The 107054-nt window shown below is 43.0% G+C and overlaps 2 protein-coding genes across 3 annotated transcripts; both read left to right on the plus strand.

Annotated features, from left to right (window-relative positions):
- Positions 1-1968: 1968 nt before the first annotated feature.
- On the plus strand, positions 1969-77733 carry RAD50 (RAD50 double strand break repair protein). Of its 2 annotated transcripts, none has more exons than XM_079771066.1 (25): positions 1969-2434; positions 4447-4530; positions 18257-18408; positions 21892-22077; positions 22407-22611; positions 36715-36843; positions 37064-37229; positions 40905-41098; positions 41518-41724; positions 43399-43581; positions 44335-44492; positions 47559-47734; positions 48294-48531; positions 51552-51741; positions 52186-52312; positions 52736-52929; positions 54478-54588; positions 55010-55102; positions 55369-55482; positions 56901-57028; positions 59207-59431; positions 71206-71291; positions 71832-71974; positions 74158-74291; positions 75514-77733. In XM_079771066.1, the coding sequence occupies exons 1-25, from the start codon at positions 2306-2308 to the stop codon at positions 75698-75700; spliced, it is 3939 nt and encodes a 1312-aa protein (XP_079627192.1). In that variant the 5' UTR covers positions 1969-2305; the 3' UTR covers positions 75701-77733. The 2 variants fall into 2 exon arrangements, with proteins under 2 accessions (XP_079627192.1, XP_079627193.1); XM_079771067.1 differs by lacking the exon at positions 1969-2434 and adding an exon at positions 3215-3327.
- A 17511-nt stretch (positions 77734-95244) lies between these two features.
- On the plus strand, positions 95245-97053 carry IL13 (interleukin 13; the record flags this gene model as incomplete). Its single annotated transcript, XM_079770269.1, has 4 exons — positions 95245-95376; positions 96279-96332; positions 96563-96667; positions 96946-97053. Exons 1-4 carry the CDS (start codon positions 95251-95253, stop codon positions 97051-97053), a joined length of 393 nt encoding a protein of 130 aa, XP_079626395.1. The 5' UTR covers positions 95245-95250.
- Positions 97054-107054: the final 10001 nt, after the last annotated feature.

Below are 107054 nucleotides of genomic sequence, written 5' to 3' on the forward strand. Positions count from 1 at the left end.
ATGCAAGTTATGCTTCAGTAAAACTGATTTTTAAAAAACGAGCATTCATTATTTTAATACGGGGCAAGAGATTAAATCAGACTTCCTAGTTTCTTCACTGTTTGCATGTTTGGAGTCCTACTATGAGAGTCTCCTTTCAATCAACCACAGAAAATAGGTATGAAAATAATGAACTCAACAGTGAAGTCCACTTTGAATAGTCTTCTATAGAAACTTTATGAAAGCTCCGATGAGACAAACGGAGGTGCTAAACATTCATTACTTTAGTGTCTCCTAGTAATTTTTAGGTAGTGAGTAAAAAGAAAAAATTAAAAAGTGAAAACTTTTTTAAAAATAAAAAAGGCTTTAATCTAGTGTCATTGTTTTATCACATTTGGTAATAAGGCATTATTGTATACATAAGGCATTATTGTATAATTTCAATGTTTTGTTCCATTGGTAATTTAAAATATGTACTGTAATAACTGACACTTTAATGTTTTAGCACTTGGTACTTCAAGACACTATTTGCTGGCCTTCCCCACTTGCACCTTTGATGTATTTTTTAGTTTATGTATTAAGTTCTATAAGTGATTGTCTTGGGAGTATGTGATTGGAGAGTGTTTCCTACATTTTTCTATCTCAGTAGTCCAAAGTTTTTATTTTAATTTTAATGTCTTCCATTATTGTTATTGCAATTTTGTCTATACATCCTTGCATATCATATCCCTCCATTAAGTTGGTTTCCAAAAAGCAATATTCTCATTTTAAAATTTATTGATTTTTAGAAAGGCAAAGAGAGAGAAATATCAACTTGTTGTTCCACTTATTTATGCATTCATTGGTTCCTTCTTGTATGTGCCCTGACCAGAGATGGGACCAGCAACCTTAGCATATAGGGACAATATTCTAACCAACTGAGCTACCAGGCCAGGGCCACAATTTTCTTATTTTTGAGGAAGGTAATTTCTCTTTCCCTTATTTTACTTTAAATTTTTTTGAAATATAAAAGTTGTACATACTTCATGTATACATTGTGATGACTCCGGAGGTAAGTCTACTCCGTCAACGCCACTAGTGTACCTATCACCTTCAAGTTTCCTCCCACCTTCTTTATTTTTTTGTTAAGAACACTTAAGATCTACCCTGTTAGCAAAATTGTAATTATACAATTTAGTATTGTTAACTGTAAGCACTATGGTATATAGATCTCTTATTATTCGAAACTTCCTTTTTTGAAAGGTGTCTATTCCTATTTTGTGTCAATACTTATGAGTGGATTTCCTTCACATCATATACCAGAGCATTTTACTTTTAGTCTTAAACACCTTTCTACACCCTTAAAAATTACTGAGGATCCCAAAGAGCTTCAAAATTTTATTTTTATTAAAATATAGTTGGTATACAGTATTATACTGGTTTGAGGTGTCCAACATAGTGATTCGCCATTTATATACCCTATGATCGCCACACGAAACCTAGTAACATTCCACTAGTCACTATTGCGATGGTGTCATGTGATCACTGGAAAACACTACATTAGTGAGCGAATGAGAGTAGAAAAGATAAATAACATCTACTTTTAGAAAAATAGTGGTTTGTGTTGTTTTTTTTTTTTTTTGGTGAGAATAATTGATGAGAGAGAATTATTGATCGGCTGCCTCCTCCACCACTCCCACTGTAGATCAAGCCCGCAACCCCCGCATGTGCTCTCGACCGGAATCGAACCGATGCCCTGTCTACTGAGCCAACGCGGCGAGGGCTAGAAAAATAGTTTTGACGTTAGCAAACACTGCACTCTTCCTCCATTCCCGGGATCACACTTTGAGGACCGTGATCCGTTGCAAGTCTCCGTCTCCCCTTAGAGTTAATGCCTCTCCATACCGCCAGGACCGCCAGCGGGGACCAGGGAGCCGGAACCGCCGCCACCGGAAACACGCAGCACCCAAACCTCTGGGTCCGCACGGCTCCCAGAAGCCGGGGCTGCGCACGCAGGGCGGGCCTTCGCGTTCCCAGCGTGCCCCGGGCCTGCGGCGTAAAGGCGCGTAGGCCGCAGCCGCTCACGTGACCCGCGGGGCCGCAGAGGCGGGAATCTGTGAGTGGGCACGGTCGTGGGGTCCCGTGGCCGGTGTTTTGTGTGTCTCTCGCGGGCATCCCTGGGCGACTCTCCCCCGCTCTAGCCCGCCAGCCGGGAAGAAGGCTGGTGTGGGAGGAGGGGTTCCAGCCTGAGCCTTCGCTCCCCGCGGGAGCCCGCCGGCCCGCGTTCGCCGCGCTGCTGCCTCACCGCTAAATCTTGCTGGTGTTGAAATAAGAAACATTTACAAACATGTCCCGGATCGAAAAGATGAGCATTATGGGCGTGCGGAGTTTTGGAATAGAGGACAAAGATAAGCAAATTATCACTTTCTTCACTCCCCTCACAATTTTGGTTGGACCCAATGGGGCAGGGAAGACGGTAAGTGCGGAGTAGCCCCCTTCAGCTGACGGGCCAAGAAACTGAGGAATAAAATGCCTGGGGAGCAGAATGCAGGTTAGGAACGGGAGGCGTCCCTGCGGCTTCCTTCTTGGGGCCCCAGGAAGTGCCTGTCCTCTCCTCCGGGTGACTCCCCGGCCCCGGGGCGTGGTCGGCGATTTTAGGAGTGGGCAGACCCAGCATCCTAAGGAAGCCCGGGCCTGCCTGGCGGACAGGTTTACTTGGGAATCCCACCAGACCGAGAGCTCTGTCCTACAAGCATCCTTTTTGTCTGTAGCACTCCGTGCTCCCAAGCATAGCACTCACTTCTTCGTAGTTTTCTCAATACAGGGACGTCACAAAAAGTTACAAAATATGAATATGTGAGTTTACATGTATGCCGACTGTTTATAATTAATAAAAAAATAAATGGCTTAATTTTAAAATGAAACAGATGCAGTGAGGCTTAAATTGGAAAACTGCTGGCATACCTCCTTTAATTGTGCGTGGTTTATTGCTCTCAACAGGTGCTGCGTGTTGTGTGTGTGTGTTTTTTTTTAAAGAAACTTAAGGCAAACCCAGCAAAAACAAAACTGACTTGCTTTATTGCAGTGGTCTGGAACCAACCCCGCAATATCTTCGGGTGTGCCTGTATTTTGTTGGTGGATGCTCTTACCTAGTCAATAAGTTTGAGCACAACTCATTTACTGTGGGTTTTTTTTTTTTTGAACTTCTGGGACTATTTAGAAAGCTAGGTTGGGCCCTGGATTGGCAAGCAGTTGTGGAAAAAGTATCGCCAAAAGGCGGGATTGTGTTCTGGAAGGGTGGCTTCAGAAAAAGCAGAGTGTAACAGGGAGAAGAGTAAATGAAGTTTTGTTAAAAGCGTAGAGAAAGAGGTAAGGCTTAGGGTTGAGAACTGAATGTCTGACTCCTGTCTACTTTTATGCAAAAATGTTATATTTGTTGAATGCCTTTTATGTAGCTAACATTGTGTTAAGTGATCTACTGTAAAGGAGACTTAAAACATGTATAGTGTTTATGAGCACTGGCTGCCTGAATACAATATTTTTGCTTCAACATTTATTAGATTATGTGACTGTGCAAGAGTGACCTAAATGTTCTATGTCTTAGTTTTCTCATTTGTAAAATGGAGGTAAAAAATAGTTTCTAGAGCCTAGATTAATGTGAGAATTAAAAGGTTACTCTATGTAAAAGTGGTTAATTCAGTACCTGGCACATAGTAAGGTCTATGTAATAGCCATTGGTTTTGTTTTTTACTTTTTTAAAAATTTCAGTTTTATCAAGGTATAATTCACATAAAATTGTAAGATATTTAAAGTATACATCTGGTGATCTGATAATACCTAATGGTGGAAGGATTCCCCCTATGTAGTTAATTAACAAATCCATCATCTCACATATTTATCTTTTTTAGTGAAAACATTTAAGTTCAGCAAATTTCAATTATACAATATTGTTATTAATTATGGTGACCATGCTTTTTAATTAGCCATTGTTGTTATTAAATTAGCTTAAATGATTTTAATTGGAAATAGAGAATTTTTTCCAAATAATTATTTTATTATACCTTTTAAAAATATACTTTCATTGATTTCAGAGAGGAAGGGAAAGGGAGAGATGGAAACATCAATGATGAGAGAGAATCATTGACTGGCTGCCTCCTGCACGCCCCCTACTGGGGATCGAGCCTGCAACCCAGGCATATGCCCTTTTCCAGAATCGAACCCCGGGACCTTTTAGTCCACAGGCTGACGCTATATCCACTGAGCCAAACCTGCTAGGGCTTTTATACTTTCTTAATTGTATAGTTTTTCTAGGAACTTACAGCAATTATTCTTTAATACTTAATCATACCTCTATTGCAGGTTTTATGTCAAATTGTATCTGATTGTATTCTTTATAGTCTCTATGGTAAATAATATTTTTATAATGAATATTGTATGATTAACTTCTGTGGTTCTCTTATGACTAAATGTAATTTTCTCTTTCTTTAGACCATTATTGAATGTTTAAAATATATTTGTACTGGAGATTTCCCTCCTGGAACCAAAGGAAATACGTTTGTTCATGATCCCAAGGTAATGGTGCTAGTAAATTTTTGTACTTTTAAAGTAAATTGTTTATAATTATAAAAGTGATAACAGCTTATGAAACCTAGCAATGGCAAAGTATAAAGAGATACGAATGTCACCCACACACAGTCTTAGCACCCAATGAAAACCATTGTTGACATTTTTATGTATTTTCTTCTCCTTTACATACTGTTTTACATAGCTGAAGTCATACTCGAATTTTGTATTCTGAGGGGTTTTTTTCCACTTAACATCATAAAGTCCCATGTCATTAAAAAATTATATTAAGTTTTTAATCTAGATGTTTGGTATATGGGCGCTCTTTATAATCTTTATGCTTTTTTGTATGTCTGAAATATTTCTCCTTAAAACGTGTAACATTTTGTGAATGTTTTTAATAATTGCATAATTTTTTTACATTTCTCAGATTGCTTTTAGTTTTTCATTAAAATGTACCATGACGAAAGTCTTTGCCTGAATCTTTGAATTATGGTGTTTATAATATTGGTGTTTGTCAAGGACATAGAATTTTCTGTACATATTTGGCCTGTAGGTCTTTCTTGTTGCATATATAGGTGCCTCTCTCAATATCTACCCCTCACAAGAGTTTGTTGTATATTTATCCCAGGCTTTTTTCTGTGTTTATGAAAACATATCTATGTGCATATATCAATATACTCACATATGTATTTTAACCATGGATAGAATTTTATTATGCCATTTTACAAATCAAATAATTATTTAGTGATGTACTGCATATCTGTTTATATACATACTAGAGGCCCAGTGCACAGCTAGGGGAGGGGCCGTAGGAGGTTTGCCAGCCTGGGAGGTTGGCTGTAGGATTGCACTGACCACCAGGGGGCAGCTCCTGCATTGTCTGCCCCCTGGTGGTCAGTGCACATCATAACAACCGGTCGACTTTGGTTGTTCGGTTGCTTAGGCTTTTATATAGATAGGTATTCAGGGGTGGGCAAAAGTAGGTGTACACAGAGTTTTTATTGTATTAATGTTTATTAATTATTCTATTATTTTCCACCCCTGTATACACTTTTATTTCGTTGTTTTACTAAATAGAATTCTATTGAGTTTATATTCTATAGTTGATTTAACTGACTACCAGTTGGTGATTGAAATTTCTACTTTTATATGACTAAAAATAGCTAATAATGAAAGTATTTATTAATTTTCCACTTAGAAATAGAAATACCATTTAGTACATTTACTGAGCCCTCTCTAAAATGACTATTTCACATTTTTTTTCTTCTTACACCTGTAATCTACCCTCCTCGATTGATGATCTTGCCTTGTACTATATTGAGAAAGTAGGAGGAATCAGATGAAAAGTCTCTTGTTTTCCAGTCATAAAATCTTCCAAACTACTCTGTATATGTGCCCATGCTATCTGTTTTCTCTCCTGTATTAAGGGTAAATTGTTTATTATTTTATCTGAAGGTCAGCCAACTCCTCTTGAAGGCTGGATCCAATCTCTCTTGTCATCTCAAGCATTTTGCTTTCCTATTGTTCCTTCTTGCTCCTTCAGTAGCAGTTTCTCCCTCTGCATAGGATCATTCACATCAGCCTGCTCTGGTAGCTCTGAACTATAAACATACAACTGTTTTTTTACTCCAAATCACCCCCTTGCTACTACCTCTTCTCTGTTCTAGTTTATAACAAAATTCACAAGAGTTGTATGTACTCATTGTCATCACTTCATTGCTTTCCATTTTCTCCTCAGCCTACTCAGTTCAGATTTTCTTCTTTTTTTTCCCCTCACTGAAACTGCTCTTGTAAAGTTACCAGTACTATCCATGTTGCCAGATAAAGTGATCATTTTCTTTTCCTTTTATTTAAATAGGGAGAGGGAGAGAGTGATGGAAACATCAGTGAGAGAGAATCATTGATCAGCTGCCTCCTGCATGCCCCACACTGGGGATTGAGCCCGCAACATGTCTGGGAATCGAACCATGACCTCCTAGTTCATAGGTAAATGCTCAACCACTGAACCACGCCAGCTGGGCTAAAGTGGTCATTTTCTAATTCTTATCAGCAGATTTGATATAGTTGGTTATTCCTTTTTTTTTTTTTTTAATCCTCTCCAGGGGATATTTTTCCATTGATTTTTGGAGAGAGTGGAAGGGAGGGGGAGAGACAGAGAGAAATATCAATGTGAGAGAGACACATCGATTGGTTGCCTCCCGGACACACCCGAACCAGGGCCATGGATTGAGCATGCAGTCATTGTCCGTGCCCTTGATTGGAATTGAACCTGGGACCCTTCAGTCTGTAGGCTGACACTCTCCACTGAGCCAAACCTAGCTAGGCTGGTTATTCCTTTTTTTAAAAAACATATTTTTATTGATTTCAGAGAGGAAGGGAGAGGGAGAAAGAGATAGAAACATCAATGATGAGAGAGAATCAATAATGGGCTGCCTCCTGCATGCCCCCTACTGGGGATCAAGCCCACAACCCAGGCATATGCCCTTGACCAGAATCGAACCCAGGACCCTTCAGTCCACAGGCCAACGCTCTATCCACTGAGCCAAACCAGCTAGGGCTGAAGCTCATTCTTTAAACGAATATAATTAATTTACCTCTAAGCAAAGTGATCAAGAAAAAGACACAAGTTACCAATAATAGGAATGAAAGGTGACTTCACTGCAGAGCTTATAGTCAGTATATAGGTAATAAGGGAATATTGTTAGCAACCTTATGCCAATAACTTCAACTATTTAGATGAAATGGAAAAATTCTTTAAAGGACACAAGCTGTCAAAGTTCACTCAATAAGAAATTGATTCAAAGTTAAAAACCTCACAATGAGAACTTCAGGCTCCAATGGTATCACTGCTAAATTCTACCAAACATTTTAGGAAGAAATAATATCAGTTCTACACAGATCCTTTCAGAAGGGTGAGGCAGAAGAAATATGTCCCAACTCTTTGTGAGGGTAGCATTACCCCATACCCAAATCAGACAACGACACAAGAAATCTAGATGATACCACTCATGAACATAAATATCTCCATACAATTTTTAGCAAAACATTAGCAAATCAAGTTCAGCAATGTGCAAATGAAGATAATGTTCCAGGTGTGCTCTCCCTCCAAGGAGCATGCCCCTGCCATCCCCCTTGTCCCCCTTTTCTCCCCTCTCCCCCCCCCCCCCGCATGTATCCCCTAATCTCTAAGGGACTGCATGAGACTTGCAACCAGGGGAACAATGGGCAGTAGAGCTCTTCTTGGGCTTATCTCCTGAACTTGTCTCCAAAGCCCCCTAGTCTCTGACTTCCCAGTGAGCTAAGGCAGCCCAGCCTAGGCTCTCCTGTTGCTTCTATGGCTTTCCTTGTTTCACTCTTCTAAGTATATTTTTGCTGCGGTCAATAAATTTTATGCTTGCTTTTCTAAAAAAAAAACCCACAAGAGAAAACAAGATAATATTCCGTGACTAAGCAGGGTTTATCTCAGGAATGCAAGTTTTGTTTGACATTTGAAAACCAATTTGTCTCATTAACTAAATAAAGAAGGAAAATCATATAAGCACCAGTAGGTGCAAGAACAGCATATAGTTCAATATTTGTCCAGATAAAAACTCAGCACTGTCTTTTATTCTTAAGTAATTCAAACCAAAAGCTAGTAGGTAAGGCTGAGAGAGGAAGGCATCAACAAAAAGCTAGCTGTGGCAGCATGGTTAGGAATTGGAATCCAAGTGAGGAATGAATGAGTCCATTGTTATATATAAAATTAAAATAAAATAGGTGAGGGGAGGATGAAGCCCTTAAGTAGAATCTTAAAATTATTTTCAGTTACCGTTGACATACAGTATATTAGTTTCAGGTGTACAACATAGTGTTAAAAGGCAGCCAGTGAGAGGTGCAAGTGGAGTTTGTTAAGGAAAAAGCAAAACAAAATCCTCACAGAATTCATTTAAATTCATTAAAAAATGTTCTCTCTTCAGCTCAAGTGAGAGTAATACTGAGTTGCTAAAATAATATGCAATTTGTATTTCTTAATCCCTTCCCATTTTTCACTCATCCCTCCAGCCCTCCTCTCACCTGGTGACTATCAGTTTTCTCTATCTATGAGCTCGTTTCTGTTTTGTTTGTTCATTTTGGTTTTTCTTAGATTTCACATATAAATGAAATCATAAGGTATTTGTGGTTCTCTGTCTGACTTATTTCACTTAGCATAATACCCTCTAGGTCCATCCATGTTGTTGAAAAAGGTAAGATTTCATTCTCTTTTATGGCTGAGTAATACTCAATTTTTTTTTTTTTTTTTTTTAGGAATCTCCATACTGATTTCCATAGTGGCTACACCAATTTACATTCCCACCAACAATACACCAGGGTCCTCTTTTTTCCACATCCTTACCAACACTTGTTTGTGATTTATTGATAATATATTGACAGATGTGAGGTGGTACCTCATTTTGGTTTTAGTTTACATTTCCCTGATGATTAGTGACATTGAGCATCTTTTCATATGTCTAATGGCTGTCTTTATGTCATCTTTATAGAAATACTAGAGGCCCGGTGCACAACATTCATGCATGGATAGGGTCAGAGCCTTCTGGCTGCCAGCCAGGGCCTTCCTTCCCCAGCTGCCAGCTGCTGGCTGCCAGCTGGGGCCTTCCTTCATTTTGCACCGCCTCCTGGTGGTCAGCGCACATAATAGCAAGTGATCGAACTCCCGGTCGAACTTCCGAGGGGACACTTTGCATATTAGCCATATATATATATATATATATATAGAGAGAGAGAGAGAGAGAATATATCCTATATAATAAAGAGGTAGTATGCAAATTAACCCTTACAGCCTCACAAGATGGCTGCCTACGACCAGGCTGGCAGGGGGGTTAGTTAGGGACAACTGAACAAGCAGGCTGCATGGGAGGACCAGGCCAGCAGGGGGATTAGTGAGGGACAACCAAACGACTGAACAGGCTGTGTGTGGCGACCAGGCCGGCAGGGGGGTTAGTGAGGGACAATCAAACTACTGAACAAGCAGGTTGCATGGGGCGACCAGGCTGGCAGAAGGGGGCAGTTGGGGGCGACCAGGCCGGTGGGAGGCAGTTAGGGGCAACCAGGCTGGCAAGGGGGGCAGTTGGGGGCGACCTGGTCGGCAGTGGGAGGCAGTTAGGGGCAACCAGGCTGGCAAGGGGGGCAGTTAGGGGCAATCAGGCTGGCACGCAGAGGCAGTGAGGGGCAATCAGGCTGGTAGGGGGGGCAGTTAGGTGACCAGGCAGGCAGGTGAGCAATTAGTAGCCAGCAATCCAGGATTGTGAGAGGGATGTCCAACTGCCGGTTTAGGCCCAATCCCCGGGATCGGGCCTAAACTGGCATTCGGACATTCCCCAAGGGGTCCCGGATTGGAAAGGGTACAGGCTGGGCTGAGGGAACCCTCCCCCCCCCCGCATGAATTTCGTGCACCGAGCCTCTATTATATAGATAAAGCATAGAAACAGACACATCGATCAATGGAACAGAATACTGAGCCCAGAAATAAACCCATGCTTATTTATATCTATTCATGTCCACTGCCCATTATTTGGTTTTTATTGCTGTTAAGTTATATGAATTTCTTATATATTTTGGATACTAACCCTTTTTTGGATGTATTATTGGAAAATACCTTCTCCCATTCAGTAGGTTGTCTTTTTGTTTTATTGATGGTTTCCTTTACTGTGCAAAAACTCTTTAGTTTGATGTAGAACCATTTGTTAATTTTTTCTTTTGTTTACCTTGCCCAAGGAGACATATCCAGAAAAATATTGCTAAGAGCAATGACTACATTTTCTTCTAGGAGTTTTATGGTTTCAGGTTGTAGATGTAAGTCTTTAATCCATTTTGAGTTTATTCTTGTAAATGGTGTGATAAAATGGTCTAGCTTCATTTTTTTTCCATGTGTCTGTTCACTTTTGCCAGCACCATTGATTGAAGAGATGGTCTTTACCCCATTATATATTCTTGCCTCCTTTATCATAGATTTATTGACCATATAGGCATGGATTTATTTCTGGGCTCAGTATTCTGTTCCATTGATCTATGTGTCTATGTTTTCATGCTGTTTTGATTACTGGTAGCCTTGTAGCATAGTTTAATATCAGGTAGTGTGATACCTCCAACTTTGTTTTTCTTTCTCAAGATTGCTTTGGCTATTCAGGGTCTTTTGTGGTTCCATATAAATTTTAGATTATTTGTTTTAGTTCTGTGCAAGATACCATTGTATTTTGATAGGGAGTGCATTGAATCTATAAGTTGTGTAGTATGGAAATTTGAACAATGTAGTTATGAATCTGTTCAGATTTTGTTTCTTCTTGATTCAGTCTTGAAAGATTTTGTTTCTGAGAATTTATCCACTTCTTCTAGGTTTTCCAATTTGTTGGCATAAAGTTGTTTGTGGTATTCCTTTATAATCCTCTATATTTCTGTAGGATCAGTTGTCACTTCTCTTTCATTTCTGATTTTATATATTTGGGCCCTCTCTTTTTCTCTTTTTATAATCAATCATGAATATATATATTAGAGTCCTGGTACACGAAATTCGTGCACTCGGGGGTCCCTCAGCCCAGCCTGAGCCCTCTTGCAGTCCCGGAGCCCTCAGGGGATGTCCAATAGCTGTGGAGGCAGGAGAGGCTCTTGCCACCGCCACTGCGCTCACCAGCCGTGAGCCCAGCTTCTGAATGAGTGGTGCTCCCCCTGTGGGAGCACACTGACCACGAGGGGCCAGCTCCTGCATTGAGCATCTGCCCCCTGGTGGTCAGCATGCATCATAGCGACTGGTCATTCTGCCGTTTGATTGATTTGCATATTAGCCTTTTATTATGTAGGAGATATATATATGAATATATATATACACACACACACACACACACATATATATACACACATACACACACACACACACACACATATATATATATATACATATACATATATATATATATATATATATATATATATATATATATATATATAAAATTGATTTCAGAGAGAAAGGGAAAGATAGAAACATCAATGATGAGAGAGAATTATTGATCAGCTGCCTCCTGCATGCCCCCTACTGAGGATTGAGCCTGTAACCCGGGCATGTGTCCTTGGCTGGAATTGAACCTGGGACCCTTTAGTCTGCAGGCTGACAGTCTATCCACTGAGCCAAACCAGCTAGGGCTCTCTTTTTCTTGATGTGTCTGGCTAAAGGTTTATCAATTTTGTTTATCTTTTCAAAGAACCAGCTTTTGGTTTCATTGATCTTTTTTGTGTGTGTGTTTTTAGCCTCTATTTTGTTTATTTCTGCTCTGATCTTGCTTCCTTCTTCCTGCTCACTTTGGGCTTTGTATTTCTATTTCTAGTTCCTTCAGGTGTAAGGTTAGATTGTATATTTGTGGTTTTTCTTATTTCTTGAGGTAGATCTGGAATTGCTGTGAACTTCCTTTTTTTTTTTTTAATATATTTTATTGACTTTTTACAGAGAGGAAGGGAGGGGGGTAGAGAGTCAGAAATATCGATGGGAGAGAAACAACGATCAGCTGCCTCCTGCACACCTCCTACTGGGGATGTGCCCGCAACCAAGGTACATGCCCTGACCGGAATTGAACCTGGGACGTTTCAGTCCGAAGGCCGATGCTCTATCCACTGAGCCAAACCAGTTAGGGCTGAACTTCCTTCTTAGAACTGCTTTGGCTATGTCCAATAGATTTGAGGTCATTATGTTTTCATTTTCATTTGTCTCAGGTGTCTTTTGATTTCTTCCTTGACCTCATTGTTAACAATTCATTGTTTAGTAACTTGTTATTTAGCCTCCATGTGTTTGTGTGTTTTCAATTTTCTTCATGTAAATGATTTCTAATTTCATGCCATTGTCATTGGAGAACATGCTTGGTATGATTTCAGTCTTAAACTTATTGAGATTTGTTTTGTGGCCTAACGTGTTCTATCTTGGAAAATGTTCCATGTACTCTTGAAAAGAATGTATATTCTCCTGCTTTCAGGTGAAATGTTCTAAAAATATTAATTAAACCGGTCTGGTCTAATGTGTCATTTTAGGCCACTCTTTCCTTGTTGATTATCTGTTTGATCTATACATTGATGTCAGTGGGGTGTTAAAGTCCCCTACTCTTACTGTATTACTGGTAATCTCTTCCTTATGTCCATCAATATTTGCTTTATATATTTAAGTGCTCCTATGTTGGGTGCATAAATGTTTACAAGAGTTATATCCTCTTGTTGGATTGATCCCTTTATCGTTATAAATGTCCTTCTTTGTCTCTGGTTACTGCCTTTGTTTTAAAGTCTATTTTGTCTCTTACAAGTATTGCTACTCCAGTTTACTTTTTGTTTACATTTGCACAAAATACCTTTTTTCATTTCTTTACATTCTGTGTCTATCAAGCTGAAGGGGGTCTCTTTTAGATAGCATATGTATGTATGGTTCTTGATTGATATTCATTCAGCCATTCTATGTCTTTTGATTGGAGCATTTAGTCCATTTACATTTAAAGTAATTATTGATAGGTATGTAGTTATTCCATTTTATTAATTGTTTTCTGAATGTATTTTAGTTCCCTGTTCCTTTCTTATTTTCTTGCTATCTTCTCTTGTATGTTTATGACTTTCTATAGTGTTCTGTTTGGATTCCTTTCTCTTTATTTCTAGTATATATCATACAGATTTTTGGTTTGTGATTAATATATGCTTCATATAAACTAAGTTATATTCGTAGCAGTCTGTTTTAAGTTGATGCTTGCTTAAGTTCAAACATATTACAAAATCACTACAATTTTTGCTCATCCCTTCTAGGTTTATGTTTTTGTCATTTTTTACTTTTGTGTCTATGAGTGTATTCCTTAATTGTTATAATTACACATGATCTTCCTACTTTGCCTTTAACATTTTTTGTAATACTGGTGTAGTGGTAATGAACTCCTTTAGCTTTTTCTTGCCTGAGAAACTCTTTATCTCATTTGATTCTTAATGATAGCCTTGCTGGGAAGAGTAATCTTGGTTGTAGTTCCTTGCTTATCATCACTTTGAATATTTCTTGTCAATCCCTTCTGGCCTGCAAAGTTTCTGTTGAGAACTAGCTGATAGTTTTATGGGAGCTTCTTTGTATTTAACTAATTGCTTTTCTCTTGCTACATTTAAAATGTTCTCTTTTTCTTTAAACCTTTTGCATTTTAATTATGATGTCTTGGTGTGGACCTATTTGGGTTCATCTTGTTTGGGGCTCTCTGTGCTTCCTGGACTCATATGTCTATTTCCTTTGCCAGGTTAGGGAAGTTTTCCATCATTATTTCTTCAGTAGTTTTCAATCTCTTGTTCTCTCTCTTCTTCTTTTGGTACCCTTATGATGCAAATGTTGGTATGCTTGATGTTGTCCCAGAGGTCACTTAAACTATCCTCAGTTTTTAAAATTCTTTTTTTCTTTTTGCTACTCTTATTGGGTATTTTCTGCTACCTTGTGTTCCAGATCATTGATTCGATCATCTGCTTCATGTCATTTGTTGTTGATTCTTGCTAGTATATTTTTCATTTCAGCTATTGTAATCTTCATTTCTAACCGGTTCTTTTTTTATGTTTTCCACCTCACTGAGTTCATCCAATCTTCCTCTAAGTTCGTTGAGCATCCATTACACAGTGTTTTCAACTTTGTATCTGGTAGGTTGCTTATCTCTATATCATGTAGTTGTTTTCTGGAATTTTGTCCTGTTCTTTCATTTAGGACATGTTTCTTCATCTCCTCATTTTGACTGGCTCCCTGCATTCATTTCTATGTATTAGGTAGATCTGCTATGTCTCCCAGTCTTTGCAGAGTGGCCTTATGTAGTACATGTTCTGTGGGTCCCAGTAGCCCAGTCTTTCTAATTACCTCAGCTGGGAATTTTAGGGTTTTCCCTTGTATGAGTTGTGTGTGCCCTTCTATTGTAGTTGAGCTTTGATTGCTGTTGGCATGTCATAGGTTTGGTTGACCCTCAGACTAACTGGCTTTGAATACTGGCTATGACTACAGTGGGTGAGCTGTTGTGTGGGAGCTGACCCTATGAAGAGGGAATCACTTTAGTGGGCTCTGGTGCCTATTGAGTTTGCCCTTTTGGTATATTGTTTGTGGAGCTGGTTGGGTGGTGCTTTTGGCCACCCGGTATGTTGGTTCTGGAGCCTTTTGGGAGAGGTTCCAGTGTAGGCCAAGGTCAATTGCCACTTGTGCTGGGCTTGAGGTCACCCGGTAGAAGCTACAAAGTGATCTGCAGTTGATTGCTGTTTGTACAGGGCTTGGAGGCATTTGGGAGATGGCATGGTGCGAACTGAAGCCAGCTGTTACTTGTGCTGGGCTTGGGACCCTTTAATGGGTACCTTGATGTAAGCTGAAGCCAATGCTAACTTGTGCCTGGCTATAGCTGCTTAGTTGAAGCTACATTTTAAACTAAGAGTGGTCACTACTTATTCCAGGCTTGTAGCCACCTGATGGGAGTTACAATGCAAGTGAAGACCAGTCACTGCTTATGCTGGGCCTAGGGCTGCTTGCCGGGCACCCTGAAGTCAGCTGCTGCTTTTTTGGGGTTTGTGGGCCTTTGAGGGATTTTAGGAAGGTCCACAGCATGAGCCTAGGCAGGACCCCTGTGTGGAGCAGCCACTAGAGGGCTGGACTTGAGTGGGGTGGGGTCTTAGGGTCTCACCAGGGAGGGCTAATACCCACTTGTGCCCACTGGCTGAGTGGGAGGAGTGTTCAACAAAGGAATAATGATGCCTATCAGCACTTCCTCAGGGAGAGTTGCTCCTTCAGTCCTTGCTCTGAAACCAATTCCTCCCTGGATGTCCCTGGCACTTTTCAAGCTGCTGTCCCTTCTCTGGAGCCCAGAACGAGTGAGTTTGTCAGCGAGCAAGTTCATGCACAGGACCTTTAAGAAGACAACTTGATCTTCAGCAGTCCTCTGGCTCACTGTACTCAGTCCCTGCTGGTTTTCACAACCAGATATTATGGGGACTCTTTTCCTGGCACTGGTGCCCCAGGTTGGGACCCATTGCTCCTCAGGGGGGACCTCTGCAGCCCAGCTCTTCCCTCCTGATCCTTTTTTAAAATTTTTATTTAAGGTATTACAAATATTAGTACATATGTCTCCTTTCCCCCCCCCCCTATTGACACTACCCCCCTTCCCCGCCTCCTCTACCCCCTGGCCTCTACCCCCGGCACTTGCCCTCACCCCGCCCCCCAGTGTTTTGCATCTGTTGGTTGTGCTTATATGCATGCATACAAGTCCTCCGGTTGATTCCTCCTGATTCTTAATCACTACACTTTGGATGTGAAACCTGCTGGTTCTGTGTCTCTGTTCCTCCTACCAGTCTTGACATGGCTTCTTTATATTCTTAGTTATAGGACTTCTGTTCAGCTGATCTTCATGTGGTTTTCAATGATGGTTGTTCTATAACTTAGTTGTAATTTTAATGTGCTCATGGGAGTAGGTGGGCACAACGTTGAGCTCTTCCACTATCTTTACTGGAAGTTCATAGAATCTTAACTAATAAATGTAGGAGAAATAATGGAACTAGAAAATTACTATTGGATAGCTATTGTAGTAATCATTCAAGTAAAAAACATTCATTACTAGATGCTAAACCTCATGGAGGAAAGCTTGATAAATATATTTGTACTAGAGGCCCACTGCACGAAATTCGTGCACGGGGTTGGGGTGTGTCCCTCAGCCCAGCCTGCACCCTCTCCAATCTGGGATCCCTCTCAAAATCCAGGACTGCTTGCTCCCCAATTGCTCATCTGCCCTGCAGGCCTGGTCGCTCCCAACTGCCCTCCCCTGCAGGCCTGGTCCCCCCCCAACTGCCTTCCCCTGCAGGCCTGGTCCCCCCAACTGTCCTCCCCTGCAGGCCTGGTTTCCCCAACTGCTCTCCCCTGCTGGCCTGGTCACCCCTAACTGCCCTCCCTTGCCAGCCTGGTTGCCCCTAACTGCCCTCCCCTGAAGGCCTGGTTGCCCCCAACTGCCCTCCCTTGCCAGCCTGGTCACCCCTAACTGCCCTCCCCTGAAGGCCTGGGTCCCCCAACTGCCCTCCCCTGCAGGCATGGTTCCCCCCACTGCCCTCCCCTGCAGGGCTGGTCCCCCCACAACTGCCCTCCCCTGCAGGCCTCGTCACCCCCAACTGCCCTCCCCTGCAGGCCTGGTCGCCCCTAACTGCCCTCCTCTGCCGACCCGGTCACTCCTAACTTCCCTCCCCTGTAGGCCTGATCACCCCCAACTGCCCTCCCTTTCAGGCCTGGTCCCTCCCAACTACCCTCCCCTGCTGTCCTGATTGCCCACAACTGCCCTCCCCTGGTGGCCATCTTGTGTTCACATTGGGGTGGCCATCTTTGACCACATGGGAGTGGCCATCTTGTGTGTTGGAGTGATGGTCAATTTGCATATTACCTCTTTATTATATAGGATGATCTTAATATATTTCTCCTCCAATACTTATTAAAAGCAAAGTAGAAAAAAGTAACTTTATGGTGCAGAAGCCTGACAGATACAGCTTTTATCAAGAGACTGATGTTAACATCCCAGGTCATGAGATAAATTGAAATCAAGTTTTATCTGATAAGATGCAATGAAAGGAACATATCACTTCTTTAATATTCCTGCCAAAGACGCATAATCTGGTTATAGTCATAAAGAAATATTAGACAAAGACAAATATGGGGAGACATTCTGTAATTTTCAAAATTATCAGGCATGCAAGTCAAGGAAAATCTGAGGAACTATTCCAAACTGAAAGAAACCAGAGACAAGATGTGCAGTTCTGAACAGTGTAAAATAACAATGTGTAATTCTGAACTAGCTTTTTTGTTATAAAAGCCATATTGGAACAATTGGCAAAACTTGAATGGAATGTGAGGACTATATGGTAGTAATATGTCAATATCAATTTCCTGATTTTTAAAAAATATTTTATTGATTTCAGAGAGGGAGAGAGAGATAGAAACGTCAGTGAAGAGAGAGAATCATTGATTGGCTGCCTCCTGCACGTCCCCTACTGGGATTGAGCCCGCAACCTGGGCATGTGCCCTTGACTGGGAATTGAACCAGGACCCTTCCGTCTGTAGGCTGATGCTCTATCCACTGAGCCAAACCGGTTAGGGCAATTTTCTGATTTTTATGATTGAAAATGTTTCCTAGGAAATATTGGTGATGGGATAGCAGATGAGCAACTTACTCTCAAGTGGTTTGGGGGCAAATTATGTATACTATATTTCTACTTTTCTGTAACCTTGTAATTTTTTAAAAACTATTTTTTAAAATGTTTTTGGTACTTAAAAACTAAAATTTATTTGAAAAATCACACACCTGAATTTAAAAAAAAAAATATTTTTTTATTGATTTCAGAGAGGAAGGGAGAGAGGGAGAGATAGAAACATCAATGGTGAGAGAGAATCATTGATCAGCTGCCTCCTGCACGCCCTCTACCGGGGATCAAGCCCGCAACCCAGGCATGTGCCCTTGGCCGGAATCAAACCTAGGACCACTCAGTCCGCAGGCAGACACTCTATCCACTGAGCCACACCAGCTAGGGCACCTAATTTCTTAATGATGCTGAATAATGTAGGGGAATATATAATTTTAATAAATCAATTAAACAGTAAAATTAATTTTTTTTGTTCACTCGTTTTCAGTAAAATTGCTTGTATTTTCCTTCAGAACTAGCATTCTAATGCTTATTAAGGTAGCATTTTTTTTCTATTTTACCTTGAAAGGTTGCTCAAGAAACAGATGTTAGAGCCCAGATTCGTCTGCAGTTTCGTGATGTGAATGGAGACTTTGTAGCTGTGCATAGATCTATGGTGTGTACTCAGAAAAGCAAAAAGACAGAATTTAAGACCCTGGAAGGAGTCATTACTAGAATAAAGTAGGTGCTTATTTTATATTTGATTATCCGTTCATTTTATGTCTTTGAGTTTTTTTATGGTTTTTCCTATTACTTTGATTTTATTTTAGGGGAGCATATTAATTTTTTAACAGACTTTATTTTTTAGGGCAATTATAGGTTCTCAGCAAAATTGAGCAGAAAGGAGCCTGTATATTCCCTGCCTCTACATATGCACAGGCTCATCCACTGTCACCATTTAATTTTTTACTTGGTTACAATTTATCAGTTAAACAGAATGATCCCATTAAAAATTTCTTGATAATGCTCCATTCTTTTGAGTAATTTATCAACAGTTGCTGAATTGAAGATCCATAGTCACTCAAATATAGATTGAATGAAAAAATGGTAGGATCGTGTAGGGATGGGTGAGATGAGAAGTAGACAAGTAGGAAAGAGTAATAATTGTCCTTTTCAACTGAACAGGTGTCATCTTGTAGTGAGTATGGATTTTGGAATTAGGCCACCCTGGATTTAAGGCTTTATCTTTGTTGAGCAAATTACTTAACTGTAACCTTACCCCCTTCCTTTTTTATTTATTTCTTATTTGTTAAACTAGAAATAATCCTTTTATTTAATCAGTAATGTGTAGCATCTATTATGTGTTAGAGGCACTATACTAGGCACTAGCTTCTCAAGCAGATTCTCTTCATTGTCTTTTAAGCACATACCTTTGATTTCAGTCCACTGCAGTTACTGTTTCCATCTTCCCCTTTACAGCCAATCTTCTCAGAAGAATTGTTGACACTTAACTGTTTCCATTTCTTTACTTTCTTCTCACTTCTTCTCTAGCCCCTTCCTCTACTGAAACAGCTACAACTAAGGTCACTAATAACCTCTGTATTAATTAAGATAATGCTATGGTTATATAAAATAGACCTCATAGTGAGTGAGTCTGTTTTTTTCATTTGTAAAATTAGGGTTCAGTATCACTGTACATATTAAAACAGATGTAAGGATGGTGCTAGTGCATATAAAATGCTTAATATGTATTAAGAGCTCATGTATTAGTTTTCTATGACTGCTATAACAAACCACAAATTTAGTGGCTTAAAACAACACAATTCATTTTTTTAAAATATATTTTTATTGATTTCAGAGAGGAAGGGAGAGGGAAGGTGGGAGGGAGGGAGAGAGAGAGAGAGAGAGAGAGAGAGAGAGAGAGAGAAATATCATTGATGAGAGAGAACCATTGATCTGATGCCTCCTGTATGCCCCACACTGGAGATCGAGTCCTCAACCCGGACATGTGCCCTAACTGGGAATTGAACCATGACTTCCTGGTTCATAGGTCAACGCTTAACCATTGAGCCATGCTGGCCAGGCAAAACAACACAATTTATTATCTTACAGTTATGTAATTTAGAAGTTTGAATTGGGTCTCACTAATCTAAAGCCAATGTATTGGCAGGGCTGTTTCTTTTTGGAGGCTCTTGGAACAGTCTGTTTCCTTGCTCTTTCCACCTTTTATTTTTTTAAAATATATTTTTATTAATTTCAGAGAGGAAGGGAGAGGGAAAGAGAGATAGAAATATCAATGATGAGAGAGAACCATTGATTTGGCTGCCACATGCACACCCCTGATTAGGGATTGAGCCAGCAACCCAGGCATGTGTCCTGACCAGGAATCAAACCGTGACCTCCTGGTTCATAGGTCGAAACTCAACCACTGAGCACACCAACTGGGCACTCTCTTTCCACCTTTCAGAGGCCACCCACATTCTTTGGTTCATGGCACTCTTCCTCCATATTCAAAGCCAGCAACAGTGGACAGAGTTCTCACATTGCATCACTCTGACTTCCTCTTCTGCCTCCCTCTCCCAAACTTAAGGACCCTCTCCTTACCTTGGTCCACCCAGATAATCCAGGATAACCTATTTTAAAGTCAAATGAAGGGCAACTTTAATTTTATCTGTAATCTTAATTCCCCTTTGCCTCATAAACTAACACATTCACAAATTCCAGGGATTGGAATATAGATCTCTTTGGAAGGCCATTGTTCTATGTACAACGCAATAAAAAGTAGATGTTAATCACTTCTTACTTGAACATGTTTTTAGATTTCCATGACATGTCGAAACATTGTTCCCTCTTTCTTTTCCTTAAAGCCAACTTCTACCCAGCCAATAAAGGTTGGAGCTCTACAGACTCAGTCCTAGATCCTCTTTCATTTTTGCTCTATATTCTCTTTTTAGATAATCTCATTCACACCTGTTGCTCAAATTACTATGTATTCGTAGGTAACTCACGGATTTATGTCTCCAGGCCAGACCTCTGTTTCTAGACCAATGTACTTAACTGCCTCTCTAATTTTTCTACCAGTTGTTTCAAAGACACCTCAAGATTCAGCTACACCAAATTCATGATCCTTTCCCTTGACTCCCCTTGAAAAACCTCTTACAGTTCTCTTACTCTCAGTGAATGACACCACTATCTATCTAGTGATACAAGCCGAGAACCTAAGTCTGTTTTGACATCTTCCTTGCCCTTCATATTCAGTCCATTATCAAGTCATGTGGATTTAACCTAAATGTCTTTTTAGTCTGTTTCTTTCTATCTCTATGACGACCATTCCAGATCAAGCTACCATCATCTTTTCCTGGTCTAATGGGATAACTTCCTGCTCTATTTGTGTCCATTCAGTCCCCCTACAAAACATTCTCACTTCATTCAGTGTAATGGTTTAAACATACATAAGGGAATATATAAATGACAGGAAAGATAGACACTGTCTCTGCCCACCTCATCTAGTTGTTAAAAGATACTGGACAGAAGATATGAAAGAAAAGGGTAGATTTGTCCTTCTGCTGAAAGATACTGAGAGATCTCTTGGAATCCAAGGACAAAGATGCTCCTCGCTCTGGGTATACTGATCTCATTTAAGAGACCCTGAGGCAGTTCTCTTTATTGTATTGCTTTGGCAATGTGACCCTAGAACTTGAGGTCTACTGATTAAGAATCCTCCCTGGATTTGCTAGATGGGTACCACTATGGTTTATTTGCCTTTACTCTCCCTTTACAAACATGTGTCTGTTATTGAACAATCCCTTATCTACATGTTTTTGTTTAAGGCACCTTTGCCTGTCTGCTGTGGATTATCATGTTTTGTTTTGTTCTCTTAAGGCTCTTATTTTTAAGTTCTAGGGATGGGAGGTAGTTTATTTTTCTCTATGTATTGTCTATAGGTATTTTAAATGATTGTAATTAAAAATCCAAATATTTAAAAACATATTACATAAATTTCTTACTTTTTTTTCTGAACCACACAGTTTTACGTACTTCTTTTCTCAGTGAACTGCTGAATTATTTCATAATACTTTTTAGCATAAGGAAGCTATTGTAAGAGGGATGAATGAAGGGACTTTTTTTTTTTTTACAAGTATAACATAAAGGATTGATTTAAGCAATAGAATACATACAACTGGAGGTTATTTTACATAAATTCTTTATTTTCATTTTCTATAGGTATGGCGAAAAGGTTAGTCTCAGCTCTAAGTGTGCAGAAATTGACCGAGAGATGATAAGTTCTCTTGGTGTTTCCAAGGCTGTGCTAAATAATGTCATTTTCTGTCATCAAGAAGATTCTAATTGGCCTTTAAGTGAAGGAAAGGCTTTGAAGCAAAAATTTGATGAGATTTTTTCAGCAACAAGGTTCGTAACATTTAATTAGACTCTGTAACCCATTAAGTTATTGATATGATTACAATTTGGATATGTCTTTCTTAAAACAGATAAAATTTTAAAAGCAAGAAAGTCATTAATTATTACTTCTCAGTGGCAACCAGTGGGCATATTTCCTTTCTGTTTTCTTTCTATGCATGTTAACTACCTGGTTGACAGTGTATATGTAACTTTTTCACTTACCATATGTCATAAGCATTTTCTAAGTTATTAAAAACCTTTAATGACTGCATAATATTTCATTGTATGAATATACTATCATTTACATAGCCAGAAATTTTTATTTAATGTCTTCATAGGTACATTAAGGCCTTGGAAACACTTCGGCAGGTACGCCAGACACAAGGTCAGAAAGTAAAAGAATGTCAAACAGAACTAAAATATCTGAAGCAAAATAAGGAAAAAGCTTGTGAGATCCGCGATCAGATTACTAGTAAGGAAGCCCAGTTAACATCTTCAAAAGAAATTGTCAAATCCTATGAGAATGAACTTGATCCACTGAAGGTAATTTGATTTCTTATATGCTAAGGAGAAAGTCACCTTTTACCATGGTAGCACTCACCCCTTATGTGCTTTATTTTTTTATGAATTTGAATGACACATATATTTCTTGAAATATGTACAGTACATAATACTTGATAATGGTAATAAATTACTATCTTACTGTTTTATGTATTTACTACACTGTACTTTTTATCATTATTTTAGGGTGTTCTCTTTTTACTTATAAAAAATTTTTGCTATAGAACAGTATGCCTTGTTAACACCGGCAGTAGCTTCGTACAACTCTTGTTCAGCGTGTCTCTTGTGCTTGATTTAATCTCATGTTATTTTGTTCAGCGTGTCCCCTACATGTACAGAATCTACTGCTAATGTTGCATTGAGGGATTGACCTGGAAACGAAATTAAAAGTAATTAAGGACTACACAGGTGGAAAATCAGTGATATTCATTGCTCTTCAGTCAGGCATTCTACCATAGCTACAGTCTTAAAGAACAAGAGCACAGTGATGAAAACTATTAAAGGATCTGCTTCATTGGAGGCAACGAGACTAACAAAAATTAAAGAAGGGACCTACATCAAACATGATCTGAATTGGAGACCAGACACAGAAGTGTATTCCTCTCAGCACCTTGATGATCACAGCCAAAGCAAAAGTATTGTGATGTTAAAAGAAAAGGCTGGACCCTACTATCATGTTGAATTTACTGCTAGCTGTGGGCAGTTTAAACTATTCAAAAATAGTTATTCCGTGATGTGAAAGTGAATGGTGAGTCTGTGAGTGCTGATGTGAAAGCCGTTGAAGAATTTTTGGAAACCCTAGAAAAGTTGTTTTTGAGGAAAATTACTTGCCAGAGCAAATATTCAATATGGATGAAACCTTTCTATTCTGGAAACGGATGCCTGGAAGGACTTTTATCCATAAGGAGGCCAGGTCAGTGCCAGGTTTCCAGGCTTTTAAGGACAGAATAATAGTCTCATTTTGAGACAGTATATCAGGCGCAAATTGAAACTCTTTGTGATCTGGCACAGTGAGAACCCAAGGGCCTACAAGCATATCAGCGAACACAAACTGCTAGTGCAGTGATTGGCAAACTCATTAGTCAATAGAGCCAAATATCAACAGTACAACGATTGAAATTTCTTTTAAGAGCCATATTTTTTAAACTTAAACTTCTTCTAACGCCACTTCTTCAAAATAGACTCACCCAGGCTGTGGTATTTTGTGGAAGAGCCACACTCAAGGGGCCAAAGAGCTGCATGTGGCTCGCGAGCGGCAGTTTGCTGAAGTCATGGATGAACTAGCTGCTCTTCCAAAATGCCCTCCTCAATTGCTGTGCCCACAAAATGGAGAAGTAGTATTTGGAGAATAACATAGACCTGTCAAGATTCTGCTTATTGATGATAGTGTTCTTGCACATCTTCCTTTCATTGGTGATCTTCATCCCAATATCAAAGTGGTGTTTTTTTCTCCAAACACCACCTTTTTGATCCAACCAATGGATCAAGGAATTATAGTATTTTAAGACCTTTTACCTGAGGGGGACCTTTGCCCAGGCTATTGCTGCAGCTGAGGAAGATACTGAGAAGACACTGATGCAATTCTGGGAGAATTACAGCATCTATGACTGCATTGGGAACCTTGCTGGAGCTTGGGGTGATGTCACCAAGGAGTGTATGAATGGCATCTTGAAGAAGACACTTAAAGGGTTCATCCATGACTTCTAAGAAGTTTCCAGGATAAGGAGGTTACAAAAATCAAGACTATGGTTGAGATAGCAAACAACTTTAACCTGGATAATGGAAGAGCTCTTAGAGGTGGTTCCGGAGGAACTGACTAATGAGGAGTTGTTAGAACTGGAATAGGAACACATAGAAGAAGAGGTAAGAAAAAAGGAAACTTCAGGAGAAGAAAAAGAAGACCCCCCCTCCCAAGAATATTCTTAGTGAAGCCTTTAGCAGAAGCTTTTGCAGATTTCAACTGGCTCCTTAAAAAGTCTAATACCATGGACCCCAACACCAAAAGGTTTTCGTTAATAGAGAGGAATATTCATGGTGCATAATCTGTTTACAAGCAAATCTATGATGAAACCAAGCAAACCACCATGGACATATTTCTGAAAAGAGTGACACCTACTTAAGATCCTCAGGCAGGTCCTTTAGGTGGTATTCCAGAGGAAGGGATTGCTATCATGGGTGATGAAAGCTCCATGTGTGTTATTGCCCCTCAAGACCTTCCATCTGGATGAGGTATGGAGGTGGAAGACCGTGATATTAGCCTAGGCTAATATGTGTGTTTGTATTTTAGGTTTTAACAATAACAACAACAAAAGTTTAAAAAGTAAAAGAAAAAAAAAGGTAAAAGTAGAAAAAATAGAATAAGGAAATAAAAAAGAAAATATTTATATACAACTGTACAGTATGTTTGTATTTTAAGCTAAGTATTATCACAAAAAAATCAGTTAAAAAAATGTTACAAAGTAAAAATGGTTAACTTGAAGAAAGCTAAGGTTAACTTGAAGAAAGAAAAATATTTTTTATTAATTTAGTGTAGGTTAAGTGTACAGTGTTTATGAAGTGTACAGTAATGTTGTAGGTCTTCACATTTACTCACCAGTCATTCACTCACTCTCCCAGAGCAACTTCCAGTCCTGCAAGCTCCATTCATGGCAAGTGGGTATATGTGGACCTATGCAATTCAAACACGTGTTGTTCAAGAGTCTACTGTACCTTTTCTGTGTTTAGATATACAAATACTATTGGGTTATCGTTGCCTCCAGTATTCAGTACAGTTATATGCTATATAGGTTTGTAGCTTAGGAGCAATAGGCTATACCCTAGAGCCTAGGTGTGTAGTAGGTTATGCCACCTAGGTTTGTATAAATGTACTCTGATATTTGCACAGTGACAAAATCACTTAATGCATTTCTCAGAACATATCTCCCTTGTTAAGTGATGCATGAATATATTTGCAAATGAGTATAGCTTTCTAAACTCTTGGTTTATAAAAAACACTTTAAGCAAATCCCATTTATTAATTTCACAAGCATTTGGGTGTTTCCTGTGTGCTAGGGTATACTATACATGGGGCTACAGGAATAATAAGGACCTTCCTCTGAAGGTATTCCTAGTCTAAATAAGTAAGAGCTTCTTGAAAATGGCTATTTTCTAGGTTTCAGATGGTAGATTTTTTAAAATTTAATAAATCTTTATTGTTCAGATTATTACAATTGTTCCTCTTTTTTCCCCCCATAGCTCCCCTCCACCCGGTTCCCACCCCACACTCTGCCCTTACCTCCCCCCCACTGTCCTCATCCATAGGTATACAATTTTTGTCCAGTCTCTTCCCGCACCCCCCACACCCCTTTCCTCCTGAGAATTTTCAGTCCACTCCCTTCCTATGCCCCTGATGCTATTATATTCACCAGTTTATTCTGTTCATCAGATTTTTTATTCACTTGATTTTTAGATTCACTTGTTGATAGATATGTATTTGTTGTTCATAATTTTTATCTTTACCTTTTTCTCCTTCTTCCTCTTCTTAAAGAATACCTTTCAGCATTTCATATAATACTGGTTTGGCAGTGATGAACTCCTTTAGCTTTTTCTTATCTATGAAGCTCTTTATCTGACCTTCAATTTTGAATGATAGCTTTGCTGGGTAGAGTAATCTTGGTTGTAGGTTCTTGCTATTCATCACTTTGAATATTTCTTGCCACTCCCTTCTGGCCTGCATAGTTTCTGTTGAGAAATCAGCTGACAATCGTATGGGTACTCCCTTGTAGGTAATTAACTGTTTTTCTCTTGCTGCTTTTAAGATTCTCTCTCTGTCTTTTGCCCTTGGCATTTTAATTATGATGTGTCTTGGTGTGGTCGGTCCTCTTTGGATTCCTTTTGTTTGGGGTTCTATGCGCTTCCTGGACTTGTAAGTCTATTCTTTCACCAGTTGGGGGAAGTTTTCTGTCATTATTTCCTCAAATAGGTTTTCAATATCTTGCTCTCTCTCTCTTCTTCTGGCGCCCCCATAATTCGGATGTTGGTACGCTTAAAGTTGTCCCAGAGGTTTCTTATACTATCTCCAAATTTTTGGATTCTTTTTTCTTTTTGCTTTCCCAGTTGGGTGTTTTTTGCTTCTTTGTATTTCAAATCTTTGACTTGATTCTTGCGTTCCTCTAGTCTGCTGTTGGGTCTCTGTATAATATTTTTTATTTCAGTCAGTGTATGTTTAATTTCTGATTGGTCCTTTTTCATATCCTCGAGGGTCTCACTAAATTTATCAGCGGTTTCTAGGAAATTCTTGAAAAACCTTATAACTGGTTTTGAACTCTATATCCAGTCATTTGTTTTCCTCCATTTCTTTCGTTTGTGATCTGTTTCTTTGTCTCCGCATTTTCGCTGCTTCCCTGAGTTGGTAGGGTAGCTTTGTGTGCTAAGTGTCCTCTAGGGCACAGTGGCTCGGCCTCCCCAGTTACCTGAGGTGGACACTCTAGGTGCACTCCTTTGTGGACTGTGTGTACAGCCTTGTTCTAGTTAAGTCTTGATTGTTGTTGGTATCACTAGGAGGAATTGACCTCTAGGCCAATTGGCTGTGAGGATCAGCTGTGTCTACGCCGGGAGAACTTCTGTGCTGGAGACACCCTTATGAGACAAGACTTGCAAAATTGCAAAAGCCTCTGTGCTCAGCTTAGATGGGGCGGAGTCTCAGGGCTGAGCAGACAGTCTTGGCTTCCCGTCAGCCCTGCCCTATGAGGCCCCTGGGTCTCACTGTCCCTCGGTAATCGCTGCAAGCACCTCTAAGAGTAAGCCGCCCTCGAGTTTCGCCCGCTGCCAGACAGTCCAGTTTCTCCCCCAATGAATCTGGATTCCCAGATTCTTGCCCGGAACTGGAGTTCAGCGCAGAGGGGAGCTTCGGTTTCCCACCCGCTAGAGAAAGCCAGTGGCACTCTCAGCAGTCAGTCCTCTCTGCGCGCCTCCAGACCTCTGCCTTTCGCGGCTCCCCTGAGTTTCCGCCTGACAGTCCAGATTCCCCCCATATAAGCCTGGGTCCCCAGGGTCTCGCCCGGAACTGGGGTTCAGTGCGGTCGGAACTGGGATTCAGCGCAGTCTGGAGCTTTTGTCTCCTTCCCGCTAGAGAAAGCCAGCCAGGCACTCAGCCACCCGCGCGCATGTCTCCGTACCTCAGCCTTTTGCAGCTCCTCTGATTCTCCGTGTGCTTTCCTTTTTCCTTCTAGTTGTAGAATTTCCACTCAGCCAGCTTTCCTGTGGTTCTGGATGATGTTCGTTTTGTCTTTTAGTTGTAGTTTTGAAATTGTTGTGTGAGGCAGCAATTTCAGGTGTTTACCTCTGCCGCCATCTTGGTTTCTCCTCAGATAGTAGATTTTTTAAAGCCATTTAAAAATTACTGATTTGGTTTTTTAAAACTCACCTATAAATAAATACTTTATAAATCTTTGAGTTGTAAACTAGAAAACTTTGTTTTTGTTTCTATCCCAATACCCATTGATATTAATGCATTCTTTAGTAAATATTTGTTTTGTGCATAGCACTATGTCAGGTGCTCTTGAGGATGAGGAAGCCAAAGACTTGGATCTTGCTTTTAAAAGAACTTAAAATCTAGCCCGGCCAGTGTTGCTCAGTGGTTGAGCATCGACCTATGAACTAGGAGGTCATGGTTTGATTCCCAGTCAGGGCACATGCTGGGATTGTGGGCTCAATCCCCAGTGTGGGGTGTACAGGAGGCAGCTAATCAGTGATTCTCTCTCATCATTGATGTTTCTATCTATCTCCCTCTCCCTTCCTCTCTGAAAAAAAAAAAAAAAAAGTCCACAAAAAAAGAGAAAATATTTGCAAGCTATGTATCTGACAAGGGACTTATATCTGGAACATAAAAATAACAGATAACTTGAAACCAAGATGGCGGCATAGGTAAACACCTGAAATTGCTGCCTCGCACAACCACTTCAAAACTACAACTAAAAGACAAAACGGACATCATCCAGAACCACAGGAAGACTGGCTGAGTGGAAATTCTACAGCTAGAAGGAAAGAGAAAAGAACACTGAGACTCAGAGGAGGTGCAAAAGTAAAGTGCAGAGGTACAGAGGCGCATGCGGAAAGGGCTGGCAACTGAGTATGCGGTTGTCTTTCTCAATCGGGAGGGAGACACAAGCTCCTGACTGCTCTGAACTCCAGTTCTGGGCGAGACTCTGGGGACCCAGACTCATATGGGGAGAAACTGCACTGTCTGGCATTGGGCGGAACTCCAGGGTGGCTTTCTCTCAGAGGTGCTTGCAGCGATTACCGTGGGACACTGAGACCCGGGGGCCTCTTAGGGCAGGGCTGAGGATCAGCCATTGCTGTTTGCTCCGCCCTGTGGATTCCCTGAGACCCCGCCCCACCCAAGCTGTGCACAGAGGCTTTTGCATATGAATGGCCTGGCCCTTTGCAATCTAAAATTACCTAACAAACTGCAGCTGGGTCAGAGAGACCCAGAACATCCAAAAGAAGGCCCAAGGTCCCACAGCAGCTTGCATTGCTTCACAGCTGGGCCTCATCTGGGCACCTCCAAACCCCAAACAAAGAAGAGGAATCTGCAGATCTCTCCATAGCTCCTGCTAGGTGGCCTCAGGCAGAAGCTAAATTAGCACCTCCTTAGAGTTCTAAGAGCCAGTGTACCCAGTGGTCAGAGTGGGACCATCCAGATTACAACTCCTCAGATCCATAAAGGACACACTCAGGGGGCAGACTCAGTGAGCACCAAAGCCCCACTGAAGCAAGTCTTGCCCCATAAGGGTGTCGCCAGCACAGAAGTTCTCCCATCATAAACACAGCTGATTCTCACAGCCAATTGGCCTGGAGGTCAATTCCTCCCAGTGATACCAACAACATTCAAGGCTTAACTACAACAAGACTGAGTACACAGCCCACAAAGTAGTGCACCAAGAGATTCCACCTCAGATAACTGGGGAGGCTGAGCCACTGGGCCCTATAGGACATCTAGCACACAAAGCCACTCTATCAACACAGGGAAGCAGCCAAAATGCGGAGACAAACAGTTCACAAATGCAAACTACTGGATATAGAGTTCAAAACCATGGTTAAAAGCTTTTTCAAGAATTTTCTAGAACCCGCCGATAAATTTAGTGAGACCCTCGAGGATATGAAAAAGGACCAATTAGAAATTAAGCATACACTGACTGAAATAAAAAAATAATATACAGAGATCCAACAGCAGACTAGAGGAACACAAGAATCAAGTCAAAGATTTGAGATACAAAGAAGCAAAAAACACCCAACAGGGAAAGAAAAAAGAATCCAAAAATATGAAGATAGTGTAAGAAGCCTCTAGGACAACTTCAAGCGTACCAACATCAGAATAATTGGGGTGCCAGAAGAAGAGAGAGAGAGCAAGATATTGAAAACCTATTTGAGGAAATAATGACAGAAAACTTCCCCCAACTGGTGAAAGAATAGACTTACAAGTCCAGGAAGTGCAAAGAACCCCAAACAAAAGGAATCCAAAGAGGACCACACCAAGATACATCATAATTAAAATTCCAAGGGCAAAAGACAAAGAGAGAATCTTAAAAGCAGCAAGAGAAAAACAGTTAATTACCTACAAGGGAGTACCCATACGATTGTCAGCTGATTTCTCAACAGAAACTATGCAGGCCAGAAGGGAGTGGCAAGAAATATTCAAAGTGATGAATAGCAAGAACCTACAACCAAGATTACTCTACCCAGCAAAGCTATCATTCAAAATTGAAGGTCAGATAAAGAGCTTCATAGATAAGAAAAAGCTAAAGGAGTTCATCACTGCCAAACCAGTATTATATGAAATGCTGAAAGGTATTCTTTAAGAAGAGGAAGAAGAAGAAAAAGGTAAAGATAAAAATTATGAACAACAAATACATATCTATCAACAAGTGAATCTAAAAATCAAGTGAATAAAAAAATCTGATGAACAGAATAAACTGGTGAATATAATAGAATCAGGGGCATAGAAAGGGAGTGGATTGAAAATTCTCAGGAGGAAAGGGGTGTGGGGGGTGCGGGAAGAGACTGGACAAAAATCGTACACCTATGGATGAGGACAGTGGGGGGTGAGGTAAGGGCAGAGGGTGGGGTGGGAACCGGGTGGAGGGGAGCTATGGGGGGAAAAAAGAGGAACAACTGTAATAATCTGAACAATAAAGATTTATTTAAAAAAATAACACATAACTCAATAATGAATAACGGTTTGAAAATGGGCAAAGGTTCTGAATAGATAGTTCTCCGAAGTAGATATGTGTCCAGTGAGCATATTAAAAGATGCTTGACAACAGTATTCATCAGGAAATGCAAATCAAAACCACAATGAAATGCCACTTCACACTTACTGGAATGAGTATAAATAAAAAAAATAAGTGTTGGGGAGTATGTGGAGAAATTGGAGCCCTTATACATGCTGGTATGAATGTAAAATGGTGCAGCCACTTTAGAAAATAGTTCAGCAAGTTCCTCAAAATGTTGAACATGAGTTCTCATATGACCCAGAAATTTTAATCTGAAGTATCTTAACCCCAAAGGAAATTAAAACATAAATCTGCATTAAAAGTTGTATAGGAATGTTCATAGCAGTATTATGCATAATAGGAAAAAAATGAAAACAACTCAGATGTCATAAATACCTGATCAATAAAATATGGCATATCCATATATTGGATTATTATTTAGCCATAAAAAGAAATGAAGTTCTCATACATGCTAAGTGAAAGAAGCCAATCACAAAAGACCACATATTGTATGATTCCATTTATTTGAAATGTTCAGAATTGGCAAATGGTTAGATAGAAAATAGATTAGTGATTGCCATGGGTAGGTGGTAGAGAGGAATGATTAATGACTGCTAATGGATACAGGGTTTCTGTTTAGAAATTGAAAATGTCCTAAGAATAGATTATGGTGATGGTTGTGCAACTCTGAATACACTAAAAACGAATTGTACACTTTAAATGGATGAGTTGTATGGTATGTAAATTATATCCCAATAGTGCTGTTTAAAAAAAGTGATGGCCTTTAATATAAATCTGTTGCAAGGTGTCCAGGGAGGAAGCATGGCTGAGCTGGGCCTTAAAGAATGGGAAAATTAAATCAACAGATTGGAAGGCATTTTATGTATGTTTGTATTTATTTTGCATTTTTTTCTTTATAAGTAATCTATGCTCACAATGAAAAAAATTACAGAAGAATATTAATTTAAAGTAAGAGATGTTCTTCCTACTTATTGTTTTTGGCCTCCCAGACACATCAAGCCAAAAACTTTTTTTGCATATATGTAATATATGCATATATTCACATGTATATAAGTATATATTCACATATACAAGCTTATCAAAACAGGATTGTGTGAGAAGAGCCTGGGTTAAGTAAATCAGGATAAAAGGAGTAAGAGATTATTACAGTCAGATTATGAAGAGCTAATGGGTTTAGAACTTAGTTCAGTAGACAAAAGAATGACATAAGTATGCTAATCTTAGAATGAGTTGTCTTGATAACTGTGTAAATATTGTAGTAATTACCAAGATACTGGAACCCATTTTATTTTCTTCAGGGGCAGCCTGGTTGGAAAGATGACAAGCACATGTAAGTCAGAAAAAGACTAGAGCTGTAAGCTCTGAAGTTGCCAGAAAGGATTTTATGAGACTAAATTTGGAGTATGTTTTAAACCAAATATGGGTAGGTAATTAGAGCCATAGGGACAGTAAAATGAAAACTGTCTTTGAACACTACCAAGGAAATTCATATAGCTGAAGTAGAGAATTTGAATAGGAAATATATCAAGATAGGGCTGTGATAATATCTGATATTTATTTGAGTGGTGCCAAGATTCTAAGACTGTAGCAAACATTGAGGTGTTTGTAAATTTCTTTGTTTAATTTGACTAGTTCTCCAAGGTTTTAATCTTATTCTCTTCAGAGACTAGTCCAGTGCCTGGCACATAGCAGGTGGGTCAGTAGTATTTAAGTGGGTTATTTCCAAAGTCCTTTTTTAGCTCTAATATTTGAGAATTCTTTCCTTCATAGAATTCAGCATAAAGTTTGGATCAAGTCACCTTCCCAGCAGCCATCCAGGGATAGCTTCATTTCACTACTGCACTATAATTCATTCTTAGTCATTTTTACAGATTCCTCCAGTCTTTAAGAACTCTCTCATAAACTACTTTATTTCCATCCCACCACATTGGCTCATTTAGCCCTGTTTTTCTTTCTATCAGTGAAAACTGCTTGAGAAATTTGTTTTCAAGTTCAAAAACACCCTCTGGCCCTCTTATTTATTTTTCCCTACACACAAGTTCATAGTCATCTATACTAATAAATACTAATAAAAGGGTAATATGCTAATTAGGCCAGATCGACCGGACGTCTTCCAGATGTATGCTGTCCTTCCAGACAAAACCACAGTGGGGGCCAAGGTAGAGGTGGTTAGGGGTGATCAGGCCAGCAGGGGAGGGCAGTTAGGGGTGAGATCAGTTCAGCGTGGGGGAGCAAGCAGTTAGGGGCGAGGTGAGATCAGGCCAGTGCAGGGGAGCAAGCAGGGGCGAGATCAGGCCAGTGCAGGGGGAGCAAGCAGTTAGGGGCAATATCAGGCAGGCAGGCAGGCAGATGCGGTTAGGGGTGAGGCCGAGAGGGGCTCAGTTAGGGGCGATCAAGCTGGCAGGGGAGCAGTTCAGGGCGATCAGGCCAGCAGGCAGAGGTGGTTAGGGGTGATCAGGCAGGCAGGCAGGCAAGCAGTTAGGAGCCAGTGGTCCCAGATTGCGAGAGGGATGTCCGAATGCCGGTTTTAAAACCGGCAGTCGGACATCTCCTGAGGAGTCCTGGATTGGAGAGCGTGCAGGCCAGGCTGAGGGACCCTCCCCTCTCCCCATGCATGAATTTTGTGCACCGGACCTCTAATTATATAATAATAGCCTAATTGCCCCATTCATTTATCTCATTCCACACTAATGCCTAAGCTTTAAGCACTCTGCTATATTTTTTGTTGCTTACAAATTTGTTTTAGCTCCTTTTATTAGATTGTGTGCTCTGGGGATAGAGCCAAAACACAAGTGTCAAAAAAAGAATCCACAGCATCTGGTGATGGGCTAGATTTAAAAAATGAAGTAGCTAGGGATGTCACAAATGATTCAAGCCCAGATAATGTTAATGCCACCAAGAGGCAGTGAAAACATTGATTAAGGGAAGCTAAGAAGTTTTTGAGAAGTAGAGTATCGTGGGTTTGGTTCCAGACTACTGCAATAAAATGAATTGTAATATTTTTGCTGGTGGATAGGCTCTCCTCCAATATGTAAAAAAATGCAACTTTGTGAAGTGCAATAAAATGAAACACAATAAAATGAGATATGCCTGTAGTCAGTGTTTTGAAGATTCAATCCATTTCTCTTTGTTAGACTGTTCAAAAGGTATTCATTAAGGGCCAACTGTATGTCAGTCACTGATCAAAGTGCTTTAAAATGTATTATGTAAGGTCCACATTAGTCATATGAGGTTTTTAGGAAAGAAAACTGAGGTACAGGTTTTCACATTGGAAGTAAGGTATAAAGCCAGGATTTGAGTCCAGGCCTCTGATTCCTATGCCCATACTATTAAACGTCAGATTTATTGATGTATAATTTGCATATAGTAAAATCAACCCTTTTAAAAGTATATAGTTCAATGAGTTTGGGCAAATGCATATAGTAGCATTGCTACCACTTCAATCAAGATATAGAGCATTTCCATCACCTCAAAAAGTTCTTTTAAGTCTTTTTGTAGTCAGTCTTCTCCCTCCATTCCCAGTCCTTGGTAACCACTGATTTGTTTTGTCATAGTTTTGCCTTTTCCAGAATGGTCAAATAAATGGAATCATAACTTATGTAGCCTTTTGCATCCGACTTCTTAGCATGTTGCTTTTTAATTAATCTCTGTTGCACATATGGGTAGTTATTTCTTTTCATTGCTGAGGTTATTTTACTGTGTGGTTATATTACAGTATGTCCATCTGTTCCCTGATTGATGGACACTAGGTTATTTCCAGCTTTTAGTTATTACAGATCAAACTGCTATAAACTTTTGTGTATGGGTCTTTGTTTGTAGTATGTTTCTTTCTAGGATAACTCTCCAGGAGGGGAGTTGATAGGATGTATGGTAAGTATATGTTTAACATTATGAGCTGCCACTTTTCAAAGTGGCTGTACCATTTCATAGTCCTACCAACAATGTTTAAGATTGCAGTTGCTCTGCATCCTTATCAGCTCTTAGTATTGTCTTTTTTTATTTCAGCCATTACATTAGATAGGTTGTATCTCTGAGTATTTTTTTTTTCATTGTGGCTTTAATTTTTCTAATGTCTTTGGATGTTGAGCATCCTTTGTATGTGTTTATTTGCCATCTGAATATTGTTTTTGGTAAAGTGTCTTTGATTCTTCTGGCTATTTTCAAAAAAATATTTTTAATCCTCACCCAAGGACATTTTTCTCCCATTGATATTCAGAGAGAGTAGAAGGAAGGGAGGGAGGAGGGAAGAGAGACAGAGAAAGAGAAAAACATTGATGTGAGAGAGACGACGCTCTAACTACTCAGCAACACTGGTCAAGGCTATTTTCAAATTTTTTTGTCTTACGAGCTGAATATTAAAAGTGCTTCAGATATTCTGGATACACGCCCTTATCAAATACGCATTTTGCAAACATTTTGTTAACTGCTTTTCAAAGGTCAAGAGTTTAGTTTTGATGAAATTCAGTTTATCAATTTTTCTTTTATAGTTTTTTTTAATCTAGGAAATCTTTGCCTGACTCAAGGGCACAAAGATTTTTTTTCCTGTATTTTCTTCTTGACATTTTATAGTTTGAGTTCTTACACTTAAGTATATGCCCTAATTCAAGTTAATTTTAAAATATGGTGCAAAGTAAGGTTGAGGTTTGCTTTTTTGCATACAGATGTTTAATTGTTCCAGCACACAGAGCCTACAGTCATAACCATTACACAACTCTGCATCCCAGTCTTATCTCTTATTGTTAAGTATATATGTAGCTTTATACAAGTTAAGTCCTCCAAGTCTTCTACCTAGTACATAGAGTCTCATAAGGATTAAAGAGAATGTATCACAGCAGCTAGTACAATGTCTGCAATTTGGTAGGCATTCAGTCAATGATAGCTGTAACTAAATATAAAATTACTTTTTAAAAATCTCATTCTTTTTTCAGCTAACATACTGAACACCTATTATATGTGCTGGTGATACATTAGTGAACAAAATTCCTATTTTTATAGTGATTACATGCTACTGATTAATTTACAAATCACGAGATGGTTTAATATAATTTTATTAAGTGACATTAAAGTTGAGGATGCACTCTGGTGCAGCTTCGAAAGCTTACAATAAATAAGCACTGTAATAATGCATTAGTTTAAAAATTAGGTTCTACAAATGTCTTGTAAGAGGAATCGGTCAGCCTGGGAAATGTAATGGTAGTGGAAGACTGTCCCCAGCATCACCCAAGGAGAATACTCTGAGCCAGGTCACACATATTCCTGGGAGATGAGGCAACCAGCTGTCCCAGGAAGCAGACCGCTGAGGTTATTTATCACATTTCATTTGTTCGAAGTCCTCTGTGCTTGAGCAAACTTTGAAATAAAGTATAATCTTCCATGTAAATTTGCCTATAGGCTCAGAATGCACTGGTGACTCACCCTGAGTCTCTAGCCCACTCAGTTTTCCTAACTTTTTAAAATACATTAAATAGCTAGCCTTTTGAGGATTAAATTCTTAAAATGTGGTACTTTGCATAATATGGCTCTAAGTACTCAATTAATGAATAACTTTTGGGGGGTGTTGAAGATGAGGCATGGCTTTGGAGTTAGATTTGGAGTTTACTGCTTTTCTTTACTAGCTATGAGGAGTTGGGTAAGTTACTTCCTGTCTCCGATCCTCAGTTTCTGTATACTCCCTTTATAGCATTGTTTGCATTAAATGAGATCACTTTTACCAAGTGCCTGATCCTGGCACATCTTATGCATTTCTCTCTATCCATCTGTATTGTAAACTATAGAGAATTTTATTTATCATAGAGTGTTTGTTTATTTTCAGAATCGTCTCAAAGAAATTGAATACAATCTCTCTAAAATAATGAAACTTGACAATGAAATTAAAGCCTTGGAAAGCCGAAAGAAGCAAATGGAGAAAGATAATAGTGAACTTGAACAGAAAATGGAAAAGGTTTGTGGTGGTAGAATTTTGTTCTTCTTTAAAATTCTGGGGTTAATATAGTGAACCTCATTTTAATCCATTTTGCCACTCATTTTGAAAGAAAATACTTAAGATGTTTGTCTTCATGTATATGTTAAGAGGAAGGATATTGAATACTTTTTTCATACTTCGTACTTCAGAGTGATATCTTCTTATACTTATTAAAGCTCTTTATTTTGGTTTTGCATAGGTTTTTCAAGGGACTGATGAGCAACTAAATGATTTATATCTCAATCACCAGAGAACAATAAGGGAGAAAGAAAGGAAATTGGTAGACTGTCAGCGTGAACTGGAAAAATTAAATAAAGAATCTAGGCTTCTCAATCAAGAAAAATCAGAACTACTTGTTGAACAGGGTAGGGTAAAGTATTTACTTGGTCTTTCTTTTTTTTTTTTTTTTTAAATATATTTTATTGATTTTTTACAGAGAGGAAGGGAGAGGGATAGAGAGCCAGAAACATCGATAAGAGAGAAACATCGATTACTTGGTCTTTCTTATTGTGATATGCATTTTCAGCATGAATGATGAATCTCCAGGGAATTATGCTGAGTGAAAAAAGTCAATCTCAAAATATATACAGTGTATTTCCATTTGTATAACATTTTTGAAATGCCAGAATTTTAGAGGACTGATTAGTGGTTGCTAGGCTTACTAAGTAGGAGGAGGGGCAGGAAAAAGGTTACTGTGGTTATAGTTATAAAAGCAACAAGAGGGATTTTTGCGGTATTGGAACTGTTCGGTATCTTGACTGTTGTGGTAGATATATGAGCCAGTACAGGTGATACAATTACATAGAATTTAATAAACACACATACAAATGGGTACAAGTAAAACTGGGAAATCTGAATAAGTTTGAAGGATTGTATCAGTGTATCCTGGTTGATATGACACTACAGCAGGTCCTTGAATAAATTTTATTGTAATGTTTTTGAGAAGCATAGAACTTAACTCTTGTCTGTATCAAGTAGTCTATGGTAAATTTGGTTTCATTATATGTAATTTCATTTAAAGTTGCAGAATCTATCCATGACTTTTAAGTGAGGATTTACTTTATAGTTTTGCAAAATGTTACTAAAAGAACACAGTTTTCTGCTTACAATAAGTCTAACACCAGGTGAGTGCATTTTTCCACACCAAGCAATTCTCCGATTCTTGGCAACCAGGTGTCCTGTAATTTAATTTAGTTCTGACACTAACTTTCTGAAATTAGTACAGACCCCACAGATTAAGGGCTCAGTCCTGTGAGACTGCCTTCCATTTCCAATGGCCATTGCCAAGTCCAGGTTGTCTGTCACCTGTTCTTCTGACCACTGGCTATGCACCAGACATTTCTACAACCTCTTCCCCAGATTCAATAATTTTCTATAATAGCTCATAGAACTCAGAGAAACACTATTTCCAGTTTATTATAAAGAATACAGCTCAGAAACAACCAATGGAAGAGATGTATAGAGTAAGGTATGGGGAAGGGGTGTGGCACTTTCTAAGCACCTCCATGTGTTTACCAACCTGGAAGCTCTGAAGCTCCTTGTTTAGGGGTTTTATGGGAGTTCCATTATGTAATCATTATTAACCATTGATGATTGAATTGAATCTTCAACTTCTCCCCAGAGGTGGGGAGGAGGGTAGTGAAAATTCCTATTCTCTAATCACATAGTAGGCTCCTCTGATAACCAGCTCTCATCCTCCAGGAGTCACCGCATTAGAATAAACTCAGGTGTGGTAGAAAGGGACTTATAATGAACTAGAGGCCCGGTGCACGAAATTCATGCATGGGGGGTGGGGTGGGGGGGGAGGTGGGTGTCCCTCAGCCCAGCCTGCACCCTCTTCAATCTGGGATCCCTCTCACAATCCAGGACTGCTGGCTCCCAACTGCTCGCCTGCCTGCCTGCCTTCCTGATTGCCCCCAACCGCTTCTGCCTGCCAGCCTGATCACCCCCTAACCACTCCCCTGCCAGCCTGATTGATGCCTAACTGCTCCCCTGCTAGCCTGATTGCCCCTAACTGCCCTCCCCTGAAGGCCTGGTCACCCCTAACTGCCCTCCCCTGCAGGCCTAGTCACCCCTAACTGCCTTCCCCTGCAGGCCTGGGTCCCCCCCAACTGCGCTTCCCTGCAGGCCTGGTCCCGCCCAACTGCCCTCCCCTGCTGGCCTGATCCCTCCCAAATGCCCTCCCCTGCTGGCCTCTTGTGGCGGCCATCTTGTGTCCACATGGGGGCAGCCATCTTGTGTGGGGAGTGATGGTCAATTTGCATATTACTCTTTTATTAGATAGGATAACAAAAGACACTCCTCTCTTACACTGGCTGGTGTTGCTCAATAGTTAGGCCATTGGCCCATTCACTGAAGGTCTCCGGTTTGATCCCCAGGCCTTTGTCGGGGCACATGCTGGAGGCAACCAACTGATGTGTCTCTCTCACTTCGATGCTCCTCTCTTTCTCGCTCCTTCCCTCTCTCCCTTCCACACTCTAAAAATCGGTGGAAAAAATATCCTAAGGATTAACAACAACCACCAAAAAAAAAAAACATTCTATCTGAAATTCTAAGAGTTTTAGGAGCTCAGTGCCAGGAACCAGGGACAAAGACCAAATATGTATTTCTAATTATATTACAACTAGAGGCCCGGTGCACGAAATTCGTGCACGGAGGGGGGTTGTCCCTCAGCCCAGCCTGTACCCTCTCCAATCTGGGACCCCTCAAGGGATGTCCGACTGCCCGTTTAGGCCCGATCCCTGCGATCAGGCCTAAACGGGCAGTCGGAAATCCCTCTCACAATCCAGGACTGCTGGCTCCCAACTGCTTGCCTGCCTTCCTGATTGCCCCTAACTGCTTCTGCCTGCCAGCCTGATCACCCCCTAACCACTCTGCTGCCAGCCTGTTTGCCCCCAACTTCCCTCCTCTGCCGGCCTGGTCACCCCTAACTGCCCTCTCCTGCAGGGTTGATCACCTCCAACTGCCCTCCCTTGCAGGCTTGGTCCCTCTCAACTGCCCTCTCCTGCTGGCCATCTTGTGGTGGCCATCCTGTGTCCACATGGGGGCAGCTATATTGTGTGTTGCAGTGATGATCAATCTGCATAGTACTCTTTTATTAGATAGGATAGAGGCCTGGTACAGGGGTGGGGGCCAGCTGGTTTGCCCTGAAGGGTGTCCCTGATCAGGGTGGGGTTCCCTTGGGGTGTGGGGTGGCCTGAGCGAGGGGCCTGTGGTGGTTTGCAGGCGGACCACGCCCCCTGGCAATGCAAGCGGAGGCCCTGGTATCTGGAATTTATTTTCCTTCTACAATTGAAACTTTGTAGCCTGGAGCAGAGCCAAGCCTGGGGCTCCCTCCGAAGCCGCAGCTATTTGTGTTGGGGTTATAATTGAAACTTTGTTGCCTTAAGCGGGTGGGCCCGGCCAGGGTGTGTGGAAAGCTTTGCTTCCCCTGTTGCCGCTGGCAACCCTGGCCTGCTCTCTCAAGCTCCATTCTGCCGCCATTTGTTTGAATTTGTTTACCTTCTATAATTGAAACTTTGTAGCTTGAGTGGAGGCTTAGGCCTGCAACGGCTGGCAGAAAGCTTGGCTTCCTCTGTTACGTAGGAAACCTTGCTCTCTGTGGCTGTAGCCATCTTGGTTTGGGTTAATTTGCATACTCGCTCTGATTGGATGGTGGGTGTGGCTTGTGGGTGTGTCGGAGGTATGGTCAATTTGCATATTTGTCTATTATTAGATAGAATATCACAGTTACTATTTAGGGAAACTGGGCACAGAATATAAGAGATCTTGCTGTATTTTTTATAACTACATGTTAATGTAAGAGTATCTCATTTTTGTAAAAATCAGTTAAAAAAAGAATTACATCTACAGCTCAGCCCCTGTGACTCAGTGGTTGAGCCAGGAGGTCAGGGCACATTCCTGGGTTGTAGGCTTGATACCCAGTGGGGGGTGTGCAGGAGGAAGCTGATCAATGATTCTCTCTCATCATTGATTCTATCTCTTCTTCTCCCTTTCTCTTTGAAATCAATAAAAACATATTAAAAATAATAATAATAAAGGTCGTCTACAGCAACAAGCAGATCGCCATCAAGAAAATATCCGAGCTAGAGATTCATTAATTCAGTCTTTGGCATCACAATTAGAATTGGATGGCTTTGAGCATGGACCATTCAGTGAAAGACAGATTAAAAATTTTCACAAACTTGTAAGAGAGAGACAAGAAAAGGAAGAAGAAACTGCCAGCCAACTGATGGTAAATATTGTTATTTTCTTTTGTTTGTGTCCAAATCTTTAGTTACGTTGTTTTAATTTTTGGATAAACCTTATTTTCTTATATTTCTGGATTAGTGTTGGGATAGAATCTGATACAAAGTAGAAGAAACTTTTATGGAAGCAAATTTTTAAATGTGGATAAGGCTAAAAATATGAAGAAATGCAGACCTATATTTTTTATTTGATTTTAAGTAATATTTCTTTTTCTTTTACTAGAAAAAGTAAAGAAAAGGTTTGCTCAGAGTTAATAATCGTTATCTGTGGGTGCTAGCCATTCCATATTTTTTAACTTTTTTATATTTTCCTTAGTGTGTATGTGTTACTTTGATAATGAGGAAACTACCGCTTAATGAATTATGTAGTGAAAAAAATTGTTAATACTTATTCTTATGTATTTAGAATGACTTTGCAGAAAAAGAAACTCTGAAACAAAAACAGATAGATGAAATAAGGGATAAGAAAATTGGACTGGGAAGAATAATTGAGCTAAAATCAGAAATTCTAAGTAAGAAGCAGAATGAGCTGAAAAATGTGAAGTACGAATTACAGCAATTGGAAGGATCTTCTGACAGGATTCATGAACTGGACCAGGAGCTCACAAAAGCTGTAAGACAAAATTAGTTTTAAGGTGTAAGACATTTAGAATCTTGCAATTTGAAGTATTTTTTTCTGTTGTTAATCCTAAAATTATGGCATGTTAATTAAAATACCTACCTTGTCTAACAATCACATGTAAAATGAATTCATCTAAATATCTTAATCAGTTAACTCTTTGGTTCTAGAATCCAGTGGATTAAAAATTAGAATCACGTAGGAAGTTTTTAAAAAGTACTTATGCTTAGACCTACTTCAGACCTTCCAAATTAAACTCTCTAAGAGTAGAGCATGGAAATGTGCATTCAGAACAAAACAAGGCTATTCTTATGAGTACCTTGGTTAAGAACCATTTACTTAAGTTAAAAAAGAAACAAGTATTTTTTCTCTAGGTTCCATACACTGTAGATCTTATAAATTTTTCACCATATTACCACTTTTTCTATGATGGAATCTTTCTTAGCCCACCTATTCTTTTCATGAATTTCCGAATTTTCTTCCTTGTTTCTGTTTTCTTCATTTACATCCCCACCACCAAAGTTAAACATCCTAAAGTTGGGAATTCCCCCTCTCAGATCCCACTTTGATAATGTAATTAAACATTCCTTTTTGCTTCCTAACTTAACATCTAGTGTACGTTTTTGTCAGTTTAGCATTGTATCACAATACTAGAGGCCCGATGCACGAAATTCGTACAAGGGCCTTGGCCCTGGCCCCCACCCGCCACTGCCGCAGCCAGGGGCCTCTGCTGCCTCTGCCATGGCCCCCGCCCGCTGTGGCTTTGTCCGGAAGGAAGGACTTCTGGTCTAATTAGCATATTTCACTTTTATTATTATAGACTAGAGGTCTAGTACTCGAATTTGTGCATGGGTGGGGTCCGGCAGGCCAGGCCCCAATCAGGGTGGGTCGGGGCCAGACCTGTCAGGAGGAAGAGACGGCAGGAGGTTGGCCAGCAGGCTCCACCCCTGATTGAGGTGGGGGGGTTATTGGGGGCTGTGGACGGTGGGCCAGCTGGCCCTGCCCCTGAATGGGGGGGGCTGATTGGGGACCAGCGGCCTGGGGGAGGGGCCATGGGTGGTTGGCTGGCCAGCCTGCCCCTGATTGGAGTAGGGGGCTGATCAGGGGCAGAGCTGGCTGGGGGGAGGGGCCACAGGCCAATCGGGGGTGGGGCTGGCCAGGGGGAGGGGTCATGGGGGTTGACCAGCCGACGCCACCCCCAGATCTGGCTGGTTTGCTGGCTGCAGTGGGCGTCATAGCGACCGGTCATTCTGGTCGTTAAGGCCTTCCAGTCACTGGCTTTTTATATATATAAATTGTCTTGTAAAGGGATGGCATTACTCAGGGACAGCATTACACTGTTTTTAGAGTTTCTATGTGGCAGGAAATGTAGTGAGTTACATGGGTACTTGATGAATACTTAAGTATTGACTGAAGAGTCATGAAACTATATTCTTAGACACATTTCTCTTAACTTGCATTAATTCTTATTCTCCCACCCTTGTTTAACCCTTCCAGATTTATTTAATAATTCTCTAGTATTATAAGATAGTAAGGTAACTTTATAAGATTTTTCCTTAAAAATCTTATTTCTTATGTTTTTTATTTCTGTTGGAGTAGTTGATACACTTTGTCACTATTTTAACACAAACTATATAAACCTCTGTGTTTGTTTGTATTATTGATAAGGAACATGAGCTGAGCAAGGCTGAGAAAAACAGTAATGTAGACACTCTAAAAACAGAAGTAATAAGTCTTCAGAATGAGAAAGCAGACCTAGACAGGACCCTGCGTAAATTGGACCAGGAGATGGAGCAGTTAAACCATCATACAGCAACACGCACCCAGATGGAAATGCTGACCAAAGACAAAGTATGACCTTTCTTTTTATTTTAATTACTAGAGACCCATGCCTCAGTGGGATTCCTCAACCTGGCCTGTGGACATCCCTCAAGGGGTCCCAGATTGTGAGAGGGCACAGGCCAGGTCAAGGGATCCCACCGGTGCACAGTCGGGGCTGGGGAGGGGCCATAGGAGGGCTCCAGGGCATGTCCGGCCCTCTCGCCCAGTCCCAGTTGGCCAGACCCCAACAGCAAGCTGACCTACCAGTAGGAGCTTCTACCCCCTGGTGGTCAGTGCACATCACAGCGACTGGTCAAATGGTCGGACACTTAGCATATTAAGCTTTTATTATATAAAATAATTTCTGGTATTTTAAATAGTTTATCTTATTATGAAGTATTTACCATAGTTGTTATTAGCTTTATATTTTAGGGGCTAACTGAGCTTAATACTATAAAAATAGACTTTCAAATTTAAAAACTACTTTCTAATTATAAAAAACTAATATAGAGGTGTATACATACAAGTAAATATGTACATTGCTGTTAAATTTTATATCTTATACAGAAGTTTTAATTTTTATATTATCAGACTTGTTACTCTTTTCTCTCATGGCTTAGGAAGATCATCCCCACTCTTAGACTTTAGGAAATTATATATTCTCTTCTTACATTTTTATAGTTTCACTTTCTAAGCCTAGAACTTTAATCAATCTAAAATTTATATTTGCTCTTGACATAATGTGGAGATAATGAGCTTTATTTTTAAAATATTTTTTAATAGGCTGACAAAGATGAACAAATCAGAAAAATAAAATCTAGGCACAGTGATGAATTAAATTCATTGTTAGGGTACTTTCCCAACAAAAAACAACTTGAAGACTGGCTTCATAGTAAATCAAGAGAAATTAATCAGACCAGGGACAGACTTGCCAAATTGAAGTAAGTAATAGAAATTTAATAGAAATCTCTTATTTCTTGCTTTCATTTTTAATTGTTCTAAAATAATTTGTCATGAAAAGGTAAGTCTTATTCATTGATTTTGGTTTTACATTTTATGAATTGAGTAAAATGGTAACAGTGATTTGGGGTCTCTTGTTCCTTGAAAGTTTGTGGAATTAACTGAGAGGATTAAAAGTCTCCTTTATAAAAAAGTGAGACCTGAAACTATAAAACACCTAGAAGGAAACTTAGGGGAAAAGCTTTATTATATTGAAAGGGCAATCATTTCTTGCATATGACAACAAAAGCACAGGCAACAAAAGCAAAATAGACAAATAAGGCTACATCAAGCTTTAAAACTTCTACCCAGCAAAAGAAACATTAAACGGAGGGAAAAGGCAGCCAACAAAATGGGAGAAAATGTTTGCAAACCGTGTATCTGATAAGGGGTTAATATCCAGAAGCCTATCTAATAATAGACAAATATGCAAATTGACCATACCTCCGACACACCCACGAGCCATGCCCACGAGCCACGCCCACCATCCAATCAGATTGAGTATGCAAATTAACCCAAACCAAGATGGCTACAGCCACAGAGAGCAAGGTTTCCTACGTAACAGAGGAAGCCAAGCTTTCTGCCTGCCCTTGCCAGGCCTAAGCCTCCACTCAAGCTACAAAGTTTCAATTATAGAAGGTAAACAAATTCAAACAAATGGCGGCAGAATGGAGCTTGAGAGAGCAGGCCAGGGTTGCCGCCGGCAACAGGGGAAGCAAAGCTTTCCGCACACCCTGGCTGGCCGGGCCCACCCGCTTAAGGCAACAAAGTTTCAATTATAACCCCAACACAAATGGCTGCCGGGCCTCGGAGGGAGCCCCAGGCTTGGCTCTGCTCCAGGCTACAAAGTTTCAATTGTAGAAGGAAAATAAATTCCAGATACCAGGGCCTCTGCTTGGGTTGCCAGGCGGTGTGGCCGGCCTGCAAACCACCACAGGCCCCTCGCTCAGGCCGCCCCACACCCCAAGGGAACCCCCACTTGATCCAGGACGCCCTTCAGGGCAAACCAGCTGGCCCCCACCCCTGTACCAGGCCTCTATCCTATCTAATAAAAGAGTAATATGCAGATTGATCATCACTGCAACACACAATTTAGCTGCCCCCATGTGGTCAAAGATCCTGCCCCCATGTGGACACAAGATGGCCACTACAAGATGGCCAGCAGGAGAGGGCAGTTGGGAGGCACCCGGCCTGCAAGGGAGGGCAGTTGAGAGGGACCAAGCCTGCAAGGGAGGGCAGTTGGAGGTGATCAACCCTGCAGGAGAGGGCAGTTAGGGGTGACCAAGCCGGCAGAGGAGGGAAGTTGGGGGCAAACAGGCTGGCAGCAGAGTGGTTAGGGGGTGATAGGCTGGCAGGCAGAAGCGGTTAGGGGCAATCAGGAAGGCAGGCAGGCAAGCAGTTGGGAGCCAGCAGTCCTGGATTGTGAGAGGGATGTCCCATATTGGAGAGGGTACAGGTTGGGCTGAGGGACAACCCCCCTCCGTGCACGAATTTCGTGCACTGGGCCTCTAGTATATATATAAACTCCTACTGCTCAATAAGAACAACAAAATAACTGGATTTAAAAAATGGGCAAAGGCCCTGGCCAGTTTGGCTCAATGGATAGAACGTTGGCCTGCTGACCTAAGGTTCCTAGGTTCATTCCTTCAGGGAATGTGCCTAGGTTGCTGGCTCCTCCCCTGCCCGGGCCCTCAGGGCATGTAAGGGAGACAACCAATCAATTTGTTTCTCTCGCATGGATATTTCTCTCTGTCTTTCCTCTCTCATCCACTCTCTCAAAAAGGTCAATAGAAAAATGACCTCAGGTGAGGATTAAAAAAAAAAATGGGCAAAGGACTGGAATAGATAATTCTTCAAAGAAGATATACAAATGGCCAATGAGCATGTGAAAAGATACCCAACATCACTAATCATCAGGGAAATGCAGATTAAAACCACATCTCTTCAGCCCTAGCTGGTTTGGCTCAGTGGATAGAGTGTTGGCCTGCGGACTGAAGGGTCCTGGGTTTATTCCGGTCATGGGCACAGGTCTACGTTGTGGGTTTGGTCCCCAGTAGGGGGTGTGCAGGAGGCAGCCAATCAATGATTCTCTCTCATCGTTGATGTTTCTATCTTTCTCTCCCTTTCGCTTCCTCTCTGAAATCAACAACAACAATAAAAAATCACTTCACACTGGTTAGGATGTCCAGTATCAAAAACACATAACAAGGGTTGGTAAGAATGTTGAGAAATTGGAACCCTTGGGCACTATTGGTAGGAATGCAAAATGGTGCAGCTGCTATAGAAAACAATGGGAAGTATCAGGATGAAGCAGGTGTGCACTCACACATGTTTATTTGAAACAGATTTCTCAAAATAGTACCTGTCCTACCTATGTACAGTCTACTCCGATATGTTCTGTTTCATTTTGTTAAAATATGCTGAGATGATGCATTGAATTGATTATATGACTTGCCTCATAACCTGCAAATTAAAAAACCCTAATCTGTATGGGCATGGAGATTGGCTAGGGTGAAATTTAAGAGTTGGAGTGGAGATAAATTGTACTAGTGAGCAAAGTCTTTGATGAATGAGAAGAAATGAATGATCTTAAGTAGATGATAACAATAAAGAGGGGACATAGGAAAGGAAGGGAAGTAATATAGTGTGAATGGGCCCAAAGGGAAGTAGGAGGATGTTCTCCCCGCTTCCCTCCCTCCGTAGATCCAGCAAGCATATTCTCCTGGCAAAGGCTCTTAACCTGAGATCTATGGCCATGAATTCCCAGAAACCAGGCAGAATTTTGCCATATTGCACATTTTTCTGGGACTGATGGCAAGTGAGTCAATGTCCGAGTAGGAGAGTTCAGGTGGAAGTGATTATTGCCTGGACTCCAAAAAAAGGTACTTGGCCATAGCAAACTTTGTAATATTTGTTGGCAGAATTTGTCTTATATCTACCTATTCAAACTTTTCAAACTAATTTCTCATGTTTTAAAATTGTAATTAATATTTTTTCTTATTTTATAGCAAGGAACTAGCTTCAGCTGAGCAAAATAAAAATCATGTAAATATTGAGCTAAAAAGGAAGGAAGAGCGGTTATCCAATTATGAAGACAAGCTGTTTGATGTTTGTGGTAGCCAGGATTTTGAAAGTGATTTAGGCAGGCTTAAAGAAGACATTGAAAAATCTTCAAAACAACGAGGTAAGTTACCTGCTTTATATTATCAAGTCACTGTGACATGAATTTTCATTGACAGGTAAATAAGGATGGGAGATTTAAAAACTTGGTTCTGGATCCAGATGGCTTAAGTTTTGGTCCTGGTTCTATAACTTAACTTGCTGTGTGACTTTGTGCAAATTATTGAACCTTCCTATACTTCAGATTCATCATCTGAGGACATAATTACCTGCCACCTAGGCCGTTAGGGAAGAGTAAATGAAATTATAGGTATAAAACTCTTAGAACAGTTCCTGGAACATAAGAAGCTCTAAAATTTGTTATATATTTTGTGTGTTATCCAAAAGACAAATCTGAATGTATTGTGGGAGCCAGAATTTTGAAAGTGATTTAGATAGAGGTTTTAAAAAAGAAATTGAAAAATTTGTAAGACTATTTAAGTATCAGAATTTAAAATTTTTTAAATAATGTGTTTATAAAGCAAGAAGAATAATCATATATTTACAGAGGAGGATGTAACCATATTGACAAAGCTATATTTCATTTTTTCCTGACTGGAAACATACTTATTTTCTTAAAATAGCCATGCTGGCTGGAGCCACGGCAGTTTACTCCCAATTCATCACTCAGCTAACAGATGAAAACCAGTCCTGTTGTCCCGTCTGTCAGAGAGTTTTTGAGACAGAAGCTGAATTACAAGAAGTCATCAGTGATTTGCAGTCTAAGCTGCGTCTGGCTCCAGATAAACTCAAGTCAACAGAATCAGAGCTAAAGAAAAAAGAAAAGCGGCGTGATGAAATGCTGGGGCTTGTGCCTATGAGGTGAGACTAGGGGTACATGTAGCAGCAGCAGCAGAAGCACTGTAAAATGCCTGGCATGTGGTAGCACCTCAGTACCAGGTCTTGAATGAATAAAAGTTGAAGTCAGGATCCTAAGCCAGTATACCCCGTCTCATGTTAGTTATATGACAAGAAGAAACAATGATTTTCTTTTTGTTTCTTTTTTTGTTTTCTTCTAAAGGTAAATTTGCTTCTTAATCTAGTTACAGGGCAGACAGATATAATCTGTGTCTCTGTGTTAATTTAATTTCTCAGTTTGGCTTGAGAGCAGAAGTTTTGACAGATTTAGAACTGTTTACTGATATTTAACTTTCTAAACCCAGCAAAAGAATTAAATTACTGAAAAGCTCTCCCAGCAGACAAATTTTAAACTGTATTACGGCCCTGGCTGGTGTGGCTCAGTTGGTTGGGTGTCATCCTGTGCACCGAAAGGTTGCTGGTTTGATTCCCGTTCAGGGCACATGCCTGGGTTGCGGGCTCAATCGCTGGCAGGGATCGTGCAGGAGGCAGCCGATTGATGTTTCTCTGTCACATTGATGTTCCTCTCTCTCCTGGTCTCTCTAAAAATCAATAAAATATAAGAAACTGTATTATGTCTTTCCCACTCTAAAAAGGAATGAATCCTAGATGATTTCTAGTGTTCGTTTTCCCCTTGCTTGTGCAAGAAATTCAAATGATAGTCTATTTATAAATCAAATCAGAAAGTATGTGATGATTGCTTTGTCTCCCAGAACAGAGCACAGAGCTGGTCAGAGAAACCAATGACATGACCCTCAAAGAGCTGATGTCCCAAGAAAGGAAACAAGCTCTCAGAGTTAGATATTTAGAAAGCGGGGATTAATAAAGTACTTAATTAGTTCAAACAAATGCATTATTTAAGAAGAGAGAAGCTAGTGGACTACAGAATGAGAATAGGATATAGAGAACAAGGTAGGAGGGAGAATGTAAACCACAGGGAAACTGGTTAAACTCAGTTAAGAAAAGGAAAGGGGAGAGGGAATTGAGAACAGTGTGTATAAAGGGATGGAGAGTATGACCTGTGCTGCAGTAGAAGCATTATCTGGAGTTTAGGGAGTTATTTATAGGGATTGATTCCCATAAATTGGGAAGATGGGACTAGATTATTTCAGGTCTAGTTATAGCTATCTCTGATAGGTGATGAGGAGCCATTCTGAAGGATTTAATCAACAATGTGTTTTAGGAAAACTGATCTAATGTTAATGTATTGAATAGATGAGAGTGAAAAAAAACAACACACCTCTGGAAGCAGAAAAACCAGGAAAGGTCTAAGAAGATGTGCTTTGTGGTAGCCAGCCTCCAAGATGGCCCCCAATGATCCTGGCTTTCACAATCTTGTTCGATTGGTCTGTGTGACCAACAAAATATGACAGAAGTGATAACATGTCCCATCCAGGATTAGGTTATATAAGGCCCTCAAGCTTCCTGCTCTCCTTTTTTCTCTCCTGGATCTGGGGAAAGCCAGCTGTCATGTGGTGAGCAGCCCTGTGGAGGGACCCACTTGGTGAGGACTTGAGGCCTTTGAACAACCAAACGAGTGAGGGTACCATTTGGAACCATATTCTCTAGCAGTCACGCCTTGAATGACTGCAGCCCTGGCCTTCAGCTTGACTGCAACTTCAACCAGAAACCCAACTCAGAAGTACCCAGATAGCTGCTCCTGATTGTCTTACCTGTGAGAAATAAGTGCTGTCGTTTTAAGCTGCTAAATTTTAGGCTGTTTTGCAACAGTAGATAATATAATTATCAAGGTGAAACCAGATTATTGCAGGCTACAAAGAGACAAAGGCAGTAGTTTGAGAATGAAAAGGAAGAGGAATAAGGCAGTATCTTGAGAAGAAAAAGATCAAATAAAAGATAAAATTTAAAGTTGATAGAAATTCCATGTCAAGGAAATTTGAGCTTAGTTCTGTGTCATACTGATATACTATAAATAGCAGAAATCAACATTGTGTTATATTTTGGGGCTCTTGCCATCACAGCTCCCATTTTCAGAGTAAGGTGCCTGGTGCCTACCATATTCAATGTAGTTTCCTAATTCTTTGTGTATTGTAACTTTCGTAACCCATAGTTTTCAGTGTGAATTGTGTCTACACTTATTCTCTATTTAACCATTAAAGGGTTTAATAAAATAATGAGAGTGAAAAAAATTATATGTGGGACTAGTACCTGTCATATTAGCTAGAGAAGCAACAGTAGCCTGGGCTGACAGCTTTTGTACCCAAAGCTCATGTAGCATTTGGCTGAGTGGTTGGTTGCTTTCCTTCTTTCCATCATTTTTTAAAAACTTTTTATTTTGAAAAAATTTTAGACTTATAGGAAAATTACAAAAATAGTACAGATAATTTACATATACCCTTCACCTAGCATCTCGTGATGATCAGACTTTATGTAACCATAATTAACATTGATATAATGATGTTACCTAAATTACCATATTTGAATTTCAGCTGTCTTTCCATTAATGTTCTTTTTTGTTTCAGGATCCAAACCTGGATCTCTCACACTGCATGTAGTTCTTATTTCTCCTTAGGCTCCTGTGGTCTGTAACAGTTCTTCAGTGTTTGTCTTTCATATCCTTAACACTTCTAATGAGTGTGATCGGTTAATTTGTAGAATATCTCTGACAAACAGCACAGTAATAATTGTTGCAAGCAATATCTACCAATGGATACTAAAATCAATGGGCAGAAGTTTGAGAAGAAACAGGATACTTACACAGTCTCAATCAGTGTATCTCTCCTAAGTGTTAACTAAAAAAGGAAAATAATAACTTGACAATGGATGGATCTGGCTAACACCATCTTAACTAAGTGAATAAGTTTAACATCTCCAGTAATAAGACATACTGACATGTACCCGTTGATATGATGCCCTGAGAAGGATATGATACCACTTTTATATTATTGCCAAAAAATACATAACCTCAGTCTCACGATGACAAAACATTAGATGGCTTATTTTTAATTGTGTTTTCTGTTAAGGCATAGCATAATTGATTTGAAAGAGAAGGAAATACCAGAATTAAGAAACAAACTGCAGAATGTCAATAGAGACATACAGCGCCTAAAGAATGACATAGAAGAACAGGAAACACTCTTGGGTACAATAATGCCTGAAGAAGAAAGTGCCAAAGTGTGTCTCACAGATGTTACAATTATGGAGAGATTTCAGGTATGCGGATTGTAGTTCGAGGCAGAAAAAAACTTGTTTCATGGTGGTTTGAATATGAAGTGTGAGAGTGTTAAAAACAGTAGCTGGTGTTCATGTACAGATCTTGCTTAGAGTTCCCCATTCTGAATTATTTATAAACTAGAGGCCCAGTGCACAAATTCATCCATGGGTGGAGTCCACCAGCCAGGGGGAGGGGCCTCGGGCAGTTGACCGGCCAGCCCCGCCCCCTGGTCAAACTCCTGGTCGAGGGGACAATTTGCATATTAGCCTTTTATTATATAGGATTATGAAAAATAGTCCTGTTTGTTTCCATTTTCAGTCTGCTTCCTTTTGCTTATATCATTGTTTTATTTCCTCTTACCAAATTTTGTTCAAATTATATATGAAAGCAGTTGTACATTGTAGTAAGTTTCTTAAAAGAAATAACTTTGTTTTATTCTGAAGATGGAACTTAAAGATGTTGAAAGAAAAATTGCACAACAAGCAGCTAAGCTACAAGGACTAGACTTAGATAGAACTCTTCAACAAGTAAACCAAGAAAAACAAGAAAAACAACACAAATTAGATACAGGTAATATAGTCTGTTTCCTCATATTCCCATTAAAGACATCAACATTCCCAGTTTTTGTTTTTCACCTAAATTTTACACCTGTTATGTGGATAAGAACTGTCTTTCCTCCTTCCAATTCACAATATATTCACTTTCTTTTTTCAAAAGGATCACTTCTGTTTCCTTGCTTTGTACAATAGATTTTGAATGATGAGTATCAAGTGAGCTGTACTCTTTCTCAATCATGTCTGCCCTGTGAGTGGCCAGGAGGGGACAAAGATGGTTTGGGGGCTGGAGGGTTCTAGCGGCACTTTTGTTGCTGTGGGTGGGACCCATAGAAGCCTGTCTTTGTGAATTCCATAGACCTAAAAAACTGGAAGGATGCTGCTCAGAGCATTTTCTGTACTCTTACATTAATCACTGTGTCCATATGTTTTTGTGCAGTTTCCAGTAAGATTGAATTGAATCGTAAGCTTATACAGGACCAGCAGGAACAGATTCAACACCTAAGAAGTGTAACAAATGAACTTAAATCAGAGAAACTTCAGATATCCACTAATTTACAACGTCGTCAACAACTGGAGGAGCAGACTGTGGAATTATCCACTGAAGTTCAGTCCTTATACAGAGAGATAAAGGTAAGAACACACGTACCTGGGTTTTTTTTTAATTAGTTCAAATGTATGAAATGTTCTTTATTGGTATAGTGGCTAGAATTATGGATATTGTGAAGATAAAATGAAAATGGTATAATAATCCTTTGTGTGGCTCCTGAGAACTTGTACTCATAGTACTAAAGATGTCTGGAAGAAGGATTTTGGTCATAATACGGAAGAATTGGCTGCCTGGTTAACTTAGAGAATGTCCTGTTATTGGAGGTGGACAGGTGGTAGGTAACTAACTCCATATAAGTATTCCTCCATGTGAAGTTCTTATCTACAAATTCTATATCCACGGCCAAACTGCCTTAGTCATAGCACTTTCTCTATTTGATTTGAGATGTAGTCTTGGAATCCTTCCCCAAACAGTGAACAGGCATTGAGTTGTCACATGAAATGGAACCCATTTGGAATCCCTCATCTCCATTAATAAAATCTAAAACCCAACCAATTAAGTCTTTAAACAGAGACAACAATCTCCTTTAGGTTTTTATAATTACACACATTCAGTAAGCACTAAATATATTACTGAATCTATAGTTACTGTGTTTTTAGTGTTTATAAAGTAATTTGACAATACGCCATTTAGGTCTAAGTAGCCCTGTTGAGATATGTGACTAAATCCCCTATTACAGAAAAAGAAATTAAGACTTTTAGATGTCCCATAACTTAACCATGTTCATGGAGGATGTTAATTTCAGATGTTAGGTCTACTGACATCAAAGACATTTGACTTCCCACACTACACCATACCACTTCCCAATATGATAAAATACACCTGTGTTGAAGTAATACTACATAGTCATTTCTACTTTTGTGGATTCATTAGATATTTCAGGATCTTAAAATGCTTAAGGATCATTGTTTTTAAACAGTGGTTACCATATAATTATGCTGTAGATATGTTACAAGGCCAAATAATGCAGACTTCTGATTTAGTAAACTAGTTTGTTGCTTGAAAGCCCTTTTCCTTCCAAAATAGGTGTGGACACATCAGTGATATCAATGTGTACAGTACACTTTTGTTACCATAAAATATCTACTTAATCTTAGCAAAGTAAGCTTAAGGATAAACGTGTCCTTTACAATCATAGTCCTGTCTGTAAGAGAGAGACCTGGAGTGAATGAACTTTCCTGTTTTTTGGTCACACAGTTGACATGAACCCCTGCAGACTCTTAAAAACTTATACCTGAAGCCAGTTGTTCATATAATTGGGAGTACATGGTGTAGTTTAAGAATCAAGACAATGGTTGTGGCAGTATAGCATAGTGGCTCACAGAGACTCTCGAGCTGAATGGGATTTGACTCCTGGTTCCTTTATTTACTGGCTGTTGTGATCCTGGACAAGTCATTTCTGTGCCTATTTACTCATTTGAAATATGGGATGAAAATAATGGTACTTCCTCATAGGGTTGTTGGAAGAGGCAAATGAGTTTCTTTTTAAAGCCTGGCACATAGGAGAGTGCTTGTATGACTGTAAAGTCTGACACCTAAAATAAGATAATGGAATGTTTTTCATATTTTAGGATGCTAAAGAGCAGATAAGCCCTTTGGAAATAACACTGGAAAAGTTCCAGCAGGAGAAAGAAGAATTAATCTACAAAAAAAATACAAGCAACAAAATAACACAGGATAAAGTAATATTTCCTTTCTATATTTACTTATCAAATATACATATTAAACATTATGTTCAGAGCACCATGTTGGACATTATTATGAAATTAAAAGTATAAGATAAATAGTATTTTCAGATTTGTGACATAATCTTGATGTTAAAAATTCTTGTTAAAATAAGGATTAAACTTTAACTAGTTTCTTGATCTATAATAAAGCTGAGAAGTGAGACTATTTAATCCAATTCCATAAGTGATAAAGGGAATTATCTGAGATAATAAAATGTGCTGGTGATGAAAACTAGAACCTTGCCAAGGCTCCTAACTTTCAAGCCACTGTTTCACTGTGCTCTCCTATTAAGTTTTTGTTATCTTAATTTATTTCCTTGGAAACAAATCTTAAATGCTCTGGTCCTCAGTGTGTTTAATAAATATTTTTCTACAGATGAATGATATCAAAGAGAAGGTTAAAAATATTCATGGCTATGTGAAAAACATTGAGAATTATATTCAAGATGGGAAAGACGACTATAAGAAGGTAATTTAAAACTTAAATCTTATTTGTTTATAGTTTTATTTCTTGTGCTTAAAAGAATTTTCTCTGTCCAACCTCATAGAGGAGGCAGGGTGGGGGTGGGTTAAGAGATCAATCAAAGGACTTGTATGCATGCATATTAGCATAACCAACGGACACTGGGGCGGTGGGGGCTTGTCCTGGGGGGCGGGAGTGGGGGGGTCAATCAGGGAAAAAGGAGACATATGCCATACTTTAAACAGTTAAAAAGAAGAATTTTCTTTTTGTAGCAAAAAGAAACTGAACTTAATAAAATAATAGCTCAACTAAATGAAAGCGAGAAACACAAAGAAAAGATAAATACCGATATGGCAATCATGAGACAAGATATTGATACACAAAAGGTAAGTCTTCTTTGCTTGTGACTTATGGTATGACTTATACCAATAACATTTTTTAAAACTTTTATGTTCAGTAGGTCCATATAGTAGAGAATACCAATTTTTAAAAAATGAAGTTACTTTATGCAGTCATGAAAGCAAATTCCAGTGTTATGTAATACTAGGAGAGAGAAAGCAATAGCATGTTCTCTTGTTCCTAATAAGGAAAAAGTACACCAATAGTCTCCCATGGAAGAATCTTGGAGTGTCACAGCAGCTGCAGTGGTGCATTAAGTTGCCTTGGCAACAAAAGTACAGTTACAACCATATCATTTTAGTCACTTTTAATTGCTTATAATGATACCTATAATAGATATGTATATATTTATATTATTATTACCAGGAAAACTGATGACAGTCAGGGGAAAAACCCACAAAATAGTGATTTATAGATGGCCAGGATTGGATATGAACACTAAACATGTGAGAAAAGTCCTTCCATGCTCCTCTCCCACCTCCAAATCATTTTCCCTGGTGACTCTGTGCTGTTATTGTTTTTTAACAAGATATTGCCAAAGATCTGCCTCTCCTTCCCATTTCCCACATGACTCTTGAGTTTATCTCAGCAAGGGCCACTGAAGGAAGACCCTAGCTCCCTCTTTGAGAAGTCTTGACTTTGAACTTGTGATGAGTTTTCTATATTTAGGCTTTTACGGTCCAAATCAACATTGTTTCTACAGGATATTTTTTTCTCTAAATTTCAAAGAATCAACTTATGTTTGTCTCACAATATAGTCCATTGTAATCACTGGGAAACCTACTGAAATAATTGTGTTGGCATTGCTGCTACTGCTGCTGCTGCTAAGTGATTAGGTCTCTTTAAGGACAAAACTGCTCAATAAGAACAGTCAACTTTTTAAATTTTCAGTTCAATTCAATGGCCATGGAAGTCTCGTCAAGTAAATAAATATTTACTATTTTTGTGGCACTTCTTACTGCCTTGTATGATTATTTGTTAGCTTGAAGGTAAAGATCTTATCTGACACAACAGTATCTAACAGTATTGGCACATAGGACTAAAATACAAGTAGGCAAAAAAAAAATTGAAGGGGGACATTAATAGTATTGCTATCTTGTGATATTTTTCCTATCAGATTTTTATTGTGGGGTTCCTATGCAAGATGATCCAATGGGGTACAGGTATAAAATATTTAAATAATTAGTTACAGTTTTTATTTCATTGTGTAAATTTCTGTTCTGGTTTATATGTGCAATCCAGATTAGTCCAGGTTGTAGATTCCTTCACCCTGGCTTATTCTCCCTCTTGAGTTTAACACGATTCTAAGTAAGGCAGAATTAGTACTACCTGCCAGCAGTTGCCTGTTACGAATCACATGTTGGTAACTTGATCATTTTTTAACTGATTTAATATTTACATTTAGATACAAGAAAGATGGCTGCAGGATAACCTTACATTAAGAAAAAGAAATGAAGAACTAAAAGAAGTTGAAGAAGAAAGAAAACAACATTTGAAGGAAATGGGTCAAATGCAGGTCTTACAATTGAAAAAGTATGTTTTTTAAAAATAGTCTTTAGTTTAAATAAAGGTCTATTATTGAATGTGAAGAATATTTAATATGTGGGGTTTTTTTAAATTATTTAAGCCGTTAGCCTAAATGTCCCTTGAGACTTACAGGAAGGTGGATGGAGTTTTTATACAAATATATTTCATGGCCTTATGAATTAAATTACTGAAGAAGTGATATAGAATTTATAGTTACACTGCAGTGGTGGACAGAATTTAAAATGCCAGGTCCCCAGATTTCTGTTAGTCTGGTTCACAAGATAATGGTACCAAGCAAAAACAATACATGGCCTATGAATCCTGCCTGGGTCAGAGCTTGTGCAATCTATAATACTGCCGAAGTGATTTGACATTGGAGACCCATTTTAGATGGTCTTCATTATAATTATACTAGAGGCCTGGTACACGAATTCGTGCATGGTTGTGGTCTAGCCAGCCTGCCTCTATGGGGGCCCATTGGGCTGGGCCAGCCGGGGGGAGGGGCCATGGGTGGTTGGCTGGCCAGCCCCACCCCTGATCTGGGTGCTGGGGGCCCGCCAGGGCAGGGGGAGAGGAGGGCGAGGATCGGGGCTGGATTAGGCTGGTTGGCTGCCATCATAGCCACCGGTCGCTCTGGTCGTTCCACCGTTCAGGTCGCTGGGCCTTTACTAGTATATATATAGATTTGTGTGGGTTTTTTTTTTTCCTTAAGATTGTCCTTATTCTTCTTTCATCTGGTTTTATTGGTACTTACTGTAGTTTCTACCTTCCTGGTGCAGCAGAAAAGATTTTGTTCTTGCCTTGTCTGCCTTAGAGTTAGTTGCCTTAAGAATTCTGTAAGAACCCTGCTAAGGCATTAGACTGGTATAAAAGGCTCTACTCACCAAATTGATTTTTTAACAGCCTCAGTTGATTAAATTTAGGTCTCTCATTCAGCCATTCCTTATAGATTTTCTCATTTGTTTAACTTTACACAGAAATAGGAATCAGAATGCTTTAGATTTTCTGAAGTATATAGTAAACTGAAATTTTAATTTATAAAACATTACAAATGGTTAACCCTGTTATTGGTTTAGCTGTTTAAAATCTCTTTCCTATAATGAGAAAATCAGACTTTTTAGCGGGAAGAGCTCTTCATTTTTAGCTTCTTCATTTTTTATATATTAAGACATTGAGACTCAGGAAAAAAATTCACAGTAAATTTTGATGAAAGCCAGGAATGTGACCCAGATATCCTCACTCCCAAGCCTCAGCTCTTTAACGCTATAATGTTAGTGTTCCCGGTTGCAAGTTGGAAAAAATAAAGCTTTTAGAAGAAACTTTTAAATGAAACAATTTATTCTTTGCTAGCTGATATTCACTACAATAAAGAGCAAAACCAGATTTTTAAAAATAATTCCTTCTATGGTTGGTATATAGCAGTGCTTTTTACATCCATTCAGTCTACTAAGTACAACTGCTCTTTTTCAAACCTTTCTTCAACTAGAACACAACAGAAATATCAACAAAAGGACAATCAGGCCAATTCTGTAAGGATGTTCAGAAACTTGACAGCAGTGCCTGACACATAAGAGGGTGCTTAATAAGGAACTGTTAAATGAATGAAGATTTTTTAAAGCATTTATTAAAAACTGTATTATCTACTAAGTTTGGGTATCTTACTTTTTTTGGTCAGAATTATGCTTGTGTGAGAAATTTTTTCATACAGGAATACAAACTTTTAGTAGGTGTTACTATAGAAATTAATAGTTTGAAATAAAATTATATTTGTCTTTGACAATGTGAACAAAATTATGACACCTGTTATTCAAAAACTCTTCATTGTACACTCTCAGTTCACAGTCAGAAGTTTGTGAATTTCTAATATTAATCACTAAGAGTAAGAGTGCTTTATTTAGTGTCTAAAAGTCAGGAACTTTCTTATTGCTCACATGTTATGATAGTTCTTTATTCAGCACACAAAAATCAACTGTTTAGAAAGCTGGATGCTTCAGAGTTTTGGAAGTAAGAAAATTTTCTTTCGTACTGAAGCCTTACATAAAAAGCAAGGAAAGACTGTTATCACATGCTGATTGCTAAGGAGAATGCTAAGTGATATTTATCTCTCTAAAGAGATCTGGCTATTCCACTTCAAACTGCCAAAAGCTAAAAATGGTCCTCATTTGTCATTTTTCTTTTTTCTAGTGAACATCAGAACTTGGAAGAAAAAATAGAAAATATAAAAAGAAGTCACAGTTTGGCAATAGGGCGACAGAAGGGTTATGAGGAAGAAATTATTCACTTTAAGAAAGAACTTCGATCACCTCAGTTTCGAGATGCCGAGGAAAAGTATAGAGAAATGATGATTGTTATGAGAACAACAGAGCTTGTGAACAAGGATCTGGACATTTATTATAAGACCCTTGACCAGTAAGTATTGGACTGGGAATTTGGTCCCCATTGTAGTGAATATCAGCTAGCATATTTTAGTCATATTTCCCTCTCTTTAATTATATGTCATACATGCCAAAGAATGGAAAATACATATATTTATGTGTATACAACAAATACTGAAGTTATAAAGGTAAGTTATAAAGCATATTAATGCTAAGGAGTAATCATGATACCCCTCCTCACACACACCCAATCCAAGAACTCTACCATTATCACTAACTGGCATCCTCTTAAATGCCCCTCTTTATCTCAGCCTTTGTCATCCCCACTCCCTGTAACCACTGGCATAGATTTTTATTTTATATGCTTTAAAAAAAAAATAATTTTAGCCCTAACTGGTTTGGCTCAGTGGATAGAGCGTTGGCCTGCGGACTGAAGGGTCCCAGGTTCGATTCCGGTCAAGGGCATGTACCTTGGTTGCGGGTACATCCCCAGTAGGGGGTGTGCAGAAGGCAGCTGATTGATATTTCTAAAACTCTATCCCTCTCCCTTCCTCTCTGTAAAAAATCGGTAATTTTTTTTAAATAAAAAAAATAATTTTATCACATGTATGTAATTTGAGCTAAAAAAATATATTCTGTGTACTCTTGTAGGATTTGCTTTTTTAAATTTTGTTTTGCTTTTGCTTATGTTGCTTAGAGCTGTTGTTCATTCATCTTCACTGATATATATAATTCTATTGTGGGAATAGACCACTATGTATCCATTCTCCTGTAGATGGACATTCGGTTGTTTCTGGGTGTTCACTGATATCACCCTTTCTGCTGGGAACATCCTTGTTATGTCTTCTGGAGCAGAGGTGTAAGCCAGTGGTCAGCAAACTCATTAGTCAACAGAGCCAAATATCAACAGTACAACGATTGAAATTTCTTTTAGAGCCAAATTTTTTAAACTTAAACTTCTTCTAATGCCACTTCTTCAAAATCGACTCGCCCAGGCCGTGGTATTTTGTGGAAGAGCCACACTCAAGGGGCCAAAGAGTCGCATTTGGCTCACGAGCCGCAGTTTGCCGACCACGGCCCTAGAGTATATGTGGGTTAAAGTTTCTGGGTTGCAGGGTATGCTCAATTTTACAAAATAATGTTAAGTTTTTTGCCAAAGTATTTTTACTAATATACACCACTAGCAGAATATAAGGATTTTTTTAAGCATATCTTCTGACATTGATTTTTTTCAGTTTAATTTTTGCCAATCTGAGTTTAAAATGGTAAATCTTTGTGGTCTTCATCTGCAATCCCCTGATTTCTAATATTGCTGAACATATTTTTCATGTTTGACCATTTTGCTTCCTCTTTGAAATGTTTGTGTCTTTTACCTATATTTAATGTATTTTTAGTTTTCTTTTTCCTTACTCCTCACCCAAGGATATGTTTATTGATTTTAGAGAGAGAGGAAGGGAGAGAGAAACATTTCGTGGCCTCTCGTATGCTCCCCAACTGGGGATCAAACCCACAGCCTAGGTATGCATCCTGATCAGGAATCGAACCTGCAACCTTTTGGTATATGGGATGACACTTCAACCAATTAGGTCACCCAGCCAGGGCTTTCAGTCATCTAATTGATTTGCAGATGTTCTTTATCTCTTCTGCATTTTAATTCCTTTTAAGTTACATGTATTACAAATATTTTTTTCAAACTTTTCATGTTTATCTTTTCACTTTCTTATAGTGTCTTCTATTGGATAGATTTGATTTCAGGGTTATTGAATTTACCAATCTTTTCTTTTTTGGTTAGCTCTTTTTTTGTCTTTAAGAAATCCTTCCCTACTCTTGTGTTTCCTTCTAAAAGCCTTATGACCCCAGCAGTCCCACTTCTGGGTATTTATCTGAAGAAATCCAAAACACTAATTTGAAAAGATACGTTCACCCCTAGGTATTCATGAATAGATGAATGGATAAAGAGGATGTGGTACATATATACAGTGGAATATTACCTTGCCGTAAAAATGAATGAAAACTTGTATTTGCAACAAGAGGGATGGACCTTGAGGGTATTATGCTAAGTGAAATAAGTCAGACAGAGAAAGATAAATACCATATGATTTCACTTATGTGTGGAATCTAAAAAGACAAAACAAAAACTCATAAATACAGAGAACAAACTGATAGTTGTCAGATGGGAAGGGATGGGAGAAATGGGTGAAAAAGATGAAGGGAGATTAAGAATGTAATGACTAAGCCCTGGCCTGTGTTGTCCAGTGGTTAGAGCCTTGGCCTGCACACCGAAGGGTCACAGGTTTGATTTCCAGTCAAGGGTATGTACCTGGGTCGTAGGTTTGATACCCAGACCCAGTTGGGGCATGTGCAGGAGGCAGCCAATCAATGTATCTCTCTCACATTGATGTCTCTCTCCTTCCCTCCCTCCCTTCTCTAAAAAAAAAATAATGGAAAAAATATATCCTGATGGGAATTGAAACAACAAAAGAATCTAATGACCAATAATACATTTAAAATGGATAGCCGAAACTGGTTTGGCTCAGTGGATAGAGCGTCGGCCTGCGGACTCAAGGGTCCCAGGTTCGATTCCGGTGAGGGGCATGTACCTTGGTTGCGGGCACATCCCCAGTAGGGGGTGTGCAAGAGGCAGCTGATCGATGTTTCTCTCTCATCGATGTTTCTAACTCTCTATCCCTCTCTCTTCCTCTCTGTAAAAAAATCAATAAAATATATTTTTTAAAAAATAGATAAAAAACAAATGTTTCAAAGAGGAAACAAAATAATCAAACATGAAAAGATGTTCAGCAACATTGGAAATCAGGGACTGCAAGTGAAGATGACAAACTGCCACTTATAAAAGTAATTATGAGGTATACAAATTATAAGGTATATAAATGTCTAATTACTATGTTGTATACCTGACACTCATATAATATTGTGTCAACTATAATTTTAAATAAAATTTTTTAAAAATCAGAAACTCACAGAAACAAAAAAAGCGACCCAACCCTTGAATTTGACAAAATGGAGGTTGTTAGTGATTTTGAAGTGCAATCTTAGTGGCTTGGTTGGAACTGAAGCCTTGAAGTTGGATGAGGAAAGGATGGGTGGTAAGAAATGGAGACAGTGAATATAGATACTTCCTACAAAAAGTTCTTCTGTGAAGGAGAGCAAAGCAATGGGGTGATAGCTTGAAGGACCCAGTTATGTAGATAGGTTTGGTTTTAAATTTTACTTGCACATATTCTGCTATTAGGTAGCTCCTCTACTTAGTACACTGACTGCAGACCTGGTTTCATGTGTATTGACTAAATAGAACACTACAGCTAGGGGCCTCCAGCTGTTCCTGCATACCCAGAGAGCCAGTGGTAGCCACAAGAAGAGGAATGTCCTCAGTAATGCACATGCTCATTCCCAAATCCCTCTTCTGTCTTCTCGTCAGGGAAGACGGAGATATCATATTCTGTCCCTCCTACAAACAGTCCAACAGGGGAGACCATTGTAGGTGCCCCATAGTCTATGTTTGACCTGGGCCTTTAATAAGGAAGGACATTTCAGTAGAGAAAAAAAATGCCTCAATCACAGAGGCATCACATAGCCAAGCGATGGGGGTGAGAGGGTTTGGTGTGGCCAATCAGGGGCTTTGGGGGTAGGGAGGTGCAGGGGCTTTCCAGCAATTTGGGCTTACTGAAGGAACAAATCCAAGCTATTTACTGAGGTCTTTATCTAGTAATCAGAGGGATTCTCCTAAGTGAGAAGAAAAGAATTGGTACAGATTTTCCCAAAATTGAGTCTTTGTAGGCTTGTGCTTGCAAACAGTGGCCTTCTTAAGGTTTATACTCTGAGCCTTAAATTTGCCTTCTCACGTAGAAGAAAGGTTCAAAATTTCCCTCATTGTTTCACCTCTTAGAATGAAGCATGCAGTCAGTGTAGTTGTTGCATTTAGCTGTCTATTTAAGGTAACACAGGAAATTAGCAATGCATTTTCAAGAAAAGCTGATTACCATCTGTTATTAGTAATCATCTAAAAACATCACTGATTATAAGCATTGCCAATGGTCAGAGACACTTGCACTGGCTGAGAAGAGGGAAAACATCATTTAGAATGTATTGCTCCTTGACCCTTAAAGAACATATCAATTAAATGATTTTAGAATATGTCAGAATACATTGTTCTACCTTATACCAATCTTACACTGTCATTCTTCCCCAAACATGGAAGGTTGCATATTAAGCCACACTTCTGCTGAGATTCCGTGGAAACATGTAACTTTTACAGTTTTGTCTCCAGGGTAACCAACTCTCTGTGTATCTGTTGAGAGTCTGGCTCCTTGAATGCATGGACGGCTTGGCCAGGGCTCTTTTTTCAACCACTATTCTTGTCTTCACCATGGATGCAGCAGTTTTACAGCACTGGGTCCCTCCAGCATCAAGCCAAAACCGAAAGATAGCCAGAGACTTTTCACACTCACTGCAGTTTTTTGTTTTTTTAACCAAATGTTTATCTTGTGATAATGGTTGAACCATTGCTTGAATTTTAAAAGCTGTTTTGTTTTGTGGTGTTGTTTTGTGTGTGTGTGTGTATGTGTGTGTGTGTGTGTTTTGAGAGTCTGGCTAAAGGAAATTAGTTCAGTAGTTTTAAGAATGTAATAGTCTTAAGGGTTTTATCTAGAAAAAGTGGTCTTTTTTCTTTTAAATGCATAACTTAAGTTTGGCAAATTAGAGATTTTGAGTTTGGCTCGGTAATGAAAATCATTATTAGTTTGAAACATGATACTCATGATACCATTTCCTCTATATGAGAGGGCTTCCGCTGGCCTAAATGTTAGGAGACAGGAAGTTCTCACGGTGGTAAGTACCAGGGCAGCAGGGAAGAGTATCCAATGTAATCATGAATAACAATGGTCATAGCCAATTTCTTAGCAAACTATATATCTCAAACTTTGGTACAATTTTAAATACAAGGATAAAGATAATATTGTTAGAAAATGTCCTTTGTTAAATATAATCTTTTCTACTTCTTTCCAATTTTATTTTCATTAGCTTAGTTTTTCATACTTCTGAACTCATTTTATTTTTATTAGTAAGGCATGTTTGTATTTGGCCCTTTTAATCAATACTCAATAAAATAGCTTGAGACAATGGGGAAATCCAGTTCAAGATGTGCCATTTTATGTGCATTAGTTCAAATTTTGCAAAATGGTAGCTAACCTTCCTTAGTACCTGGAGATGGTTTCAATAATGAAAGAAGCAGGACCTAGAAGGTCTTTTCCTGGCAGGAAGGTTTTGGACTATTAGATGATATTTTTCCAACCCCTTAGATACCTGCTCTCTAATTACTCCATATCAGACATTCAGTTCTTTGCTAATGGTTAAGTCCTGATTTAAAATGTGGCCTCAGAACGGCAACAAAAACCCTGAACTGTGGTCCTGGGGAGGCCTAATATGCTTCACTTGTGACATCAAATAGAACGTATGTATACTTAGGAAGAAGATAATTTAGAAGCCTACAGAGCCTTTCATTAAGTGTGGGAGGCAGCTGGACAGCTTAGAACAAAAAGGAAAATCATCTCATTGCCGGGCAGAAGCCCTGGTGCAAAGAGGTACTAAAGGACAGTGTAGTCAGCCTAACGTTTACAGGAGATGCCGTGAAAAGAAGGAAGAGGGACATGGATAGAAACAGCTGCACAAGTTACATTGGCCCATATCTCTTTCTATTTCTCTTTTTTAAAAAATAGACTTTATTTAGAGCAGTTTTAGGTTCACCGCAAAATTGAGCAGAAAATAGGGAGATTTTCCATATACCTTCCCCAACCTAATAACCATAGCCTCTCCCACCATCAGCAGCCTTCACTAGAGTGGAACAGTTGAACATACACTGACTTGTCATAATACCCCAAAGTCCATCGTTTACATTAGGGTTCACTCTTGTTGTAATACATCCTATGGGTTTGGACAAATATATAATGATATGTATCTACCATTATGGTATCATACAGAATTGTTTCACTGGCGCATGTCTTTTTGTCTTTCTGGCCTCATGCTGTCCCATCCTTCTTTCAAACAGGAAATTGGTAGGCCCTTGTCATTTGTGAGGATCATATCCTAAGACTTTCATTGATCACCAAAATTATCACTACCCTAAAGCTATCATTTGTCCTCATAATACGACATAGATTGTTACTGAAAATTTAAAGGAAATCTTTCAGATTAAATATAGGACCAAATAATTTATAGACCACTACATTCTTAGCTCTTAGACCTTTCCATTCTCTTGTGGGAACCAGTTTTCACAAAATGTACCACTTCATGTGAGTTAGTATATGCATTTAACCAAGTGACATGCACACCAGGCACATGATGGGGCTGATGCAACTAACCAGATGACCACTTACCCACAACAGTTTCCAGCCCCTGAAATTCATATCTTTGCCTCAGCAGAATGATTGTTTACTAAAGGTCCTGGGCCTTCAAGGTCAATCTTAAATGTTAATTATAAAGTCCAGGTGCTTAAAGGTGTATGGAGTTCATCTCTGGGCCTGTATTTGTTGATCAGCAGTCCACCCTCACTGGTTTCTGTCCAGTCCTGTGTCAGAGCTGCTTTTCCTACATAGCTCCCTCTTACGTCAGACCCTCCTTGCTTTTACCTATATTATTGTAGTTTTCCCCACTTCTTTGTCCCTCCTACCCCCTTATATACTTTCACCGGGTTAATTTTCCTAAAGGTAGTTGTCTCTATTCCCTGCTAATTTTAGGACAGACTTCCACACCTGGCCTTGCCCATTTCATCTCTCAATACTCACTGTGATCTAAGCAAACTGAACCTTTTCTTCCCTAGGACACCTCAGATTTTCCATGCTATTTCTCTTCCTTGGAACATTACCTTGATGAAGCCCTTCCCAAGCAGATGTAATTTTTCCTTCCTGTGTACTCCATAATATTTTGTACAACTTACACGAGTTAACCCACTCAGCCTTATATTATAGATATTTATGCTTCCTGGTACTCACTCCATTACTATCCAAATCACAGAACATGGTTCACGTTGGACTTAGGTTTATTTCCATGACAATGTCTAACATTTATTCAGCACTTAAGTATTAGTACATTGGTGACATGTTTTTATTTCCCTCACAGTGTTTTTGTAAGTATGTATACACAAATAGATCTTTTTTGTTTCTATGTGAATAGTATCACACTGTAGGTATTTTTCTGTTGGCTTTTTCTTTCACTTAACATGTAATGAAAATCTTTTATGTTCATATATGTAAGTACCTCACTTTTAATGGCTGCATAATATTCTATAAAATGGTTGTTGCCTACTTTATTTAACCACAGATGGACATATTAGGAAGTTTTGAAATGATTGCTACTACAGATAGTGCTACAGTGTATGTCTTTGCACACTTGTGCAGATACACTAGGAAGATAACTTCTTAGAAACAGAGTTAATGGGTCAGAGGGTATCTACATTTTTAAGTTGTTATTGCCAAATTGCCTTCCAAACACATTTACAAAATTTGTATTCACCAGTAATGTATGAACGTACCCATTTCTCTATGTCTTTATTATTACCCTTTCTAATTTTTGCCAGTCTGTTGTTACACACACAAAAAAAAATTGCTCACTTTAATTTACATTTCCCTATTTACTAGTGAGGTTAAACACTTTCTACATATGTTGGCTATTTGTATTTCTTCTCCAAGAATTACCTATTCATATCTTTTTACCAGTTTTTCTATTAGGTTGCCTTTTTCTCAATGATTTGTACCACTTTTTAAATATATATTCTGGATATTAATCCTTTTCACATACATTACAAGTTAAGTTATTTCTAGTTTGTCATTGTCCTTTAACTTTACAGTATTGTATGTGACTTTTAATTTCTAGGTAGGCAAATCTTTAATCTTTCTTTATGGCTTCTGGATTAGATGGATCTCCCCAATATTAAAATTATAAAAATGTTTTCTCCTGTTAGTTGTATTTAAATTTTAATCCTTTAATTTGGATTATATTTGAGGTTTGTTAAAGGGTAGTGATATAAGTTAAAGTTTTTCCTTTCTCCAACACTACTGAAAGCTCTATTGATTTAAAATGTCATTTATAAAACTAAAGTTCTGCAAGTATTTGGTTTTATTTCATTTCTTTTTCTGTCCTATTGTAATTTATTCTTTTGCATTATTCTTTTGAAATGAGAACTTTAGAGTCACCTTATGGATTTAATTTTTTTAATGTTTTTAATCTTGTTGGGAGTTGTGTTTGGATTGCATTTGCTTTATGGATTACTGAGGAGAGTAGACATCTTTGCAGTATTGGATCTCCCATTTTGGACTCTATAACTAGTCTCTTCTATTTAATCAGTTCCTTTTGTCCTATTGTAAAGTTTTATAGCTTTCCATTTAGAGCCTGTACCTTTTTGTTAGATTTTTTCCCCTAGGTATTTATTTCATAGTTTTAATTGCCACTGTGATTAGGATCCTTTTTTTCTATTGTTTTCTATTGGATTTTGCTACTAGATAATAAAACTATTTCTGTATGTTTATTTCTGACCACTGTATTAGTCTTATTAGCTTTACAGTTGATTTCTTAGATTTTCTGAGTGCACAATTATATCACTTGCAAAAACAATGACATGCTTTGTGCTGCTGCTTCCTCCTCTTCATTGTCTTCCTGAATTGTTAGGGATCTCTAGGATATTATTTTAGGGTAGCCATAATAAGAGGCATCTTTCTCTTGTTACAATCTTTAGCAGTAACACTTCTGTATATTTCAACATTAATTGAATGCTGCTGTGGATATCTGATCGAATCATTTTGTCAAATTAAGAAAATTTTCTATTTTTCACTGAGGATTTTTATCAAAACTCAGTGTTATAACAAGTACTTTTTGGACATCTATTGAGATTATTTTTTTTCCTTATAATCCATTAATACAATGAGTCAGGTTGTTTTTTTTTCTGTTGTACTATTCTTGGGATAAATACTACTTGGTCCTGATATATTCTTTTTAATACCTCACTATTAAATGATCTTATATAGGTTATACTTTTTTTTCTCTTTCTACTTATATTTCTTTAAAAAAAATATTTTTATTGATTTAAGAGAGGAAGGGAGAGAGAGATAGAAACATCAATGATGAGAAACATTGATCAGCTGCCTCCTGCACACCCCCTACTGGGGATCCAGCCCACACTCAACCACTGAGCCCGGCCTGTGTGGCTCAGTGGTTGAGTGTCGACCCATGAACTAGGAGGTCATAGTTCAATTCCTGGTCAGGGCACATGGGTCGATACTCAACCACTGAGCCACAAAGGCTGGGCTCTACTTATATTTCTTTTTGCTATGTAATATTTCATATACTTGAGAGTTTTAAGTGTACCAATGTACCTTGAAGAATGGAGAATATTTAGTCATAAAACTATCTTAGCTTGGTGGCTTTAAAGATGGCATTTTGACTGCCTTTTTAAAATTTTAATTATCATATTCAAGGGCTGTTAATAGTCTATCCACTTTTCTCTGATTCTGATGAAGTTACTGACATCATCATCTTAATGGGAAAATGGGTATAACCAAACCTAACTCTCCCAGTATTATAAGGATTAAATGAAATAATATGATTGTTCAAGCATATTTGTGCCTTCCATAGTTAATGCCCATCAATAGTAACCACTATTATTATTGTTATTCCCTCAAGGGAGGTTAAACTCAAGACTAGACCGAAGGGATACAGCCAAGTAGCATCAGCTGTGTCTGACACAGCCCTTGGTGAATCTGGGTCTTTCTCGCAGTGCTCTCTCTCAGCACACTACCCACGGCCAGATGCACCACCGCGGTTGTACAGGGAGGCACGGCAGAGGCGTGTGTTTGCACCTTGGACCCCCTGCCTCAGCTGGAGCTTGTTTTCTACTTTGGGAATGTTCATTTATGGAAGATTTTTAACTTGAATGGAAAGATGACTTTTTTAAAAAGTCATTTGAAAAGTCAGGATCGTAATATATAAAACTATGGCTTACAACCTGGGCCATGTGGTTCAGCAGGTTGGGCATTGTTCCGTACACCACATAGGTTGTGGGTTTGATTCCAGGTCAGGGCACATTCTAGGTTGCAGGTTCAATCCCCAGTTGGAGTGCATTCGTGAGGCAGCTGATCTATGTCTCTCACTTCAATATTTCTCTCCCTCTCCCATCCTCTCTAAAATCAATTAAAAACAAACAAACCTATCCTCAGGTGAGGATTAATTAAAAAACAAAAAACTATGGATTACATGATTGGTCCCAAGAACATTCTGAGGGTGTGTGTGTGTGTTTTATAGCAAATATTTAGACATTTTTTGTCTCCATTCTTTATTTTTTTGTTAATCCTCACCCCAAGGGTAATTTTTTCCATTGATTTTTAGAGAGTGGAAGGGAGAAGGGTAGGGCGGGGGGAGAGAGAGAAACATTGATGTGAAAGACACATCAATTGGTTGCCTCCCGCACACACCCACGGTTGGGGCCGGGGATCAAACCTGCAACCCAGGTACGTGCCCTTGACCAGGAATCAAACCCGAGACCCTTTGGCGCATGGGCCAATACTCTAACCACTTGGCCACACTGACCAGGGCTGTCTCCGTCCTTTTAAAGGAGTATAAAATGTTAGCCTGAGACAGATGTATAAAGTAGAATAGGAAGACTTGCATTCTCATCACCAAGCAGAATATGGTTTTTTCCAGTCAATTACTTCAAAACCCTTCATCTGATACTAAGATGTATTTATGTTGAGTCATTTCTTTCTCTCTGGCTAGTGAGCCCGAAGATCAGAAGTGATTGTGCGGAGGCAGAAGCATTACGCTCGGTTTCTCTGTGTGTGTCAGATAAGAGCCTTGCAGGTGGAAGTGAGGCGCCTCACATCCTCCGTGTGGCGGTGGCACCGATGTCTGCCTGGTGTCACTGGGGCAGTGCTTGTTGGTTCCTGAGCCTCCACAGAGCCCCAGGGCTTTTGGTGAAAGGTGACAGGAGGAAGAACTGCATTAGCTTTTGGAGGCTACTTTTGTTTTTACAAACACTTACTCTTTTTCGTGTTCAGAAACTACTAGTTTTTTTAAGAGTGTTGCAAGGGGACGGGAAGGGGTGTACATATTAGTTAGGATTTATGAATCTTTGACACTAGGAAGGGAAAATAAAGGTTTTGAGGTTCAGCTCAGTTTAAGCCTCTAAATCGCCCTTTCTGTACCAAAGCTTCTAATCGATAAAAAGCTCACAGATCTGAGGAATAAAAGCAGCCTGAGAGACTGACTCTTGGTAAACCTTATTCGTAATTAAAGAGGAAAACAACAGCATTTGCAGAGATTTGCCTATTTCCCCATAGAGTAAGGGACCCTGTACACCTCCCTCCCCTCTTTACTCTCTTCCACTCAGCAGGTCTTCCTGTAACTGGTGGCCATCAGTGGAAACAGTCCTTCCAATAAGCCTAAGAAAAAGTCTACTAAAAACTGTTTTCTGAAATGTTCACAGTGTTTGTGTGTGTGTTGAAGGGAGTGCTTGTCATATCATAAAGAGGAAAAATGGAGGGCAGGGAGCCTGGGGCTCTGGAAACATGACGGCAGTTCTCATCATCGGCCAAGCAGCAAGGTCTTGGTCCTGGTTATTTTTTCTAGCTCTTACTATATCCTTTTATCACTGAAATATCAGGGAAGTTACTTCGTGATATTGTTATGATGTTACATTATTATTATACACATTATTATATATTTCACATTTTAATATGTTACTGTTACATGTAATAATATGTTACCATATTATTATTCTATTAAAAGTACCACTGGCTTTTTTTCTAGAGCAATAATGAAATTCCACAGTATGAAAATGGAAGAAATCAATAAAATCATCCGTGACCTCTGGCGAAGCACCTATCGTGGACAAGGTACCGCGTGGTGTGTCCCCATGCTCCTTCCGAAGCCCTGTCCCAGCTCCCACTGCACGGCTTCTCATCGTGCCGCCTCCCCTCCTGGGCCCTTGCTGAACACCTCTTTGATGTGTTCTAAGAATTCTTATCTTGACAACATCTTGTAGCAAGAAGAAATGCAGAGGTTTCTATTCCAGAGCCTGGTAGGCCTGACATATTTGGCTACGATGCACATTATATTTAGCTGATGACATAATAAATTCTGTTGAGTGTCGATAGGGATAAGCCGAAATGCGATAAGAAGAAACCGTCAGGAGGAAACTCTTAGTAGAGTAGAACTAAGAAAGGCGGCGCTGAGACCGGGGTTGGGGTCTCTGGGTTGCTTCCAGCCAGGAATCTGCGGGAACCCTCTCAGCCAGAGGAAAGGTTCCAGATGAGCCAGGTTTCCCCTGTGATGTTGGCCTCACACGTTGCTCCTGGGCTTATTTGATCATGTTGGCAAATGACAAAAGGCTACAGAGTGTAGGTTCCTCTGAAATCTTCTTCCTTCTGTGTCAGATATTGAATATATAGAAATTCGGTCTGATGCCGATGAAAACGTATCAGCTTCTGATAAACGGCGGAATTACAACTACCGTGTGGTGATGCTAAAGGGTGACACGGCCTTGGATATGCGGGGACGATGCAGTGCTGGACAAAAGGCAGGTACTTAAGAACCTAGGAGCCACCTTCACCCAGAGACTCGACAGAGAAACAAACGTCAGTGCGGGGGAAGCCCCCAAGGCCGCCCGGGAATGGTGGGAAGCTCCTACCGCGCTCCTGGCTGCCACGCTCAGGGTCAGGATCCGCTGCCCTTACTACACTCCCCCACTTCTAACCGGCATTTCCTACAGCATTACATAAATTAGGCTTTTAGGAGGAGGGCCTGAAACATTCTCACAGGATAGGCTAAATATAAAACAAGGAGCTGAAGACCATTCATTGTTTTACAGCATTCCTTATGAGAATAATGTTACTGTGTCATTGATTGCAGGACACCTCATTTTATGTGCCACTAAGAAAGAAAAAAGGCAGTTGTAATTATAAGATGCATCCTGATTTGAGAGGAGTCAAGTGGAAGGGAGAGGTGTGTTTTAGAGTCAGTGACAGGCAGTATTAGCAAACTAGATCCTAGGCTGAGCCAGATGAGGCGTTCTAATAGATGAGCCTCTCATTGGGAAAGCAGCCCCCTTATAGGTCCGAGTCCCCCAACACCACCCAGCCTAGCCTTGGGGCCTGCAGACCACCACACACACACACACACACTCAGCTGCTGGGCAGGGCACCTGGTGCTATGTGAGGCTCTGGGAGGACAGCCTAGGTTGGGTATGGAGCACAGAGCAAATTAGACAGAGGAAAGATGTTTTAGAGTGAGGAAAGTGGGGCCTGCATCCTTGGGGAACAAGACTGGGTCTTCCCTGTACACAGGTTGGTACCCAAGATGCCACAGATTCCACCTTTCAGATTAGAAGCAAAAGATTGTATTGATATCTCTTTACCCTTGGTTTTAACAAATTTTTAAAATTCTAGAAATAGATGCTCATGTTACCCAAGTTATTTTTGTAAATGTTTTAAATTTTGACCTCAAGACACTCCATGCATGTGTGTATTTTGTTGTCAGCCCAGACAGCTATACTAGTTTAAGGCATTTGCAGATTATCGTAATCTTAGTCTGCAAAAAACGACAAATTTGTAATCTATAATCAGTATCCCCTACTTGCTTTGGTGATTTTTAGTGGTAATTACGAATGGAAAAATATAGTTTGAAACATGTCTCTTTGGATTAAAAATACTCTCAAAAATAGTTTCTGAATAAAAGTAGATTTCCTGTAACTACTGTAAATTAGAAAAATTAATTTGTAGTGATTGGGGGAGAAAACAGAGAAATGGTTTGGTAGAGGTGGGCCAGGGCCTCCATTAGACCCCACTCCGAGTAGTGGCGGGTGGGGAGGTGGCAGCAGTGGGTTCAGACACAGAGGAAGTGTCTGTCCAAAGGGCCAAGCACTCCATCAGAGAGACTGTCAACTGCTCTAGAATCACGAACTCACTGACTCCTTCACTCACACATTCAGGGGGAGGGGGACTTACAGCTCACACCAAGGTGGCTCAGACTTCCTAGAAGCGTCCTTCACTCTTAAATTGGTGTGCCGTGTGCCCTCAGATGGTTTCAGCTGGGCCTGAGGGGTTTAGATTAGGTTTCTATTAACCATGGAAGTGCCTCAGTTTAGGTTGTTTGAATTTCCTACAGATAAGCTTAAATAAGGCTATATTTCTGTACTCCTGGTACTTTGACCCAGGAATTCATTCTTTGTCTCAAAATGCACGAACATATTTGTGTGGGTGAGAGCATGATGTAGGTTAGGTGCCTCTTTTAGACCACAGAACAGAGAGATAAAAGGTCTCTGAGGCTCTGGGAAATATAATGTATCCAGGTTTCCTGATAAATCTCATTATCAGGGAAATAAAATAGGTTGTGAATTTTTAGGTGGTTAATCTTATACCAATTATTAAATTGTTAGTTAATACTAAATGGCAGTACATTTCTGATTCACGTCTGTGATTTCAAGTTTTGTTATAGCTGATGTGATTGGGAGTGGCGGTCAGCACGGCTTTTAGCATTTTACTTCATTGCACATGATAAGCTGAGATCGTGCACATGATGGTTCACTTTCTGGAAGGGCATAAAGTTGGTCACAGTGCCAGGCTCTCCCAAGCAGAACAGTGATTTACCTAAGGTCAGCAGCCCTGTGACCTTTGCCGTCTGAAGAGACCCAGCCAGGTCTGCCAACTTTCCCATGGATGAGAAATGGTCTGTGCGAAAGCTCAGCTTTGGTGCTTTTTCCAGGTGTTAGCCTCCCTCATTATCCGCCTGGCCCTGGCTGAAACCTTCTGCTTGAACTGCGGCATCCTTGCCTTGGATGAGCCAACAACGAATCTTGACCGAGAAAACATTGAATCTCTTGCACATTCGCTGGTTGAGTAAGTTTCTCAAACTTAAAGTAAGATTAAGAGAGTTCCATGGTGAAACCCCTCTCTAGATGTGTCTTCCTCGAGGAAGCTGGTTGGCTTTACCTTTTGATAGTAATTTATCAGATTTTAAAAAATGAACTAGATGGTGACCAGCAGCAGACACCCTGCACCTCCCGAGTGTGTTCATAGGGAAACTGTGGTGACTTTTCTGGTTTGGTTTGGCTTTCCTGTAAACCCACCAGAGGGGCCCACATGTTCTGTACAGGAGTTACCATGACTTGTAAAACATTCTAGGTGGTCACGGTGGTTTTGGACTGTCTCCCCAGCTTTCCACATGCGTCAGACTCTATGAGGAATGACCGCTCTTATTCAAAAGCATATTGGTGGTTAAAGTGGAATCCGAAAGGAAAATTGCACACACCTTGCAGCACAGTCACCTGTGGGAGACCCCTGGCACACACGTTTCCTGTCTGATAGCCAGGTTTGGGCCAGAGGGAGAACTGAGCCACCACAGAGCCACCTGTGTGACCAGCAAGTAAGGGCTAGTGCTTTTGAACCTAAGTACATCCAGCTCCGGGCAAGGGATATACAAGTGGTTGATTAAAGGAAAAGGTCTTTCAGGTCTCGGGTCTCAGCCTCGTAACCTCAGCTTACAGATAACGAGCCCGGTGTCTCAGTCCACCCACTCAGGCCGTGTGTCATGCTCATGATGCATCTAGTGACTGGGGGTGGCAGAATTCTGAGTAGACACAGCTCCTGAGAAGGCAGCAGGGCTTGCACACGTTATTCCCCTTGCCTGTAGTCTTGTCTTTTCAAAAAGAAAAAGTATTTTCTTCCAGAGAAAACTAGTCAGAGGTCAAGAAAACCCAAGGCAAAGGAGTAAGTCAGACTCCTAAAGTTCAGCAGCAGATATTAAGGAAAACTTTAGAGCATTTCCAGCTGCTATGGTAAGAACTTCGTGCTCTGGAAGAAACTAGATCACGTATTCTTACCAGTTCGTAAGCCAGACCTACATGAAGAGTCAAGACATGCACCCCCACTGCCTGGAGAGGAGATGGGCTCCCACCTGACAGAGGCCGGGGTCCACCCCACCCTACCTGACAGGGCTGGCAGAGGCCCTGCCACTCACGGTCATATGTCAAACAAGGTTCTCAGTAGCTTTTTGAAAGAAAGGGTTATATATGTTATATATGCCCTTTAGTAACAAAATGTTCTAAATCTATTGTTTCAGGATAATAAAGAGTCGCTCACAGCAACGTAACTTTCAGCTTCTGATAATCACTCACGATGAAGATTTTGTGGAGCTCTTGGGGCGATCTGAGTATGTGGAGAAATTCTACAGGATTAAGAAGAACATCGACCAGTGCTCAGAGATTGTGAAGTGCAACATTAGCTCCCTGGAAGCTTATGTTCACTGAGAAGGCTGGAGATTTAGCTGCCTTAGAAACACAGGTCCTTAGGCAACTGCTTATTTCTGGTATCAGCTGAGGCAGGAAGCAAATACCTTCTTTAAAAGGAGCTCTGTGTCTAGGATTTTGAATGTCTGAGAAGTTCTAAAATGATTAAAGTTGTTTCACGTGAAATTTGGACCGATTCCTGAACTTCATCCCCCTCCAGGCAGCCTGGCAGGCCTGCAGGGCTCAGCAGTTAGACTCGGCTTCCCTTCTTTCCTTCCCAGCATCCGTGTGATTCCCTGGCCTGGTCGTCTACTACCTTTCACTTCTCACAGCACCGTAGAGAAGTAGGTCCTCACTGCCTTCAAGATTGATGGTCTTTGCATTTAAAATAATTGTGTTAAATGTCATCACTAAATTTATTTGCTGAGATACGGTTTTTAAAAGCTGAGTTGTCACTCTGGCCAGTGTGGCCCAGTTGGTTGGACATCATCCTGTGCACTGAAGGATTTCCCATTTGATTCCCAGTTGGGGCATATGCCTGGGTTTCGGGCTCCCAGTGGGGGGCATTCAGGAGGCAGCTGATTGATGTCTTGTTCTCACATTGATGTTTCTCTTTCCCCTATTTTCTTCTCTCTCTAAAAATAACTTTTTATTTTTTGTCTATCCTCATCCAAGGATATTTTTTCCCATTGATTTTTAGAGAGAGTGGGAGGGAGGGGGAGAGAGAGAAACATTGATGTGAGAGAGACACATTGATTGGTTGCCTCTGCATTCGCCCTAAATGAGGCTGGAGATTGAACCTGCAACCCAGGTACATGCTCTTGACTAGGAATCCAACCCGTGACTCTTCATTGCAGGTGCTGAAGAGTCTAACCACTCAAGCACACCAGGTAGGTATCTAAAAATCAATTTTTAAAAAGTCTTTTTAAAAACTGAGCTATCAGTGACTATTAACATCTGATGATGACCATAAATGATGAGATTTTAATGTATGGCTCCACTCATTCTATAAATCCAGCAAAGTGACCTTCCTCTGGGCCTCAGTTTCCCCAGCTAAAATTTTACAAAGTTGAATGGGGCTTCAGGGTTTCACAGAACCGTAAGTAATCTTGTAGTCACTGTCCACCATCTTCCCTCCCCGCACATCCAGCCACAGGGCTCTCTAGAGAGGAAGTTCCCCACTGTGCACATCCACCCTTGGGGAACTCTGACAAAGAGCAAGGCCCCTTCACTTGGGGCCTCACCTGCCATCACAAGTCTTTAACTCTCCCTGTGCATCCTCAGCCTCACCATCAACCGGCTGCTCTCCAGGTGTGCATTACAGGGTGGAGCAAGCAAGGCTCGCTCACAGTCAGGACCTGCTCCAGTGGGGTCCCACCACATCTGGAGGAGCAGGCCCCTCATTTCACTCCAGATGTCATTTCTAATAAAAGCCCAATCACACTTTTCCTTGGAACTGCCAACTGACATCTTGAAGCCTCTCACAAGCATCGCATACAGAGTGCTACCAAGCCACATACTTTTGAGTTAGACTGTGTGGAGTTTGATCCTTCAGAGCTGTCAGTCATGTGGCCTGATTCTGTGTCATCTGCAGACAATGAGGATATGGTCTAGACAGCCTTTCTCAACCCAAGTCTAGAAGAGAATTAAGCTCGAAGGTCCTTAAAGGGGGGATAAATGGTGACGAAAGGAGATTGGACTTTGGGTGGTGAACACAAAATACAATATGCAGATGATGTGTTACAGAATTGTACACTTGAAACCTATATAATTTTATTAATGTAATCCCAACAAATTTTTAAAAATGGAGGAAATAAAGAGCTCCAAGGTCCTAACATACCTGTAGTAGGTTGAATAATGGCCTCTGAAGATACCAAGGTCTTAATCCATGGAACCTGTGAATATTATGTAGCCAAAGGGGCTTTGCAGATATGATTAAAGCTAAGGATCTTGAGATGGGATTACCCTGGTGAACCTAAATGTAGTCACTAGTATCCTTATAAGGAGGCAGAGCCCAGCGGTGTGGCTCGGTGGATAGAGCTCCGCCCACAGACTGGAGGATCCCAATTCCCTCCTCATCCCCACCCCCACCCCCACCCAGCCTCTGAAAGGAACCAGCCCTGTGGCACCTTGACGTTTAGCCCAGGAAAACTGGTTTTGGATTCCTGACCTCCAGAACTACAAGAGAATAAACTTGTATTGTTTTAAGCTGCTGGGTTTGTGGTAATGTCTTACAGTTCATTATAGCAGCAATAGGAAACTAACATGTATCCACTGTATGTAATCAATTTCTATGTATATAAAAGGATACTAGTTATGTACTATCCTTGAGAGAATTGGAAAAATTATTCAAATTCCTTTGTGTGGTTCCATGAAGAACCCTGGTTGGAAAGGCTGGTCTAGACCCTCACCCAGTGCCTGGATGAAAGGGCCAAGCAGCACAGCCACCACTCATGCCACCTTCTCATGACCATGTTCAATCATCCTACTGAGCTTTGAAAAACTGAAATTACCCATATTTACCAAACTAGCATGACCCTGACAGAGGTATCAGGAGAAAAAACAAACCAATTCTCACTCAGAGCACAGATCCAGAAATTTATAAATTAAGAGCAAATCAATCCCAGTCATATTAACCCTTTGCACTCACTTGCTTTTTTCTCAATTCCTTTATTCTAATGCTAACCGTGTCAAGTCACACTCGACAGCCGAGTGCAAAAGGTTAAAATAAACATAACCCGCTGCATGGGAAAACATCATTTGCCAATGATACATCCGGTAAGGGGTTAATCTCCAAAATATATAGGGAACTCATACAACTTAACAAAAGGAAGTTAACCCTTTGCACTCGCTTTTTTCTCGATTCCTTTATTCTAATGCTAACAGTGTCGAGTCACACTCGACATCCGAGTGCAAAAGGTTAAAGAATCCAATCACAAAAATGGGCAAAGGACCTAAACAGACACTTCACCAAAGTGCACATACAGAAAGCTGAGAGACATGAGAAAATGCTCAGTCACTTATACGTGAGATGCAAATCAAAACATGAGATATCACCTCACACCTGTCAGAATGGCTACCATCAATAAATCAACAAACGACAAATGTTGGCGAGGTTGTAGATAAAAGGGAACCCTCATGCACTGCTGGTGGGAGTGCAGACTGGTGCAGCCACAGTGGAAAACAGTATGGAGTTTCCTCAAAAAATTAAAAATGGAACTCCCATTGGACCCAGTAATCCCACTTCTAGGAATATATACCAAGAAATCAAAAAGGATACATGCACCCCTATGTTCATAGCAGCACAATTTACAATAGCTAAGATTTGGAAACAGCCTAAGTGCCCATCAGCGGATGAAAAAACTGTGGTAACATTTACACAATGGAATACTACACAGCAATAAAAAAGAACTCTTACCGTTTGCAACAGCGTGGATGGACCTGGAGAGCATTATGCTAAGTGAAATAAGCAAGTTGGAGAAAGGTATCACATGATCTCACTCATACATGGAATCTAATGAACCAAATAAACTGATGAACAAAAATAGACCCAGAGACATAGCATGAACAGACTGTTGAACCTCAGAGGGAAGGCAGGGGAGGGGGGTGGGGTGGGAAGAGATCAACCAAGGAACTTGTATGCATATATGCAGAACTCATGACACAGACAATGGGGTGGTAAGAGCCTGGGTGTGGGGGGCGGGAGTGGGCTGGAAGAGGTTAATAAGGGGAAAAGGTGGACCTATGTAAAACTTTAAACAAAGATTTAAATAAATACACATAATTAACCAAGGTGTTTTTATCCCAAGAGTGCAAGATTACTTCAGAAAATGAGAAACCTGTTCCTAAATCATCAACACAATAAAGCCAAAGGGAAAATTTCTGACAGACACCTAACACTGGCCATTATTTGATAACATTTACTATCTTCTAGCTTAGCAAACTCATAACATTGCAAAGGATAAGAGAATATATTCTTAACTAGAAGCCCGGTGCACGAAATTCGTGCACGGCGGGGGGGGGTTGTCCCTCAGCCCAGCCTGTACCCTCTCCAATCTGGGACTCCTGGAGGGATGTCCGACTGCCCATTTAGGCCCGATCCTGGTGGGATCGGGCCTAAACGGGCAGTCGGACATTCCTCTCACAATCCAGGACTGCTGGCTCCCAACTGCTTGCCTACCTGCCTTCCTGATTGCCCCTAACCGCTTCTGCCTGCCAGCCTGATCACCCCCTAACCACTCCACTGCCAGCCTGGTTGATGCTTAACTGCTCCCCTGCCAGCCTGTTTGCCCCAACTTCCCTCCTCTGCCAGCCTGGTCACCCCTAACTGCCCTCTCCTGCAGGGTTGATCACCTCCAACTGCCCTCCCTTGCAGGCCTGGTCCCTCACAACTGCCCTCCCTTGCAGGCCAGGTGCCTCCCAACTGCCCTCCCCTGCTGGCCATCTTGTGGTGGCCATCTTGTGTCCACATGGGGGCAGGATCTTTGACCACATGGGGGCAGCTATATTGTGTGTTGCAGTGATGATCAATCTGTATATTACTCTTTTATTAGATAGGATAGAGGCCTGGTGCACAGGTGGGGGCCAGCTGGTTTGCCCTGAAGGGTGTCACAGATAAGGGTAGGGGTTCCCTTGGGGTGTGGGGTGGCCTGAGCGAGGGGCCTGTGGTGGTTTGCAGGCCAGCCACGCCCCCTGGCAACCCAAGGGGAGGCCCTGGTATCTGGAATTTATTTTCCTTCTACAATTGAAACTTTGTGGCCTGGGGCGGCAGCCATTTCTGGGGCGGCAGCCATTTCTGTGGCAGTTAATTCACCTTCTACAATTGAAACTTTGTAGCCTTAAGTGGGTGAGCCCAGCCAGGGTGTGCAGAAAGCTTTGCTTCCTCTGTTGCCGCCGGCAACCCTGGCCTGCTCTCTCAAGCTCCATTCTGTCGCCATTTGTTTGAATTTGTTTACTTTCTATAATTGAAACTTTGTAGCTTGAGTGGAGGCTTAGGCCTGCAATGGCTATGGAAAGCTTGGCTTGCTCTGTTACCTGGGAAACCTTGTTCTCTGGGGCTGTAGCCATCTTGGATTGGGGTTAATTTGCATACTCGCCCTGATTGGCTGGTGGGCGTGGCTTTGGCTGGTGGGCGTGGCTTATGTAGCAGAGTGGTGGTTAATTTGCATATTGCCATTTTATTAGAGAGGATGTCTTTAAATCAAAATTAAACTCGAGCCAACGATGAAACATTCCCATCTATCTACATAAAACTAATATGCAAATAGACTGAACAGCTGAACAACCGAACTGATCGCTATGATGTGCACTGACCACCGGGGATGTGTGCGAACATGGCAGGCGTCGGCCATGGCAGGATGGTGGAGCAGGTGAGGGCGCCAGACCAAGGCAGGGCGCCTGTCACTGTCATTGGGGCCAGCCTCTGGTGGTTACTGAAAATTCTTTGCTCCTGTGTGCCATGGTACCACCCGGCGCTCACACCTGCTGCCGGCACTGGCCCCGCTTGCACCCGCTCCCAGCACCAGAGCCACTGCTCACAACCGCTGCCAGTGCCCAGCACTGGCCCTGATTGCTCGGTGCCGTCAGCGGGTGCGAGCGGTGGCTGCTGGCCCAGATCGCCCCTCAGGGCTTCTCCACCTCCCTCTGCTCCTGAGGGGCTATCAGGCCAGCAGCCTCCGCTCGCACCCGCTGATGGTGCTGGCCCCAATCGCTCTGTGTCATCAGTAGGTGTGAGCGGGGCCAGCGCCGTAAGCACATCGGAGTGGCAGGAGTGGGGCAGACAGGGGACCAAGGGCGGCAGCAGGAGGAGCCGGGCAGGGGTGTGGAGGATGGGCCGAGACCTGCCCCTGTGCCCACTGCAGCCTCGTGGCCCACAGTTCCTTTCAAGATGCACGAATTCATGCACTGGGCCCCCTAGTTAAATAATAAAATCAGTTACCTTCTAGCAACACGTTTCTGAAAGCTCTAGCCGTTGCAATAGGAAGGACCAAAAACAGCAATACAGGACACATATAGGCAACAAAACAAAGTCAAACAGGCTTCCCAATTTGAGTCTGGTTTTCCCCGAGGATGCAGCTTCCCTTGCAGCCCTGTTGAGGGTGACTGTTGCTTGCTCTCCTCTACCCGCCCTCCCCTGTTCCTCTTGTAGCCGTGGGCATGGAGGTGGGGTGGGTGCCCTTCTTGCTTTTTATTGCTGCTGCTCCACAATCCTCCTCCTCCACACCTGGAATGAACAGGCGTTACGGAATGGAGGTTAAGAATCTGAGCCAGACTGCTTGGGCTCAATCTCAGCACCACCACTCACTAGTCCTGGGACCTCGGGCAAGTCATTTATCCTCTTTTGCGTCTGTTTCCTTATCTTGTAGGGTTGTTATGAGGATTAAATGACTTCATAAACTGCTTGGAATTGCCTGGCACACAGGAAGTACTGCGTGTGCAAGAAAAGCCTATTTTCAATTTACTCTTTCCTACTGCAGTTACCTTTAGCCACCAGCCTGGTCACTGCCCCCTATTCCCTGACAGTTTTATCATCCAGTTCACCGTCCTGGTCCAACCCTAATTTCATAGGCACTGTGATTCAGATCCAGATGACGACCGGAGACAAACCCTGGCTCTCCGCTCCTTGTACTTTTCCTCCAGTGAGAGACACTCCATGATCTTGCTCCCCAGTCCAGTCCTTCCACTAACAGTAACTGCGACCCTCCACAAGCTCGACTGGAAGCACCTCACGCCCCAAGCCCTGACACTTTCCAACTCACTCCCGGGGCCTCCAGCCCCAGCAACTCTTTGAGCCCACCCGGGTGGGTTTTGGCCCGTTGATTCTGCCACTTTTTCAGTTCTTCACTTCCCTCGCGCCTGCTCTCCGGCACACCTGCAGTTCCACGGCCCATCCCATCCGTACATCACTGTCCATCCCATCCGTACGTCACTGCCTCGCATAGACCCTCCGCGGCCTGGTCCTCCTCTGTCCTCACATTCCCCCGACAGCGCCGGCCCTCCTCCCGCACAGCCTTCCCTTCGCTGCTCCCGCCGCCCTCACCTTGGAGGTGGTGGCGCTCCCCGCTCAGTCTGAATCTGCGCCTCCTTCTCTGCACTCCCTTGTTTGCTGGTCTCATCCGGCCTCAGCCTTAAAGTCACTACCTTCGTTTGGGTTCTCCCAGAAGCAGAACCTAGAATAATGATCCCATCCCTAACCGGTTTGGCTCAGTGGATAGCGCGTCGGCCTGCGGACTCAAGGGTCCCGGGTTCGATTCCGGTCAAGGGCATGTACCTTGGTTGTGGGCACATCCCCAGTAGGGGGCGGGCAGGAGGCAGCTGATCGAGGTTTCTCTCCTATTGATGTTTCTAACTCTCTATCCCTCTCCCTTTCGAGGTTTCTCTCCTATTGATGTTTCTAACTCTCTATCCCTCTCCCTTTCTCTCTGTAAAAAAACAATAAAATATATTTTAAAAAAATAAAACAATGATCCCAGCATAAGTAAACAGTAGGGGACTTGGGAATTATATAGTGAAGACAGCCAATGAAGATTGTGTTCTTAAACCAGCAGGCAACTGAGGGTTCATCCCACAGGGAGACTGGGAACTTTGGCAGAATATATGTTTCAGAATTATCCCACCTGAGGGGCAAGAGAGCTGGGCATGTATGTGTGTACCCACTCCTAGAGGCACCAGCGGAGGGCTCTTCCAGGGCGAGCTGGCTGTTGGCTCGCCATGTACACCAGCAGAGCCGCCCTTTTCAGGTTTTCCTTGTTGTTTTAAGTAAGAAAGAAAACGCCTTTTGACAGAGATGCGCATAGCAGAAGATATAAGTGGGAGGGAGCACACTGGAATTTTTCAGGATAGAGGTAGGGCCCTGCTGGCAACTTGAATAATCCTAGTAGCCACATGCTACTCCTCAAACAAGTCTCTAGTCCAGATCTCTTCTAAGCTCCGGACTCATTAAGCCGCCTACTGGACATCTAGTTGCACTTGAATATGTAATAGACATTTGAAACTTAAAATGACCAAAACCAGTCTTCCCCTCAGAACCTTCCATAGGCATTCAATTAATGTCAACTCCTTCCTTCCCATTGCTCAGGCTAAATCATGGCATCACCTTTTACTCTATCTCACAACATGCATCCAATCCATCCGTTCAAACGTCAAAATATATCCAGAACCTGGCCATGCCCGAGCATCCGAACCTCCACTGCTCCGGCTCAAGCCACCATCTAACCTCAACAGCCTGAGTAAGCAGCCTGCTCTGAGGATTCCGCCCGGCCCCTCACAGTTCTCAACACAGCAGCCAGTCATCAATTTAAAAGTAAACGAAATAAATGTTTCTCACAGAGGTGAGGGTTAGCAATTCTGAAACTACTTTATATCAAAATCAAGCAAATACTTACGTACATCGTAGATAATTAGAGCTGAGTTTCTCACTGTTGAAGAAAGATGTTTGCATATCCGGAAAGGGGGAAGGCTATAAAAAGAGCCCCATAATGTTGGATTGAATCCAAAGTATCAGTGTAAATGTATGGTTTCAGCATATAAAGGATTTCAACTTTCAGAAGGGAAGAGTAAAGACTGCCAAAAATATGCTTCTCCATAAAAGCAATGAGAACAAAGTCAAAATAAACTCTTTTTAGAACTTTCGGAATTAACTAAAGGCTTGCAACAAGCCAGAGTGCTTTTCAAGGAAAACAGCTGAGTCTCAGGAAGAAAGCCAGTGCCTTTTAACTTGCCCTAATCCCATGCCCCTCTCCCTGTCTCTGTGGCAGCTTTGAAAACCAACACAGCTACAGTACCTGTTAAATCAGCAGCGCCTGGAGGAAGCGGAATGGGTTTAGAGCTCCCCAAAATCTTCAGCCCAAGGAAACTGCCACTCTGACCGGTCCGGCAGCTCGCTTAAACGCTCCACCCTCAGGGTCTCTTTGACCTGAGGCCAGCTCGTGCTGCAAACAGCCCTACCTGCTGTAGCCAATCACTGGTAATTGGTTAACTTTGCAGCTGCCTGAGGCACAGGCGCTAAGAAAAAACTTACCATATTTTCCAGCGTATAAGATGACTGGGCGTATAGAAGATTTTCCTGGGTTAAAAAGTCGTCTTATACGCCAGAAAATATGGTAAAAGGAAAAAGTGGGGAAGGATATGTCCATGAGGGCTTTGACAAATTGAACATATTCCTGGGAATCTAGAAGTTCATGTGTGTGTCAGAGCTTTGTGCATTCTCAGGAAAGACCTGAGAAGGCCCTAAGCTTTGACCTCTGGCTGACCTTGACACTTAGGCAAGAAGTGAAGGCTAAAGCACAGATATAAATTGCCTGCTAGAGCGCTGAAAGCATGACCAAACCATCTCAATCTCAATCTCAATCTCAATCTCTCTTTCTATCTTCTTCCCTCCCTCCCTCCCTCCCTCGCTCATTCACACGCACAGAGCCCTTCAACAAAGGCTTGGAAACGTATTAGTTCAAGGCATTGAAAGAAATCTCTGTCCAATCATTAATTTATTACTAAGCTAACTAAGTAGAGACTTCAATGAACACACCTGACAAAGAAAACAGCTTTACTTAATTAGTCCAGGAAAGTCAATAAATAAATAGCAATGACAACAGTTACAAACCCTGGGGAGGGGTAATCAGATTTTCTGAGTTGATACATCATATTATGTCCAGTTATCAACCAGAAATTATAAGACATTCAAACAACAGGAATATAGGGCCCATATGCAGCCAAAAAAAAAAAAAAAAAAAAGTCAGGTGCACTCTCCCTCCCAGGAGCATTCGTACCTTTCCCTTCCCCTCTTCCTCCACAAGCGTACATCTCCTAAACTCTAAGGGTCCCCAGGAGACTTGAAACCAGAGGAGCCATGGGCAGCAGCGGCTCATCCCTGGCTAACCCCTGAACTTGTCTCCCAGGCCCCCTTTTCTCTGACTTCTCAGTGAGCTAAAGCACCCCCACCCAGGCTCTCCCCTATATGAAATATTACTATGTGAATATTAATAATATATTAAATTCAGACAGCATACTTCAGACAAAGGAAAGTTATCAGGGAGAAAAAGGGGCATTATATAACAATAGTCAGTTTTCCAAAAAGACATAACAATTCTTAATATGGATGCCTCTAATAACAGTGTCAGTTTTTATTTGTTTGTTTTTAATCCTTACCTGAAGATATTTTTCCATTGATTTTTAGAAAGAGTGGAAGAGAGAAGGTAAGACAGAGAGAAATATCAATGTGAGAGAAACACATCAATTGGTTGCTTCCTGCACAACCCTGACCAGGGCCCGGGACAGGAAGGAGCCTGCAACCAGAGTACGTGCCCTTGACCAGAACCGAACCCGGGACCCCTCGGTCCACAGGACAATGCTCTGCTCTATCTACTGAGCCAAACTGGCTAGGACACAGTGTCAGTTTTGAATGAGGCAAAAACTGATAGAACTGCAAAGAGAAATAGATTATTCCATTATTACAATGGAAGACTTCAGTACCCTCTTTCAGAAAGGAATACATCCACAGGGAGAAAACCAGTGAGGGAATAGTTGAATTCAACAGCACCATCAATCAACCGGGTAAATGGACAACTGTAGGCTACTTCATTCAACAACAGCAAAATGCACATTCTTCTCAAGCTCACACGGAAAATTCACCATTTGGGGCCCTAAAACAAACCTTAACACAGATCAATAGAAATTATACTTTGTCTGCTCTCATACAACAATGGAATTAAACTAGGAATCAATAACAAAGACAGCGGAAAATCTAAAAATGTGTTGAGATTAAACAAAACACTTCTGAACAACATGGGTCAAAGAAGAAATATTTAGATAAATTAAACAATATTTTGAACTAACTGAAAATGAAAACAACTTGTCAAAATTTATGGGATTTGGTGAAAGTAGCATTAGAGGGAAATTTATAGCATTGAATATATATTAGAAAACAAGACAGATCTAAAATCAATCATCTACTAGTAAGTTTTCATCTTAGGAAACTAGAAAAAGGAGCAAATTAAATCCAACATAAACAAAAAAATAAATAATAAGAATTAGAACAGCCCTAGCTGGTTGGCTCAGTGGATAGAGCGTCAGCCTGCGGACTGTAGGGTCCCAGGTTCGATTCCGGCCAAGGGCACATGCCCGGGTTGCTGGCTCAATCCCCAGTAGGGGGCGTGCGGGAGGCAGCGAATCAATGATTCTCTCTCATCATTGATATTTCTATCTCTCCTCTCCCTTCCTCTCTGAAATCAATCAATATATATATTTTAAAAAAAGAATTAGAACAGAAATCAATAAACTTGAAAACAGGAAATCAATAGAGAAAATCAAAGAAACCAAAAGCTGGTTCTTTGAAAAGATCAATAAAATAAAAAAGCCTCTACTAAGCTAAGAAAAAAAAGAAAGAATACAAATTATTAATAACATAAATGAACCAAGGGCACCACTGCAGACCCCATGGACATAAAAGGATAATCAAGGAACACTACACACACTATAAATAACATGAGCTATTCAATGCCTAAACATGTGATAACCTAGTTGAAATGGACCAATTCTTTGAAAGGCACAACCAATCAAAACTTGCACAAGAAGAAAAAAACAATCCAAATAGGTTTGTATCTATTAAATAACTTGAATAATAATAATCTTCTAAAATATAAAGCACCAGGCCCAGATGGGTTCATTCACTGTGAATTCTGCCAAACATTTTATGGAAAAAATTATACTAATTCTCTACAACCCCTTTCAGAAGATATAAACAGAGAGAATACTTTCTAACAAGTTCCATGAGGCCAACATTATCCTAATATCAAAACAGGCAAAAAGATTATAAGAAAATAAAAGTACAAATCCATATCCTATCTAATAAAGAGATAATATGCTAATTGACCCTCGCACCATCACAAAGATGGTGGCACCCACAGCCAATAAGGAGGGAATATGCTAATTGACTGCACCACCCTCAAAGATGGCAGCACCCACAGGCACAAGATGGTGGCACACAGTCCCCTCAGCCCCGCCGGGGCGGCAGGCGCACGGCTGCTCTGCACGCCTGCCTTCGGAGTCCCCCAGTCCCCTCAGCCCCTCAGCTGCCCAGGGCTGGCCCAAGGCACAGGCAAGCCTCAGATGGTGGCTGCCCAGCCGCCCAGGGCCGGCCCGAGGTGCAGGCAAGCTTCGGATGGCGGCTGCCCAGCTGCCCAGGGCTGGCCTGAGGCTCAGGTAACCAGGGCCGGCCAAGGCTTGTGCTAGCGGCAGTGGCAGCAGCAGAGGTGTGATGGTGCGTCACCTTTACCTGATCACCGGGTTGCCTCCCACCCCTGAGGGCTCCCGGACTGTGAGAGGGGGCAGGCTGGGCTGAGGGACACCCCCCTCCAGTGCATGAATTTTCATGCACCGGGCCTCTAGTATCTTATAAAGAGAGATGCAAAAATCCTCAACAAAATAACAGCAGATTAAATCTGACAATGTATAAAAAGAATTATATACCATGACCAAATGGAGTTTTTCCTAATGCAAGGCTGGTTCAACATTCAAAAATCAATTAATGTAATCTATCACATCAACAGGCTAAAGAATAAGTATTATCATCCTCTCTAATAAAATGGTAATATGCAAATTAAACATCACTCTGCTACATATGCCACGCCCACCAGCCAATCAGAGTGAGTATGCAAATTAACCCCATCCAAGATGGCTACAGCCACAGAGAGCAAGGTTTCCCAGGTAACAGAGCAAGCCAAGCTTTCCATAGCCGTTGTAGGCCTAAGCCTCCACTCAAGCTACAAAGTTTCAATTATAGAAGGTAAACAAATTCAAACAAATGGCAGCAGAATGGAGCTTGAGATAGCAGGCCAGGGTTGCTGGCGGCAACAGGGGAAGCAAAGCTTTCCGCACACCCTGGCCGGGCCCACCCGCTTAAGGCTACAAAGTTTCAATTGTAGAAGGTGAATTAACTGCCACAGAAATGGCTGCCGCCCCGGAGGGAGCAGCAGGCTTGGCTCCGCTCCAGGCTACAAAGTTTCAATTGTAGAAGGAAAATAAATTCCAGATACCAGGGCCTCCGCTTGGGTTGCCAGGGGGCGTGGCCAGCCTGCAAACCACCACAGGCCCCTCGCTCAGGCCGCCCCACGCCCCAAGGGAACCCCACCCTGATCCGGGACACCCTTCAGGGCAAACCAGCTGGCCCCCACCCCTGTACCAGGCCTCTATCCTATCTAATAAAAGAGTAATATACAGATTGATCATCACTGCAACACACAATATAGCTGCCCCCATGTGGTCAAAGATCCTGCCCCCATGTGGACACAAGATGGTCACCACAAGATGGCCACTACAAGATGGCCAGCAGGAGAGGGCAGTTGGGAGGCACCCGGCCTGCAAGGGAGGGCAGTTGAGAGGGACCAGGATTGCAAGGGAGGGCAGTTGGAGGTGATCAACCCTGCAGGAGAGGGCAGTTAGGGGTGACCAGGCTGGCAGAGGAGGGAAGTTGGGGGAAAACAGGCTGGCAGCAGAGTGGTTAGGGGGTGATCAGGCTGGCAGGCAGAAGCAGTTAGGGGCAATCAGGAAGGCAGGCAGGCGAGCAGTTGGGAGCCAGCAGTCCTGGATTGTGAGAGGGATGTCCGACTGCCCGTTTAGGCCCGATCCCACCAGGATCGGGCCTAAACGGGCAGTCGGACATCCCTCCAGGAGTCCCAGATTGGAGAGGGTACAGGCTGGGCTGAGGGACAATCCCCCTCCGTGCACGAAATTCGTGCACTGGGCTTCTAGTATTATCATATCAATGGACAAAATCCATCACCCATTCATGATAAAAACTCACAAACAAACAAACAACTAAGGATAGAGAAGAGCTTCCTCAACTTGACTAAGAATCTCTACAAAAAAACCTATAGCTAACATCACACTTTATGGTTAGAAACTCAAAGCTTTCCCACAAAGATGAGGAACAAGGCAAGGATATCCCCTCTCACCACTGCTTTTCAACACTATATTGGAAATCTTATCTAATGCAATAAGACAAGAACAGGAAATAAGAGGTATATAGATTAGGAATGAAGAAATAAAACTGTCTTTGTTCACAGATGACATGGTCATCTAAATAGAAAATCTAAAAGAATCAATAAAATACTGCTAGAACTAATAAGCTATTATAGCAGGGTTACAGGATACAAGGTTAATATACAAAAGTTGATCACTTTCCTATATACCAGCAGTTAACAAGGGAAATTTGCAATTAAAAACACAGTACTGTTAACATTAGCACCCCAAAATGAAATATGTAGATATCAATCTGACAAAATATGTAAAAGATCCACATGAGGAAAACTACAAAACTCTGATGACAGAACTAAATAAATGGAGAAATAGTCTATTGTTCATGGGTAGGAAGACTTAATATTGTTTAGATGTCAGTTCTAAATCTGTAGATTCAATGCAATCCCAATCAAAATTTCAGCAAGATATTTTGTAGATATTAACAAACTGATTCTAAAGTTTATATGGAGAAGCAAAAGACTAGCCAGCACAATACTGAATGAAAAGAACCAAGTTGGAGGACTTGAAACTACCTGACTTCAAGACCTACTATAAAGCTATAGTAATCAGGACAGTGTGGTAATAGCAAAAGAACAGACTAGTTGATCTATTAGTGGAACAGAATAGAGAACTCAGAAATAGACCCAGATAAATATAGTCAACTAATCTTTGACAGAGGAGCAAAGGCAATACAATGAAGCAAAGATACTCTTTCCAACAAATGGTGCTGGATATCGATATCTGGACATCCACATGCCAAAAAAAAAAAGAAAAGAAAAGAAAAGAAAACTGGACCCAGACTTTATATCCTTCACAAAAGTAACTCAAATGGATCACAGACCTAAGTGTAAAAGTCAAAACTATAAACTCCTATAAGATAACCTAGGAGAAAAGGTAGATGACTTTGGGTTTATTGGTGATTTTTTACATGCACAATCTATGAAAGATATAACTGATAAACTGGACTTCATTAAAATTAAAAATTTCTGCTCTTCAAAACACTGTCAAGAGAATAAAGACAAGCTACAAAAGACATATCAGATAAAGGACTATTATCCAATATATACCAACCCAAATTTTAAAAGGGCCAAAGACCTTAACAGAAATCTCATTTTATTTTATTTTTTAAAATATATTCTATTGATTTTTTACAGAGAGGAAGAGAGAGGGATAGAGAGCTAGAAACATCGATGAGAGAGAAACACCGATCAGCTGCCTCTTGCACACCCCCTCCTGGGGATGTGCCTGCAACCAAGGTACAAGCCCTTGACCGGAATCAAACCTGGGACCCTTGAGTCCGCAGGCCGATTCTCTATCCACTGAGCCAAACCGGTTTCGGCCAGAAATCTCATTTAAAAAAAAAAAGATATACAGAAGGCAAGTAAGCACATAAAAAGATGCTCCACATCATATTTCTTCAGAGAAATGGTGAGATACTTATTAGAATGGCCAAAATCCAAAACACTGACAACACTAAATGCTGGCAAGTCTGCAGAGCAACAGGAACTCTCATTCATTGCTGGTGGGAATGCAAAATGGTACAGCCACATTGGAAGACAGTTTGACTTTTTTTTGCAAAACTAAACATACTCTTACCATATGATCCAGCAATCATACTCCTTGGTGTTTATGTAAATGAACTGAAAGCTTATGTCCACACGAAGACTGCACAGAGATGTTTGTAGCAGCTTTATTCATAATTGTCAATAGTTAGAAACAACCAAGACATCCCTGATTAGGTGAATGAGTAAACCTAGACAATGTACTATTATACATCTAGACAATGTACTATTATTCAGTACTGAAAAATAAATGAGCTATTAAGCCATGAAAAGACATGGAAAAACTTAAATGCATATTATTACTAAGTGAAAGAAGCCAATCTGAAAAGGCTATGATTCCAACTATGTGACGTTCTGGAAAAGGCAAAATTATGGGGACAGTAAAAAGGTAAGTGGTTTGTGGTTCGGAGGGAGGAAGGAATGAACAGGTGGAACACAGAGGATTTCAGGGCAGTGAACATATTCTGTGGATGCATGTCACCCATTTGTCCAAGTCCACAGAATGAACAACAAGAGTGAACCTTAATGAAAACGATGGACTCTGGATGGCAATGACGTGGTGTCAGTGTAGGTTCATCAGCTGTAACAAATGTTCCACTCTGGTGGGGATGCTGATGGAGGGGAGGCCGTGCATGTGGGCGACGACGGGGCCAGTAGGGACTCTGTAATTGTTCCTCAGTTTTGCTGTGAATCTAAACTGCTCTAGAAAATAAAACCTATTTTTAAAAAAGCAATGACTTCACAAAATCTAATAAATGATAACAGAAATTTTAAATTTTTTTTAGAGAGAGACAGTTTCCAAGAACTTAACATGTTTCCATCTGAAAGGGCCCCCAGTGTGTCTTCCATAGTAGATGGAAACAGAACCACACCCAGCACATCACTGCAAAATCTGGAACATGGGGACATCTGGAACATCATTGCAAAATCTGGAAAATTTCCTACAATTTCCAGAGAGAGAGAATTAGAACAGGTCTGGATTCAAAAAAGCCTTTGGACTTCTGAACAGCAGTACTGGAACTTAGGCGGCAATAGCACAGGTGTTCAGGATTCTGAAAGAAAATTACTTCCAGCCTGAAATTCTGTGTTTATTAGAATGTGTCCTGGGATGCAAAGAACAGGGAAGGCAGATGAGAGAGAGGCGGAGGGAATCCCAGGGCAGTGGTGACAGCTGTGTAGAAGGGTCAGAGGGCAGCTGTCCCTGTCCTGGCAGGTGAGCAGGCCCCTGAGGAAGACTTTCTTAGGAAGATGGCATTGTGAGAATAACTAACTCACCCAAGTCTCCTGAGAAGAGATTTATTAGGGCGCCCAGAATTAAGGTTAAAGGACTGAGATGAACATAGAAAACTAAGCCAGTGGGAAAACAGATTTTTAAAAAAGTTTTTCTGTGGTATATATATATATTTTCTTTAATTGAACTTATTGGGGTGACACTGGTTAACAATATTGTACGGTTTCAGGTGCAAGACAATTTTCAATCCAGAGGAAATGAGTTTTGAGGGAAAATAAAAATAATCATAATTTACCCTACTTGCATGCTAACTAGTTTGCCACAGAAGACACAAAACCCTGGGATCAGGGACAAAGAACATTTATTATGCACAGCAGCATTGGCCACACGAACTTCTTTAAAAAGGTCATAGGGAGCCCAAGCTTCATGGGAAGTGTGCAGAAGGCAGCCCATTGATGATTCTCTCTGATTCTCTCTCTCTCTCCTCTCTCTCTCTCTCTCTCTCTCTCTCTCTCTCTCTCTCTCTCTCTCCTCTCTCCTCTCTCCCTCTCTCCCTCTCTCCCTCTCTCTCCCTCCCTCTCCCTCTCCCTCTCCCCGCCCCCCTTCCTCTCTGAAATACACACAAGGGAAACAAACAGGGCAGCCATGTCTGACTCACAGGTGTGCAGAAATGCAAGAGCACAATGGAGAATGATTCTCAAAACTACTGTTATTCATCATCAGCCTCCTTGAATTATTTTTAAAATTTGCATGCACATATAACTTCCATAAAAATACAAATCTACTAAGTTAGACATTTTAAATTATTCAGACAACTCATCTAACCCTACTCCTACTGACTAGGCATATTTTCTTTCCAACGGAGACCCAAAGTTGAAGAAAACTGGAAAAGGAAGTTTTCTGAAACCTTGCACAGGGAGGGCTGGTGGGGGTGGGCGGGGCGGAGCGCTGGGCCCCCTGGACCGGACCCAGCGGCCCCCAAGTGCCAGGAACAGCCCTTCTGCGCTTTGTGTTGAATGGAGCCCCAAAGAAAATCAAGAAAGAGCAGCAGAGCTGGCTGGCTGCGGGGCTTGTCCCAGGGCTGACGGCTCAGCTCCCGGGCCTCGGTGGCGGGACCGGAGGAGGGGCGGGCGGCACCAGCCGCTTATCAGCCGCATCTCCCATTACATAAGGCCGCGCCCCTATCTCCCCGGCATCGCCGCCAGCGCCGGGCCAGCGCATCTTCTCCCACACACAGCAGCGCCTGCCCACCGCTCCCCGCCCGGGCTCGGCTGGTCCTGGGGAGCAGGGAGGCGTTGACTCATCCTGACAGGGCTCCCGGGACTTGCACAGCCCAGGGTGGTTCCCCAAACCTTCCCCCATCCAAGGCCCCAGGCAAAGATGCCCTTGGCCCTATTCTACCCAGGAAGAAACGGAGGCCCACAGAGGGGTCACAGAGCCAGGGAGCAGCACTCCAGGAACTGGGGGGGGGGGGGGAGGTGTTAACGCGAGGGGCAGGGGCTGCCTGGCAGTCAGGGCCTGCAATTGGGTGGGAGCTTAGGGTTTGGACAGAAGAGATGGTGGGAGAGTGCTGCCTGTGGGAGGAGAGGGAGCCAGGCTGGGAGGCTGCAGAGCCGAGAGACAGCTCCTGCACCCCCAAAAGCCCTCCTTTGAGGAGATTGGGCCCCACTGGGGGGAGGGGGTGACAGCAGGAGCCTGAGCTAGAAGGCAGAGAGGGGGCTGGAGGGGAAGGCGCTGGCTTAGGGGAGGGAGGAAGTGGGTGAGGGAGAGGGTTTGACACCAGCACCCAATAGGCAAATGCTGCTGTCTGTTGTGGGGGTTTCTGGAGGGTTTCTAGAGAAAGGAGGGAAGGGCAGGAAATGGCTAGTGCAGGGTCCCTGCAGCGGTGGGCTGTGCCCGGGACCCAGGAGCGGGCTGCGCTGTGCAGAAGGGAACGAGGCCCCGAGGGCACGGGGTTGGTTCCACAGAGACTGGTGGGCAGAGGTGGGCAGTCCACTCTCCGCCCTGGGACTGACCGAGCAGTGAAGGCCGGGGCAGGGCTCCCCGGGTCCAGGTGGCCTGTGCTCCCATCAAAGCCACGCGGGAAAGGGAAGGTCCCGGAGGGCCTGCCTGGATCTTTCAGTGCAGACCCGGGATCCGGACCTTTAAAACCCTTCGCACAGCGGGGCTGCTGGGACCAGGAGGCCGAAGAAGTGGGCCTCACTCTGCTCCTGCCCTGTTTGTGCTTTGTATCCGAAGCAAGCATCCCTTCGGTAACGCAAAAGACCGCTTCATTGGAAAAATAAACCCCAATTTCCCAAATCTGGTGGACTGGGGTCCTAGCGCTGTCCGCCGAGCACACGCGGTGGCCCAAAGGGGTCGGGGGACAGGAGCGGGGCAGGCCCGCGGGTGGCCACCACGCAGGACCGCTGGCGCCCCAGCGGCATGGCTGACGCCGCCCCCCCCCCCCCTCCGGGCCCTCTCACCTGCCCCTGGAGGAAACCCAATAGATCTTGGAAACTGCCCAGACCCCTGTCATTAGTAAGTCCACAAGAAATCAAACACTTTCCTTTATGCGATGCTGGATTTTCCACAAAGTAAAATCAAGATAAGTGAAGATGTGGTTTCTAGATAGTGGCCGACAAAGCGGGGACCAGGGTGTGAAGCGTCACCCTTGGGCCTATAAAAGCTGCCAGGAGAGACCAAGGCCACAAGCCGCTCAGCTCAGGCCAGCCTACGCGTCTGCTCCCGCTCCCGCTCCTGCTCCTGCTGCGTCTGCTCTGGGCTCCATGGCGCTCTGGCTGACCTTGGTCGTGGTCCTCACCTGCTTTGGCGGCCTCGCCTCCCCGGGCCCCGTGCCCGCCTTCACGGTCCTCAGAGAGCTCATTGAGGAGCTGGACAACATCACCCAGAAGGTGAGTGCTGGGCGCGGGGTGCTGGGCTCTCGGAACTGGTCATGGCCTGGGCCACGGAGGCTGGGCCTGGCACTAAGATGCCTGCGGGTCAGGAAGAAGCCCCAGGGGCCGGGTCACAGGGGAGAGAGGGGTCAGGCTGGGGGTGCCTCAGGATGGGTGGCCCCATGAAGGGATTTGGCAGAGCCCCGGGGACCGCCTGTTCCCCTGGCCTGGCCCTGCCTGCCCTAGCAAGCGCCTTCTCAGCCATTCATGATCAGAGAAAAGCAGAGAACTACTTGGCATTTGCCGACGGGATTTGAATGCAGTCATGGGGCTGTTATCCAGAGCATCTTCATTAAGCCCATTCTTACGGACGGTTCACTGGCAGGGGCAGGTCCTCTCCCACTCACCTTCTGAGTGCTAATCCTGTGCCAGGCCTGGGGCCGAGGGCTCACAGCTCAGTTCATCCCAGTCAGCCCCCTCGAGAGGCAGGTATGAGGACCCCATTTTACTGACTGGGCCTCAGTGCACTCAGTTCACAGAAAACAGATTCAACAGAGTGCCCTGCTCTGAACTGCGGCGTCCCTGATTCCCAAGGCAGGGCAGATCCCACCGCCTCCATCTGCTCGGCCCGGCCCCCCACCGGCCGCCGGCCCTTCCCTGCGGCCCCTAGCGGCCTGCCCTCGGCCCTGGCTGTGGCACACAAGGCAAAAGACCACAGCGGTGGTGAGCGTCCCTTAGTGGTTGTGTCATTCAGTTTCTCTCTCTCCCTGATGTGCAGAGAAGAAAATGGGGTTCAGGAACATTGAGGGGGCCAGGCCTGCCTCAGTGCAACACCAGGGGTGCTTGGGGGGCCGATCCGATCCCCACTGAGACCTGCCTGGGCCCTGCCAGCTCTCGCTCACTGTCCTTTGCTCCCCCAGGCCCCACTCTGCAACGGCAGCATGGTGTGGAGTGTCAACCTGACAGCTAGCCCGGTAAGGATCCCTCGGGCACCAGGACCCCAAAGCTTGTCTTCTCAGAGCCCCGCTCACAGGGCTTGGGGGGCTCTAAGCAAGCTTAAAGAGCTGCTCTCTCCCTCCCTCCCCGCAAACCCACCTCCACCAGACCTCTCAGCACCCCCTGGCCACGCCCTGAGGGGGTCATCCAGGCCGTGAGGCTGGGGGCACCCGCAGGCCCTGACGCAGCCTCCTCCCTCCTCCCGCAGTGCTATGCAGCCCTCGAGTCGCTGATGAACGTCTCCGACTGCCGTGCCATCCAGAGGACCCAGAGGCTGCTGAGAGCACTCTGCCCTCCCAAGCCCTCGGCCGGGGTGAGGCCCCTGCCCCGCACCCACCCTGCACCCCTCCTGCAGCCCTGGGCTCGCCCTGGGGGCCCCAGGGGGCCTGGCTGAGCAGCTGCAGCACCCACCCACCTGGGGGCGGGTCCACTGTGGCCACTGGGATTTCTAGGGCCTGGGAATGAGGGCCCACGTCTGCAGAATGAGTCAGGAGGCACTACCCACCCGCGGGCCTTCTCTGAGGACCCAGCACGCCCAACCCCGGAAGCCCCCGGCGCCGCCCACTAACGCACTGGCCTCTGTCACTACAGCAGGCCTCCAGCCAGCCCGTGCGAGACACCAAGGTGGAAGTGATCCGGTTTGCCAAAGACCTGCTCCAGCAGCTAAGGAAAGCGGTTCGCCAAGGGAGGTTCCCCTGAGAGCATCCGGCGCGACCCAACCCGCTGGCGTCACCCTTGGCAGAGCTGACCCACCCATTTAAGTTGCAGATTCGGTTTCCTTTCAGGTGTCAGCCATTTCTTGGGGAGATGGGGTGGAGGGGCGGGAGGGGGTGAGATTTCCTTAGCTTAGACCTCAGCCTGTGCTGCCTGCCTTCAGCCCAGCCCGACCCAGCGGCCCCTTGCCCTGGTGCCCAGGGCTCGGGGCCCCACATGGTGGGACTCCAAGCTCCGTGGAGGAAGGCACAAATATGGCCCCACATGACCTCCCCTTCCTTCGAGCAAACCAGCATTAAGTGGGCACCTCCCTGGCCAAGCGGGTGGGAGGGGCCCGCTTCGCAGAGGGCGACTGAGGCAGGAGCCCGGGCCTCCTCCTTCTCGGCCTTATTTATTACTGTGTGTTATTTAAACAAGTGTCTGTCTGTGCGGGGGGGGGGGGGGGGGGGGGGGGTGGGAGAGACTGCTGCCGCCAGAACTCGGAGCCGACGGCAGGAGATCGGCTCCAGCACTAAAGCGGCGGCGCTGGAGCCGCGGAACCAGCACTGTGTGCGAACCGCTACCTCACGGGTCCGGGCGCAGGCTCCTGTCTGCAGCCGGCAGCCGGCCCTCAGCCAAAGATAATTTATTGTTTTTCCTTGTATTTAAAGTTAAGTATTAAAATATGTTATCAGAGTTAATAATATATATAAGAGCAGCCTGGAACACTGCATGTGGCATGTGTGGGCTGCGGGGGGGGGGGGGGGAGGGAGGTCATTAAATAAATATTTTCATTGACTTTGTCAAGCTGGAAGCCAGAATAAAGGTGGTGACAAGAGACCTCATGGTGTTTGCCTTTTATTTTGATCTGTGGGAATGCTGGCCTGTGTTTCTAAGACTCTGTGGAGCTCTCCTGGAAACCAGCCAATTGGAGGGGTGCCTGGGATGGGCGGAGGGGGGTCGGGGGACAAGACCTGGGCTGAAAGAAAGTGAGCAAGCCCCTGGGGGAGGCCTGGCCTGCAGGAAGAACCCTCACCTCCCCCTGCAGAGAGCGGGGGAGGCTGGGCCAGGATGTCAGGGTTCAAGGAGGGCGTCTGGAGCAGACGTTGACCTCAGAAATCATCTCACAATCACAGCTCTCGATGAGTAAGTAGCCAGCCTGCGTCTCCCTCAACCTCTCTGAGGCTCAGAGAAGAGGAGGTGGCTTGTTCAAGGCCACATGAGGATAAGTAAAGCCAGGATTTGAACCCAAAACTCAATCCAACTCCACTTAACAATACTTTACAACCCTGCCTCCCTCTGTCCAAGCGAATGCATGGCCTTTATAATATTTTCATCAATCTGTTTGGGCATCTCCCTGATCTCACCACCTGCTTTTCAGGGACAGCCCATTCCGTTCCTAAACACTTCTCATCGTTAGAGAGCGCACACTCACCGCCTCTGGAATGAAGACACACCAACTGACGTGTGGCCCCGGTGGAGCGGTTCAAGTGGAGTGCAGGGTGGTGGGTCCTGGGCAGGTCTTTCTGCTCCTCCCCTGGCCTGGGAGCAGTGGCCTCAGCGAGCCCCGGCTGGCGTCGGGCCGTGCCGTCTTCAGTGGTTTCCACGGAGACCTTTGGGAGGTGCCCAGAGCAGAGGCCTGCCCCAGAGGTCGGGATGCCTTTGCAGTGGGCGGTGGGTCACTGGAGACCAGTCTTAAACTCTGGCAGGCAGGTGCCCTCCCTGGGGAGCCCAGAGCCCCTGGGAACATGTGCAGTGATGCTCAGAAGTCAGTGGAGGCGGCCGCCCAGGAGCAGGGAGAGCTTCCGCATGCAGCAGAGGCCTCGGCAGGCTGTGTCCTGGGGCGGATGGCCACACAGACTGCAGTGGAGTGGACCCTCACTTGGCTCCCAGGCAGAGGTGAGGGAAGAAGTCACAACTGACGAAGCAGGATGTTAGGGATGCTTGGCCCGAGAGGGAAGACCTGGGGAGGGGGAGGGGGAGCTGCGTGTCCCACGGGCTGTCCACAGCAGGGCTGGCCGGTCTGTGTGGCCCCCCTGCAGAAGCTGAGGACAGCCGGTGGCCTGCTCGGCACCAGCCTCTGGGCAGGTGATGACCAAGGCACCACATGCACTCAAGGCTGAGCCCCCGCCGGGCGTCGTTACGATGGAGGGTCTGAGGAAGGCGCTCTACCCTGGAGGCAGGGGACAGGAGGCAGATCTCCACTATCCCTCTCCATCCAGGGATTCGAGAATTTTAAGGCCAGAAGGATGGTTATGGAAGATTAATTATAAAACTTAGCATCCATCTGCTGGTAGCATCACTTTTGACCCATGTCCTCTCTGTCCATCAAAGCATTGGCCTATCTGTCCAAAAGGAAGATGGAACGTCTGCTGGTGAAATTCCATGTGACTCTCCCAAAACAGAGCCTGGAATTGAGGCTGGTGTTGGGGAGGGTCCCTGAGGACATCCCAGGCTGTAATCTGAGCCCTGCAGTCCCCGGGCCCTGCAGCTGGGTGCAGTCCCGACAGGGCCACCGGGCCCCACCACTAGGGGTCCGCCGAGTGCCACATCCTCAGGCACCCACAGCTCCCCGCCTGCACCTCTGAGGCGGTCCCTAGACGGGGGCCTGCGGGCGCCAGTGGTGTGCTGTGAGTCAGAGACGGCGTCCAGGGATGGCGGATGCCTCACAGAGCCATAGAACCAGGCCACCTCTGGTGGCAACAGGGAGGCGGCAGCAGCCAGGAAAGAGGGAGGGAGGGAGAAAGAGAAGACAGAGGTCTGTGTCAGCCATTGTGGCTGGGAGCGCCGGCACCTGGGTGTTCGCTGGGAGTTTTCTCTACCCTGTCCTCTTGCTTCTCTCCTGCAGGAGGCAAGGGCCGGGCCCGAGAGAAGGGGGAAGAGACATGGTACCTGGTGAGTGGAAGGAGATGCTGATTGTGGGGCCCAGGGAGGGAGCCCCTGGCACCTCGGGAACCCCAAGCTTAGGAGGTTTCACTAGAAGAGGGGCTGGGGCTCAAGTGAGAAGCGAGACGCAAGTGCGTTTCCTGTGAAGTCGGCACCAAACACCTCTGTTTGCGGCTCAGATGAGATGTCAGAAACCCGCGAGTCACCTCAGGGGTTCTCTGAGGGTGGCCCCCGAGCTGCTCCAGGCCTCGGAGGACAGGGTGCCTCCTGTGCCCCTGTGACCCCGCAGCTCGGAGGCCGGGGTTGATCGAGTCCATCAGCTTATCACCTTTCATATGATGAAGCGGGAAGTGCCTTTTGCTTAAGATCTTAATCCAGCTGGTCAGTCTGAGCAAAGTCTAACTCCTCCCCTTTGGCTCCCTCCCGTGGGAGCGGGCCCGCGGGGCCAGGCGGACGGGGCTCCGGGGAGGGGTGCCCTGGCCTGGGACACGCTGGCCAGTTGGCCTTTCTAGAGGGCCGAGCCCGTGTCAGGACTGGTGGCTGGATCCACGGTCACCCGCCCACACACTAGGCCCACTCCTACCCTGAAAAAGGAAAGTCAAACCGTCTCATGATCTTCGTTCATTTCGTGGCTCCACCCAAAAGCAGCAGAGCAAAAGGTTTGCAACGAACGAACTTTCCCAGATCAACTGATTTCCCGGCAGCCAGGGAGGGCCCCATGACGAAGCCGGTGAGATCCCAGAAGCCGTTTTCTACTCACAACCTCACTTTCGGTGACGCCCTCTCCCTTCCCCTCCGCAGTGCCTCTCTCATGGAAAGTGACTCTCTCAGAGCGTCTCTCAGAGCCGCCCCCAGCCCCGCGCACGGCCTGGGCAGACCTGCCCGGTGGCCCCTGTCACACAGGCACCGACATTGAACAGCTACTCTCACCAGGTCCGCTCCCGCAGCACCCAGACAAGCCTGTGGCCCCACGGCTCCTCCTGAAACTCTCAGGCGCCCCATGGAGACCAGTGCCCCATGGCCTGCTGAGCACGCCAGGCAGAGGGCCTGTGCCCCCTGCCCGGCCAGGGCCTGGCCAGGAGGAGCCACAGTGATACCACATTAGAATAGCAATTTCTCATGTGTTATCTCTTCTTCTAATCTTTGCCCACATTTTCTATAACGAGCATGCATTCAGTTCCCACTGGGGGACACGGACAAAATTAGAACATGAAATTGATGTCATGAGGGAGCAGATCAGAACTAGGGTGGGGAAGGGGCCAGCAGCACCCCTGGGTGGGCCTGGCTCAGTCCCAGCCCCTCCCTGGGCCCCGCTGTCTTAGGAGAGGAGCTGGGCGTCTGCAGGGCCCGGGAGGCAGGAGGCCCAGCTGCCCGCCTCCCAGGGCTGGATCCTCAGGTCAATCAGATCTTGTCCTTGGGGGTCGTCACCCAGCCCTGGCCTACCAGGCTGGGGCAGGGAGACCAGGGGGAGCTGGGAAAGTGGCCGAAGTGACGTCAGCGCCCTGGGGGCACATGGAGGGGCCCTGCAGACTCCTGGACCAGCTTCCCGCTCTCTCAGAAAGACCTTCCACCTGCTTCTCAAAGGAAAGAGAAGCCATGGCCCATGGCTCACCATGCGCTCAGGGGAGCGGGAGTCCAAGGCCCTCCTGCCTCGGCTCCCTCCTTCCCTGCCTCTGTCTTCTTATATCCCCCTCCCCTGCCCTGGCCCCTGGGAGGGGTCCTCCCTGTTTCTGTGCGCAGAATCCCACCCCCCCTGCCTTCTCCAGGGACTTGGGGCAAGGACTTCAGGGTCCAGACAGCCCTGGCTTCCAGTCCCCGCTGTGCCCTGACTTCCCTGGTTACATAGGCCAAGTCTCAGCTGCCCCTCCGTGGAATAGAGCTCTGTCCACTCCTTCAACAGGGATCTACCGAGGCCTTTACCGGGTGCCAGACACTGTTCTACGCTCTGGGGATCCATGGCGAACTAAACAAGGTTGCTTCCAGTGGGGACACAGAATCCACAAACAAGAGAACACCGAGTGTGCAGGATGCGGGGGGGAGGTGGGGCGGCGGGGGGGGAGGGGCTCCAAGGGCAGAGAGGCAGGCGGGGGCTGCCATGCTGTGAGGGGCGGTCAGACAGGTCCTCCAGGCGAGATCATCAGAATGGGGTGTGATGACTGAGGGAGGAAGAAAGCATAATGTGGGAACAAGAACAGGGAGAGATGACAGCAAACGCCAGAGCCTGGAGGAGAGGAAACTGGAATGCTCCTCCAGCACGTGTGGCCGGAGCAGAAGGTCCCAAGGGCTTTGCTCCGGGTGGGATGAGGCAACGCCATTTGCTCCCATTTAACAGACGCCCTTGTGTGGGACGAGGGCCGGAGCAGGAAGCTAGTTGGGAGGCTCCTGCCGAAACCCAGGTGGGAAATGACAGGGGATGTGGCAGTGGAGGGTGGGACGGGGTCAGACTCTGGGGATGTGTATACGTGTGTGTTACCTATGAAATATACACTTACATGTATATACCATGTATATAAATGTTATGTTACATGTAAAAGTATAAATACTTGTATATTATATCTAAAAATAGAAATATACATTTAAGTTTTCTATCTACATAATTTTAAGAAATCTTTTATTATAGGGAATTTCAAACACATACAAGAGTAGCTCCTAGTTATCCATCCAGTTAGCACCTGGTGGCCTGTTTGATTGGACTCTGCCCCGGCTCCGCCCGCCCCATCCAGCTCTGGAGGCCGTTTGAAGGCAGAGGATGGTGGGAGCGCCTGAAGGGCGGTGCCATTCCCTGAGCTGGGGAAGCCTGTGCTCAAGTGTGTGCCTTTAAAAACCAACTCCTGATCACGCGTAGCCGCCACGGCGCAGCCAGCACCCTCCTCCGGGCATCTACGCCGGGCGTCTGCGCGGACACTCACACCGTCCACACTGCTTCCCATCCCGTCCCTGCAGGGCATCCAGACGTGGCTCAGTGATTCACCAACAGTCTCCTATCACTAAGCCCAGCCTAAGGGCCTCTGCCCGTCCCTCTCCTGACCCTGAGGGACTCGGACGCCGCTGAACACTCCTTAACCCGGACTGTCCAGGCCGGGGTCCCTCGCAGGCTCCGTGGCTGCCGGCCTCCTCTGCCTCCTTCCTAATCCAGTGGCTGAGGGCTGCAGGCACCGGCGCCCCCTCTGCGCCCCCTCCTCCTCGGTGCACAGCTGCCCGGCTCAGTTCCTGGTCCCTCCAGCCCACCGCTTCCCTGCTGAGCTGCCATCACCATCACGGCAGCTCCCCAAGCCGGAAACCAGGCGTCCTCTGGCCTCCTCGCCCTTCCTCACCCCACACCAGCCGCTCTAAGTGCTAACAGTCATCATCATGATGGTGATAACGATAGCTGGCATTTATTGAAGGCTTTCTATGTGCCAGGCACCACCCAAAACACTTTATATTTATAACCTCCTATAATCTTCCCACACTCCCATTATTATATTTTTCAGTCCTCACCCGAGGGTGTTTTTTAAATTGACTTTAGAGGACGGGAGAGGGGATCATTGATGTAAGAACCATGGACCGGTTGCCTCCCATAGGTGCCGCAACCCAGGATGGAACCTGCAAACTTTTGGTGTACGGACAGCTCTCCCACCAACTGATCGCCGGCCAGGGCGCCACCTCTGGTATTAATAGCCCAGTCTGACAGGTGAGTGGCAGAGCTGGGCCGCAGAACTGCCAGGTCCGTGGGCTCCAGACACACGCCTTCACGTCCACACTCCCCGTCCACACTCCCGGCCGCAGAGCCCCTCACACCACAGCCCCTCCCGCCGCCCTGCCCCATCCACGCAGACAGATGGGACGGGCACTGCTCTGACCGGCTTCCCCGCCCAGGCCACTGCCTCCTCAGGTCCTCCAGGGCCTTCCCCGCGGCCCCCCTGCTCCCAGCTCGGCCTTCCTGCTCCAGGGCCTACCTGCTCCAGGGCCTACCTGCTCCAGGGCCTACCTGCTCCAGTCTCTGCCCACGTCAGTCACTCCCTTGCAGGACTCTCACTTGTGTTCTGAATGTGGCCGCCGGCAGGGAGGAGCTGGGAGGGGCTCCTCGGTGTGTTGTCCTGCGCAGCTGACACAGGAGGAAGACGATTTGCAGGGCTGAGGAAGGCGCTGGGACACACGATCACCAGGGGCCACAGGAGGCTGGGCTGCTCCGCGCCACCTCCATGCCTCTCCCCTTGAATGCTTACACTCAGTGCCCGACCCCCTTGGAGCTAAAGCCTCTGTCCGAACTGTTCTCAGGCGGGAGGCGGATGCCATACTCCTGTTCCCTGGGGCTGGGGCGGGAGGTTTACTCTTGAGTTTCGGGGTGTTGGGAGAAGCCCAGGCCACAGCTCTGTGGGCCCTTCACTGGGGCTTCAGGGGTGTTTCTCGAACTCCAGACCTGCAGCGGCAGCTTCAAGGGCGGTAGTCCGTCCTGTGGGTCATTCCTTTAGAGCAGTGGTCAGCAAACCCATTAGTCAACAGAGCCAAATACCAACAGTACAACGACTGAAATTTCTTTTCAGAGCCAAATTTTTTAAACTTCTTCTAACGCCACTTCTTCAAAATAGACTCGCCCAGGCCGTGGTATTTTGTGGAAGAGCCACACTCAAGGGGCCAAAGAGCCGCATGTGGCTCGCGAGCCGCAGTTTGCCGACCACGGCTTTAGAGTTGTGGGCCGAGCCCAGAGCCATGCCCCCTCCCAACATTCTACATGCACCTACTTTCCTGCATCACATGCTTTCTGCCTGAGGTGCCACAGCAGCATCTGTTTCCTGCAAAGAATCCAGACACGTAAATATGAGGGTGCAGTGTAGCAACGAATGACTCCCCAGAACAAGGACAGGGCCTCAAAGACTAAAAAGAGGACACATCCAGGGGGTCACGTGTGGGGAGGGGCCCGCTGGCAAAACCCCCACTGGCCCTGCCGGGCTCGGGTTTGCCTACCACATTAAGTACCACAGTCACTGGACCAACCGAAGATGTGATGCCATCACATGCAGAGAGCTGTCTGTGTGCCAGGCACTTCTCTGACGACTCTGAAACATTGCCTTGTCTACTCCTCAGAACCACCCCTCGAGGCAGGCACAGTGTCACCCTCACGTTACCGAGGGGGCTGCCTGTGGCCAAGGTCACACAGTGGCAAGCAGAGCAGCCAGGGCTTGTCATGGAATCTCTCGCTCGCTCCTCACAGGAGTCCCACGAGGAAATACATTATTCCCATTTCACAGGTGAGGGGACTGAGCCCCGGAGAGCTAGTGACCTGCCCACGATCACATGATAGACAAGTGGCCTGTTTGCTAAACTCTAAACCCCAGTGCTCATAACTGGTATGGCCCAGGGCCTGAAAGGAAAGCTGAGACCACAAGGGGGAGGGGGAAACTTGCCGTATGCTCTCTGGAAGGGGAAAGGGAAGAGGGTCTTCAGTCTGCCCACCCCGGATCCTGCAGGCCCCGCCTTCCGGCCACTTCCCTCCGAGGGGCCCTCTGGTCACTCCCCCTGTTCTGGAAAGTTAAGCCTTTTCCCCTGGCCTTATCCAACCAGTGGAAATCCAAAAATGAAGCTGCATTCTGCTTCTGAGCTACTGGTTCCCATTTCTATTCCTTTTCTGATCCACGTTTGTGCCCGGAGCCCAAGCCCGGGTCTGGCCCTCAGTGAGGTGGGGCGCTCACAAAACCACTGCTGAACACACGGTGGCTTTTCTGTGCCTCTCAGGCACTCCTCAGCAAAAGCCCGCTGACCCGCCTCACCAGCATCCCCACGGCTTTGCGGGGTGCACACTGCCTGGACTCCTCTCCAGTGCATCTGCACTCCCAAGTTCGCTCCTATTTAACCTGACCTTTTCCTCAATAAAGGAGTAGGCACCATTTTACTCCAAATAATAGTTCATTATTATTATGAGAGAGAATCACGTCTCCACCTGTTCTGGAAGGAACTGTCTTTGCCCACCTCATAAACTCTACTTGTCTGTGTAGTGACGGATTAACTTACTCCAGCAGAAAAACAAATAATCCCATTTAAAAATGGGCAAAGAACCTGAGTAGACATTTTTCCATAGAAGACATGCAGATGGCCAAGAGGTCCATGAAAAGGTGCTCAACATCACTAATCATCAGAGAAATGCAAATCAAAACCACAGTGAGATAGCACCTCACACCTGCTAGAATGACCATCATTAAAAATCAAGATGACAAATGCTGGAGATGACATGGGGAAAAGGGAACCCTTGTGCACTGTTGGTGGGATTTCAAATTGGTGCAGCCACTGTGGAAACAGTATGGAGGTTCCCCCTCAAAAAAAAAAATTAAAAATAGAACTGCTATATGATCCAACAATTCCACTTCCATGTTTATCCAATGGAAACAAAAACTCTAAGGGTTCCAGATTCGATTCCGGTCAAGGGCACATGCCCAGGTTGTGGGCTCAGTCCCCAATAGGGGGCATGCAGGAAGAAGCCAATCAATGATTCTCTTTCACCATTGATGTTTCAATCTCTCTCTCCCTCTCCTTTTCTCCCTGAAAAAAAAAAAAAAATATATATATATATATATATATTAGTGTATATATATATACATATATATATATATAAATCCTATATAATAAAAGCCTAAAATGAAAATCGACCAAATGGCAGAACAACCAGTCACTATGATGTGCACTGACCACCAGGGGGCAGATGCTCAACACAGGAGCTGTCCACAGCCCACAAGATCGCCCCACCGATTGCCCCACAGATTGGCCCTGATCGCCGGCCAGGCCCAGAAACCCTACTCATTCGTGAATTTCATCCACCAGGCCTCTAGTGTGTGTGTGTGTGTGTGTGTGTGTGTGTGTATGTAAAAGATATCTGCATCCCATGTTCACTGCAGCATTATTTACATGGAAACAACCTAAGTGTCCATCTATGAATAAATGGATAGAGAAAATGTGACACACACACACACACACACACACACACACACACACACACACTAGAATATGTTATTCAGTCATAAAAAGGAAGGCAATCCAGCTATTTGTGGCAACATGGATGGACCTAGAGGATATGATGTTAAGTGAAATAAGTCAGAGAAAGACAAATGCCATATAATCTCACTTATAGGTGGAATCTAAAAACAAGC

Source organism: Cnephaeus nilssonii, assembly GCF_951640355.1.
Source record: "Cnephaeus nilssonii genome assembly, chromosome: 5".
Lineage (NCBI taxonomy): Eukaryota > Metazoa > Chordata > Mammalia > Chiroptera > Vespertilionidae > Cnephaeus > Cnephaeus nilssonii.

Excerpts from the sequence above, each read along its gene's own strand:
- RAD50 (XM_079771066.1), top strand. The coding sequence starts at position 2,306 with ATGTCCCGGATCGAAAAGATGAGCATTATGGGCGTGCGGAGTTTTGGA. Across the intron at positions 2,435-4,446 it reads CCAATGGGGCAGGGAAGACG|ACCATTATTGAATGTTTAAA; the intron begins GTAAGTGCGGAG and ends CTCTTTCTTTAG. Across the intron at positions 59,432-71,205 it reads TATTATAAGACCCTTGACCA|AGCAATAATGAAATTCCACA; the intron begins GTAAGTATTGGA and ends CTTTTTTTCTAG.